Below are 144,179 nucleotides of genomic sequence, written 5' to 3'. Positions count from 1 at the left end.
TTGGTCTGAAGGCCTTTGTCTCCCCAGGGGAGTGGGGAGGAACCCTCCAGCAGGAGGAAACCCACCACCACCACCAAGGGCACCCATACCTAACATGGAGCTGAAGGGGAGCAGAGCACCAGAGTGCCATACATTCTGAATCTCATTCACAAAGGACCTCAAACCGTACACAGTGAACCTTCTGTCCAAATGAGGGTCAATCTAACCACTATATTTATATGAATGTTGTTGAAGCCTTTTTTTTTATTAAGTATTTAAATAGAATATACCGCCTACAATTTTTTGTACCAATTTTTGGCATTTTTCTTCTTTTTTCCAATATTTAAGGTACTTAAAAAATGGAGGCGGCCAAGCCTCTGTCCATCTCTAAAATGGTATGGGGGGATGGGGAGAAGGGGACACCTCCACCCTGGAGATGTAGGTCTCCTCTGTCGCCCTGAGGAGGGAAAATGATTATTGAATCAGCACATCAATCCCTGTGCAGCCCTGCCCCATCGCTGGGCTGGAGGTACTCCACCGGTGGTCTGCCTGGAAAGATCCAGGAGCCCAAGGGGGGCAGGACAGGGGCCACACGGGGAGGCCAGAGTCCCCCGGGCCACGAATCTTGTCTGCTGGGCCTGCCAAGGCTGCTCCATCAAGTTTTTCTTCAGCTACGGCAGAGACAGCCCCCCCGGAAAATGACCAGGCGGTGACGAGAGGGTGTGGCATGGTGGCCTGGACCGGCCGGAACCCACGCCGGAGTTTTATTAAGCTCGTCACTGCGTCCTCACAACCTCCCCGGGCTCTTCCAGCGCGCGGGCTGCCCAGTGCCCGCAGGGTGGGCGATGCGATGCGCTGGACCTCGCCCTCGGGGCCTGGCAGTCCAGCCCACGCCGCTGCGGAACCAGGGCACCAACTGCTGAGAATTTTAGAGAGAGAAAATTCCAACGGCAGTTGAAGGCAAACGGTCAAGCGAAGCCCGGAGAAGGCAGAGCGCGCAGTCCCAGGAGGGGCGCCGGGGTGACAGGCGGCCCCAGGGCCCGCAGGATGGGCGGCAGGGAAGAGCGAGCAGGGAGCCAGCCGGCTGGCATCTGCGGCGGGGAGGCCCAGGACGAGGGCCGGGAGGGGCTGCAGGCACCGCTGTCCGACGGCTTACAGGCGGGCCCGGCCAACCTCTGCCGTGTCCATCTGACACAGTTAGCCACTGTGCTAAGTGCTTCTTCCTGGGCCCAAGAGGCAGGGGGCCCGGCTGCCTGTGGCCCTGAGCCATTGGTAGGAGCTGTGAACGAGGATCAAGCTCCTGCCAAACCACCACACAACCATTTTATAGAAACAGATCAGCAACGGCAAGTTCAAAGGAGCTGGCCAGGGATAAAACTGAGCGGGGGACACGCAGAAGGGGTGTCTGCGAGCGGGCACATTGCCACATGTCCGTCAGATCGTGTCCATGCGGATGCAACACGAAACCCTTAAAGGGCTGCTGAACGTTCTCGGCTCAAGATGCCCTTATTGTCCCAGTGATACTTTGCCTTGCCCCCAGATGGTCCCATGAAGAGGTAGCCAGGTCCGAACAACTCTACAGCATGGCGCCTGGCAAATGTCACTGTGTTCACTTCAAAAGTTTTCAAATATTCTGTGGTGTTCTTTGTGAACTTGGCTGCGGTGCCCTGGGGCATCCTTGGCACAGAATTTGGGACAAAGGGACGCAAACCATTGATGAAGAATCCTGGTTGAGTCCTTCAGTACTCTCCACCCTACTACCAGAGGGGAGAGATGGCAGGCACGTGCTGTCTCAGATTTTTCTAAGATCTGTTTCATAAAAGGCCACCAATGTTAACCCATGTGGTTTCTGAGTGAGTTTCCTTTCTCCAACCACTTTCCATGGGATCCTTTGCCCAGAAGAAATAGTTTCGTTGAGTCAAGTCCACACTTGAGGCAGCTGAAGGATGCTCCCAAGGGTCTAGAAAGCGTTTCCCACTCACACTGATATCTAAGCTCCAAAGGACACCCCATGTTAAAGCAACACTAACAGTGAAATCCTATTTCAGACCGTTGGACTCTTGATGTCATCCCAGTTGGCACTGTCCATCCATCCCATGTCTGTTTCCACGTTTCCCCACTCCAGACAAGCTTCCCTTCTAGAGGGCAAAGGTTTTGGCCTCCGTCATCCTCGCATCCTCCCAGCCCAGGCATAGCACCTAGCCAACAAGAGTGCTCCGAAGTGCTTGTGGAAATAGTTGTGGGACATGGCTGCTCCCGAGCAGTCACCGCCACCTCGGGGTGTCCCTGTGGCTGATGGAAATGACAATAACAGGCTAGACACCTTACAGACAGCTTCTGCTGCCTTACATGATCTCAGTAATGAATGTGAGCCAGTGAGGATCCTTCCTTGTTACTCCCAAATGGGAGTAAACAGAAGTTCCCATGGGTTCAGGACCAGGCCCTGGGAAGTAGCCTAGACTAGACCAGAGCCACATCTATCTTCTTTTAGTCCAGAGAATTTTTCCTACCTTTTGCCAGGGGTGTTGAAAGCTGGAAGATGGGTAGGGGTAGCCCTGGGAAGCAGGGAGGGGGCATGTGAAGGTACAAGGGTGGGGAGAATGAGGGAAGAAGGTTTTCAGCGGGGAAAGAACCAGGGGTTTTGAAAGAATCAAAGAACACACGCACTATATCTAAGGTTCAAAAGCCAGAGCTCTCATTTCACACTGGAATCCCAATTTTAGTTATTCTTGCCTGCTACCCACACCCCAGGCACCAACTTTGACTCACCCTCTTTCTCATCTCCACAGCAGCTAATAAGCACAAATAATTCTGCAGTCGTTGGTAAAATCATCCCAATTAAGCATGCAGTATATATTCAGGGTAGTGTGCTAGAGACTTACAGGATTTTTCCTTAGTGAAACATGCCAAGTCTTTGTGTAGCATCCCCACCACCCTGATCCAGGGATGCCCCACACAGGGCATCATCCTCCTACCCATGCACCGTCACCACCAGCAACCCAAACACACGCACACACACACACTCATTCAAATTCTTTCTCCTCTCTCTCAGCATCCTGGACACTAGTCTCTAATCCTTAATTTGTGAAGCCTCCTTCCCATGCATGATCAAAGTCTTACACACTTTTTCTCTTTCTCCAATGCAGCTTGCTTCTAGCGGAGATGATGGGTTTGTTTTTGTTTTTGTTTTTTTAAGATTTTTATTTATTCATGAGGTGACGGGTTTAACTGAGCAGTTGGGTGGGACCTGTCCACCTCCCACCCCCAGCCCCTCGTGCTTTCACTAAGGGTCTCCCAGCAGGGCCCTTTGAGGTTGATCTGCCAGGACAGAGGTCTCCAGAACTGGCACCTCCAACTCTTCCAGCAGATCTTGGGTTTCATTATTTTAGCTGAGACATGTGCTTGTCCCCGCCTGTCCCCTTAACTCAAATAGCAGCAGGACCCAGAGGGCTGCTGACACTTGCCCACAGACTCCTGTTTTCCCATTCTGCCTCACCACTACCCAGTTCCTCCCAGTTCTTCTCAGCTCTTTTTCTAGTCCGTACATCTCAGAAGCTTACGTGAATAGCCACAGTGATAGAGAGCCACAATATTTGGACAGCTAGAGATAACACTCAGAGTCCTCTAAAGGAGACTTTTCTGTCTCAGTCCTGCTCATCCAGTGGCCCCCACATGTCCTCACCTCAAGGCGAGATGGGGCCCAACAAGGTGGTCACCTAATCCCAGGCTGTTGGGTCCATGAGGCTACAATAGGACCTGAGCCTTGGGTTTGGTCTCTGTCTGTGCTCCTTCAGAGTCAGCTGGGTCCAGCAGTGACATCCTAGCCTAACCCAATGCTCTTCCATTTTTTTGACCCTCAAACCATGGAAATAGATTCATTTTTCATCTCCACCCAGTACAGATATTTACAATATAGATACAGATATAGGTATAGATAGATGTACCATTGAAGGGAAGAAACCCACTTACCTTTTCTGTAAACGATACACAGAGGGTTTTGTTTTTGATCTGTTGTTTTAAACTGCTGGCTGTAAACCACTAAATTGATTTCACAACCCACTAATGGTCTGCGACCCACAGTATGAAAAACAGTGCTGTGTAAAACAGGTGGTGTGTCTCATTTGGCTTACACCCTGACAATCTTTTATTGTCAAGGGATACCAAGGAAAGTTCCAGATCTGAACTGATCTGAGAGCTCCCGCCCTATGTCCCCCACCCCTTACCTGCCCCCCAAGGGTGGGAAGGCTGTGAGGCTTCCTGCTGCTCTCCAGTGTAGGGAGCTGGGCTCCCAGCAAAGTGTCAGACGGGCCAGGCTTGGCGTGGGAGGGCTCGACCCGCATCCCTCTCGTGGCTTTGTTCCCTGAACCTCCCCACCCGCCTCTCCCCGCCGTTTATGACTTGCTGGCGTGAACGGCAGCTGAGCTGGGGTCCCCGCAGCCCTGGTGGGAGGGGAGCGGGCAGGGAGAGGTGAGCGTGAGCTGGAGGAAGGGAAGGTGCCACCCCAGCCCCAGGACAGCTGTAGGCACGGCAGCCTCGGGACCAGGCTTAGCTCCCCTGGCTTCCCGCCAGGCAGAGGACCTCGTCTTTCAGATCCCAACCCCTTGTCTGCACCCAGACGACCCCTTCCGCAACAGAGGCCATCCATGACCCTGAGAGTCCAGAGGAGGTCGGGTATCACCCACACCCTGCATGGCTGGGGTTTCGGGACCTCTGTGAACGGCATTTGGTTCCAGCTTGAAGAGGGATGAGACCTTAGGAATCACTCGATAGTCTTCTAGTTTTGACAGAAGATATTTGCCATCTTCTGGCCCTCCCCACATTGCCACTGGCCCCTGGGGGTGGGGGGCGAAGCACTGCCACCACTGACCCACATCTGCACCCCCCCCACTCTTCTCCATTTGTCTCTGGATAGTGAGGGTTGCCCTCTGTTGCTCTGCGGCATCCAGTCCCCTGAGAGCGACAGGATCTGTTGTGTCCACGATACCATTTCCAGCCACACCAGCTTCTCCGCTGACCCAGAGCCGTGCCACCTGGTACCTCGCGGCTCCCGGGAAGCCCAGCTGCGTGTGATGAGTGCTCCTCCACCCAGAGACAGGGACGGCTGCTTGGGCCACACTCTGGGGCTGGGGCAGTATTGGTATTCCCTGTTGATGGGTACTGAGAGGGTCCCCTTGTTCCTCAAGAACACATGGAGCCACCCCAGACTCTTCTTTCCCCTCATCCTTTCTCCCGTACTCCTGTCATCTCCACCTGGGCTTCTTCTAGTCTGCACTGGATTTCAGTGCGCATCCAAAAAGCACCCCTCTCCGAATGCAGGTTGCAATCCCCCAGAACCAGTCCTGGGGCACAGCAGCCTTCTGAAGGCCCATCGGTCAAGGCTGAGGCCAATCCATGCCCTCAAGGAATTTACAGTGTCTTTGGGGAGAGAGATGGACAGAGACAACCATAGAAGGCAGCAGGAGGGAACAAAGCCATCCCTAAGATTCCTAAAGAAAGCGGGATGACTACAGAGGTGGGTTTCAAGGAAATCTGAGTGAAATTTGATGCTTAAGGGAGAAGGGAATGGTGAGGGGAGGGGGAGGCGGGGGGGGGGGCACAAAGTGCTTAGGAACAGTGGAAGGAACATTGAGACAGGCATGGAGGCTGTCTGCAGAAGAAAGACAAGGCAAGAGAGGGGGGAGGCAGGGGACTGCCGACAGGTCACTCACACCAAGTTAGAGAGTTTGGACTTTAATCTGTGGGCATTGGGAAGCTGTCAAAGGTTTGTGAGCCTAGCAGGAGGGTGCTGATGTGGGGGCGGGGGGGGGGCGGGGGGAGAATCGCTTGTCAGTGGTGCATGGAATGGACTGGAAAGGTTGAGCCTGGAGCCTGGGAGACCAGCTGGGAGCCTGTGCACACCTCAGGTACCTAGCCACTGGGGTGGGAAACTCTTCTGGAGACCTGCAAGGTGGGCGTGAGGTAGTGAAGGGCACCTTGAAGGCACCGTGGAGTAGCAACCGATGTGATTTTGTTGACTGTCCTGGGGTCAAAGATGACATCGAGGTTTCTGGTTTGGAAGAACTGGATACCGTGACCCAGTGGGGGATCAGCCATTATTTGCGAGCACAGCCCAAGAGTTCTTTGCAGGCAGGTCATATGGAAATGCTACATTCTTGATGCACTCTTAAAAACCCCACTGGAGGAATGAGTCAGGTCGTGTATTCAACTTCCTCCCTCTCGAATCTTCCTCCACCTCTCACCCCCATTTCTTCAGGCATGAGACAATGTTTTTTCCTTGGACCTGGGTCATTCTGCCCTAAGCAATACTGGTGTTTCTCAGCTGATAGAGTTGCAACCAGCTGCCCCTCTACCAGGTGGCCCAAGCCGAGGTGAGGCCATACACCCCCCACCCCCACCCCCCCGCCAAAACATAGCAGGGCCTCACGGTGCACAGAGGACAACTAGACTCTGGTCCTGAGGACCCCTGGACCCTGGCACTGACTTGTCCTTGGGGAATGATTAGTGCTAAAAGCCGTCCCAGTGCTTTTTCTGTTGGCTCAGTGGAGTGGCCAAGAGCCCTACCACTCCCTCTCCTTGTGATTCAGTCCTTTGTTCTTGCCAAGTAGGTTGTGGAGAGTGACAGGGATCTCTACAGAAAAGCGTGTTATGCTGGGAACAAGGCTGATCCTATTTCCCCATGGTCTGATCATCTATCTACTCTTGCTTCTCATCATGCACACAGCCAAAGTCTACCTTTACCCAGAGATCAAGGTCACTTCTTGTGACACCCGAGTCTGGCTGTTTCCCCCGAAGTGCCATTTCTATTCACACTCGATGGGTACAAGAGGCCCTTTGATTTGTCAAATCTTGCCCAGGCCCTCTGCCTCTGCCTTTGGAATAGCATCTGTATGGGCCCTGGAACCACTCAGATTGGTGGGGGCACGGAGCAGGCAGGGGGAGGCAGGCTTGGCAGCAGTTGGCAAGGTTGGAAGCAGGTAGCAGTTGCTCCAGAAGATGATCAGAGAGAAGGACAACCTGACCTCTGGGGACTTCTTCCCCAGTCCAGGGCTTGTTCTCTGGAGGGTAAAGTGTTCTGGAGTAAGTCCTCCTGTGTCTTCCCCTCTGTACTTTGGTCTTAAATGACAGCCCTCCTGCTACCAAAAATGAGCTGCCTCTGCTGACTCAGGCTCTCAAAGTCCCTTATGCCTGGGCCTGAAGAGGTGAAAACCAATTTGGCCCCACCTGGTGGGAGGCACATAAGCCTTGGAAGCCATTGTAGGCTGTGACTACCCGGTCACAAGGATCTGCCCCTGTTGGCTACACCTGGTGTCAGTGCACACTGGACCCAGCTGCAGGATGGCTTGCTCAAGACTAAGGAAATGCACAGCCCCCGCCCCCCACCCCAGGCCACAGTTGCTTCCAATGTAAAATGAGGTCTTTGAACTTGGGGGACTGGAAGGGGCCCTCCTAGCACTAGCAGTCCATGGTTTTCTGAAACCCATCAGCTTTTTCTTCACCCCACGACTCAATTTTTCCTACCTCCTACACGTCAAGCACAGAGACAGGAGTCCACACACCATGGCCCAGTGCCATAGCCCTGGCACTGTACAATATATCATGATTGTATTTCACATTTGCCTGAATAGAAGAAACCAGGTGACAGCACTAGAAGGACTCCCACTCTGAAGGCACTTTCATCCCCTGCGCATTGGTCAAATGCATCTGGTGGGTATAGGGTGCTGGCTGTGGGGATGCAGAAAGGGACAAATGGCAGATCCCTCCTCCAGACACTTGCCACTCGGTAGGAGAAACAGACAAACCACAGTCTAAACAACATAGTCTTTCCTGGTGGGTCTGAGCCAGGCCCAAGGCCCTACCTTATCCCCAGTTAGCGTGGGATAATGGACTTTCAAGTCCAGCATTGGGGAGAGTTAAACCCGAGAGCCAGAAACACCCATTAAGCTTCTACTTTAAGCTTCAGTGCTCTCTTTCTTGGTTTGCAGGTGATTAGGATCTTTGACATAAAGAAACTTTCATAAGTTTGGCTGATGTACACTGATTCTTCCTGGAACCTAGGCTCAAGGCCCATGACCTTATTGATGGGCATGGACACCTGGGAGCCCCAGCTCCAGATGAAACATGAGGCTGTGGAGTCTCAGGGATGGGGCTCTCATCTCAGCACCAGGAAAGCAGGAATGGCGGAGATGGTGGCAGAAACTGTTCTCAGATTTCACCCCAGGACCTCCCAATTTCACCTTTATTCTTTGCCCTTCTCTTCAGCCAGCTTTCCTCTCAACCAGATGCCAAGCTCATCCATTTGGGTGATGTCTTTAAGCTATGGCAACTGCTCCCCTCGCTGGCCCTAACTCTCCTGGGGCCTGGGAGGCCCCACTGTTCTTTTTCTCTATCCACCTGTCCCAGCTGATCATGACAAGGAAGGCCTAGAAGTATGAACAGTCCAGTCTAATAGTGAGGAGGGTGTACCTTCCAGAGATAGCTTTGAAGCTGCCATTGAGCACATGTGCCCTAAGTCCATATGGCCCCTTAACCCCAAACGAAGTGGCTGTAAATGTCCCCAGACACCACCTCCTCACCCTGTGCCTGGATATCAACAGGTGATTGTCTCCCAAAAGTTCGCGGGGACACCTCAATTTCCTATGCCTTCATAAAGATAAAAAGTGACTAGCAGACCGACAGGATCTCCACCCACAGGAAAGCAGTAATCTAGAGCGATGAGACAGACCTTCACGAAATAAGGACTCAAGTTCATACTTAGAATTCTAAGAGGTGGGAGGGAAAAATGCCCAGGGTTCTGTGAGCATAGTGAAGGTTAAAGTGGAGAACAGACCTCTAGAAATTTCTGGTTCCTGCTTGTCGCAGCTTAATTTACTAGTCTGATGCTAATGATTTCTGCCCATCTTCCAAAATGTGAGCTAAAAGGGTTCCTCTCCAGCAGATAACTCCTGTGTTGACACAAACCAGAAGCAGCCCCTTAGGGTCTGAATGGTCACTGGGCTTCCAGAGACCACGGGCCCCAGGCTGGCCAGACAGACACAGCAATCACACGACAAAGAACTGACAACCTTGCACAGGGAAGTCTGGGCCCCTTGACTGTTAGGTTAGCTTATTGGGGGCCCTTCTCTGTTCCACATGTCTTATCATTTGTTTTCGGAAAGGCCAGGATGGTTTTGAGCCTGAATCCGGAAATGGAAGCTGAACTCACTTTGTGCCTTCCCCTCCCCAGAGAGGCCCTGCTAGCTTGGGTCTTTTCCCCTCAAGAAGCTTGGGTCCTTTGTCTCCAAGTAAGGGTGTGCTCTGAAATCTCTCCAGAGACATAAGTTCCATCATGGTGTCCAGTTTAATAGCCTATACCCCCTTACCTGTGGCTGCACACCTAATCATGGGGGAATTTACAGCAGGAAGGCAACACTCCTTGGGGTGGATCTAAATGGCAGATAACTCCCAGCGAAATCTGTTGTGCAGCCTGCCTAGGACCCCAGGCAGCTCAGCGGTTCAACTCCTAGAATGTGCAAAGCTTAGTATTAGTCTTTAATTCTTGCCCAACACCCTTTCTCCAGAGGGAGTCCTTGAAAAACACCTCATCAGACAAAAAAGGAGGCCAGAAAGTTTGGCTTCCAGAAGTGGATTCAACAGGTGCCACTCTGACTTGCCCTTCTCTGGCTGATTGTCCTATGGTGGACTATGTGACTCTCAAATGTCACCGGAAAAGAAAAGTGGAGTGTAACCAGTTCTCTCTCTGTATTGGGTCTGACCACCACATGGTATCACCATTGAACATGGACCCTGTGGAAGGTCTCCAGACTTGAGCTGGTCCAGCAGTGATGATGCCCTGGTTGGTCCCTGAGCAGGCTGCAGTCTTCTTCAAGAAAAGGTGGCCTTCCTCCCTGGTGTTAAATCCCATCTTGGGTGCCCCAGCTTTGAGCATACACATAAGCACATGCACCCACACATGCACTCAGTTGCTATTTCCAAAGCACATCCAGTGTGCCTGATTGGCTGTGCTAGGATCCCATTCTTTCTCCCAACTCACCCTCTCCTTGTGCCTTACTTGTATTGAGCCTGGGCCAGTAGTCTTTTCACAAAGTAATACATTAATGCCTGAATTTGTCCCACCTTTATCCAACCCAAAAGACCTCAGGACTTCAGATATCAGGAATTAGGGTTTGGAGTCTTTCCCAGAAGGTCCTAGCTCTTCTGCAAGTAGATTTACCTCCTCACCTAATTAGCTTTGCATCCAGGAGACTTAGGACAAGTCAAGGAAGGTTCTGTTAAGAGTCTAAATCCATATAAAACAACTGCTTGCTCCTACTACTCTACATAACTAAGAAGGACTTTCAAATGGGTTTTTTAAAGGGGAAAGATTAGGTTCTCTCAATTAAAAAAAAGAAAATTGAAACCAGCTACATTTACACTCCTTCCGTTTGTGTGGTTCATTCTGTCTGCTTGGGGGAAATGGTCTCCTCCAATGATCTTTGATTTCTATTTATTCCACTAAAAAGTTAAGTATCAAAACCTAAATCTTAAGACTTTTTTTAACATAGGCAATGAATGGCCTTGCCTGTTTAGAATTGGGAAAGAGAATACTTTGCCATGAGCTGTTTTTCTAGAAACAGATTATGAATCTAAGCAGAAAAGCCCCCTTACTCATAAATAGCATGAATAGTCTTTGCTGCAATACATAGGATACATCTGAAACATAAAAACTAACCTTGTTACTCCTTGGGGGCCAGCACCATAGATGGTATCCCATTGGGCTGCATTTCTTATGCTTCTTTAAACTTTTGAGGTATGTAAGTGGGATGATTAGAAACCACAATGCAGGAAAGAGTACTGGCCATGTGCTTTGAGCATACACAAGCACATGCTTTTGTAGCAGATCCATACAGCTCTCTCCAGTAAACACGTAAGAGCTGTATTTCTTACCTCGCTGCCTATCTAGTAATGGCTCCTCGAACTAAACTCTTTGGCATTGGCTTTGTAAGAACTGTTGAGAACCAGCCTACAGCCAAGAAAAAAATAAAAATCTTCCTGGTCAGAAACTACATCTAATCTTATCACATTGGTATCACAAATTTCTCTTTGCCATAAAAAAAAAATCTCAGATAATATAAGTCCTTGATGGAGGACCAGCATCCATTTCTGAGATCTGAGGAGGAGAGTTATAAGGGGGAGGGAGGGGATGGGAGCAAGTCAACTAGAGTGCTCACATATTACATACAGTGTCAGATTACTTTGACATTTTTATAGTAAGCAGTCACTTCATGCTTTACTTTTAGAATTCTTCATTTTTTTAAAGTTTCCATGTCATTTCTTAAGCCCAGGCATAGCTCTTTGGCTCCTGTCATACACAAGAAACAAGGATTTAAACAGTGGTCTAGAGACAAATTGGCTGATTATCATCCTGAGGAGACATCTCTTAGGAACAGCATAAGGCTGTAGCTTGAGTTGACTTTTGGCTCTATTGATAAGAAATGCTTTGATATATGCTGAATGAGACCAATTCAGACGCCTGTACTGATGCATATAGGAAGTCTGTGCTTCACCATCAAAACAAGGCATATAGAAACTGTCATTTATCAGATAACAATTTCCAGTGTGGGTACATAGGATGTAGTCTGATGTCCCTATTTATGAAAGACTTGGACCCACTTTGAGATGAACCAGATACAAGTCCCTCAGTGTAGAAGAGTAGGGATAGTTGAGCTCACTGAGCTCTTCTCTATACAGATTATATAACTGCATTGTCATGATTAGAAATACCTTGATAGACAACTGGCCCTGGCCCTACTTTCCATCAGCTATTACAAAATCTGCTCCCACACTTTGACAAATATCCCCATACCTCATGTCAACACTTTTATTTACTGGGGTGATATTTTGAAAACATGTATTTCTTTTTGTTTTGTTTTAGAAAACAAATTTCTTGAAGATACAGGAAACCGCTTTGCTTAAAGTTAATTGAGCATCTTAGAGTAATTTCAGAAATGTGTTTATAGGCTAAGGGGGCATCTGGTTACACCTGTTCTCAGAATGATTCCAGCTAGAAGAGAAAAAGCACAGTCAACAAACATATTTAAATATATATTGTGTTTGGTTTGGAGGAATCAAAAAGATGTAAACTGAAATCTAACTACATGTTACAGCCTGAAAAATAGATCAAAGCTGCAGAAAGATGTAATTCTTTTAATTGTGTGAATTTGCTCTCATAATTTTTGTTTTGGTTCTAAATGATAATGATCACACATAGTCCACATTTCACATACAGCACACTGCAGCAAAGGAAAGCTTTTCCCCCTGCCTCGCTGAAATGCATGTTCATTTTCCTTTAGAACAATGGTTTTTGAGGGGTCAGAGACTTCTTGGTGCAAGAGTACTTCAAAATGCTGTTTAAACTGAGCGATAGTGATGAGATGAATACAATGTGAGGACCTGAAAAGGATTATCCTTCATACATCTGTAGAATAGGTTACATGTTTGCGCTTTGCAGTAACTTGTAATCCAGCATCAGGATTCCCTTTGCTTCCTATTTTTAACTAACAAGTCTATTGTGGGTCTATTGCAAACAACGAGGGACCAAAAAGAAGAGTAGCGACTGTGTGTGTTGGTCAGAAAGCACCAAGGCAGCTGGCAGTGAGAGCCAGGCCACCCAAGTACATAAGGCCAGAAGGTGCTCATGGAGTCTCTCCAAGCTACCCCACAGGTGCAACCAATACATGCCCAGAGCATCCACACTCTGCCTTAAAGGGGAATTGTTTAAAAATTCTTAAAGGTTTTTTAAATTGAGTATCTGTCTCCTTGAATCCCTCCACATGCCTCTCAGAGTTCATGAACCAACAGTTGGAAAATATCCTCTAGAACAACTGATGGTAAGGCACAATGATTAGAACTTTGAAAGGCTTACAGAGGGTTTGTTTGGGGTTGCTTTTTGCTGCATGGCTCTTTTGGGGACAGGGGAAATTTATCCTGCTGGCCTGTGCGTGCTTTCTCAATCCTGTGCTCTTCCAACCCATAGCCTTATTGTGATTCTCAGCTTTCCTTTGAAGGTCTCTATCCCACTGCCTATCAAAGCACCTAATGAGCATCGGTAGTAACCCTACCTAGTCCCAGAATTCAGCAGAAACCGGCGCAGTAGGGGGACTATCTGGAAATGACAAATCCTGTATATCTGGCACACTAGAACAGCACTATTCAAGCTTTTCAAAACCAGTCTGCATTTTGATAATCACCCCCCACCAAATCACATGCCATTCTTTCAAGTTATTTGAAATTTCAAAATAAATTCAACCCCCCTAACTTTGAAATCCAACCCCTAACTTTGAAATCCAACCCCCAACAGGACCACACATCAACTTGCTTTCACACTCTACAACAGCTCAACAGCTATATACCTGTTAGAAAGGAGGAAACAACGTGTTAATCTGTAGACTATAATATGACTACGCATCAAGATAATAGAAGAGCATCAAATGGAACATTCTTGGTATTTACAGATGTTAAGGAAGTGGCAAGATACATGATAAAACATACCAAAATCTCCCAAATCAATACCTTCCCGATATTCCAGCAACAAGCAGAAAATCTAGAGAGGGAATTATATTTGTGAGAGGATTGAAAAAATTTAGAAACAACACTAATGAGAAATGTTAAAGGCCCATATTAAAAACATAAACCTCATGGTGATTGATTAAATAGAAAAGTGAATGGAAAGACATAACCTTGGATTGAAACATTCAATATATTTATGCTGTTAATCCTCGCCAAAGTAATTGTTAGGTGAAATGCAAGTAACTAAATCCCAATGGGATTATTTTTAAACTTGGTGAAAGATCCTAAAGCTGACTCGGAAGGGAAAAAAAAAGATAAAAATAGCTAAGAGTTGTTTAAAGAATATCAAGGAGGTACTTTCCCTAAGAGATATGTGACTATATTGTTGTTGATTAAAATAGTGTGCTGCTGATGCAAGATTCTGTAGTCCAATCGAAGTAGAACCACACAGTCCTGAAAGCTATTATATGTTTTCTAAAAACTTAAATCTGAGAAAGGAAAGTAATGGCTAATGGTTGAATTATATCTAGGAGTGAGATTGGAAATCTTGCTGTTTGGGAAGGGGAAGGAACCAAATTTCATCCCCACCTCATAACAACATACACTCAAAAAAATTGGAGGCTCTTCTGCTGGCCCTGACCCTCCAGCTTTCCCATTCACACTGGAATTACCTCTATCCATATCCATCTGGGTTCCTGCATCTCAGACCCCATAGTGACAGATAAAGTGACGTGGGCACTCCCCTATGCTGTTAATGAGGGTGTAAATGAGCACAACCTTTTTGGGAACTACAAACAATGAAATTATAGTGCACCCTCCTTCAGTAGGATATTGTGTGGTCAGTAAACATCAGGTTTGGGAAAGAGCCCTGGATCTGGAAAATACTTGTGTTATAACCTTCCCTGGATAAGGTGAGAAACTATATTGACAGCATGATATCATTGCAACAAACTATCACATATAATAGACCCACAAAGAAAAGACAGACGACAAACCCACCAAGATGTACAGGATGGCTGTGACCGAGGACAGGATTATGAATGATTTTTTCCTCCTATTTTTCTGCGTTTTTTTGTATTTTCTGCAGAAAGTAGAGATTATTTCACAATCAGAAGTTGTTGCTTTAAAAAAACAAGATTCTAACGTAGGCGAGAACAGGAGGTGGTGATAGAACTGGAGCCCAGAGTAATGTCCAAAAACCTCTGAGATGGACAGGAAAGGGAAAGGGGGCCCCTGCCCCGGCCTGATAGAAAGGCTGACATTCAGATGACTGGAGTGGCTGTGGCCACAGAGAGGAATTAAGGTGCCTAGGGCATGGCCTGAATCGTCAATGGGACCAAAGGTCTATGAGAAAAGTAACAGGAAATATTAAGAAATAAGTTCAAGTCAGAACAGCAGTCTTCAAGTGCTAAGCCAGTCAATAGAAAGCCTCAGAAGGTTCTTTGGTGTTGCCAGCTGACCAAATGCTCCCTTCTCCCTCCTATTCCTCTGAATCCCCCAGATTAAATCCAGAGAAAGCACCCATATAGCCAGAAGCAGCTAGAAGTAGTTTGGGGCTTAGCTTAGCCATCATGTGCTTTTCTGTCTCAGCCAGTGGAGCCTAGACAGCCGTGGGCTCCCCAAGGAAACAGAAACAGGACTGTAGCACTGTCCCCACCTGCTAAGGGAGGACAGGCTTCCCTTGAAAAAGCTATTTCTCGGGATTTGCTTTCCTTCTCTTTTGCTTCACCTGCATTTCAGTTTTGAAGAGATATTTGGGAAGGATTCCATCAGCATAGGTCATGTTGTGGAACACATGTTCCAAGGATGTGACTCTGAACAGGCCACCCAGTTAAGGATGTGGCCGTGTCATCACATTCTGGGATGAGGAGAAGCCCTAGGAAGGGTTACTTTGAGAGTGTAATGCAAACAGAGTCCATACAGATGCCTACCTGGGGTGGTGGCCCTTTGGAGTGTTCTCTCTGGTACAAGCAGACAAGCAGGGCAGGCACCCATGCTTCTCAGTGAGGTCAGGTTCCCTTGCTAAAGAATGGAGACAACATCTGAGAAGGAAACGGTCAAGCACATTTCCACTCTCTCCCTCTTCTCACAAACACTGGGCCCATGGAGACCGCTTCTCACTCAAAAATGAGCAAACCAAAAAAAGAAAAAAAAAGAAAAGTGGGAACAGAAGATGAATCCCCAACTTGGACCTTGAAGACTTGGAGAAAGAACATACTTCTGGAAATTATCCCAAGCAATGTTTCTCATCCACGTGTTAGCCTCTGGTTTGGGTATACCACGACTACTGACCTAAAGATGCTTCAGTCTGGAAAAATAACAACGAAGCCCTGGTTCCCGCTGGCATGTCTATGCTGAGAAGACCTCCCCAGCCGCTGAGACCTCTCTCATGGCTCCTTTTTGACTCATAAGGAATCCCACAGAGCCTCCCTCTGTCCACTTGGCTTTTTACTTTTTTATTCCTGTATCTTATGGCAAGCCTTACCTGCTGCTCTTAGACATGAACCATGAGCTCCGGTCCAGGAGGAGGGTCCCAGCTCCCCAGAGGCTGGCCATTCTAATCTGCCTCCCCCTGCGGAGGAAGACAGGAGGGAAGCGTGGAGCAGGGGAGGCAGGAGGCAGGCCTCCTCTTCCTTCTTCCTCCTCCTTCCAAGCTACAGCAGACCCCTCTTCTAGTTTGTGCATCACAGAGATCCACAGGGATTCTAGAGATGAAGAAAAGCCTGGACATGTCATTTACACTGAATCCCTCTTAATCAAACTCCCAAAGGGCAGCCCCTCTTACCCAGGACCCGCTCCAAGATGTGATGGAGCACAGGGCTCCCGGACAGTCCCTTGGGCCCAGAAAGGCTGTGTCCAAGGACCTCAGATGCTCAAGGGGTGAGGAGGCATAGAGGGCATGCTACACCTAGTCGAGGAAGCAGATGGGAAGGCTTGCCCCTTCTTCTGGGACCCGCCCCACACCCTATTCTGGGCTTGGCACTCACTCTGCACAACACCAGGATTAATCAGGGTCCACTGAGACCCTCTAAGAGGCAATTAAGATATTTTGTGAACCAGGACCACAGTAAGAAGCTCTATTATGTGGGTAACCATTACGCCCACTTGTGTACTCACAGCCGAACCATAAGTTTCACAAAACAATACTTACCCTACTTTGTGAAGTACACTCTGGTACTTTCTATTACCATTTCAATATTATTAAGACCCACTAAACTCTGTCATGGCTCACTGTTGGGTGGTAGCTGGCGGTTTAAGGAGCCCTGCCCTAGGAGACAGGGCCCCGAGCACCCTGACAGCCTCCTCTTGGGTGCTGAAGAGGAACCATGAGAATTGGGATTAGAGAAGGGCCTCCCATACTGCTGTTTCTCTGTGCTAAGTCATTGTAAGCAGCCAGGACCCCCAACAGAGCTGCCAGGTCAGGGGGTTAGATGCTGGAAATTTTGATAATGGAATCTGGACCAGAGGAAAAAAAGGCACAACATAGATCGTCTCAGCAGCATACATTCTGTGGATACCATTCCAGGATTTCATATTTTGCCAACATTCATCCCTGAATACTTACTGTCACTCTTTAGGTGTAGGGGGGGCCCAGGTGGGGGTGAGGGGCCGGTGCCTGTGGGAAAGGCTCTGGGAGGAGACGGAGACTCTGAGGGAACCCACTTCAGAGTATGTCCCATACCCAGGCCAGGGATCAATCTGCATAGCAGGAGCATGGGCACCTGTGTTTTCCAGACCATTTCTGTTCCCATGCCAGGCACCCATCCTCCTCCCTACTAAGGAAAGATTATTTACCCTATGGGATGTCCTTCAGGAAATTCTGGGCTCCCAGGCACCGAGTCTCAAATAGAGTCGAGCTTGTCGCCTGTCCCTAAGTGACCAGAGTTTAGGGGCAGCTGGGACTCCTTTAAATTCCAGCTGGAGGAAGACAAGAGTGAGTTCAGCTGATACTCTTTCACTGGGGACACAAGAGCTAAGTGACTACTCCCTCTCCCGGCACCCGTCTTCACTCTCTCAGGGCATGAAGCATCATCTAAAAGGCAGAGAATGAAGCAGAGAAAGTGGCACAAAGCCCTGCCACCAGCCCTGCTTCAGGCTGAGGGCCATTCTCATCATCCTGGCTTTGCCTTGCCTACCCATCTTTCTGGGAAACTGGTCCTACCCACTGAGCTGAGTGTTTTCAGTAATGTGGTGGTCAGTCTCCAGCAACATCCCTCAGACTGCTGGCCCCAAGCCCCGGGGTGGGGTGGCGGGTGGCACACTAGGCTCTGACCCTGCCAGAGCTGGGCTCACTACTGCTGAGCCCAGTCAGAAGCCCTTCCTTCTGTCATGCTCTCCTTTTCTGCTCCTAGCCACCAGGGGCCGGCCCATGGGAGGGCTGTCATCAGTCCCTGACATCCAAGAGTCACTTTCATCTCCGGCTCAAGCCAGTGCAGGGTCCCCCAAGTTCTCACAAGCCACCATCATCATATTAAGTATTTACAGAACATGTACTATACTGCGTGCAAGCTCAAGGAAACAAGGAGACAAGACAGATTCCAAACACTCAAGGAGCTTACAGTGCCACCGGGAAGACAGCAACCCAGCCACATATGAGTGGGGGTGGGAGCTGGGCAGGGTGACTGGAAAGCCATGCATGGGGGATCGGCTCTGAGCACAGGTCCAGTAAGGCAGAACACACAAGTCCAAGAACAATCAGCAACCCCATGAGGCCAGAAATGAGGGTTTGTGGGAGAAAGTTCATGGGAAGGTAGATGGGGATGGGGGGAGAAGGAACACAAGGGGAAGAGAGGGTGGGCGGCCATGCCTGAAGAAAAGATGCTGCCTTTTCTTCAAAATAACAAAACAATAGCTAGCCTTCTAGAAACGCAACCACAGCCAGCCAGAAGCAGCAATTACCAGTCAAATCACTGCAGGGCCAGGGATCCTGTCACGTCATCACTGACACTTCTGTGAGCTCTAGGATAACTCAAGCATGGGGATAGCACCAATCCCAGTCTCCCGGGGCTCTCCCCCATGCAAGTAGCTTCTCCCTCCTCTGTGTTACCTTTTTTGTCAAGTGACAAAGAATGTGTCTGAAAAAAGAGATCCTTCCTGTTTCCTTCCCATAGATTGATGCCTAGCCTTCCTCAATGTTCCAGATCAGGAAGTCAGCTTCAAATCATAATAGGGGCACAGAGCCCTGTGAGTCTGAGGGATTAGTGCTTGTAACTGGGTTGGCCAACAGACAAGGAGACACTGAAGATCTCTTCCAGATCCTCTGTTTCCAAGATTGTAAGGTGTCTGGTTGACGAGCTGCCATCCTGCTTCCCAGTCATGATGTTGGGTGCAGCTGCGTTCTTCCCAATGTGAGCAGAAGGGGTACATGACTTCCAAGTAGCCCAGGAAAGCTCTATGCTTTCCCACATCCCATGAACTGGAATGATGATCAGAAGAGCAACCATAGAAATCATTTGTTGAATATGGCAGAAGCATTCTATGCCTGGGTCCTACGGGAATGCATTGAGCAGAACTTCCTCCCACGTCTCCAACTCTCCAGGACGTGTGCCCTGGACTATCATGTGAAAATTAAATGTCTCTTGCCCTTGGGCCATGGTATTTGGGTCTATTTGTTATAGTAGTTTGGCCTATCCTAACATAATCTCAAAGACCTGAGTTTTCCTTTATCAAACAAGTGACTCAAGAAAAATTAATAAAACTCAATTACTTATAATTCTGGGTACTGTTAACCTACAGAAAGAGAAACTTAGGTGGTGATTTATTTTTTGGTGGGTGATTTAAAATGAAGGGTTACACATTCACAAACTTGCTCTAGAATATTTTGGAGGTGTCGACCTTAGCTTTGTATATCTCCATTTGAATTTGAAGGCAGATCTGGAAGTTGGTTCTAAGGAGATGTGTAATTGAGGACTATTGATTTCAACTCAGCAAACATCTCCCAAGAGTCTCCCAGGTAAAGGCAGCTCCTGGAAAGGGAGCTGGATACAAAATGGAAGCAGCAGCCAGTTCTTACCCCGGTGAACTTGCCATGTAATAGATAAGTATCAACAGTTTATTGTAGGACTCTGCCCTTTCTTCCAGTTTGAGCCAGCTGCTTCTTGGCTCTGGGCACACCTTGTTTGATTCTGTCTGAAGCCGTTTATAGGAATCTTTGGAGCTAGAGCAGGGCTCTATGAGGCCCGGCTTCACACTAGTCCTTGACATTGTGGTTGCCAGAGAACCACATATATGTTTCAAGTGACCTCCTAGAAACAATAGGACCCTTTATTGGGCTCCAAAAAAGGCACTCAAATAAATACAGTGACCCAACCAGTTCTCTCCTGCCAAGCTCTTCCTCCCGGCCCTGGAGAATACTGACACCATGCAAATGTGTTGTATAGAAGAGAAAAACCAAGGCATTCTGGAAGGAAAGGCAGTGCTCTCCACCCTTAGAATTCTCCTTTGGGGGGGGAGAATTGTGTCTTAGGAAGAAAACTACTGCTGTCAGCACAGCACCAATCAGGACCAGTAGGAATGCAGGGGGATCCCTGGGCTGGGGACAGAGCTGCTAAGATGTCTTCCTGAACCCTCAGGATACTTTCAGAGCTTACATTTTAAAGCACACACAAAGTGTGTGTTGGCATGTTGTATGCTAGAACCTGATATACACCCTCTCCCCAAGTCTCAACTAAAATATCCCAAAAATGTGCTTGCACTGGGGGAGATCCTCACTACCCTCTGTATTCATGGTGGCAGATGGAGAAGCGTGTCCCTGGAGACGCACGGATGGCCCTCTTACCTAGGAAGGCGCAAAACAACCCCTGCCTCCTCCTCACCTGTCTGCGCCTAACTCTGGGACACAGGAGCTTCACCAGACCTGAGGTGACTCCTCCCTGCCCTGGAGACTGTGTTCTGCGGGGGGAGAGGATGGTGCCCCAGCCTTGCCCTCATCAGACCCATCCCTCGTATCCTATCCAGACCGCAGAGAATGGCTGCTGATGCGCTGGCTCGCAGCCAGATTTGGCAGGCAACGGGTGGATTGCGTCCTGGGAAAGCCATTCTAGCTGAGCACCCCCTGGCCACCTTTCCCGACCCTAAAGTTCTAATCATTTTTATTACCTCCTCAGTGGAGCTGGCTTGAGGAATGGGAAGCCCTCTACTTTCCTGGGTGCCGTTAAGGGCGAGGATGAGCAAGCTGGTACCTACACAGGAGGACGTTCCCCCTCCCCTCCTGTAGTAGTGGGGGACGGGGAGTCGCAATGCTGTGGGGGAGGCGGGCACTGGTGACATTGCCGGAAACTGTATGTGGCTCAGCGTGACCCGCCACAGAAGCAGCCACATCTACAGAAGAAACCAAGAAATATCCTGGTGTGGCGGGTGGGGTGGATTGGCTTACCCAGGGCAAAGATGAAGGGGCTGTGTTTCACACTTGTTGACATGGACAGCACGAATTCAAGTGGAAGTCAGAGGCCAGGGGACAGGGAGAAGACCCTTTCCAGAAACTGGCAGAACACTTACAAGGGTGTGCTTCGGCCGTCTGTAGAACTGTAGCCTGGAGCAGGGCTGATAATGCGGTCCCCCAAGCTGCAGCTAGTGCCCCTCCTGGTCTGGGCAAGAGGGACGTGTCCTGCAGACCAGCCCTCCTGCCTCAAGCCCCCACCCCCCGCCGCCCCCATCCTGCAAGGCAGCCTCATGTCTTAAGTGACAGGCATGTCTTAAGGGCGCTCTCAGTCACTCACACATCTTGAGAAGTGCTAAATTGCAATCATGCAAATATGTTACACATCCCATTTCTTAATCCATGTAATGGAAAGAAAATGCAAATGAAAGTATCCAGAAGAAAAAGAAAAAAAAAAAGAAAGAAAGTATCCAGAAGATATTGTGACTGCATCAAGTCTTTTTTCAGTTGCCAGCCTTCTGAAGATAGACCTCTAAACCCCAGCAATGCCACGACCCTGGGTTCTAACCGTCCAGCTAAATGAGCTTTGACTGTAGTTCTCTTAGCTGGCATCTGAGCCCCCGGCAATGAGTAGCTCACAGCCCACCCCCCAGCCCTGAAGTCCTCCCTGGATGCAAGCCTGCTGGTGCCACCCTGGAGCTCTGCTGTACCCCACAGAGGGAGCTGCCCGGCCCCACAAGGCTAGTGATAGAAGCTAAAGAAACTTTGCCCACCTGGATTGGCAAATACAAGTCCTGGAGGGGATGGTGATTTCTCAAGAACAATTAACCTTGGGTGGGAGGTGATGGGAAGGAGCAGGATTCTAGCACAAGGAGGGGGGAATCCAACTCTGATTATTTAGGAGAGTGAAAGATTCCTACATGCATCCTCGTGCAAGAATATTCCTGAGAATGTTAAATCTACATAAGCAGGGTTTTTTGGGGGGGTTGTTGTAGGTTGGTGTGTCCTCAGTGCCCCAAACTGGACTTGGCACATAGTAGGTGCTCAGTAAATATTTGTGAAATGAATGAATGAATGAATCGATCAAGATGGGTTCCTTACCAACTGAAAGTAGAAGTGTGGAATTATGAAGTTGAAGAGGGTCCATGCCAGTTAAGCAGCCCAAGGCAGATACCAAAAAGGCCAGCTGGCTCACCACCAAAATGCATGTTTCCCTCTAGAGGCCATGGGAGAATGGGAGAAGGAAGGAGGACCCAGCAAGCTGGGTTTCTGCAAGCTCAGAAACCTGGTTTTCCTGGGTATCCAAAATTGATAAATTCCAAGGCCAAGGGTAATCATTAGGAAAAAAAAGAAAGACTTCTGTCCCAGGTGACATGAGCATGTCCTGCAGCCATACCTCCCTAGTATCTGCACCCTCCTCTCTGATCCTCTGAGGTCTGAGGTCTGCAGTGCCTCTACCGCCCAGGAATGCCCCCCCCCCTCTCCCCTCTTGGGCTATCTCCAGGAGAGCCAGGAGATTTACCTTGGGGGGTGGGAAGTGTGGAATCAGGACAAGGTACATTAATGCGGGGCACTTGGGCAAGCTTTACATCATCGTATGTGGCTCCTTAGAGTGCAGAGTGGTAGGAGGAACTGCCTAGAAAAAGCAAAAGCGATGATTTTATATACCAAGAATCTTTGCCCTCCATGATCCCACTTCCAGGAATCTATCCTTAGAAGTGATGAGAGAAGGTGGTCGTAACACACCTGCAAAAGGATGTTTTTCAAAGCATTAATTATAATAAGAAGTTGGAAGCTACATGAACATCCGGGAGAGAAGGGGTAAATCAGAGGTTGGTCCTTAGGAAACCCACCCATGCCCTCAGCACGCCAGAGGACCAAGAGATGACAGGAACCTCCAAATGTAATTAAACCATGCCTGCAAAGAATTTTCTAAATTTGCAGGCAGTGTAGGGGTTTGCAGAGATGACTTATATTGCAGCTTGCACAGCACGTTACTCCAAACAGGAAAGAAATTCCTATAGTCAGCTTTTGGCCCCGTGTCTCCCTGGGCTCACCTCCAGCCTCCTGGGCTAGACTATGGGCTAGACTCTCTGGACTCAGCACCCCCCATGGCCTCTCTCTTCTTCCTTATTAGATATTTATAAGAAGAGAGACCTAAACACAATGTACCCAGGGCGAATTGAGGCGGGGGATGGGGGTCATTGGCACATCACTTACAAGCCATGACAGAAACAAGCCACAGTCAGAAGGCACTATATATATATATATATCCTTTAGTACATGTAAAAGACATAAATATATGAGAAAAGAATTGAGGTGAATTTGAAGAAATATAAATGTAATTTGATTTCCACATGGGCCTCTTTTTCTATACCAATGCCTAAGTTCAGAAAAACACAGAATACCCTACCTAAAGGCCTAGGTAGGAGTCCCCTAGAAATATGCCAGCTCTTTATATCTGCAGGCAATTTTATCCCTCCTCACTGATTCTCTATGGTCTGCAGGACCCTCCAGCACTCCTCACTCGTCCTCTCTCCTTGGGGGCTGTCCTTGTCCCCAAGAACCCTTGGAGAAATACATACTCGCCAGCTGGTGAATGAGGATGCCAGTGCTGGAGGCTCCCTTCCTTTGGAGGCTCCAATGCCAGACCCTCCAAGCCTTCCCGGGAGGTTTGGGCTTGAGGCTGTACCTCCTTAGCTCTTCCTCCTCTCAAAGGCCAGGATACACCAGGCTCAGCCCCTGCCCCAGAGCCCAGCCAGCCTTCCTCCCAAGTTCCATTTCCCCAGGGTGAGCATCTCTCTCTGAAGATGAAGGAGAAGCCTATGGCCAGGAGGAGCCTAGAGAAGTCACTAAGGGTTCAGCTGCTGGAAATGGCCCACAAGGCCATTGAATTAACCCCAGAAACAGTTATTTAAAAAAAGATGAGATATTATAAAAGAAAGACTCTTTTTAAAGGCATCAAAGAGATGACAAGATAGTGAGGAATTATTGAGCAGAGTCGCGGAGAAGAAAACCCAGAACAGTAAACCCAGCTCTTGAAGCTGCTTTTGCCTTGAGGGCACCGGAGGCTCCAGAAGAATCTGCTCAGAAACTGACCTGTGCTTCAAATGGGCTCGGGGACAAAAGTCACAGGCCAGCGACACCCACTGTAGTCTGGGGCCCTGACGAGCACCCCCTTACCACCACCACCTCCTTCACACTGACCCCAAAGGGCTACATCCCCAGAACCAAGGAAAACTAGGAGTGAGTCAGACCTCCTTGGCCTCTGGCTGACCAGGAAACCCCAGGCCTCAAGCGACCATGGTGGCAGCCCCACTCCTGTCCTGCCAGCAGGCATTTCTCAGGAGCAGAGAAGAGTCTTCTCTGAAAGAAGGTAACATCACCCTGGGCCTCCAACTGTTCCTACAAAGAAAGAGCCAGCCGTCTTGAAGTCTTTCCTCCCCAGGAACTACTGACAGGCCACCTCCCTAAAAGGACATGGTGGTCACCTCACGAGGACACTGGGGTGTGTGCCCCACAGGAACGGACAGACACAAACAGAGCCCCTCCCCACGCTACAGTGAGCTCTCACTGTGCCCTTTTCTGGGATGAAGCTGGACCCAGATGCAGGCTGTCTGTGAAATCAGCTGCGTCCATGCTGGAGGCCTCTTCTCAATGAGAGGACGTCAAACACTTAAAAAAATGAGAAACCACTAAAACCCATGACCATCTTATCCCCCGGTTTTCTTTGCAGGGAGCCATGAAGATCTCTTAAGAATTGGGTGGCTGTGCCTGGGGAGGGTGTGAGACCCTGGGAACGGGCTCCAGGCTCTTTGATGGGATAGTATCCCTATGATAGGCTGGGGACATTTCTCCAAAGCCTCACTCCCAGGCCTCCTCCCTGTCCTATCCCTTCTCCGCCTTCCACTCCCATTCGGGGCTGACCACCACCTTCAGCCCTTAGTGTTCTCACCGACAGAAGGGACTTCCTGGCTCAAGGTCTGCCTTTTGCTTAGTCCAAACCCCAAGGACACCCAAGCCAAGTCTATTTTGTCCACGAGGGTGCTCCCAGCCCCTAAAACAGCGCCCTGACATGGGAGTAGAGCTCAGTCACTTTTTTTCCGAGTGAATGAATGAAATCACAGCATTCCCTATGAAGCCCAGAGACTCGAGACAGTCAAGCTTACAGGGCTGCGCCCCTCCCTCTCTTTGCTTCAGTGATGGACTTCCTCCTCCTTCAGGAATACTGGGGGGGTCCTTCTCCTCACCCCCCTTCATTTTCCTCTTCTTTTGTCTCCTCCTTTTATATGAGGCTTTTCAGGGCCCTGGCTCACTAGGTGCTTTTAGAGTACTCTTTATAGTAAAGTGCTAGTTGACTCGTTTCTGGCTTAAGAACCCTCCCAGATCCATTTACCAGCGATGTCCTCATATTACCCTCATTGTCACTATCAAAAATGGTCACTGCCTCGCTGTCCCAAGTGCAAGACCCCTATTCTGAGCAGAAAGACAACTAACGGTCTGGGTTCACCCCGCAGAAACTGGAGGGTTGAGGTGGAAGGCTGGGCCAGTGAGCGCTCTGATGATGTTGCAGATGCATTGTCAAGGGCCTGGGGAAGAGCAGACCAGCTGGCCCTCCCTAAAGGAAGCAGGCTATTTGCTCGGGGCAGGCACGGGAGTTTGGAGAGGCTTCGATCCATGCTTGTGGCAGCAGGTGAGGTCCCAGAGCCTGCTGGTACAAGGAAGAGGTGAGCACACAACAAACAGGGGGACTGGGGACTTTTTTTGGTTGGGGGAAGGGATGGGAGGAGTGAGCAGGGTGAGGCAAGAGGGGCAGGGGAGAAAGAGGACGACTGTTGGCAAGAGTATGAGGCTGGATGCTGCAGACCTGGGCCAAGGGGACATTCCAGTGGCAGAGGGGCAGAAAGAATGCTTCCAGGCAGGATGCCCAAGGCACCCCTTGTAAAAGTGTGTGCATGTGTTTGCGGTGCACAAAGTCAGGCCTCTCGGGAGCGTCCCCAGCTCCTCCAGAAACGTTGAAACCTTGCCCCCAACTATGTTACATGATTGGGTTTTGGTGGCACCTGACACCCAGGATGATCTGGTAAAGAGAGCGCAGATGGACAGAAGACAGAAAGCAGGAGGCAACCATGACCCCACGGTCACAAGTCCCTGGGCCTCCAAAGAAAGCCCACAATGGTGGTAGGATTGTGTCTGAGTTCCCTAGATCTTAAATCTCACCGGGGAGAAGACAGCTCTCAGGAGATAGGGCCCTGGGGGGAAGCCAGGGCACCCCGTAAAAGTGGGGCTGGAACCGGACCTTGCCTGGGAGGGGTGGGGCATGTGGCGTGTCCAGGAACCCTTGAGGACAAGGCCTGCACAGAGACTAGGGGGCAGCTAGCTGATGGAGCGGACTGTAGAAACCAGAGCAGGCTACAGATTGCTTCCTAAGCTAAGTTAAAGAGTTTGGACTTTTAATCTGTTGGCAATGGGGAGCCAGTGAAGGTTTATTGACCACAGAAGTGCCTCGGTCAGAGAGTGCTTGAGACCAACCCCCCACCCAAGGGTGAGGGTTGAGAGACCCTGGGGCCAAGCTGAGCTGGGGGGAAGGGGTGGTGCTGGAGCCCAGAGAGCAGTTGGGAGACTCTGCATGAGCTCAAACTAGGGGAAGGAGGGCCTGGAGGGGAGGAGGGAGACTAAGGCTGACAACGGCAGGGGACGAAAGGAAGTAACAGGAACCCAGAGGGAGCAGCTGGCTGGAGGCCGGAAGATGGGGGAGGAGGGCAGACATTGAATCAAAGATGATGTGGATGACCTTGAAGCCTGGGAGAGGTCTGGAACCTCAGGGGACCCTGGAGAGAGGCAGCTGGGGCTCGGGGAAATGTGCCAGGTGAGCACACTGGAGGGAGGGAGGCAGGGAGATCTTCTTGACTCACGCTGCTTTTTCTCAAATGTAAACTTCCTCTCACTCATCCTGTGTCCTCTCAAGTGCACAGAGACTTCAGGCCATGTGGCCTTGCCCTAGGAAAGGCCTCTACGTCTCACTGGATGGAGACGCACGCCACTCCAAAATGCCCCACTGGGTGCCACCCACACACCCCAGCCTACAGCACTAAGAGTGGAGTGAGGCCTCACCTGCCCTGTCCAGTAGCTCACTTCCTCCTGGGGGTCAGGCCAGAGGCCCAGCACCCTGCTGTCCTCCCGACCCCACTCACAGTCTTGTGCAGCCACCTGGCTGCCCATTTGCCTTTTCTTTTGCACCAACAGACAAAGGAAGCATGGGGGCGGGGGAGGGGGGCAAGTGTCTGAAACTCCCCGCGACATTGAAAATGTTGAAAATCTCCCCAACAACTAGTTTACAGTCCTCTAGCTCTGGGTTCATGATTCTTTACCTCTACTTGCAAAGTTTGAACTCATAACTTTTCAACTATCGTGACTGAAGTTTTGGGGGCAACTTCTCTTTCTCCCCTCTACATCTATGTCTTCCTCTGGCCATTTTGTGTGGCTACTTGGCTAGTTTCCAAATACTTTGCTCTGTTCTTCCTCTCCATGCTCAGCATTTCCCTGGACACGGTGGGAAACCACACTGTGTCTTCCTCTCCCAAAAGTGAACTCTTCGCACCACACATGCATCTTGTAGCACCTTTTTACATTTTTAACTCTTCTCCCGCCCAAGTGCCAATCTGTCCATGCCACAGCAATGACTGCAGGTCCCGGCCTGTGGCCCCTTTAGCCTGAGACCTGATCGTGTCACACTTGGAAGGCACTAGGACTGGAGCTGGGACACCAAGGCGAGATCGATCACCTCTTTGACAATCGTGCCTGCCATGTCCAGGGGTCCCTCAAGGGCTAGACCCTCGCTTCCTGAATGGGAGAGGTTTTTCACTTGTAGGTTGCTAAGAAGAAAAGGAAATTAATATATATATGTATATGTTCGCCAAAGAGAGCCACATATCCGCGTGGGTTGACAACAAACCCTCCTCTCCGGCTGCTTCTCAAATGTCAAGGTCTCTTCCTGGAGCAGAGAATTCATCGCAGAGAATCCATTCCTCCAAATAAGGTGGCCCTCCTGGGCATAGGAAGGAAACCGTCACCCCACTCGATTCCTTGGTCCCTGCACTCCTTCAGGGCACCAGGGATAGCCTCATAACCTTCTGCCCTTGGGTCTTGAGGATGGTCTGTGGAGTCAGCACGTGGGACTGTCTGGCCAGAACCTCCGTGTGATTCTAATACAGCAGGCTTCATGGTATCGGGGACCATTGCAGAAGCAGGGTCAGGTCAGGGGTGACCTCAGAAAGCTGAGGAGCAACAATGAGGCAAGGTATGGGGAAAAAGCAACCCAAACCACTGCTCTTCAGGACATGTTTCCCTGGGCCAGCATCACTGGCCTCTCCGGGGAGATTGTTGGAAATGCAGAGTCTTGGGCCACAGGCCTGCTGAACCTACCTGGGCTCCTGCAGCAGGTTCCCATGCATCTTCAATGCTGTGTGGCCTTAGCCCAATGGACCTCACAGCAGTCCCCACGTGGGCCTCCTGTGGGGCCCACTAGGCTGGCTGTTGGCAGTCCAGGGCCTGGCTGCCATCTCCTACACAGAACACCCAGCCCTGGCACCTCCTCCTCCCGGCGCAGGCACATGCTGGTGGGGCCTTCAGACTGCAAAACCTGCAGCAGAGCCCCAGCAGCAGAAGCCAGCATTGGCCACAGCCAGTGGGGCAGGGTCACTACTCTCCACAGTGCTTCCTGGTCCCCCTCAGGATGAAGTTCGAGGCTTTCAGACTCCTGGGTCCCTTGGCCACTGAGCTGCTTTCAGGATACATCTGACTTCTTTTGGTAGCTCCACATTGTGAATCTGCATTTTTTGTTATTTCTTTATATAGATGGGCCCAAATCCACTCTCTGCCCCAAGTACAGTGGCCACAACTTCTCGGTCTGGACTCTCATGAGGTGTGCCCACCCAACTGACTCACGCGTCTGTACCCTCACCTAAATGGAGCAGGAAAAACCACGAGGCACAGGTGTAGCCTGGAGGAAGAGGAGGCCGGTGGCTTCCTGCTGAGTCTTGCTTAGGGCTCTGAGTGTAGATGATCTGGCTTCAGAGGGAGCCTTACCCTCCTGTAGAGAAACAGTTGGAATACTCATAAATTCTGTGAGCCCCAGTTTCCTGAAGTGTAGCACGAGGACACTGGACTCTGTGACCCACCCCTCCCCAGCACCCCATCTGACCTGAATGCCCACACGACAAGTCCCCAGGTGTCATCCTGCACAGCAAGGCTCCATCTTCCAGTATGGAGGACTTCAGGTTGGACCTTTCCAGGCCCTGGACCCAGTCCCATGAGTAATTATTAATACCACAGAGCCCAGATGCAAGGGCTTTAAACATAAAACTTTGACACAGAACTTAGGGTATTAGAGATAGTGTCTGAAGTCCGTGCTGCAGGGACAACTAGAAAACGGATAAGATTGAATCCAAATTTCACACGATGGCTGTTTCAGGCTGGGCAGAGAGCTCACTGGTTCTGAACCCCATCTGCACATCAGAACCCTGGAGGCTCCCAGGAGAGAGAAAGGGAACCATATCTACGGGGAGTGGACAGAGCTGGGAGGGTTCTGATGGGTGTGGAGCTCCAGCTCACTCCCTGGGCCTGCACCTGCCCTGGCCAGCAACTGCCCTTTATGGGCTCCACTCCGTGCCACATTGAGGGTCACTGAGTGGCCGTATGCCAGGGGAAGGACAGCAGGAGGTCAGGACTGCACACAGCCCAGCCATGACCACCAGGTCTGGCCACCAGCAGAAGCTCCCTGGTCACATGGAAGCAATGACGGACTGCGGTAGGCTGAGCTCTTTGCTCACACAGGCTCCATCCTCCTCTAGGCTCTAGCCAGAAGTAGTGAAAGGGACATAACAGGGAGAAGAGAGGAAGAGGAAAGGGAACTAACCATCATCTGAGCTTTACTTGGGAGTCAGGTCAGACCCCAGAGGCCTCACTCCTTGTACTTGGCATGGGGCCTCTCCCCTCCTGTAGCTTATGCCAATATAGGTTAGAGATGGGGTCATTCTGTGGCAATCCTACAAAATACAATTCTAAGGCCCTCATTTAAAGAATTTTTTTAAATATTTATGGATGCCAGAAATGCACATAATAGTAACACTGGAAATGCTCATAATATTAAGCCAAAAAATCAGTTAATATGACCCAATTTTGTGGAGAAGACTGTGAAAGTCACCCATGCAGGAGTCCAGAAATCACTCGCCATCCAAGCAGAGCTCGTCCCTTGGTCATCAGGGCTTCTGAGCCCCTACCCCACCTCACAGTGCCTGTAACAATCCTTTCTTCTCTGTCACCCCTGGAGGTCGTGTCTGGTCTTTCCCTAGACTCCACTTCCTGAACCTCTCAAACTAACACAGCCTGGCATGAGTGGGCATTCAGTAAATGTCTGCAAATGATGAGTGAATAACGGATGGATGGATAGAAGGGAAGGAGGGAGGGAGGAAAGAGGGAGGGAGGAGGGAGAGAAAAAGGGGGAGGGAGGTGGAAGGGGAAGAGTAGGAAAGGGGAGTAGGAGGAGGAAGAGATTATGTTCAGAGGGGAACACACCAAAATGTTGAGGGTTATTATTCTCTGGGTAATGTATTTTATCTTCTTTATAATTATCAGTCTTCCAAAATTTCACCAATCAAAAAAATCACTTTTATAATACATCCACTTTTTATCAAAATTCTATTTAAATCAGTTTGAAATGTTTTCTTTAAAAAAAAAAAATGTTTTCTTATAACTTCCAAGTCCTAGTTTAGGTGAATCTAGAAGACACCGGAACAAGGTTGTATCTATAATACAGTCACTTCTTCCAGAGCCAACATTGGGACATAGGATCTCCTAAGTTCCCAAATGCTCATAAAAGAAATGGAACTGGGGCCCGTTGAGTGTCTGCCTTCAGGCTCAGGTCATGATCTCAAGGTCTTGAAGTGGAGCCCCACTTCAGGCTCCCTGCTCAGCAGGGAACCTGCTTCTCCCTCTCCCTCTGCTATTCCCCCTGCTTGTGCTCACTCACTCTTTCTCTGTCCAATAAAAAATCTTAAAAAAAAAAAAAAAAAAAACTAGAACTGAGTAGTTGGAATCAAGGTGCCTAACAAATCTGGGCAAGATCCCCACATCTAAGGAACAGGCAGTAACACTGAGGGTGTGGCGGGATCCTTTGGGACAGTGGGCCCATTTCCCCCTGAGGCTGGCCCCACTGTAAGATCCACAGTAAAGATGGGAAGAGGGAGACGTAAAGGAGAAAGACACCCTACCCAGGTCTGATCTTCCTTCCAACCTGACTTTGCTTCTCCACTGCTGAACTCCTTCTGCTTTTAGGAAATAAATCTTGTCATCCCAGAGGAGGAGCTGCATTTTCCAGATCAAGAAAGGTGCTTCTGCAGCCTCCTGCCCCAGCCCCATGCTCACTTCTCCTCTCTGCCCAGGGGCTACATCTGTGGACCACACATTCTCAAGCACCAAGCACCTGTTGCCACAAACGCTTTGCCCAAGGGAAAAAGAACAGCCTGAGGAGAGCCCTCCATGGACAGCATCCTCTGTGCCTCTGAAACTGTGCTCTAGCAGGGCCTCCAGGCAGCCCTGCTCAGACCGAGACCCAGCACCTGGTAGTGATTCAGCACTGTGCACAGCACCCAGGGCTTTGGAGTTGGGCAAGTCTATTACCATACCCTGGTTTCCTAGCTTGTAAAGCAGAAATACTAACAGAAGCTACTTTCGAGGGGAGCCATATATGTTAACATGTGAGTGCTCTGAGCCTGGTGGTGACCACAGAACACCCACTTCACAAGGCCCAGATGAGGCGGATGCTATTATTATGCCCCTTTTACAGGTGAGCAGAGGGGCTCCCAGGGAAGTAAGAGCCATCCCCCAGATCCTATGCATGGTAAATACTAGAACCAGCCCTTGTGTCTGGCTTCAGAGCCTGAGTTCATAAGACAGTGTTGCCTGGAAGCTATTTAAAGCACAAAAAATTGTAGCTGATGCTCTACTGCCACAGACATCTTAGAGGATGTGTGCAAACCTCTCTCCTCCTACTCCAAGCCTTACAAGACAGAAGCATACCTGTTCCATTCACCTCTGTGGCCCAGCAGACCCTGTGTCATGCCTTGTGGTTCCCTGAACACCTGTTGAATGTGTAATACAATGACATCCCATTTATCAGGTATGTACCATGGGTACCTTATCCCATTCAATTCTCTTTCTCTCTCTCTCTCTTTCTTTCACACACATGCGCACGCGCGTGCACATACACACACACACACACACACACACACACACACACACACACTGTATGGGCAGCTGAGAATTGCCTCAGCCAAAAGGCCCGAGCCAGGTGCCAAGTGTCCCCAGGATGGCCTGCCTCCCCTCGCAGCCTCTCCACAAGGATGGGTGAACATGGACAAAGGGAGACTGATTCTCCAGGCAGAGCGACATGCCCCTTGGGGAGCTTTCAAATGAAGAGAGATTATCCATTTCCTTCATTACTTTATGCAGTACTAGTACAACTCTGTTCTTGTTCACTTTCTATTCTGGAAGATTTGTAGCAATTGTTTCCATGGATAGTGACTCCAAGTAAAATAAGGAAATAAAAGTACCTGATGCCTCAGCAAGACCTCGAGAGAATTGGGAGGGACAGCAAGAACATCGGAAAATGAGGGTTGATGTCAAGGCCAGGTGAATTGACCACGGCCTCACATCATGTAAGAGAATAATCACAAAAAGAAAAAAAAAAAGCAATCACAAAACACTGACAAACTTAAAGCACACCCCTACTATATCTTTGATTGGAGAAAAAAAAAAGACACAGAAGATCCCCCTGTGAACCAGACTCCACAATCTGACAAATGGTTCTTCCTAACCCCACAGGCACCTAGAGTGGGCTTGTCGGACCTGCTTATCTCCCCACCATCAGTTCTAACGTTGTTGTACAACAATGCTGAGGAGGTCAGAACTAGAATGAAAGCCAAACACTATCTTTCCCAACGCACAGCCAAAATCAGGTTCCATGGATGGAGCCAATCCACTGCCCAGGTTTGTCGCACGCAGGTCAGGATTCCAGTGCAGGCCCCTGTTCAGCATCCTGCTCCCCTGCTCTTACCATCTCCACCTGGTCTGTATTGTGGGGGGCCCCTGTGGACACACCAGCCTGCACACCCTTGTCCCAGGCACCCCTGGCCACTCTTCAGCCAAGGTACAGGCACGCAAGTGGCCCTACGCAGGATGTCCTGGGAGCCAGGGACACTGAGGCACAGAATTCTAGCAGGGGATCTGGAAAGGGAAGAGCACGGATCCCCTGAGGAAGCCACAGCCAGAATGGGGCTCCCTAGACTGTGGGGTGCCAGAGTCCTTGACCTAGAGCTCAGATGTCTTATGCCATCCTACAAGTAAGCTGCTATGGTCTCTGAAAACACGCCCCCTTGCCTCCTTCCTTCAGGGGAAAGTGCTGGAAAGGGGAGGAGATTCAGACCCAAGACCTGTCCCTTTTAAGGAGCTAACCCTGCACAGCAACAAAACCATCCTGGTCCTGTGCCTCCAAGTAGAAAACAAAGACCATCACCAGCCTTCCCACCTGGTTGGCTGGACTCCCAGGCTGTGAAAGTGCTGGGCCAACATGAAATGTGTTTTCTTAATGGGGAACCAGGGAGGAGGTGCAGCTCTGGATGGGAGCAGCCCAGGACCTGTGGAAATGACAGAAGTACCCCAAGTCGGCTTCAGGATTGACACCTACAGAGAGGCCTCCAGAGGAATGGAACAAGAGACTGGATGGATGCAAACACACCTGGCCCACAGGGAGGACTCAAACGTTACCATTGATGGGGGTGGCAGCAGTGACAATTTCCTGAGTGACTCCGTGCCAGGCACATGCAGCATGTGCTTTGCTAGATTACTCTTTTAATGATCACAAAAATCAAAGAAGCAGACTTGCTCCCAGGTGGCCATTGAAGGAGTGAGGCCAGGCCCATACAGCTTGTTGGCAGCCAGGCCAGGAACCCCTCTACTGGTCTGTCTACCTCCTGATTCTTCTCACCAGGCTCAGCACCTGGGCTGGCTTTCCTGTAGACACGGAGGAAAACTCACTACCCTCCCTACCTGCCCGCAGCTCCCATGATGGGTCAGTGGTTAGACCTTGCAGCCAAGATTCTGGACACCCTGCTTTGCCAACACACTAGAGCTCTCTGCGTTCCCATCATGTCTACATAGCTCATCAAAGACCCATCCCTGGGAGAACAGAGCTTGCTGATAAGCCAACCAACCACACCCAGAGAAGACCTAACACAGTATCTCACCTCAGCACATTTAGAGTACACTTTCCAAGGAGACCTACACCCAGCTACTTGGTGGACCAAAGACTCAGGTAGTGATGTAGAGTGTGGCTCACGATAAGCTCAGGAATGTTGGAGTCTGTCTGGTTCCCCAAAACAATGCAAAATAGAGGCACCTGGGTGGCTTAGTGGGTTAAGTATTTGACTCTTGATTTCAGCTCAGGTCGTGATCTCAGGGTCATGAGATCAAGACCCACATCAGGCTCTGCACTGGGTATGGAGCCTGCTTAAGATTCCATCTCTCCTTCTGCCCCTCCCTACTCTCAAAAAATAATAAAAAAAATAACAATGCAATGTGTGCATTATTGCATTTCACATGTGCACTTGAGTCCACATGTTCTGGAGTCCATTCATAAAGCCACAAGAATGTTTCAAGATGCCAGCACTGCCAGGCCCAAGGTCAGCCCTGGCCCCACCGGTCTCAGGAGCCATCTGGGGGTTTGCTGGGGCAGACCTTTTCTCTGCCCTGGTGGGTTGCAGCAGACACCTCCCCAACCCCAGAGCTCACTCGCCCATCGCCCTCAAAGGATGAAACCACTTAACTACCGAAGACAAGACCTAACTCCAACACCCTCAGAAGACCCAGGAGACCATTAATGGTGAGAAATGTAGGCAATGTTGGGTCCTGCAAATTCATGACTCTGCTCCAGGAAGAAATGCGCCAGGGGGAGGTGGCTGCAGGGGCACAGTCAGAGAGGCAGCATGGGGTCCTCACAGAGCCCAGTACTACCTCTGGCTCCAGAGCTGATCCTCTTCCCTCCCCTCCCTCCCAGTCCTCCCCTATCCCTCTCCCCTCCCCTCTCCTCTCCTCCACTCCCCAGTCCTTCAATCCCCTCCCCTATCTCCTCCCCTTACCCCTCCTGTTCCCCTCCTCCCTTCCATTCCCCTCCCCTCCTCCTCTCTCCTCCCCGCTCCCTCCCCTCCCCGCTCCTCCCTTCTCTTCCCTCTTCAGGACAGGGCAACACCAATGTCCAATCTGCTGACATGGTCACCACAGTCTCGCTGGCAGGTCTGGGGCACGGGTATATCCCATCCCTCGGATCTTGCTCTTCAGGGCCATCTCCCTCTGATTCCACTTAAATGGAATCCAAACACAGGACTCCCACTGGAGAGGGCAGGGAGAGGAGACAAAGACTTTCAGGGACAACGTGCCAATTCCTTATAAGAAGTCCTTTGGCAGGACTCCTGGGTGGCTCAGTGGTTGAGTGTCTGCCTTTGGCTCAGGGCATGATCCTGGGGTCCTGGGCGAGTCCTGCAGGGAGCCTGCTTCTTCTTCTGCCTGTGTCTCTGCCTCTGTGTGTATGTGTCTCATGAATAAATAAAATCTTTTAAAACAAAAGTCCTTTGGCATCAAGACTCCCATCTCTCCCCCATCCCACACGCTGTGGGAATAGCTCTGTGAATATACTCCTGAAAGAACACTCAGGCGGTAGGGGGAAGGGCTCTGACACTAGGAGTCACCTTTCCCCTCAGGCTCTCTGCAGGCCCCACATGACACACTGGGAAAGACCAGTTTTGTCTGCGTAAAAAGGGGCACTGTGGGGGCTGATCCCCCAACTGAATTCGCCAAAATAAAAGGCAAGGGTGCAGCATGGGCCAACTCTTGGGGCCCACCAACTCTGGAACACCCTCTCCCCCAACCAGGCTGGCCCCTCCCTGGGTGTCTGAAGGCCCCTACCCCCAGGAGACCCTACCCAATGGGACCTTCCCACAGGGGCTTGCTTCCCCATAGCCCCACTGGGAGGAGGAGCCACCCTGACAATTCCAGCTGCGAGAGAAGTGAACGAGCTGCTTCTCTGGGGAGAGTAAGGTAGAGCACGCTGCCAGCTCCTCCCTAAGTTCCAAGGACCCCACGTCGGGATGGAAGCAAATGAGCTATCCTTTCTGGCGCTCACCCACAGGCCTGCTGACCCGGCTTGGACTCCGCCCGTTCCTGCTGTTCACAAGCTGAAGCCAAGCCAGGTAAGGAGGAGGCAATAATCAGCCGGCACTTTGACACAACTGGTTCTTTCTTCTCCGGAGATACCCCAAGATTCTCCAAACACATTAGGTCTCAGTTATGTTCTTGCCAAAGCGGCAGCCTCCAAGAAATGATCAGATGCACCTACACATGCATCTGGAAGCATCCACCATGTGTCCTCCTGTCCTCCAGCCCGAGTGCATTCCTAAGCTGTCCTCTAAGCCACCAGGACCGGGACGCCTGGGTGGCTCAGTGGTTGAACATCTGCCTTTGGCTCAGATCGTGATCCTGGGGTCCTGGATCGAGTCCCACGTCGGCCTCTGTGCAGGGAGCCTGCTTCTCGCTCCGCCTGTGTCTCTGCCTTTCTCTCTGTGCCTCTCATGAATAAATAAAATCTTTTCAAAAATTTAAACACCAAGACCAGGCATCTCCCCCTGAGCCCCCCACCTCTGCCCTCCTCCCAGCCTTGAGCCCATACCCCTGAGCCCCAAAAGGCACCTTGCTGGTGCCTCCTCAGAAAACATCCAAACTGATGCACACCTGGGTCACGCCAAAAGGGTTTTATTTAAGAGCCTGTAGTGTTGAAGCTCAAGAATTTGGAAGGTCACTCTCGGCCAGCCAGCAGGTGGCCCGGTGTTGATGTGTAAGGCGGAAGAATCCAGCTTTCCCGCATGGAGTTCCAGTTCCAAGGTTCAGAGGGTGCCCAGCTGCTGGCGGCTGGTCCCCCTGAGTCACCACTCTGGCCCAGGAGTACCCTGTGGAGGGGAGGCAAACAGGGCGGAGGAGAGCAGAAGGAAAGCAAACCAACACATGAGACAGAGTGGGCAGAGGGACAGGTGGTCGTACAGGTGTGTTCTGCACTGCACTCCGCTCGAGCCGTCTCCCCGGGCACCCCCTCTTTCCTGCAGAGGCCCTCACGCCTTCCCAAGAGTCAGGGCCTCAGGAACCCAGGGACCCAGCAGACCTGATGGCCCTTCTAAGAACAGGTGAATCAGAAAAGCCTACAGAGTTTTCATCCAAAGCAACAGGGCAGACTACCAACAGGCAAATGCACAAACCCTGCACAATGCCAGAAAAGAAACAAGGGGATAAAAAAAAAAAAAAAAAAAAAGCAAAACCCCTCTCCAGAACAGATTGCCAGGACCCCAAAGGCACTGCTAAACAGAGCTTTAGCAGAAGCAGCTTGGCTGCAGCAGATAACCTCAACCCTTAGGAAACAGCAAAATGCAAGGTCTTCACCAACCTGAGAGGTCAGCCCTGCTTCTGGAAGCCCACAGACGTCTGGGCCCACAAGCTCTGAAACAAGCCACCGCCCACCATCCCCACCCACACCTGCAGGAGGAGGCTTGCTGCTGTAACCTCCTGGGTTCAGGAGGATTTCCAGGACAGCCTGGCCTACACCAACTTCAAACCTGGCCCCCAACACTGTGCCTTTTCCAGCCAACCCAACCCCCATTCATCTGAATCACCACAGTGATTTTTTAAAATTCCATTACCAAGAGCAACAGTGTAGAACAGGGCAGAGAAACACACAGAGGATGTTCCTAACGAAAAGTTGCCTTATACTGCCTCTTCTCCCCCCAGAAAGGGAGAAATTCTAGGTGTACAGACACACACACCCACACACACTCATGCATGCACATGTACACACGCATACATATAGGTTTTTCCCTGATATTCAAAATTCTTTGTGAATTAGCTCTGATTCTGCTGAACCCTTCTTTTTAAAAAGGAAAGAAAAGGAGCCACAAACACCAGTATACTTCTGCAAGGGCTGGCCAGCTCATGACATTTCAACTGAACTTTCACACAGCCATCACCAAAAGCAGGCCAGAATTTGGCCAAGCCCGGAAGACCACCAAAAGGTCAGACATCTAGAATGTTGTAGATCCAGGAGAGCAGAATGTCAGAAAATTAAAAGCTGAATTCTTCAGGCTTTTTTTTTTTTTTTTTTTTTTAGGTTCCTGTTAACTTCTGATCTTTACTCTTTACTTTTAATAACAGTTACCTTATTTTTTAAGTCAAAGTGTTTTGACCTCTGCCCCTTAGCAAGGCAAAAGCCTTCTTGAGGAGGAAAGGGTGGCATTTTAAAGGGGCTTCCAGAGCGTGGTAGAGGAGACTCCTGCAGTGATATTCTGAGCTGATGTTCGACACAACTGTGCCAGAGTTTCATCAACAACATTTGTTTTGGTTTCAACACCTCCAACGAGACAGATTCCAGATCCTTCACACCCCAGGCTGCAGCTGACCAACGTTCCACAGGATGCCAACATGCTGAAAATAGGTTTTACCTGAAAGAAAAGGAAGAACCAGTCAGTGCCCTCAGCAGAATCCTGCATCCATTCTGAGCCTAAAGTCTCCAGCCTGCAGGTCACACTCACCAACCACAGGATTTTTGAACATGCTGTCTGGAAGGTAACTCCTTCATTCCCTTCAGCTCCTACCTCAGGATCCTAGCTCCCTATGCAGACTCCCTAGTACATCACTTCTTTTCTCCTTGCATCCTTCCTTCCTAGCAATTCAACCAGTGTTTACATCGGGGCTCAGCAAAAGTTTTCTGTAAAACTCCAGAGAGTAAGTATTTTTCACTTGCTAGGTCCTACATTCTCTGTAACAACTACTCAACTCTGTTCTTGTGGATCAAAAGCAGCCACAGAGGGCATGAAAATGCTTGAGGGGCACCTGGGTGGCTCAGTTGGTTGAGCATTTGCATTGACTCAGGTCATGATCTCAGGGTCCTGGGATTGAGCCCCATGTCTGGCTCCCTGCTCAGTAGGGAGTCTGCTTCTCCCTCTCCCTCTTCCCCTGCCTGTGCTCTCTCAAATAAATAAAAATCTTTGATGGGATAAGCACTGGGCGTTACACCGTATGTTGGCAAATTGAACTTAAATAAAATATTAAAAGAAAGAAAAAAGAAAGAAGCTTGAGCATGACAGTGTTCCAATAAAACTTTATTTGTGGACACTGAAATTTAATTTGTAAACAATTTGTACATGTCGTGAACTGTTGTCTCTTAATTCTTTCTCAACCATTAGAAATGTAAAAATCTTGGCTCGTGAGCCACACAAAAACAGGCAGACCACCAGATCTGACCCACAGGCCATAGTTTGCGAACCCCTGGTTTACATCATTACCTGCTTCATATCTGACTCATTTAGGCTGAGAGCTCCTCGCAGGCAAAACCCTTGTCTGAGCTCCCTCACCTTTAACCTCCAGCACCAAGCACACGGTACCAGGCAATGTGGGGATACGAAAAACATTCATGCAGCAAGTGAAAGAAAGCTTGGAAACCAGATCCACTCAAGACCTCATTCATCCAAAGAGATACAAGAAAGGAGGGGAAATCCGCAAGGTCAGAGCCACCAATGTTCTCTGTTCACGCTGGATCATGGGCATCACAAAATCACACATATAAAAACAGTGGGGATTTAACAGAAGTTACAAAATAATGAATTTCTTTTCAAAATGTTACATGACCCCAAATATAAATATCATCATTATTGGGTGACTGTCTTTTAAAGGACATGGACATCCTAGTTTTAGGAAATATTTGCTGGAAAAGGGACATGATGTATGTCACTTACCCTCAAATGAGTTCAGAAAAAAAAAAAATCCATATGCACACACACAGAGCCATCACCAGGTAAATGAGGCAAAATGTGAAACCAGGAAAATCTGGGTAAAGAGTATACTATTTTTGTTCTTGCAACTTTTTTTTAAGTTTGAAATTACTTCTGAATAAAAACTTCTTTTAAGAAAAGAAAAAAAAAACAGATAAGGGTATCCTCATATTGGCCACTAGGGTATCTCCCTCAACAGACTGGAGGGTGAACAAGGCAAATCGCATAGCCATGTCCAAGCCGTGCAGGGTGGCTTTCCTCCAACACCCACAGGCACTGCCCCCCAGGCTGGGGTGGGGGTAACCTCCGAACGGCTGACATCCAGGGAGCCCAGGTATTCGCCCCCCGCCCCCATTCTACAGATGTAGCCTGCAGACCTCAAGTGTTCAGACTCCCACCAGGCCTCCCCACAATTATCAGGCTGCACCACTGCAGGTTCAACATTGAGGATGGGGCGGTGGGGGCTAGGGGAACCGGGGGACAGAGGAAAGACTTTTCAAAGCTTTCAAAGACCAAACCATGAATGGGCATGCCAATATTGCTGATGTGGTGACAGCACATCTTGGGGATGCTACAAGAGCCTGTCCCCGGGTTTTCCGCCAGGATCTCTATCAGTGCACATCCTCCCAGGCAGCTGTTTACACCCCTGTACTTAAATCTTTTTTTTTTTAAATAGAGTTTATTTGAGAGAGAGCACAAGCAGGGGGAGAAGCAGAGGGAGAATGAGAAGCAGACTTCTCACTGAGCAAAGAGCCGGATGCGGGACTCAATCCCAGGGCCCCAGGATCATGACCTGAGCCAAAGGTAGATGCTTCACCAACTCAGTCACCCAGGCACCCCACACTTGTGCTTATAGAATAAATGCACACAGTGGATGGTAGAATGGAGCAGACACAGGGATCCCCCCTCCCCACGAATCACCACACTCAGCACAATTCCTCGGTTCCTCCACAGCAGAGCTAAACCTGCAGGGCTGCCACCAGAAAGGAGAAAACAGAGCTTCCACACACCTGCACAGGGGAGCAGTCACTCTGGACACATGCAGTTGCCTTTAGGGGTCACCAGCTCCTTGGCCTCTTAAGAAGGAGGGGAGCCCCATGGCGAGTCTGAGCAGTGGGTTTAGCTTCAGACTCTCCAGTGATGCTCTGATTCAGGAGGTTCCAGGGGACCATGGACACAGACACTACGTCTCTTCATTTCATCCTGCTGCCTCCCCAAGGTCATGCAGCTTTGGGGTTTTCCTCTGGAGAGCTCTGGGGCTGGGGGGCAGAGGCTCACAGCTGCAGCTCACCTGGTGCTCCCTCCACTCGCTCAAACTTGCACACTTCACACATGCTATTAACTCCTCCTGCAACGCCCTCGCTCCTCCCTGGCCCTCAATCTGCTTTGGGGTGCTTCCTTTCAAACCCACCACCATCTTCCTCTCCTTTGGAAAGAGCTTCTTGCCCAAGAAAGGCACCCCTCCTGGCTGTCCACAGCACCCCATTCTTTCCTCCCCTGTGGTTCTCAGGCTGTCAGTGCTCCTGCTGTCTCCTCATCTCAGCACCAGCTTCCCAAGAGCAGGTTGGGCTCAGCCTGCCTCACTCATGGCCAATGGAACAAGCAGGCTCCCAAGCTGGACACATGGAGTGCGGGGTGAGCAGAGATTTTTTTTTTTAAATCTAAATTCAATTTTCCAACACAGAGTATAACACCCAGTTGAGGAAGATTTTTAAAAGGACTCTTTTAGCCTCCTTCTCTCCTCCAGAAGAGCCAAACTGCTACTGACACTCCTGCTTCATCATTAAAATAAACCCGACAGAGTCTCGATGCTGAGCCCACCCCCATCCTCCTTTGAAGCTCCCTGAGAAGTGAAGGCATGGTTAGGCGCCATGCCTCATGCCTGTTCCCTTCAAAAACTTCCAAGTGTCCTTCTTGCCCAACAACACTGGGTTATAACCATCATGGAGAGAGACGTGTCCCAACCTGTCCATGTCCCTCCCATGCTTTGTTTGGCAGCAGAAAGAGTCCTCAACACAAGAAGCCCCTGGCCAGCACCCTGGCAGCTGACCTCTCAGTGCAGCAGTGAGGGCCACCTCAGGAAAGGGCACACCGGCCACAAGAAATAAATGACAAAGGTGCAAAGGGAGGAGCCCAGGCCCTTGCTGTGAGGATGTGTGAGATGGAGACAGACGGAAGGATCACCACGACCTGTGAGCACTCCTCCAGCTTTCAACCCAGGACGCCAGAGAAGGGAACAACTGAATAATGTGGCTAGTTATTTTTTTAAAAAGCACTGCTGGTGAGAATTATTTGTGCTGGGTTCTTGTTTTTGTTTTTTCTTTGTGCCTGATTCTTACATAGATCTATATAAATTCTGTGTGTGTGCGTGTGCGTGTAGGCAAGAAACTGAGTAAGTCATGTTCACTTAACGGTAAATTTTCATTGCTGCACAAATTCCTGGTTTTTTTTTTTAAGATTTTATTTATTCATGAGAGACACAGAGAGAGAGGCAGAGACACTGGCAGAGGGAGAAGCAGACTCTATGCAGGGAGCCCGATGTGGGACTTGATCCCGGGTCTCCAGGATCAGGCCCTGGGCCAAAGGCAGTGCTAAACCGCTGAGCCACCCAGGCTGCCCCACAAATTCCTGTTTGCATAGGTTCTCCCCTCATAGACCTGAAACTCAAAGAGTTTTGAGGTGCATGATACCTTATCAAGAACTGACCCCAGACTCCCAATATGGCTTTTCAAAGAAACAAAAATGTCTCATGACATGCCCATTTTACACATATAAGCTCGGCATCCTATAAGGAAGATGACTAACAGAGCTTCATTCAAACTGGTCCGGGAAGGACTCCTGTTTGTTGTTTCAGGTCCAGGTAGGATACTCCCCCAGCATCCTCAGTGGGTGGTAGGGGCCTGGGTCACCGATGCCTTCCAGGCCTCAGAAGTTCACAATACCCATCGCCTCCACAGCTGTCCACATGTTGATGTTCCTAACAGTGCCATTCCTCACTCTAAAATCTTCGTTCCAGAAGATGAGGAAGCACGGGATAGGGAGAAGGGCCTTCCGAGTCCAACCTTGCAGAAGTCACTGCTCTGAGTGTGCTTAGCAAGTGCCATGGGTGTCCATGGGGACTCTGAGCCCTGGGGTTTCAGTCTAGGACAAGCAAGTCAATCTGTTTCCTCCTGCTCTCAGCCTAGCCTCCTGGGGCCTCTTGCTGCAAACAGCCACCAAATGCCCTTTGTTCCAAAGACAAGATGCCAGGCACAGCGCCCGGCATCACAGCAGAAATCCCACTGGTTTCTAATGAGATTCCCACAGGAAGCTCTACCCACAAGAGGGTGGGAAGCAGGCATTTCTAGGATGCATGACAGTATTCCCACAGGCCACAGCTTTTCCAGACCTAAGAGGCAAAGGAACAGGGAATGGAAGCATGCAGGTAGGAGCAGTGTGTCTCCCAGCCTCCCAGCAGCCTCCCTTCGGGCTGCACCTGCCACGGCCACTTTTACCACCCACGGAAGACAGGACAAAGGGCAGCATCTGCCTCACCTGGGGGGGTGGTGAGGGGGCACAGAAGTCTCCTGTAATAAAGCATAGGGGCACATGGGATCCCAAAATATCAGCCACAGCTGCACACCAGGCCAACCAAGCTCAAAGCACAAAGAGCCAGAACTCAAAACACCATGTGAAATCCAGAATCATTCCAAAACCCCAGGGTTCTCCATAATCTGTTCAGCCATCAGTTCTTTCCTCTAATTAGGCTTCTGAAGTGCAGAGTTGGAAAGACACTTCTACAGACTTTTTTCCCTCCCCACCCCTCCAAACCAATCCCCACCACCACATCGGGGGTCTTACCTCGAGGATGAGCACATCCCAGTTGCGTCAGAGCCTAACAAGAGGGCTCTGCACAGAAGCCTCACTTGGCCACCTCCTCTTCATTCCCTGCCTGGCTGATGCGTCCAGGCTCTAAGTCACAAAATGTTACCAAAGAACTGGCCATGCAACAGCATGGACCAAGTTACTGCCTCACCGCTCTGGCATGAAGAACACAACTCTCCTCTTTGTACTCACACAAAATAACCCAAGGTCCCCATTCAGCTGCACCAATTTAAATATGGCCCGTTTCCCAGAGGGAACCTCAATACTCATCAGCTACATCTACACAGAAAAAGACAAGTACCTGTGAGCAGATTATCAGGTGCAGACCAGGAAGTTCTCAAAAATGCTAAAGCGAACATAAAACTGGTCTTAAAATTCTTGTTCTTTCAAACTTACTGACCTATAAAGTTGTTTGCAATATGCTGTTCTGATGGAAAATGGTTTCAAAACAGCATGTGTAACCTGGTCCAACTTCTACAAAAAAGAAAATTCACAGATACAAACTCACACACACTCTAGTGGTTACCATTAAGCAGTGAGATTACAGGTGATTTTATTTTCCCTTTCTCTTATCGGCCACATCTACAGCATACATTACATCTATACTAGGAAAGGTCTTGCTCCGTCTTCCTGAACCATCCGTCACCTTTGGGCCTGAGGACCAGAGCAGGCTTGTGTCTAGTGACCTGGCTCCAAGTTCATGCGCATCCTGGTATCATTTCAACCACGAACAACACAAACTTCTACCCGGAGCTGCTTGAAGCACAACACACAGGGAGGCAGGCGAGCGCCTGGCAACAAAGAAAGCCTATGGGAGTCAGCAAATGGAGATATTACGGGATAAATGCTGACACCAGGAAAGTAAGCTGCATATTAAGAGCTAACTGCTCAATGGAAGACACTGGAAAAGATAATGGAACACACCTGAAGAAAGCTTAGGAAGGGAGGCAGAGCCCCCGCCCCCTTCTGTCTTCTCCACACCAGGAGCAACTCTCCTGCCATCCATCCCTCAGCCCTTGAAAACAGACACCTGTGCCAAGTTCACCTCCACCTGCTTCGAGGATGGGAGCACCTCTCACTGTTGGCAGTGGTGCTAAATTCACCGGAGACAATGACAGATGAGAGCCCCAGCAGCATGATAGCCTCATGTCCCCTGACCTCACTCCTTCCCAACCAGTGCCATTTCAAGGACCTTGCACAGCTACCAAGTGCACTGGGCCCGGGGCCGCCATGGTAGGGGTGACTGGCTCTGGGGGTGGATTCAGGACTGTGTTTGGGAGCCTCATCATAGGTTAGGCCAGGAACCCCTCTCTGAAGCAACAACTCTTCTCCTATGCCATCCTGGGCTTTGCCCTCCTGGAGGTCATGGGGCTTTTCTGCCTGATGGTGGCCTTTCTCATCCTCTTCGCCACGTAAAAGAGCCATCCACGCTTCCCATAGGTCTTTCTCCCGTGTCTCATCTGCCCAGTATGTTCCGTTCTCTCTACCTCCCCAGGCAGCCTGGGGAAAGTGCTTGGCTCAGCATTTGACAGAGGGAAGACAAACAAATACTGTATTAATAGAAGAAAGAAGAAGGAAGAAGAAGAAAGAAGAAGAAAGAAGAAGGAAGAAGAAGAAGAAGGAGGAGGAGGAGGAGAAGGAGGAGGAGGAGGAAAGAAGAAGAAGAAGGGAGGCATGAAGTTGCAAATCAAAGAAGCCAAAACATGGTTCTTTATGTAGATAAATAAAATTAAACTTCCAGTAAGACTGATCTAGGAAACCAAGAAAAGGCAAATATAATCAAGAATTATTAAGAATGGAAAGAGGATTGTGTCTGTACATTACCAAGATTAAAAAGATAGGAGAATGTTGTGAGCAACTTTAGGGTAATATATTTGAAAACTTAGATGATGTGGACAAAGTCCAAGAAATACAACCCATCAAAACTGACCCAAGAAGAAACAGATAAAGACTATATAGTCCTATCATGACTCAAAGAACCAAACGTCAATAGTTTTTAAAAAGTCTTCGCACTAAGAAAGCATCAAGTTCCAGTGGGTTTCAGCATGTTTTACTAAACATTTAGAAACAAATAATTCTAATCTGACACAAACTAGTCCAGAGACAAGGAAAATAAAGAATGCACCCTAACTTCTTTTATCAGGAAAACTTGTTCTACTACTAAAACTCTTAACAAAGCCTACCCAAGACCTTGCAAAGTAGGAAAAAGACAAACCAATCTTGGTCACTCAGAGAACCAACAGCATCCTAAACAAAATATCAGCCAACTGGAGATAGCAGCGTGCGTGACTGGGCACCACAACCACAATCAAGCTCATCTTATCACATGGATGCAAAGCCAGTTTAGTATCAGAAAAGCCAACAAAGATAATTTCACCACCTTAACAGACTGAAGGTAACGATATGACCCTCCCAATAGAACTAGAAACGGCATTTAAATAAAATTTGACATTAGCTAACCAGGAACAGAGAGGAGCTTCCCAGAAAAGAAACTCTACCTACCACCCTACTGTGACCACCACTCTTAGTGGTCAGTATGGAAAGCATGCGCTTTAAGGTAAAGAATAAGATGGAATAGGGCGCCTGAGTGGCAGTCGGGTAAGGGTCTGACTTTTGGTTTCTGCTCAGGTCGTGATCTCGGTGTCAGGAGATCAAGCCCCTTGTTGGGCTCTGCCTGAGATTCTCTCCCTCTGCCCCTCCCCACTCCTCTCTCTCTCTCAAGTAAATAAATAAATCTTTAAAAAGAAGATCCAGAATGTCTATTATCATCACTTCTATCTAAGTGACTTAGAGGCCAAAAGTGAGTACAAAAAGGCTTAAAAAAGAGATGAAATGTTGAAGGATTTGTGGGGGGGCTCTCATGAGTCCAGGTTGATATATCTACATAGAAAACCCCCAAATCCCCATTTATACTACTACAATTAATGAGAGTTTGGTGAGGTTTCTGGATTTTTTAAGAAATCAGTATTTCAAAAAATCAACCATAATTCCAGACACCATGAACAAAAAGTGAGAAAATTATATTTTTTAAGCAATATAGGAGACACAGTCACAAATCATGTGACAGTGGATTGCAGAAGAACCTGTCTTTGAAGCTGTCCCCAAAGTAGCAGGAGAGAGAAGCCAGCAGCCCCGGAAACAGAAACCCAAGCATGGACAACAAGCCTGCTAGACACAGGCTCAATAGGGCTAATGATCTGGGACAGAAGGCTAACACAAGTGGATTGGCTGGGACCTGAGTCCAATGGGACCTTAGGTCCTTCCTGATGTCTTTCCTCTACCCCCTAAAATGGATTAGAATGGTGGTGGAGGAGAGACATCAAGGTGCCTTAGGTACTTAAGGTAATTCCTGCATTAAAAATTACTGGGACATGTCTTTAGCCCATTTCATGATTGGATTGTTTGTTTCTTTGCCGGTGAGTTTATTAAGTTCTTTATAGATCTTGGAAACTAGCCGTTTATCTGATAGGTCATTTGCAAATATCTTCTCCCATTCTGTAGGTTGTCTTTTAGTTTTGTTGACTGTATCCTTTGCTGTGAAGAAGTCTTTTTATCTTGATTAAGCCCTAATAGTTCATTTTTGCTTTTGTTTCTCTTGCCTTTATAGATGTATCTTGCAAGAAGTTGCATGGCCAAGTTCCAAAAGGGTGTTTGCCTATGTTCTTCTCTAGGATTTTGATGGATTCTTGTCTCACATTAGATCTTTCATCCATTTTGGGTCTATCTTTGTGTGTGGTGTAAGAGAGTGGTACAGTTTCATTCTTCTGCACTTGGCTGTCCAATTTCCCAGCATCATTTATTGAAGAGACTGTCCTTTTTCCAGTGGCTAGTGTTTCCTGCTTTTTCGAATATTAGTTGACCATAGAGTTGAGGGCCCATTTCTGGGTCCTCTACTCTGTTCCATTGATCTATGTGTGTTTTTGTGTCAGTACCACATTGTCTTGATGATCACAGCTTTGTAGTACAAGCTGAAATCCAGCATTGCGATGCCCCCGGCTCTGGTTTTCTTTTTTTATGTTCCCCTGGCTATTTGGAGTCTTTTCTGATTCCACACAAATCTTAAGATGATTTGTTCCAACTCTCTGAAGAAAGTCCATGGTATTTTGATAGGGATTGCATTGAACATGCAAATTGCCCTGGGTAGCATAGACATTTTCACAATATTAATTCTTCCAATCCATGAGCATGGAATATTTTTCCATCTCTTTGTGTCTTCCTCAATTTCTTTCAGAAGTGTTCTGTAGTTTTTAGGGTATAGATCCTTTACCTCTTTGGTTAGGTTTATTTCTAGGTGTCTTATGCTTTTGGGTGCAAATGTAAATGGGATTGACTCCTTAATTTCTTTTTCTTCAGTCTCATTGTTAGTGTATAGAAATGCCACTGATTTCTGGGCATTGATTTTGTATCCTGCTACACTGCCGAATTGCTTATGAGTTCTAGCAATTTTGGGTGGAGTCTTTTGGGTTTTCTATGTACAGTAGTATCATGTCATCTGCAAAGAGGGAGAGTTTGACTTCTTTGCCAATTTGAATGCCTTTGATTTCTTTTTGTTGTCTGATTGCTGAGGCTAGGACTTCTAGTACTATGTTGAATAGCAGTGGTGAGAGTGGACATCCCTGTCGTGTTCCTGATCTTAGGGGGAAAGGCTCTCAGTGTTTCCCTATTGAGAATGATATTTGCTGTGGGCTTTTCATAGATGCCTTTTATGATGCTGAGGAATGTTCCCTGTATCCCTACACTCTGAAGAGTTTTGATCAGGAATGGATGCTGTATTTTGTTAAATGCTTTCTCTGCATCTATTGAGAGGATCATATGGTTCTTGTTTTTTTTCTTGGTGATGTGATCTATCACGTTGATTGTTTTACAAGTGTTGAACCAACCTTGCATCCCAGGGATAAATCCCACTCGGTCATGGTGAATAATCTCCTTAATGTACTATTGGAGCCTATTGGCTAGTATCTTGTTGAGAATTTTTGCATCTGTGTTCATCAGAGATATTGGTCTATAATTCTCCTTTTTGGTGGGGTCTTTGTCTGGTTTGGGAATTAGGGTGATGTTGGACTCATAAAATGAGTTTGGAAGTATTCTTTCCCTTTCTATCCTTCAGAACAGCTCCACCAAAGAAGACATACACATGGCCAACAAGCACATGAGAAAATGCTCCGCATCGCTGGCCTTCAGGGAAATACAAATCAAAGCCACATGAGATACCACCTCACACCAGCGAGAATGGGGAAAATTAACAAGACAAGAAAAAACAAATGTTGGAGAGGATGTGAAGAAAGGGGAACCCTCTTGCACTGCTGGTAGGAATGTGAACTGGTGCAGCCACACTGGAAAACTGTGTGGAGGTTCCTCAAAGAGTTAAAAATAGAGCTATCCTATGACCCAGAAATTACACTACTGGGGATTTACCCCAAAAATACAGATGCAGTGAAAAGCCGAGACACCTGCAGCCCAAACTGGAAGGAGCCTTGGTGTCCATTGTAAGATGAATGGATAAAGAAGATGTAGTCTATATATACAATGGAATATTACTCAGCCATTAGAAACGATGAATACCCACCATTTGCTTTGACATGGATGGAAGTGGAGGGTATTATGCTGAGGGAAGTAAGTCAATCAGAGAAGGACAATCATTATATGATTTCACTCATGGGGAATATGAAAAATAGTGAAAGGGATTATAGGAGAAAGGAGAGAAAATGAGTGGGAAAAATCAGAGAGGGTGACAAAACATGAGAGACTCCTAACTCTGGGAAACGAACAAGGGGTAGTAGAAGGGGAGGTGGGCAGGGGGATGGGGTGACTGGGTGACGGGCACTGAGGGGGGCACTTGATGGGATGAGCACTGGGTGTTATATTATATGTTGGCAAATCAAACTCCAATAAAAAATATACAAAAAAAAATTACTGGGATGGGGTGCCTGGGTGGCTCAGTGGTTGAGCATCTGCCTTTTTGGTTCAGGTTGTGATCCTAGGGTCCTGGGATTGAGTCCTGCATCTGGCTCCTTGCAGGCAGCCTGCTTCTCCCTCTGCCTATGTCTCTGCCTCTCTCTCTGTGTCTCTCATAAATAAATAAATAGAATCTAAAAAAAATTAGCATGTATTGAGGGGCTCCATGCTATTGTCATGTCAGATAGAGGTGGAGTGCTCATTATTAAAGTGGCCAATGACAATGCTCCAGAGCATGCCCTGAGACATAGTTTCCTACCTGCTCTTGCCTTACATCAGACCAGGGAGCAAACTCAGACTTTCAAAAAACAAAAGTATTAATATGTTACCTTAACATCTACCAGGTGGTTCAATTTAATCATTTGCTTTTAGAAATAAAATCATTATGTTGAAGAGATATCTGCCTCCCTGCATTACTGCATCAGTATTTACAATAGTCAAGACATGGAAACAGCCAGTGTCCGTCGACACATGTACAGATAAAGAAAATGCAGTATAGGAGCACCTGAGTGACTCAGATGGTTAAGCCTCTGCCTTCAGCTCAGGCCATGGTCTCAGGGTCCTGAGATTTAGCCCCGCATGGGGCTCCCTGCTCAGCGGGGAGTCTGCTTCTCCATCTCCCTCCGCCCCTGCCCCTGCTCGTGAGCTCTGAAAAGAATAAATAAAATCTTAAAAAAAATAAGGGAAATGTGGTATATATACACAACAGAATATTATTCAGCATAAAAAAAGAAGGAAATCAGGCCATCTGCAACAACATGGATGGACCTTGAAGCCATTATGATAAGTGAAATAAGCAAGACAGTGAAAAATTAATGATGATCTGACTCATGTGTGGAATCTAAAACCAGAAAACAACAACAACAAAAAAAACACCTCATAAAGAAAGAGATCTGATATGTAAGTGACCAGAAGCAGAGTGCTGGGGGTGGGGGATTTGGGTGAAGATGGTCAAAAGGTACAAACTTCCAATTAGGATATAAACAAGTCCTGGAGATATAATGCAGAGCATGCTGGCTGTGGCTAGAGCTACTTTACAGTATATGTGAAAACTGCTAGCAAGGTGCCAGTGTCAATACAGCACAAAGTGTCAGCCTGGGAAAGGCACTGGCTCCATTGTCTGAAGAACCAAGATGAGCTGGGAAATGTTCATAATCCGGTGGTGGTTTCAATATGCACTTTCTTTTCATGATCCCAGCCTCAGTATCAACCCAGCAGTCTCCAGACCACAATAACCCCTGTATCCAAGTACTCAAGAAAGGGCCCCTTTTTCCACCTTGCACTAAAGTATGAGTCTAAAGATAGAGTATCGGCACAGATTGATTGTTATATTTCTTTGTTAGGGTCTTTTTCCTGTTTGGTGAGATGGAAGGCTTCCACCTTTGGTTCAATCACTAAGCATGGATGAGATTCTATTCAGTGTCTCAGAATCAAAACAGTACATTGATCCACTTAAGCCCTCAAGTGCTCTCTATTGTATGATGCTCCTGGCCTGTGGGATGCAGCAGGACCCTCTTCATCGTGGCTAATAATGAGGACATAGTTTGCTTCCCATTAGGTTTCATTTCTGTGCAATGAATGTGAGACAGATAAAATGGCTAGCAATAAAACCAGGACAATCACTGACTTTCTGATGTGTCTATTATGTTCCAGTATGAATGAATACCACCAATTGTTTTGATTCTACTGAAAGAGTGCTACTATTTACCTAACACGCAAACTACAGCTAACGGTTTGCTCTGCTGCTCACAAAAAAGCAATCCGTGTTTTAATGTTTGCGCGTTCTTAATAAAATTTAGGTGTGATTCATTGACAAACTCTGTTTCTAATATTGGTATGTATATAAACATGATAATGCAGCCTTTTTTTCAGACGTGAGGATAAAGAAAATAGTATTTTTAAGTCAAAAATACACACAACACATATATATACTTACACCTGCTTCTCCCTCTCCTGCTCCCCCTGCTTGTGCTCTTTCTCTCTCGCTCACTCTCTCTCAAATAAGTAAATAAATAAATAATCTTTGATAAATACCTAAACAAATGACAGTCATTCCATATTCATGGATTGGAAGATTCTCATAAAGGGACCGATTCCCTCTTAAACTGATGCATGGAGTCAAAATCCCAAACATCGTTTTGTTGAATCTGACAATTGATTTATACAGGAAAGCCAAGAACAGCAGAGGCTGTGCTGATGGAGAACAAGTCAGGAGAGGTGTGGAGGACCTGCCTTCTCATGTATAGCAAAGCTGTGTGTGCTGGTTAACCTTTCATGTCACCTTGACCGAGCGAACGGGTGCCCAGATATTTGGCCAAACACTATTCTGAGTGTGTCTGTGAGGGTGTTTCTGAGGAGATTAACAATTTTAGCAGTAGCTTGAGTGAGGTAGATTGCCCTCTCTAGTGTGGGTGGGCCTCATCCAATCAATAGGAGGCCTGAGTAGCACAAAAGGTAAGTAAGACGAATTCATTTTCCTTGCTGACCATTTTCAAGCTGGGACGCTTGTCTTCTCCTTCACGTGGACCTGGTTCTCAGACCTTCAGGCTTGGACCTTTATAATACATCTTTCTATTGGTTCTGTTTCTCTGGAGAACTCTGGCGTAGAAAGTCCAGGATGGGGTCCAGCCCAGATTTGTGTCTCCCCTTTGTTGGTAATAACTGGAACATTGGGCAAACAGCTTCCTCTTCTCTGAGGCTTTGAGCCCTCATCTCTAAACTACACTCACCCCCAGCCTTACAATGAGAATCTCATATATCAAGAGGACACTCCTAAAGGATCCCAAAACCTAACTACAACCCTGAAGTCACAGTCATTCTGACTTTCCTATGGGCTACCTTTTTAGGTCACACCCCTGCCTTTGGAGCTCATTGGTAAATGCCATCCACCGTTTTAGGTCCACCCCATCCCATGCTCTCAGCCATGAGTTTTAGAGCAGCTGAAAGAAAAGTGTCCATTTGTGTGCACCGTGTGTAACACATACAGCTGCTGGGACCTGATCCCCCCAGGCAGCATGTGACAAGCTCTCTGTCTGACACTCAGCCCTCCTTGTCTTCATGCAAAGTGGATTTCTCCAGCGTTCAATATCTGGGGAAAGTGGGAATAACCACATCTCTGCAAGCATTTCTCTGCTGGCTTTCTGGGTGCTGTATGTTCTAAGAGGGGATCAAAGGTGTCCCCTCCATACACAGAATGTCCCAAGGTTAAACAAGTAACCAAAGCACAAGGACACACAGACACCACACCTGGCCTCATGTTGTTTTCCAAGGTGAGCCATCCACCACCCCAACGCCTGAGAGCCCAGGAAGAAGCTTCTGTCCCCACCCGATACCTGTATTTGATGTCAAATACTGTGGAATCCTCATCCTCATCATCCTCCTCATTCAATGGGGCCATTTCCACTCGTTCAGCTGGAGTAGTGATGATGTCATACTTACGGGTCTTCTTCAACCTCTTTCCCGACCTGGAAGAAGAGAAACACATTCCTGAGAACTATGATCCCCCAGGGTAAGTCACGTAGCCACCTCCAACCCGCTCCCAGAAGCCCTGGCAAACCTCCCAGCTACCGCCCTTTTGGCCATGGGACTTCTCCAGACTCCTGACCCCCTAGTCCTCATGGTCCTCACCTGCAAAGTAGAGATGATTATGCCTGCCTTGAGTACTGCAAAGCCCCATCATCAAGATAAATAATATCCCCAACGCAATATTTTTAAGAGGGCAAAATTAATGCAAAGAAAATCTGAGATGAGCAAAAGATCAAATTCTTCAATGAAGGCAGGATCCAGCACTGCATTTGCAGGGGTATAACACACCTGTCCCCTGGCCCCCTTGCTCCCTCACCCTCATCTTGGCCCTGCTGTGTCAGTGTGTCACCACTGCATGCACAGATGACACAGGTGACCCAGGCAGCATTGAGAGCAGTGCCCGCAGGTAACCGGGTGGGATCTGGGTCAGGGCTTGGGCATCCTCTACCTGTGTGATCAAAGACAAGTCAGTTCATCACCCAAAGCCTTAGTGTCCCCCTAAATAAAAAAGGATAAGGATAGTATTTATCCCTCACAGGCAAGAGAAGATTAAATGAGATCATGTATGGAAGGAGCCTATACACAGGAAGCTCTTGGCAAAAATTACCGTTAGTAATAATAATAAATAAACAGAAGTGCTATAGCCTCTCTCGTATGACAAGGACTTGTAAAAACAAGTCAATACTGTTTCTATCATGAGGATTTACGAGGATAGTGAGTTACAACACTACGCTTTTACCTCTGGGATGGTAAAGGGCCACTGTGGGCCACAGGGAAAGTGCTAAGACAAGCCTTTCAGCCTCTGGCATTAGTTGCTCTGCACAAAGGATACAATATTTATCAGGGCATGGCTGAAAGCGTATGACGCCACTGGGAATAATACTATTATCCTGACTACCGATGCTCTTTGCATTTATTTCTTCACTATCTCAAATGTTTTCCCAAATGCCTTGTATTCAATGATGTCCCTCCTCCTTTTTGAGTACATTTGATACTATGAGAAACCAGCCAAGCCCCTTGCCCCACCAAAAAAAGTCGTAAATGGGGCACTGAAGAATCATATGCTCCTGCTGACAGAATAGCTCCTGTAAGCTATTCCCAGGTGGCCGCCACATCCAGGACACACACGAGATCTCCTTGTCCCCAGCATACAGAAATCCTTCGCTGAGTTTATAAAATGATGAAATGAGAAGCTCGCTTTCAGGTTTCTCAAAATTTCTTCGTGACAACAGATTGTTCTTGTCTTACCTAATACGCTTTACCAAAAACATGAAAGTGTCATTTATGTAGAAAAATATGTTTATCTGTATGTGCATCTGTATCTTTGGCAAAAAGCACCTGCTCCTCATGGTCCTCTGGGCAGAGACTTTGAGAGACAGGAAGAAACCAGCTATAAAGCCTGATGATCCCCACACCTGATCATAAAGCTATCCGTCCTACCCTGAGGCACGTGCACTCGTGTGCACGCACACACGTACACACAGGCATGGGTGTGTGTGAGTGCCTGGATTTCAAATAAGAGATAAAGCACAGTGTCAATGTCAAGCTTGGAGTCAGAAGGTAAGAGGGGCAGAGCCTATCGCCTCCCCAGTGGCCCTGGGACAGTGGCATTTTAGAAGCAGGTTCTGTGCAGGAGTATAAATGCTAACCTTGTAGACACCACTAGTCCTACATGCTCACCATCAACAGAATCTTTTTCTCTGTCCACCTTTCCGCAAAAGAGCAAAATAAGCCTTTGCATGCTGCCCTGGCTGACTCATAATCCCTGACCAATCCCATCTCCAATACTGAATGGGAGAAATGAGAAACTGCTCCATATACCACAAGTCCCCCAAGACAAAGCACAAGGAACCACCTATGTCCCCAAGCCCTCAAGACTAGAGTCAACACCCCCTCCCATGGATGCAGACCCGCATACCACACCTTTGTCAAGAAAACAGCCCACATGTCCACCCAGATGATTCACAACTGTTCAGAGCTGTTGGCAAAACGTAGCTTTGTAAAGGAGCAGGGCTTGCCCTTCTGCTGACCCCACCTGTGCCTGGGTCACCCATTCCAAACACACATCTGAACATTAAAAAAGGAGATGTCCCATAAACCTGAGGACTTGCAAAAGCCCCCTGTGGATGCCAAAAGGGACAGACACACTGATGGTTTCAGATAAAGGAATCACAGTGCTGTTTGTAACTCTTTTCCAGGGATTGTGAAGCCTAGAAAATGCAAAATCTGATTTGAAAACCTCATTGCACACTTGGAACTTCAAACCTAGTTTAGTCATTGGCCCTGGGGCAGGACTGACAGCTGACCCTAGAAGAAGGTCCAGGAGCTCTGACTTTAACTCTGCTTCATGGGAGTGGGTCCCTATCACCTATAAAGTCACCTCCCTTCTTTCTGATTGTTTATAGTCTTGTCATGAGAAAATTAACCTATTTAGGGGGGGCGGGACCAGATGCGGAGGAGTAGGGTCCCCAAGTCACCTGTCCCCACCAACTTACCCAGATAACTTTCAAATCATCCTGAAAACCTACGAATGTAACCTGAGATTTAGAGAGGACAGCTGGAACGCTACAGAGGGAAGAGTTTGCGCTTCTAACAAGGTAGGAAGATGGAAAAAGAAAGAGAAAGAATCCAGTGGGGGAGGGGCCCCGCGAGGAGCCGGGCCAAGGGGGCGGCGAGAGCCTCGGGGCAGGAGACCCCAGCCCCGGGGAAGCAGGAACTTTAAAAACCCGCACCGGGTTCTTCCCGGAGGGAGAGGCCCTTAGCAGGGAACCCGGGCAGGACCCAGGAGGGGCAGCGGAGCCCCCAGGTTCCCGGGTCACTAGCAGAGGAGGTGCGCCCGGGGAGAGCGCGGCTGAGGGCTGGAGCACGCCCGGCGGGGCCTCGGGAGAAGCGGGTCGGGCAGGCGGCGGCTCCGCGGAGGGGGCTGCGCACCCCGGGGGGGTTCCAGGCGCAGGCCCCGGAGCCCAGGGCGCGGGGGACACAGCCCAGGATCCGGCCTCCCCCGGGACAGGCGGAGGCCGCGAGGGCCCAGGACAGCAAGGACGCTCCTGCCACCAGGCGCCCCCGAGCTGTGCAGATCGGTGCCGCCCACCCCAGCGCCCCCCACACCCGGAGCATCCAGGCTCCCGCGGACTGGGAGCTGCGGGAGTTACTGGGGAGCTGACTCCAGGGCTGGAGAGCTGGCCGCTGCCAGGGGAGTTGTCCCTCCTGGTGTCACCCTGAGCCTGGGACGGAGCAGGGCCGCAGGGAACAGGGTAAACAGCTCCCACCTAGTGGTGCACCAGGCAGGGGCGAGGCAGCTCCCCAGGTGCACACACCTGAGAATCAGCACAGCAGGCCCCTCCCCCAGAAGACCAGGTGGAAGGACAGGGGAAAAGCAAGTTCTTGGCGGAGCAGCCCTGGAAAGCTCCAGGGGAAGTCAAGGGATTTACAGTATATAGAACCAGAGGATACCCCGCCTTGTTTTTGTTTTTGTTTTTGTTTTTGTTTTCTTCCTTTTTCCAATACAATTCATTTTTAGCCACTGTGCACTAAGCAAAATGACTAGGAAGAAGAACTCACCACAAAAGAATCACAAACAGTACTCTCTGCCACAGAGTTACAGAATTTGGATTACAATTCCATGTCAGAAAGCCAATTCAGACGCACAATTATAAAGCTCCTGGTGGCTCTGGAAAAAAGCATAAAGGATTCAAGAGACTTCATGACTGAAGAATTTAGATCTAATCAGGCCAAAATTAAAAATCAATTAAATGAGATGCAATCCAAACTGGAGGTCCTAACAGCGAGAGTTAATGAGGTAGAAGAGTGAGTGACATAGAAGACAAGTTGATGGCAAGGAAGGAAGCTGAGAAAAAAAAGAGAAAAACAATTAAAAGACCATGAAGAAAAGTTAAGGGAAATAAATGAGACTCAGAAGGAAAAATCTACGTTTAATTGGGGTTCCAGAGGGCACTGAGAGGGACAGAGGAAAACATATTTGAACAAATCATAGCTGAAAACTTGCCTAATTTGGGGAGGGAAACAGGCATTCAGATCCAGGAGATAGAGAAATCCCCCCCTAAAATCAATAAAAACCGTTCAACACCTCAACATTTAATAGTGAAACTTGCAAATTCCAAAGATAAAGAGAAAAATCCTTAAAGCAGCAAGAGACAAAAGATCCCTAACTTATATGGGGAGAAATATTAGATTAACAGCAGACCTCTCCACAGAGACCTGGCAGGCCAGAAAGGGCTGGCAGGATATATTCAGGGTCCTAAATGAGAAGAACATGCAGCCAAGAATACTGTATCCAGCAAGGCTCTCATTCAGGAGAGATAAAGAGCTTCCAAGACAGGCAGGAACTGAAAGAATATGTGACCACCAAGCCGGGTCTGCAAGAAATATTAAGGAGGACTCTGTAAAAGAAAGAGGAAGTCCAAAGAAATAATGCACAAAGACAGGGACTGAACAGGGATTATGATGACACTAAATTCATATCTTTCGATAGTAACTCTGAACGTGAATGGGCTTAATGATCCCATCAAAAGATGCAGGGTTTCAGACTGGATAAAAACACAAGACCCATCTATTTGCTGTCTACAAGAGACTCATTTTAGACCTAAGGACACCTACAGCCTGAAAATGACAGGTTGGAGAACCATTTACCATCCAAATGATCCTCAAAAGAAAGCAGGGGTAGCAATCCTCATATCAGATAAATTAAAGTTTATCCCAAAGACTGTAATAAGAGATGAAGAGGGACACTAAATCATACTTAAAGTGTCTATCCAACAAGAGAACAATCATGAATACTTATGCCCCTAATGTGGGAGCTGCCAAGTATATTGATCAATTAATAGCCAAAGTTAAGACATACTTAGATAATAATACACTAATACTGGGAGACTTCAACATGACGCTTTCTGCAAATGACAGATCTTCTAAGCACAACATCTCCAAAGAAACAAGAGCTTTAAATGATACACTGGACCAGATGGATTTCACAGATATTTACAGAACTTTACATCCAAATGCAACTGAATACACATTCTTCTCAAGCACACATGGAACTTTCTCAGAATAGACCACATACTGGGTCACAAATCAGGTCTTAACTGATACCAAAAGATTGGGATTGTTCCCTGCATATTTTAAGACCATAATGCTTTGAAACTTGAGCTCAATCACAAGAAGAAATTTGGAAGAAATTCAAACACATGGAGGTTAAAGACCATCCTGCTAAAAGATGAAAGGGTCAACAAGGAAATCAGAAAAGAATTAAAAAGACTCATGGAAACTAATGAGAATGAAGATACAACCATTCAAAATCTTTGGGATACAGCAAAAGCAGTCCTGAGAGGGAAATACATCGCAATGCAAGCATCCCTCAAAAAAATTGGAAAAAACTCAAATACAAAAGCTAACCTTGCACCTAAAGGAACTGGAGAAAAAACAGCAAATAAGCCTACACTCAGCAGCAGAAGAAGAGAGATAATAAAGATTCAAGCAGAAATCAATGAAATAGAGACCAGAAGAACTGTGGAAGAGACCAACAAAACCAGAAGACCAACAAAACCAGGAAAGAATTAATAAGATAGATAAACCATTAGCCAGCCTTATTAAAGAGAGAAAGACTCTAATTAATAAAATCATGAATGAGAAAGGAGAGATCACCACCAACACCAAGGAAATACAAACGATTTTAAAAACATTATGAGCAGATATATGCCAATAAATTAGGCAATCTAGAAGAAATGGGCGCATTTCTGGAAAACAGCAAACTAACAAAACTGGAACAGGAAGAAATAGAAAACCTGAACAGGCCCATAACCAGGGAGGAAATTGAAGCAATCATCAAAAACCTCCCAAGACACAAAAGTCCAGGGCCAGATGGCTTCCCAGGGGAATTCTATCAAACGTTTAAAGAAGAAACCATACCTATTCTACGAAAGCTGTTCCAAAAGATAGAAAGAGATGGAGTACTTCCAAACTCATTCTATGAGGACAGCATCACCTTAATTCCCAAACCAGACAAAGACCCTACCAAAAAGGAGAATTATAGACCAATATCCCTGATGAACACAGATGCAAAAATTCTCAACAAGATACTAACTAACCAATAGGATCCAACAGTACATTAAGATTATTCACCAACCATTATCCCCGGGATGCAAGGTTGGTTCAACACTCATAAAGCAATCAAAGTGATAGATCATATCAACAGGAGAAAAAACAAGAACCATATGATCCTCTCAATAGATGCAGGGAAAGCATTTGACAAAATACAGCATCCATTCCTGATCAAAACTCTTCAGAGTGTAGGGATACAGGGAACATTTCTCAGCATCTTAAAAACCATCTACCAAAAGTGCACAGCAAATATCATTCTCAATGGGGAAACACTGAGAGCCTTTCCCCTAAGATCAGGAACACGACAGGGATGTCCACTCTCACCACTGCTATTCAACATAGTACTAGAAGTCCTAGCCTCAGCAATCAGACAACAAAAAGAAATCAAAGGCATTCAAATTGGCAAAGAAGAAGTCAAACTCTCCCTCTTCCCAGATGACATGATACTGTACATAGAAAACCCAAAAGAGGGCAGCCCCGGTGGCGCAGCGGTTTAGTGCCGCCTGCAGCCCAGGGTGTGATCCTGGAGACCCTGGATTGAGTCCCACGTCAGGCTCTCTGTATGATGCCTGCTTCTTCCTCTGCCTGTGTCTCTGCCTCTCTCTCTCTCTCTGTCTCTGTCTCTATGAATAAATAAATAAAATCTTTAAAAAAAAAAAAGAAAACCCAAAAGACTCCACCCCAAGATTGCTAGAACTCATACAGCAATTCAGCAGTGTGGCAGGATACAAAATCAATGCCCAGAAATCAGTGGCATTTCTATACACTAACAATGAAACTGAAGAAAGAGGAATTAAGGAGTCAATCCCATTTACAATTGTACCCAAAAGCTTAAGATACCTAGAAATAAACCTAACCAAAGAGGTAAAGGATCTATACCCTAAAAAACTATAGAACACTTTTGAAAGAAATTGAGGAAGACATAAAGAGATGGAAAAATATTCCATGCTCATGGATTGGAAGAATTAATATTGTGAAAATGTCTATGCTACCCAGGGCAGTTTGCACATTCAATGCAATTCCTATCAAAATACCATGGACTTTCTTCAGAAAGTTTAAACAAATTATCTTAAGATTTGTGTGGGATCAGAAAAGACCTCAAAGAGCCAGGGGAACATTGAAAAAGAAAACCATAGCTGGGGGCATCACAATGCCAGATTTCCCACTGTACTACAAAGCTGTGATCATCAAGACAGTGTGGTACTGGCACAAAAACATAGATCAATGGAACAGAATAAAGAATCCAGAAATGGGCCCTCAACTCTATGGTCAACTAATATTCGAAAAAGCAGGAAACACTAGCCACTGGAAAAAGGACAGTCTCTTCAATAAATGGTGCTGGGAAAATTGTACAGCCACGTGCAGAAGAATGAAACTAGACCATTCTCTTGCACCATACACAAAGATAAACCCAAAATGGATGAAAGATCTAATGCAAGACAAGAATTCATCAAAATCCTAGAGAAGAACACAGGCAACACCCTTTTTGAACTTGGCCATGCAACTTCTTGCAAGATACATCTATGAAGGCAAGAAAAACAAAAGCAAAAATGAACTATTGGGGCTTAATCAAGATAAAAAGCTTCTGCACAGCAAAAATAAAGTCAACAAAACTAAAAGACTACAGAATGGGAGAAGATATTTGCAAATGACCTATCAGATAAAGGGCTAGTATCCAAGATCTATAAAGAACTTATCAAACTCACCAGCAAAGAAACAATCCAATCATGAAATGGGCAAAAGACATGAGCAGAAATTTCACCAAAAAAGAGATAGACATGGCTAACATGCACATGAGAAAATGCTCCACATCACTTACCATCAGGGAAATACAAATCAAAACCACAATGAGATACCACCTCACACCAGTGAGAATGGGGAAAATTAACAAGACAGGAAACAACAAATGTTGGAGAGGATATGGAGAAAGGGGAACCCTCTTGCACAGTTGGTGGGAATTTGGTGGGAATGTGAGCTGCTACAGCCACTCTGGAGAACTGTGTGGAGGTACCTCAAAGAGTTAAAAACAGAGCTACCCTACAACCCAACAATTGCACTACTGGGGACTTACCCCAAAGATACAGATGCAGTGAAACGGCAGGAAACCTGCACCCCGATGTTTATAGTAGCAACGTTCACAATACCAAACTGTGGAAGGAGCCTTGGTGTCCATCAAAAGATGAATGGATAAAGATGATGTGGTCTATGTATACAATGGAATATTCCTCAGCCAACAGAAATGACAAATACCCACCATTTGCTTCAACGTGGATGGAACTGGAGGGTATTATGCTGAGTGAAGTAATTGAATCGGTGAAGGACAAACATTATATGGTCTCATTCATTTGGGAAATATAAAAATAATGAAAGGGAATAAAGGGGAAAGGAGAAAAATTAGTGGGAAATATCAGAAAGGGAGACAGAACATGAGAGACTCCTAACTCTGGGAAACGAACTAGGGGTGGTGGAAAGGGAGGTGGGTGGGGGGTTGGGGTGACTGGGTGACGGGCACTGAGGGAGGCACTTGATGGGATGAGCACTGGGTGTTATGCTGTATGTTGGCAAATAGACTCCAATAAAAAAATATATACAAAAAAAAAAAATCAACCTATTTAGTTTAAAATAAGACCCCTGAACAGTGAAGCTGGGAGAAGGGAGAAGGGAGAAGCTGGAAAACACCACCAGTCTCTAGAATGCCACAGTCTACTTGCTTTCACACCAACTATTCCAACCACAAGACCTCAGAAAAGAATTTTAAACCCCAAGATTACATAGAAGATATTGTGGTTAATTGTATTTGTCAACTTGACTGGCCACGGGCTGTCCAGACATTTCATTAAACATTATTTCTGGGTGTGTCTGTGATGGTAACTCTGGATGAGATTAACATTTGAATTGGCAGACTAAGTAAAAGTAGACTGCCCTCCTTAGTGTGGTGGGCCTCATCCAATCAGTTGAAGGCCTGATCGGACTATAAAGCTGTTCCTCAAAAAAAAAAAAAAAAAAAAAAAAAAAAAAAAAAAAAAAGCTGCTCCTCACACAAGTAAGAGTTCCTCCTGCCTGACTGCCTTGGGGCTGGGACTCTGTTTTTTGTTTGTTTCTTCCCTAGCCTCAGACTTAAACTGAAACATTAGCTTTCTTGGGTCTCAAGCCTGCCAGCCTTACGATGGGAACTTATGTCATTGTAGACTCTTGGGTGCCTAGAATGCAGATCTATTCACCCTACAGATCTTGGAACTTGTCAGCCTCCACAAACTCATGAGCCAGTTACTTAAAAGATATGTATTAATCTATTGATCATATTAATATGAATGATTAATTTATATTGATATAATTCATTTGTTACATATTGATATATACCCATTTATCTCTCGATAGATAGATAGATAGATAGATAGATAGATAGATAGATATACAGATAGATAGACGGATCTATGGATATATACATCTTCTTGGTCCTTTTCACTAGAGAACCCTGACAAGTGCAAAAGGCCATTAGCAAGAGCCCTCACATGTGCTTTATTTTTTTTTAAGATTTTATTTATTTATTCATGATAGTCACACAAAGAGAGAGAGAGGCAGAGACACAGGCAGAGGGAGAAGCAGGCTCCCTGCAGGGAGCCTGACGTGGGATTCGATCCCGGGTCTCCAGGATCACGCCCTGGGCCAAAGGCAGGCGCCAAACCACTGCGCCACCCAGGGATCCCCTCACATGTGCTTTAAATGCCAGTTTTGACCTCATGAGCTGAAGAAATTACATTTCAAACAATCAACTCTCTGAGACCCAAAAACCCTTCACAAACAAGTAGCAATGTCACTGTCCACTGCTGGACGTGTGATCAGGGAAACTGGGACCTGTGTAAAGTTGCAGAGCCTCAGACTCACTGGCAGAGGCCTCCGTGGACAAGTACCATCATGGGCGGGCAGGTGGGTGGGCAGTCACTGTCCGACATATGTACACCCTGCATCGGAGGCAGCAGGATGGGAGGCTCCCCACATATTTCTCACCATAGAAGGCGACCCCTCCTTCCATAGCTGTACAAAAGTAGGAAGTGAGGAAATGTCTGAACCATCAAGGAGCCTTTCCCACAGACTGTGTCCTGGGGCTGCAGAACAGGGCCATCCAGAGAGAGAGAGAATGTGGGAAAACAGAAAATGGACAGCTCTCCAGTCTAAATAACCTCACCAAGTCCTGCTCTGTCCTCTCCGAGTGTGGACACCCTACCTCATCTTTTCAAATTAATGCTAGTTCATGATAGTTGGGCTCTTACTTGGTGCTAGCTAAGTCATTCACATATACAATCACGTGTAAAACTTAAAAATCACTCTAGAAGGTGCTGCTGTATGCTTCACAACTGAGGAAAAGGAGGCTCAGGGTGGTAGATATCACCATGGCCCTGGCCAAAGGCCACCCCAGAACAGAGCTCCTTGAGGGTCACCTTGAACCACCCATGCCTGCCAAGAGGCAAGGTGCCAGGTGACTCTTTCTACTTCTCCATCCAACTGCAGCCCCACTCTGCACCCCCACCAGACTCCACACCCACTCAACCTTAACACCAAGAAACTCTCTCTCCCATCGGACTTTCTGGAACTTGCCACTTAACACAGCTCCCACATTTCTACTTGGAATTGATCAGTGCACACTTCTAATAAACTCTTTCTGAATCATGGATCCCTGAGGACAGGAGTTCCTTTGAGGCAGGCTACCTCTGCCTTCCTTTTGGCATCTGTGTCTTCAGTGGCTTGGGTGAATCCCCTTCCCACAAGGGCCCCGTGGTGGAGGAGGCCTGGCCACTGACCACACGCCCAGCTCCAGGAGTAGACACGGGACCAAAGCCGGAGCCAATAAGTGTGTCACAATCCCCAGGCCAGGGCAAGAGAGTGGGGAGTGGGGGCCAATCCGAGCCAATGGGCCTTTGCCAGCAAGGCTAGGACAGGGCAGTAAGTGTTCTGTCCACTGGCCTTGAGACCCCAGTGAAGTAAGCCATCCTGCCACTTTCTAGAAATGGAAAAGAAAGCCAACATAGCAGAAGGCAGATAGGGAGAGAAAGAGACCAAGTTCCAAATCTACTAGAAAGCCAGACCTCCTTGACAGCTCCCAAAGCCAATCTGGGCCAGGGTTTTTATGACACACAATGTAGAGAATCCAGAATGCCACAGGGTCTGGAAGGAAAGCAGGCAGCAGGCACAGCATGCTGGGAAACCAGTGCTGTCACACTGCACACCATCTTGGGATTTTCTGACATTCTAATAGTAAAACTTCCACATGTAAATATCATTTTCTCACTTCATCAAACCCTTTCAAATTTTGGGACTCATCCCTGCACTAGACACAAAGAACCACACAAAGTGCTTCAGTGACAATATCACAAAATTTTTTCCTTTAGGGCCACCAGGCAACAGGTTTTCCAAGAAGACAAACATCCCGGTGACTCCTTCCCACAGGGCAGTTTATGAGGCCGGAGGAGAAGGCAAAGGCTACATGGCCACAAAGACTCTGAGGTCCCCTACATCTCTTCAGGGGACAGCGGGTCAGCCTGTGGACACGGCCCTCCTCTCAGTCACCAGCCCAAGGAAGAAGGCTCTAGACACCTGGTTCTAGGGCCCAGGTGTAGAGTCAGACCTGAGTTGGTAACCCAACCATCATGGTGGGGGGGACACAAGGCAGGACAGCAGCTTGCCCAAACTGTCGGCCATATAGCTTCTGGTTAAGGAAGGAGATCTGGAGAATCAAAGAAGGGAAAAGATACAGTTGGCCTGTGCTCCCCAGCACGGCCCCTTGACACTATTTCTCCCTCCTGGAACAAGGTCCCTTTAAACTGAGTGGCCTCAACGAAGAGATGGCAAATGGTGGCTTTAAGTCAATGCTCACATTGTGCTTCACAGAATAGGCAAGACCAGAGAAGTTCTAGGAGACAAAGGACCCTTCCACACAAGCCAAAACACACATTTTTAACAAGACAGAGGAGAAGTTCAAGATTCTTGTCCTCGGAAATGTAATCCGAAAGCCAGAGGATTTGTTTACTCAAAGGCCCTTTCAGCATCTGGTCAGAAGTGGGTTTCCCAGAGAGACTGAGCCTGCCCCGCCTGTGCAAACACGAAGGCCCGGAGCAGAGCATCGGAGCCCAGCAGGCCAGCAAGGAGTGGGGCCTTCTGTCCCAGCCCTGCCCCATAAGAGGAACCCAACCACACAGACCTTTAAAGGGTTAGCTTGTAATGAGATGTTGGCTTGGGGGCACAGAGGGAAGATCCACAGACTACACGTCCCGAGGTGGGGTTTGGACCTCAGCTCTGCACTTCCTTTGTTAAGTGCCTCTGGGCGACTCACTCACCCGAATCCTACCTTCATATCAATTTCTACCACTTGCCAGGTTCAGTTGGGGCTCCAGAGATGAATCCTCGTGGTACCTCCCTACCCCAACCACCAATCACCCCCTGGAGCCACAGCTTTCCTGTTTCCCTGACAAGACATCCCCAGGACACCCGACACGAGTCTGGTTTACCCCTTCTTCAGACTCCTGGGATCTCCATTCATGGGCCTTGCCCCCACTGTGGGGCACCATCTACATGCAACTCTGAAACCCATGTGGCCCTCTTGCCTCATCACTGCACCGAGGTGACAATAATGGCAGCCACCACGATGGGGCACACTCAGTGCCAGGCATCACAGGCATGGTCTTAACGGAGCCTCCAGCCAGCAAGGCCTCGTGGAGTCAAGGACACAAAAGCCAGAAAGCGCTGAGTGACCCGGCCCACAAGGGGGACTCAAATCTAGGTCTACCACATGCCAGAACCTCCAACTCAGGAGAACAGGAAATGCAGCCGAGACACCTGGTGTCGCCACGTCATTCTCAGGCAGCTGATCGTCCAACAGTGAGTGCCCGCCACCTCCTGCCACCGCCAGAGGCCACCAGCAGGATGACTGTGTCAACAAATAGAGGACACGCCGTACTTTTGACAAGAAAGTTTCAACCTCCGTACTGATGTCAGGGCTCCTGAAGTAATCTACAGGTTTAATTAAATCCAATAAAATACTGACAGATTTTTGCTGGGGAATCTAGGCAAGTTGATGCCAAAGCTCAGAGAAGGAAAAATTTTTAAAACGTAGTGAGAACAGCCAAGAAAATTCTGAAAAAGAGGAGTATGAAAGGAAACCAATCCCAATTGCATGTTTACCCAAGCCTGGGGGTTGGGAGGTAAATGGGGGTTCTGCTCATGGCCTTAGAGCTTTTTTCTGAGGTGATGAAAACCCTCTAAAATCTACTGAGGTGATGGTGACTGTGCATACACTAAAAACCATGACTCGGACCCTCTAAATGGGTAAACTGTATGATATGGGAATTATATCTCATAATGCTATTATTAAAAATAGGGAAAGGGGACGCCTGGTGGCTCAGTGGTTGAGTGTCTGCCTTGGGCTCAGGGCATGATCCCAGATCCTTGGATCAAATCCCACATCAGGCTCTCTGTGGGGAGCCTGCTTCTCCCTCTGCCTGTGTCTCTGACTCTCTCTCTCTCTTTCTCTGTGTGTGTGTGTGTGTCTCATGAAAAAATAAACAATAAATCTTTTAAAAAAATAAGTGAATAAATAATTAAATAAATAAAAATAGGGAAAGGTACATATATATTTATATGAATATGTACACACGTTACATTCATTTCTACACTTTAAACCTCTGGAAAGATTCACAGGAAACTGATAGCATCCAGGGAAGGAGGCATGGTGGCTGAGGGAATAAGAGGTGAGAAGATTATTCAAATTATATTCTCTGGCTTCTCAGGAATTTTGAACCATGTGAATATACGACCTATTTTTAAAATGAACAAACAGGGAAGTAAAAATTTGAAGTCACTAATGGTATAACTTTTTTTTTTTAGATTTTATTTATTTATTTGACAGAGAAAGAGAAAGCAGGAGCAGGGGAGCAGCAGGCAGAGGGATGGGGAGAAGGAGATTCCCCACTGAGCAGCAAGCCCAATGCAGGGAGCCCAATGCACGACCCTGGGATCATGACCCTAACTGAAGGCAGATACTTATCCGACTGAGCCCCGCAGGTGCCCCGAAGATAATGTTTTTCAATGCAGCAGCCATGAGTCAGGCCTGCTCTTCCCTGGAGCTGGCCCAGGCCCCTCTACTCAGCCCAGAGACTGCAGGTCACCTCTGCACATCCCATGACTTTAGGAGTCAAACCCAACAGCCACACCTTCCCTCCAACCTGGCTGATTTTGTTTTTAAGCCAATTTGTTTTAAGTGGTCCTTTGGCTCAAGGACCAGTCTGTGGCCAAAACCACACTACTTGTCACAGAGGACATATGTCCCCTTTGACATTTAGAAAAATTAATAAAGAAAATGAGAACAAAATGAGGGGGAGGCCAGATCAAGCAGCTGCTGGTAGTTGGCTGAGCGGCCACGCAGCCTTCATGCCTGGTGGGGCTTCTGCTCTGGGGTCAGAGGCTTTTCCCATTTTTCACTCTGATCTCTACTCCGCACCTGCGGCCCCAGAGCCTAAGACATAACTGAGCCTTCCCTAGAAAACTAAGGAAACTTGAAGAAAGAAAGAACCCAATTCTAAAACCACCTTGCAGCTTCCCTGCAGGGAAGCAAGTGCCAGGAGAGGCAGGGATGACAACGGGGTCCCTGGAGAATGGGCAATCAGTAGGGGTGACTCCAAGCTCCAGCGGTGAGGCCACCACTGCCTCCCACCATGGCAGGTAGTCAGGATACAATTCCCAAGTCCAACCTTCCTTCCCACCCTGCCTTGGGGGGCCTCTGTGCTCCACCCCACACCTTCTTTTTAAAGTAGTTTAAGCGAGGGCAGCCCTGGTGGCTCAGTGGTTGTTGCGCCGCCTTCAGCCCAGGGCGTGATCCTGGAGACCTGGGATTGAGTCCTACATTGGGCTCCCTGCATGGAGCCTGCTTCTCCCTCTGCCTGTGTCTCTGCCTCTCTCTGTGTGTGTGTCTCTCATGAATAAATAAATAAAATCTTTAAAAAATAAAAAATAAAGTAGTTTAAGCCAGCCACTGAATGCGGTGAACCCAGTGCAATATGAACCTTGTCTCGCCCTGCTCCAGATGGGCATCTGCCGTTCAGTTACAGGAGACACAGCTTTTCCTCCAGTTGCAGCATGAGCTTCAGGGTCACCAGGGACCCTGCCCTAGGACGGTTCTGGTCAAACCATCCAGAACACAGTGAGAACCATCCAGACATGGTCAGAAGCACCTCCACACCTTACCCCTGTGCCAGCACTGCACCCTCCCCACCATGCCAGGGCTCCTCCATTCCAGCACCCAGATCCCAGGCAAGCACAATGCCTCAAAGCACCATGTCAAAAAAAAAAAAAAAAACAACAACCTCAAGTGCCCCAGAGCCCCACAGGACACAGGAAACCCAGGAAGCAGGTCTGGTGTGACACAAACATTTGAACAAACAGGACAACCAATCCTCTGTCTCAGAGCCAAAGACACAAGGAACGGTGCTCAAGAGCCCGGCCGAGACGGATGCCCCCCGTTACTGTCACATGGAACACAGGCCCTGTGTTTCCAGATATTCTGATCTGTCCAGAGAAGCAGACCTAGATTTTTATGCAAAGACTTCTGAACCATCTCAGTTGTTAAAAACACTGTGCACATTAAAACAAAACAAAAAGAACTCATCTGGGGACCATGAGTTTGCAACCCCTGACTCTCCTGGCCATAGTCACAGACGCCAAGCATGGGTGATACTGAACAACTCAACTAAAGATCATGAGCCCAGCAAGATGGAATGATACACCTGTTCACCAGAGGTCTTCCTCGTACTTGCTCACCAGCAGTTCATTTGATTAAGGGGACCAGTCATTTATACAACCTATCTGCTTCCCTCCCCTTTGGGCACCACCCCCTTGGGGTTAACAGAAAGGTGCCATTTCTGACTGAGCCTGACACTGGCATCCAGCACACAATGCACATTGTGCCCTGGGCGCGCTTACAGTTCCTATAAGCACAGATCATACAACATGGACCACGCAACCCCAAAGAGCTCAATCACAAGCCTTAGGGCTTTTCTCCAGTAACAACGCTACAGCTTCTGGCCTCCATCTGCTCTCCACACTTGTTCCTCTTTCCCTCTGTCAATACCTGAGGGACACATCAACTTTCATTCTTTCAAGACAAAATAAGCACTCCCCGGATTTAAACCTGTTTGAAGAGTCACATGCAACATGAGTACAACAAATACACCAAGACCTGTTTCTCCGGCTCCCAGGTGTGTTTGCAAAGGGCTGGGTCCTCCTAGTTTTTGTATGAGGTGCCAGGTGAGGGAAGCAAGGCATGCAACACGTGCCCTCTAGAAGCGGCTCCCTTGGTTCAAGGGCAGTGGCAAGATGGCCAAGAGGGACACTTTTGGACCCTGCAGACCCAACCACAGCTTGGAAACTCTGAGGTCACTATGCTTTAGGACATATGTCATGAGCAACCTTTTCTGCATCCACTTGTCCCTGTCACATGGTAGAGGAGACGTGGGAATGTCACTACTCACCGCCACCACCCCCACTTCAGGGACAGTCACTTCTCACAGAAGCTCCCAACCTCCTCACCCCAGGCCCAGATGTCCGGATGTGTGGCTGGCACTTCTGTGAGCAGTTCCACAGCACACCATCCTCTGCTTCCCCTTCTGCCCTATCTGACCACTCCCTTCACCTTAGCCCTCCTCCAGGACCTCCAGGGAACTCCCTGACACTCCCCTCTCCCTCTTTCTGTTCATCCACTCAGGCATCCAGTCCTCCCCACCTGTCCTTCCGGCACCTTCTACCTATCTCCGTGGCCATCCTGAGTCCCCACTATAAACCACATCCCAATTCACCCACTCACTCAGCAAATACTTATGAAACCCCTAGCAGGGTTGGCAGTACTAAAAGCAGCACTTGGATTACTCCATCTGCTCCTCTGACCCAATACAAGTCCCCGTATCCTACAACTAGAATCTGCATCTTCCAAAATCAAAATCCAGCTGCGAAAGGAAAGGGTGGGGACCGCTGGCTCCAAAGTCAGACCCTGACCCTTCCCCAGCTGCTTGGCCTTGAGCAAGACTCCATCCTCTGTGCCTTGATTTACTTATCTGTAAATTGAAGAGGCTCCAGCGGCACACCGATCATAGGAATGAGGAAATGCAGAGAAAACATTTAGTACATAGCCTGCTATATAGTAAGGGCTTAATAAGGATCAGCTGCTACTATTATTAACACCATTTCCTTTTTTTTTTTTAAGGATTTTATTTAGTGCTCATTTTGGCAGCACATATACTAAAGAATTTATTCTTGAGAGACAGAGAGAGAGAGAGGCAGAGCCATAGGCAGAGGGAGAAGCAGCTCCTCGATGCGGAACTCAATCCCAGGACCCCAGGGTCACGACCCAAGCCAAAGGCAGACGCTCAACCACTGAGCCACCCAGGTGTCCCACATCATCACCATTTCCAAGCAATCCCTTTCCTCAACCCTCCCCATGGCAAATCCTGCTTGGCCATCTGGTCCAGGAAGAACTTCCTCATCCTATCCCTGCACCAAGCCTAATCCTCCTCCTCCCGCATTTTCCTTCCCAGACCATCCTGTCCCCAGTCAAAGCACCTGAGGCCATCCTTTTGCAATTTATACTTTTGTTTGCAAATATTACTTTTGATACATCCTTCCCCAATTGAATTGGAGTCCTTCTTACCTACCCAGTAGAATCATCCAAGAGCATTATCCCACCTCCCAGATTGAACTGGAAGCTCCTTAGCCTCTGGGGTGTTCCCCATAGCATGTGCCCCCTATGCTCACAGTGAAAAGAAAGCTCCATCCATTCAGCCACGTTTTCTCCTGGGTCCTTGGTGGAGAGACCCAGCTGTACCAGACCAAAATCCAGCCCACCGCAGCTTAGAGGCCCAGAAAGGACCAAGCTGAGCATCAGAACACCTGTGCCTTAGTTCTGCTTTTCCTACAAACTCACTGGATGACCTCAACAAACCCTTCCCCCTCCAGGGCCTCAGTTTCTTCATCTGTACAATGGAGTAGAAGGAGGGAGGTCAGGAGAGCTCTGTGTGCTACAGCCTCTCTCTGCTCCACACTTGCCAGTGGGCATGGATTTCCTCTCCCTAACCCTCGCCCCACCCAGGGGAAAATAAATACCAAGTCCAGGTTCCTGGCAGATCACCCTTAGATTAAGCACAGATTTTTTTTTAAGTGAAACCATGACAACATGATTCTAAATTCATGGTCCCAGAAATTCCCTCTGCAAAGAATAAGAACTAAAGCATCAGCCATAAGACTAAAATACCAGCACAACCCCTGAAGCTTTCTCTCCTTAAACCCAGGAGTGTGCTATGTAGACGCTAACAGGGAGAGTCCCACCCTAGGGGTGCCTCGTGTGCCAAGAAGGATCTGCGTTTGCAAAGCCCTGTGAAACCAACGCATTTGTGGGCATGAGAGTTTACGGGTAAAGAAGCCATATAAGGCAGAGGGCTCAGGGTTAAATTAAAGAGGGATTTTTTTTCTCCCTTTCCAATCTGATAGAAGAAAGAGGTGACAGGTGCCAGATCCTCACAGGCGCATTTATAAGGGTAGTCATGAGGTACCTCCTCCACCCAGGGTCCGCCGTGTCCAGGGAGGCTCACGCAGGTTAAAGAGTCACCAATTACATTTGAAAGAGGCCCAGAGGCAGATGCACCTGCCTGACAACTTTGGCCATATGGCCATATCCTCATTTACAGGCAGAAGCAAGACCAAAAGGTCTGGTATAAATTACATCTGTTTTCAGGTCTGTATTTTTAAATATAATAGGACACTTAGCTATTTAACAGGGAGCCAGGGGCTTGGTTGACTCCATGTCATTCTAAATAATCCCGATAGGCCTCGGAGGCATGTACTGCAATTAGAGCTAGCCCGTGAAAGCCCGGAAAGGCTCAGTAAACCGCTCACGTCAGACAACCAACAGCCTGCAGCCCGGACTCTCAGGGAGCGTTGGCACTACTGACATCTCAGGCTGAACTGTTCTTTGTTAAGGGGTTGCCCTGTGCACTGCACGATGTTCTGCATCATCCCTGGTTCTAAATACTAGATGCCAATAGCATCCCTCATCGCAAGTCATGACGATCAAAAATATCTGCAGACATTTGCCAAGTGACCCCAGGAGGGCAAAAGTCCTCGCTGGTTGAGAACAATTTGAGGGAACCTCTATGTGCTATGACTTTGTTTTTTTAACTTGGTGGAAAACAGAATCAAAGGACCACTCTACACTCTTTTTTTAATCTGTATTTCTGCTGTCTTAGATTTATTTAATGTTCTTTCTTCTCTGTGGTATATAAAATTAAATGTGGGAGGGAAATTGGATGAAAGCGGCCAAAAAGTATAAACTTCCAGTTATAAGACAGTAAGCCCCAGGGGTGTAATGTAAACATGATGTTGTACTTTGTACCCAAGAGCTGGTAAACGAGTAGATCCCCAAAGTTCTTATCATAAAGAAAAATAAATGTTTTTGTTTGTTTAGTACCTCTGTGAGGTGACAGATGTTCATTAAACTTATCGTGCTAATCCTTTCATAATAAATGTAAGTCAAACCACTAGGCAGTCCACCATCAACTTACAAAGCACTACGTCCATCTTATCTCAATGAAATGAGAAAAGCAATCAAGCAGAAAACCCACTAAAAATTAAAATCAAATCAGGATAAATAGGTTTCACTTCTATAGCTTTTCCCTCAATTCAAAACCTTGGTCACAGGGATCCCTGGGTGGCGCAGCGGTTTGGCGCCTGCCTTTGGCCCAGGGCGCGATCCTGGAGACCCGGGATCGAATCCCACATCAGGCTCCCGGTGCATGGAGCCTGCTTCTCCCTCTGCCTATGTCTCTGCGCCTCTCTCTCTCTCTCTCTGTGACTATCATAAATAAATAAAAAAATTAAAAAAAAAAAAAAAAAAAAAACCTTGGTCACATCATCAAAAAATAACCTGACACTACACAAGCTCCCGAATCTCTCTTGAACTCATAAAAAGTGACTTCGCTTGCTAACCACGCTCCACTTCAAGCTCTGGTTTATTAAAATAATATTCTCGGGACGCCTAGGTGGCTCAGTGGTTGAGCATCTGCCTTTGGCTCAGGTTGTGATCCCAGGGTCCTAGGATCAAGTCCCACATCAGGATCCCCATGGGGAGCCTGCTTCTCCCTCTGCCTATGTCTCTCATGAATAAAATAAAATCTTCTAAAAAAAATAAAATAAAATAATATTCTCATATTAACAAGCCATAACTAAAAACATGTCAGAATGGTTAAGTCTCCCCAAATCCCAAAAAGTATGAAGCTGTTACGTTTTCTCTCAATAACATTTGTTCTTATTATAAGTGTAAATACACAGATGATGGGAAATTGGGAGAATCTGGGATAAGCAGGAAAGTCTCTATTCCTTTCCAAAGTGCTGGCATAGGAAAGTAAATGAGCTTCTGCAGTCCCAACACCTTCAGGACGTGGTGGTACACACCTGCCACCAATGCAAGTGGGACAGCCAGGCAGTGTCAGACCACCTAGGATTCAACTGCCTGCCCATCCCCCAGGAAGCACCAAAACCCTCCTTCCACATAAGAGGATTTTACAAAGCTTTTGAAATAAGAAGTGGCTGGGAAAGCAGCCAGCAGAGATCTGGGAGAAATGTGGCCTGGGCAGCAGAGCTCAGAGGCTTGCCAGGATGGAAAAGGAGAGTCGTGGTGGAGGTAATGGTTTCCCTGCCTTGTCTCTGCCCTGTTCTGTTCGTAAGGTGCTAGAGAGTCAAGTCAGACTCCTTCCAGATCTCGAAGGGTAAAGCTGGACCCCAGAGAGCAGGTGGAGAGGGGCACCTGGGTGGCTCAGTGGTTGAGCATCTGCCTTTGGCTCAGGGCATGATCCCAGAGTCCTGGATCGAGTCCCACATTGGGCTCTTGTGGGGAGCCTGCTTCTCCCTCTGCCTGTGTCTCTGTGTCTCTCATGAATAAATACATAACATCTTTTTTTAAAAAAAAGAAAGAGAGAAAGCACCTGGGGCACAATCCTGGCTACATTGTACCATCCCCAACTCCACGCAATCCACTGGATATTTCTAAACATCAAAAATGAGAGGAATTGCAGTTTTCTACTTCCTAGACACAGCCTCCTTGTTGATTTCCTTCTAGCTCTCAGAGAAACATATCAGGTATCAGACCTGGGGGGCAGCCCCATTGCCAGCTGTGCAGAACCGCGTGCAAAGACATGGGTGAGAGGGGCACGTGAACACATGCATACGCACACACACACACACACAGAGGGTACCCTGCATACAAACTGCCTTTCTCTCCTTCCATTTTGCCACCAGTCTTAAAACAGTCTTCCTTAATTATTCAGATACATGAAAAAGGTGTCAAGGATTCTGCAGATGGAGAGATGTGCTTGATTAATAAGTACAGGAAAGAGGGCGCTGCTCAATCTCAGTAGAAAATGAGAAAATGCCAAGCAAACCAACATGGGACCAAATTACACCACCTAACTGGAACAATGAGAAAGTCAGATGGTACTAAGCATCTCCCATCTCTGACGGGAGAACCCTTGGGCACTGCAGGAGGGAGGGTTGACTGGTACAGTCTCAAGAAAATCAAGGATGAGCAGCCCTGAGACCCAAAAATTCACTTGTGATGTATAACCCAGACTCTTTCATACAGGTCCTTAGGAAGGCACATCCAAAGACACAGCCAGGAGCCAACAGTACAGACAGGGAGAGCAGTAATGAACATATGCCCATTGTACAGAAATTCAGATCATGTAAAAACATGACCTGAAAAATAATAATTACCCACATCCACAAATGTGCATGCACACATGAATTTCTTTGCATATTCATCATATGTTTATTATTTAAATGAAATCATACTAAATATGCTGCTTTGGTTTTTTTGTTTGTTTGTTTTTAAATCTTAGATTTTATTCATGAAAGACATAAAGAAAGAGGCAGAGACACAGGCAGAGGGAGAAGCAGGCTCCATGCAGGCAACCTGACATGGGACTTGATCCTGGAGCTCCAAGATCACATCCTGGGCTGAAGGTGGCGCTAAATCGCTGAGCCACCCGGGCTGCCCTAAATATGCTGCTTTGTAACCCATTCCACTTGATAATATATAGTATCAGATCAATGTCATCATTTCTTTTAAGTAGGTGCCATGCCCAGGACGAAGCCCAACACGGGGCTTGAACTCATGACCCTGAGATCAAGAACTGAGCTGAGATCAAAAGTCAGACACCCAACTGACTGAGCCACCCAGGCACCCCCATAGTCACAATATTTAAGAGCTGTACAGTATTGCGTACTTTCCATAAATTATTTAACCAAGACCCAATTATTACTTAGGTTATCGAAATATTTTCACTACCAAACAGAACTTCTCTGAACTTCACTAGCCATGCATCTTTGCTTCCTCTTCTAATGAATAAAATTGGAAGAAAGATATAGTACATGAAAAACATGTGTACCTGGGGGATGGAACTGCTCCATTAAGAAGTATACATCTTGGGGCACCTGGGTGGCTCAGTGGTTGAGCATCTGCCTTTGGCTCAGGGTGTGATCCCGGAGTCCTGGGACCAAGTCCCGCATCAGGTTCCCCGCATGGAGCCTGCTTCTCCCTTTGCCTATGTCTCTGCCTCTGTGTGTCTCTCATGAGTAAATAAATAAAATCTTTTTTAAAACGTATATATCTTTTTCATTATTACATATATTCTGTGCTTTCAATTTTAATAGTTTCCTTGGATCCACATTGTTTCTGTTGTCTGGCAAGGTAGCTCCTTCACGGAAAAGACAAATGGGCTTGGGTTGCTGCTTTATAAGCAGTAACCTGACTATACTCTTCCTCCCTGGTCTGCGTTGCTAAGGAAATGGAGGGTCACCATCCAAGCAAATTCCTACCTCGCAGGCTTCCGGCATCAGCCATGCATTTGGTCACAGAGGACTTTCTGAGGAGGATCAGTAACATAAATTACTTACGAGTTCAACATTCATTTGCTAAAAATATCTTCATTAGATGCCAGCATGTGCTTGGAGGCTACCTGGTGTTAGAGAGACACAAAATGATCAAGGTCCAGCTCTGCTCTTGGGAGCCCCCAGGCTGGAAAGCAGAGGGACATATGTTCAGTGGCTGTTACAACTACACATGGGAACTTCAAAACTCCAGTATGCTCTGGGAGCCCTGGACTCCTGGCTGTGGAAGCTTTTCTTTTTTCTTTTCTTTTCTTTTTTTTTTTTTTTTTTTTTTTTGTGGAAGCTTTTCAGAGGGAACAGAGGAGGGCAATGAGCTGGCCCTGTAGTCATGGTGGCAGAGACCCCAGGCAGAGGGTCAGAGTGGGGCAAGACATGCAGGTCCCGGGCCACGTGATACCACTGGAGAGCCTCTGGAAGCCCAGCAGGGCTGGAGCTGCAGGCAGAGCCGACTTAGGGGGCTCGAGAGTGAGGCAGGGCCCTGTTGATGAAAAGCCAGCATTGTCCGTAGACTAAGGAGCTGTGCTTGGGGGTGCAGATGGGCAGAGGAAGGATGAGACCAGGGATGGGAGATGGGCAGGGACAGGGTTGGCAGCAAGAACAGCAGTGTACATGAAGGCTCTTGCTATGACTTGGACACAAGAAGTGGGGAGACAAGCCAGGCCGAAATGCTGGCAGGTGGGGGCACTACCACAGGGGGAGAGATGTGAGCACAGGCCAGAAAGCCTCGCGGTTACACCAAGGGTGGAATGGCCAGGACTCAGTGACTAAAGGAAAGCAGGACACTCAGCCAGGGCAGCAGGTGGTCCGGAGTCCTGATGAACTGACCCTGCTGAGGACCATGGAAGAGGAAAGGCCACAGTACAGACCAACAGCAAGATGGGGCATGGGCCCTGCCTCAGCCACAGATTTATGCCACGTTCTAGAAGATTCTCTAAACTAGTGGGTGGGTAACTAACTCTGCTCAATGTGTGTCATTGAGGCCCCTTCCAGCTGTAAAATGCTGGGAGTTCCTGTCTGCATCAGAAACTAGAGTGGCAGCGGTCCACCTGCACACTCACCCCAACAACAGCATCTTCCCTGGAAGAAGAGGTAGATCATGTACATAACCAGCTTCTGTGAAATCAGAACCTCCTCCCAACACTGTGCCAACAAGTCAATGAGGGCTGAGTATCAGCTCCCCCTGCCCCCCTCAAACACGCAGCTCACATCTGGCCACATGCTGCTTGCTTTTCTCCTCCACCCCTGGGTAATAAGGAGCAGACTGGCAAAATAGTTCAAATACCTTCTTAAAAAGCACACTGCCTTGTAGGCTGGGAGGCCTATTTTGAGCTAAATGTTTCAAACCTCCATGCTCAGAGCTGCTCCGGGCATCAAAGCTCACCTCCAACTGAACAATCCGGAATCAGTAAAGGTGCCTCCACTGAATGCCAGGCTGGCATCAGGCACCGAGACACAAGGAGGACAGGACACCCGTGTCCCCCAGGGCTGTCTGCTGAGCATGGGAGCTTGGCACTAAACCCAGCCACCCAGCACAGCGTGAGAAGGGTTGTGCAGAAGATGCGCAAGGCTAGGGCTGGGGCAGGCCAGAAAAGGAAACAAGGGCCTCACTCGGATGTCCCAAAAACCACACAGAGGAAGGAGCATGGGAGCTGGGCCTTGGTGCCCTCATGGCGGATACACAACAGAAACTGACCCGGGAGTGGGAAAGCAGAGGCTTATGCCATGGAGAATAAGGAAATAAGCAAGTGGCAGCAAGGAGGCTGAGAAGGGCTGGCTGATGGCTGCCAGATGGGCTGGGGCGGGTTTGTAAGAGCCCTGAATGCCACACCCAGGTGACAGCTACACCGGGAGCTACTGAAGTTTTTAAGTAGAGGAGTGAGGGCAGTGGAAAGGATGGGGCAAAGGAGGGGGGCAGCAATTCAATGCCAAAAGCACACAGAGGAGGCCAACACAGTGAGGAATGTGAGCTATGCCAGGGCAGGGGATGGGGGGATGGATGTGGAAACACAGCACCCCCTTCCCCATTTTCTCAGGACCTCTGACATTTAATCCTACAGACCCACAAGGAAACACCTTGACTCGGAATCACATGGCAACAGCAAAACCTCCACAGATAATTCCAGACCCTGCCTTTCCAGGTCTGGTTTCCGCTGCTATGCTGAAAATGTTCCCCCGGGGAGAGCCAGCCCCTGGCCCCAAACCTCCAACAGCTGATCAAACAGCAAAGGACGCTGTGTACACTTGGAATGGGGCGGTGGGCAGTGAATAACAGACACACACACCCAGACTTCCCAGCAGCACCGCCTAAGCAACAGGATACATTTGGTTCATTTCCTGCAAAAACAGGATCTCCCGGGCATTCTGGGACGCCCTCCTGGCATCCCAGGTAGCTCTGCCTCGACTCCAGGGACCCAGGTCCTCCTTCCTCATTGCCCAGACACTTTCTCCCTGAACTTAAGCAACCCACAAAAGCCTCTCCAAGACCCCTCAGGCCCTTGTGAGTCTCGAGGGGGCAAGCTCTCAGGCAGGAGCACGGAGAGCCTCTCCATCGGTATCCCCCGCCAACAGAAAGTCGCTGGGACCACCCAGGGTCACCAAGCATCCTGGAGTCCAGCTGGAATCCCCAGCGCCGAGCGCACATCCAACACAGGTCCTGGGCACATCACCGGGCGCTAGACACTGCTTTTTTTGGCAGCACAGGGAAGGAAGAGGGAGAAGGCAGCTGGGGCATTGAGGGGGCGCAGAGGCAAGGGAGGGAACAATAGTAAGGTGGGTAAGTTAAAGGCACACGGACCTGGGTCAAATTCTACCACCACCGCTAAGTCTACTTGCATAAACCACCCCTCCTCTCCCGGGCTTTTTTTTTTTTTTTTTTTTTCCTCCATCTGTCAAATGGGTATAAAAATAAATTCCGTGTAAATATGAATGCTTCGTTGTCCGAATTGGTGGCGCTACTGTTAGCACTAAGGATCGGCGGAGCTCAGGATCCAGGATTCACGAGAGCCGTTGCTAAAGGCGGCGAAACCAGACGCGTCGGTCCCGCGGGCCAGGCCGGGACGCTCCCCCGCGGAGCCTCGGTGCGCGCAGGTGCGGCGGGAGCGCGGGGCCGGCGGGGCAGGGCGCGGGCGGCCAGACCCACCTGAAGACGCGGAGCAGCAGGCAGGCGATGAGCAGCGCGGTGAAGGCGCACGCCACGATCACGGCCGCCTTCAGGGTGGGCAGGTCGCGGAGCAGGCTGGACAGGCGGGTCACCAGGGCGTCGCCGCTGCTGTTGGAGCCGCCGCCGCCGCCGCCGCCGCCGCCCGCCGGCGCCCCAGACCCCGTGCGGGTGGCGTTCCCGGGCCCCGGGCCGGCCGACGGCCGCGGCGGGCGCTCGGGTCGGGGCTGCGGCGCCGCGGCGGACTCGGCTCTGCGGGCGCGGGCGGCGGGCGCGGCCAGGAGCGCGAGCAGCAGCAGCAGCAGCGGCGGGGGCGGGGGCGGCGCGGCGCGCATCGTGCGGTCGGCGGCCCGGGCCCCGCGGGGGTGCGCGCGCGGCTCAGCCCGGGGCCCCCCGCGCCGAGGCCTGCACCCGGGGCTTCCGCGGCGGAGGCGGCTGCGCGGTGCGCGGTGCGCGGTGCTCGGCAGGAAGCTGCGGCGCCCGGAAGAACCCGAGCCGGAGCCGCCGCCGCCGCCGCCACCACGTTGCACCGAGTCATTCGACGGGCCGCGGCCCCACGTGGGCGGGGCAGGCCCCGGGGCCCGGGTGCGCGCTGCGCCCGCTCCCCCGGGGCCCCGCCCCCCCCCCCACGCTGCGCCGCCCCGGGCCCTGGGACCCCTGCCCGGCAGCAAGCCGCGGTCGGGCTCGCTATTGTGCGAGCGCTGTGCTGCGGCGTTTACCTCTTCTTTCTTTCATCGGAGCCTAAAACCCCTTTAGGAAACAGGTATTTCTTCATTCTCATTTAACCGTTGATTTAGGACTCAGCCAGCGCACAGCAGCCTAGATTGTGGCGGACTAAGAACCAACGTCCATGGGACCTGGAGGTAAACCCCCGCTTTACAGACGACGAATCAAGCCTCCCGAGGGAAGGGGTTGCCCCCATGTCTATGCGTTGCATTATATTTTAGCATCTCCCCATTTTCCTTCTTTCTCTCAAAAGAGTTCCTTGTCAATTTTCAGACATGTTGCACCTCTACTTATGAAATGGCTTGGGAGGTGCACTTCTGCCTTCGTCCTTTTGCTGCGGGACAGCGGTTGGGGGGATGAATAATCTCCATCCCAGGCTGAAGTTTTAAGGACTCAAGAAGTAACTCACTTGCTTCCATCTTAAGCTAAATGATGCTTAAGTGGAGAAAGACAGTAGCGGAGGGTTCCAGTGTGGGTACTGATGGAGGGCACAGAGGGCTTTCCTAGAGCATTAGCAACTAGGCTGAGAACCTTCCACCTTTGACCTTGAAGATGGATCCTGACAGGATACTTTGTAGTGGTGGCCGAACAGGTAAAGACATTGAAAAGAACTAACTTCAAACAGCTCTCTCCTGATCCTGCTAGAGAAAGACACAGATAAATAAAGCTACTAATGTGTATCAGTTACCTGCTGCTGCCTAACAAGTTACCCCAAAACTTTGAGGCTTAAAACAGCACACAATATATTATCTCACAGTTTGTGTGGGCCAGGAATCTGGACATAGCTGAGTTCTCTGTTTTAGGATCTCTCGCATAGGTGTACTCTGGCCTTAGCAGGTGCTGGGGTCTTGTCCAAAGGTTCAACTGGGAATAAAGGAGCTGCTTTGAAGCTCAATCAGTGGCTGTTGGTCAGATTCGACTCTTCCCAGGCTGTTGGACTGACAGCCTCAGCTCTTCCCTGATTGATGGCAAGAGGCTGCCCTCTGTTCCTTACCACATGGGGCTTTCCTATGTGGCAGGCTGCTTCATTAAAACGTACAAATATGCAAGCCAAGAGTCTGCTAGCAAGGAAGAAGTCACTATCTTATGACACTTATCATAGAAGTGACATTCCAACACCTTTGCTATATTCTATTGCTTGGGGGCAAGTTACAGCTCTTGTCCACGGTCACAGGGGAAGGGATGACACAAGGGTGTGAATATCAGGAAGCAGGGATTATTTGGGCCATCCAAGAAGATGCCTGCCACTGTATGTGATTCATTTTGATTTAGTGGAATGAGCAATAATCGGGTTAGCACCCAGGGAATGCTATTTGAAATGTGTGTTGAGTATTGGGGCATGCGCCAGTGGTGATAAATTTGGACAGAATCTCTCCCAACTCTAAAATACCACTTTATGGTATGTCAGAAATGTTGCTTTGGTAGAAAGCCAGCATTATCATATCACCATGAGAGAATTTATAAAAGAAGTTCCTTAAAGTGCTATCTCTGACGCCCATGACTTTGCGACACCACCTTCAAAGGCATAAACCTCCTATGTCATGGGCTCATATTTGTGTCCTTATCAGAAATTCCTATGAAGTAGAGCAAAGAGGTCCTGGGCTTTAGAATCTCTCAGCCAGGGTGAGAGGTTTGACCATAAGTGGCCTTGGCCAAGGTACTTAACCAGCAAATCTAAGTTCTTATTAATGTCTAAAATAAGGACAATAATACTTAGCTCCATAAGATCATTTGAAGCACTCATTAGAAAGGAGAAAAATATTAGTACCCTTATCCTTATTTTGCCACAATTCCTGGACCTATGTAGACTTATTTGATTATTTAACATTGATTTAACACCAATACTGTAAAAAGCATCAATGTTAGATTTTTTTAGTAAAATGAAACTTTAGAATCTTTCATCCTTCCTAATTATTTGCTGTGCAAATCATTATAACAAAGGACACATTTATAAATTGCCCTAAATTAGAGCTCCTTAAACATTTAGATTCAACCATCCATAAACAGTGACATTTTTAACATGGAACACTGGTGACATCAAACAGAAACCAACTCTGGCTGATTTCAGAAAAAGGGAGTTAATCGGCAGCATATTGTGTTGCTTCTAGAATCAACTGTAACCTATAGTAGAAGTTCTAAAAGTGTGGTCTGTGGACTCCTGGGGTCTCTGAGACCCTTCCAAGGAATTTTCTAAGTGAAAACTAATGCCATTATGATAGTAAAATGTTATTTGAGTTTTTCATGGAGTTAACATTTGCACTAATGGTGCAAAAGCAATGATGATGAAAACTGGTGGTGTCTTATTTCTCCAAAGAGGACATCCAGATGGCCAACGGACACATGAAAAGATGCTCATCATCACTTATCAGGGAAATGCAAATCAAAACTACAATAAGATATCACCTCACACCTGTCAGAATGGCTAAAATCAACAACTTACAAGACATGACAGGTGTTGGTGAGGATGTGGAGAAAAAAAGAACTGTCAGGCACCTGGGTGGCTCAGTGGTTGAGCATCTGCCTTTGGCTCAGGTCATGATCCTGGGGTCCTGGATCGAGTCCCATGTCAGGCTCCCCGCCTTCTTCTCCCTCTTCCTATGTCTCTGCCTCTCTCTCTGTGTGTCTCTCATAAATAAATGAATAAAATCTTTTTTTTTTAAAGCAACCTTTATGCACTGTTGGTGGGAATGCAAACTGGTGCAGCCAGTGTGGAAGCTCCTCAAAAAGTGAAAAATAGAACTACCTTACAATCCAGCAGTCACACTATTAGGTATTTACCCAAAGAATACAAAAACAGTAATTCAAAGGGATACATGCCCCCCAATGTTTATAGCAGCCTTATCTACCATAGCCAAGATATGGAAGCAGTCCAAGTGTCCACTGATTGATGAATGGATAAAGAAGATGTGAGATAGATTGATATACAATGGAATAGTATTTTTCCATAAAAAAAAGGATGAAATCTTGCCAATCTCAAGGACATGGATGGAGCTAGAGTATATTACGCTAAGAAAAGTAAGTCAGGTAAGAAAGACAAATACCATATGACTTCACTCATATATGGAATTTAAGAAACAAAAGAAACAAACAAAGGGAAGAAAAAGAGAGACAGGGATGCCTGGGGTGGCTCAGCAGTTGAGCATCTGCCTTTGGCTCAGGGCGTGATCCCGGAGTCCAGGGATCAAGTCCCACATCAGGCTCCCTGCATGGAGCCTGCTTCTCCCTCTGCCTATGTCTCTGCCTCTCTCTCTCTCTCTCTCTCTCTCTGCCTCTCATGAATAAGTAAATGAAATCTTAAGAAAAGAGAGACAATTCAAGAAACAGACTCTTAACTATAAAGAACAAGCTGGGGATCCCTGGGTGGCGCAGCGGTTTGGCGCCTGCCTTTGACCCAGGGCGCGATCCTGGAGACCCGGGATTGAATCCCACGTCAGGCTCCCAGTGCATGGAGCCTGCTTCTCCCTCTGCCTGTGTCTCTGCCTCTCTCTCTCTCTCTGTGACTATCATAAATAAAAAAAATAAAAAAAGTAAAAAGAACAAGCTGATGGTTACCAGAGGGGAGGGGGTGGGGGATGGGTGAAACAGGTGATGGGGATTAAGGAGGGCAGGTGTCATGATGAGCACTGGATGATGTATGGAAGTGTTGAATCACTATATTGTACACCTGACACTACTATAACACTGTCAACTAAAATAAAATAAATTAAAATAAAATTTAAACCTTAAAACTGATGGTTTCTTATCGTGTATCATGACAAACTATACTCATAGTAATTGTATTCTTCACAACCTGCACAATTGCTAAAAAAAAAAAAAAGAGCCAGTTTCACTTTAGAATATCCTTGATTTAGCCATGAAATTATTAAATCTTGACCCCTGAGAACAGAACATTTTAATACTACATGTGGTTAAATGGGAAGTATGAATAAATCACTTCTGCACACTGAAGCATAATGATTGTCTTAAGAAAAAGCACATGTGCAGTTCTTAGAGTTGCAAACCAAACAGCCAGTTTTTTCACAGAATACCATTTCCAATCAAAAGAGTCCTTGACAAACTTTCAGACCTAGTCTTTGGCAGGGATTTTCTCAAAAATGAGCAGGATGAGCCTGTCACTTCAAGGACAACAACTGACAGTATTGTAGCCAATTAAAAAATTCAAACCTTCAAGTGAAAATTTGAATTCTTAGAAAACTTGTCAATTAGGATGCTTTTTGCAGCGAGCTAGACTGCTTCCCAATCTTTCAAGACTTTTTCTGATTAGCTTTCTGATTTAGAATTATATAAGGAAATATGTAAAAATTTAGAAGATCTGCATAAATCAACAAGCCAACTTTTCTAAATGGCCAATGGGCAATGTTCTAAAAATCGCGTGTGGGTAACAGATCCATTCACAGTGTGAGGTACAGAAATGGATTTCAATGAAACAAAGCACAGAAGTTCATTGTCATGGTTTTAGATTTCATGTTGCAACTGATCTCTAAGAAACTACCAGTTTCAGGGCACCTGGGTGGCTTAGTTGGTTAAGCATCTGACTCAACTTGGGTTCAGGTTTTGATCATGGGATCAGCCCCACATTGGTCTCCATGCTGAGCATGGAGACTGTTTAAGATTCTCTCTCTCCCTCTGCGCCTCCCCCCTGCTCCTGTGCTCACTAGCTCTCTCTCTCTCTCTCTTCCTCTCACTCCCTGCCTCTCTGTCTATCTCAAAAAAAGAAACTTCTAGTTGCAAGTTTTGGTGTAGTATCAAAGAATGTTCATACTCTCTGAAAAGGCTATTAAAATTCTCCTCCCTTTTTTGACCATGTATCTGAATGAGGCTGGATTTTCTTCATATTCTTCAACCAAAACAACAAATCATAACAGATTGAAAGCAAAAGTAGATATGAAAATTCATCTATCTTCTCTTACGACAGACATTAAAGAGATTTGCAAGGAATAAAGTTAAAAGAATGCCACTGTTCAATTTTTTTTTGAGAAAGCAGTTATTTTTCATGACAATGTTGATGTTAACATGTTAATGTATTTGTAGTTTTGTTTTTAAATGAATTAGTAAGTATTTTTAAGTTTTCTCCATTTTATTTTTTAAAAGATTTATTTATTTATGGGACAGAGGGAGAGGGAGAAAATCTCAAGCAGACTCTCTGCTGAGTGCAGAGCCAGGCACAGGGCTCGAACTCATGACCCTGACACCACGACCCAAGCCAAAGGCAAGAATCAGATGCTTAACCAACTGAGCCACCCAGACACTCCAGTTTTCTCAATTTTAAAGTTCTAATGCAGTTTCCTGGCTGACTCAGTTCATAGAGCAAATGACTCTTGATCTCAGGGCCGTTAGTTCAAGCCCCATGGTGGGGAGTGGAAATTACTTAACATAAAATAAATTTCAAAAAAAATTTAATTTCTAATGCAGTAAATACCAATAAGTATAACCTACATCACAAAAGCTCTTTGAGGTCCTTCATCTTGATTAAGACTGGAAATCAAAAAGAAACCAAAACATTCTGAGACTAAAAAACTGTTCGAGAAAGGTTGAGCCTAGAGATTCAGTTCTGGGGGGGACAAAAAGCAAGATCAGTTAGGATACTTGCTGCTATGGAAAACAGAAAACTCAATTTGAATTGATTTAAACAAAAAAGGAAATCTCTTCTCACATAAAGGAAGTCCCAGATAGGGATGCTCCAGGATTAGCTGATTCAGCAACTACATGATGTCGAGGACCCTGGACCTAACAATCGCTCTGCCCTGCTACCATAGTTTTGGTTTCAACCCTAGGAAGGTGGCCTCCTGAAGATCACTATCAGTGATCAGGGGGGCATGTCCTCTTGTCCATATAGAGCAGAGAAGAAAGAAGAAAGAGAGCACCTTCTTCCACCATGCCATATAAACCCTCCTCTAGGTCTGACTGGTCCATCGTGAGTTAGTGCCACCAGGGGAATGCTGTGCACTCACTGGACTGGACCTGCCTTGGAGCTGACGTTGGGGCAGCCCCCTGAAATAAACTAAAGGAGAGGGAAGTTTCTTAAGAGAGCAGCAAGGGAAGAAGTAGATGCTGCATTGGCTGCAACTCTCATTCCAACGGGTAGGAAGCAGAGGAGTGATACTGGCTGGGCTGCTAGCACCAAAGTCAAAATCAGACTCCAGGAAGGATCCAGTTAGCCAGCCACTCATCAGTGGCACTGTCCAGCAGATGTTGTACCGGCTCCAGCACAACTACTGGACCATAGATGCCACTGCCATTACCACTGCTGGAAAAGTGAATTCTAAACTGCCCTTGAATTGTATCACTTGCTTGGAAATTCAAAGTCCTGGGCTGGAGCATCTGATTGATTTACTTAAGCCACATATCATTCATTGTCCAAGCTGCTCCTGATGCTGGAGAGGGTATATCCCACAGCTTCCTGCTGAAAGGTGGGATCCTCTTCCATCAAGATTCACAATGCTGGGAAGCCCATCAAAATAAGGACATCCACATGCGGGGTAGCCAAAAATGACAAATGCTCCCTTTAGACAGATGAAAATTCTTAGGAGAAAACTCAGTTCAAACAAAGATAAGTAGATAGATGATATTCTTTCTTTTTTTAAAGATTTCATTTATTTATTCATGAGACACACAGAGAGGGAGGCAGAAACATAGGCAGAGGGAGAAGCAGGCTTCCTGTGGGGAGCCTGATTCAAGAGTCCATCCCAGGACCCTGGGATCACAACCTGAGCCAAAGGCAGATGCTCAACCACTGAGCCATCCAGGTGCTCATAGACATTCTTAATATACACATGCTTTATATATACACACACAGATCTATGCTTATTTGTTTATTTATTTATTTATTCATAGCAAACGCAAGAGAAGTCATTTAATTCCAGTACACCATTTACTAGCTGTGTAACCTTGCTTAAGACTGCCAAGCCTCAAAAAAAAAAAAAAAAGACTGCCAAGCCTCTGTTTGCTATCTGCAGTATAGGGATAATAAGAAAACCTACCTCATAAGAGTATTGCAAGATCTAAAGTATTCATAACGTGCTTAGCACAATATTTAAGATGCTAATTATTAATATCAGAGCAATGAAGAAGAAATATTGACAAGGTAGAAAATATTTATCTGTAAATTGTTTTTCCAACCTTCAAGGCACACCAATAGCCAAGGGGGGTAGTTTCTGATTTCCTGCTGGGGACAGTTCCAGAGTCAGTAGCTGAGAGGCAAAGCCAGTTACCTTCGTTACTAAGTGTGTATATCACCTTTCATTCAGAGCAGAAACAACCTTTGGACATGTCTCACCTACTTACATGTCAGCCCAGAGGAAATGGGTCTCAGACAAGTAACCAAACCCTTTGGAAGACAGGCAATCTCAGTTCTCTGGTACTAACAGCTAACTTAACATGGAAGAGCACCAGAGAAAAAAGACTAGAAGGAAAATATACCAACATATTAATAGTAACTACCCCTAAGTCTGCAGCCACAGGGCATGTATATTTTCCTTACCAGAATTTTCTAGTTTGTAAAATAAACATGTATAAATTTTGTAATTTTATATGTAATAACATATAATTATGTATTCATATATTGTTTATCACATATAAAATATGTGGTACATATTTTCATTCTTTTATTGTCTAAAACTGATCACGATAATCACTCTTGTTAATATAACTTTGGGAAAATGTTTACACAGATGACCAGAGATCAAACATCAGGGTGAACGTAAGGAAAACGTGAAAGGAGGGCTCAGGAACCTGAGGGCTGCCACTGCCACTTCCGGCACCACCTCATCCCCACAACAATCCTTAGTGAAAATAATTTTTAAGGAAAGATGTAATGAGGGTAAAGAAGTTCAAGATGATGGCCACTGTGGATTGAGCTTTACATGCATAGCTGTACTTAACTTCCAACCCCCAGGGTAAATAAGCATCAGCAACCCTATTTTGCAGATGGTGATTCATCATCTTGAACTTCTTTACCCTCATCTCAGTTTCTCAATTTAGGCACTTGAGAGGGGTACGTACACTTGGGCTGTGGGAGAAAGTTCCGGCTTGGGGAGGGGTCCCCTATGGGCCTTGGGGAGTGATTGCTACTCCCATTTGGAGAAGCAGCTCACCAGTCGTCCTCCTGACGGGCATGCACAGCAAAGGACTGGAAGCCAATGCGGCTCAGCCAAAAACCCAGAGAAGTAACCCACACTGTCTCGGCCAGGCTTTCCCTTCTCTTTATACTGCCAACAGAGCTCATGTCATCTGGAAGGCTTTTTTCCACAGCAGATTTGTGTGTGTGTGCTCCTGTGATGAGCCAGCCACTGTAGGGAATGAAGAAGCTTGTGACATGTGGCCTTGGGTCTTAACAAAAGCCATTCTGATTTGCAGATGAGACCTTTTGGTCACTAATCTCATCACTAGTGAATGAAGTTTCCAGACCTAAGAGAAAGGGGTCAGGGAGAGAGGATCATAGGCTTCGAGTGCAGTAGACAACCACTGCAAGAGGTGAACAGGAAACCAATTATCGAGTGCTTACTGTATGTAAGACTCGCCTCACTCGCAGTGTCTTCCAATCCTCGCAGCCACCTCTGTGGTCTGTGGTCTCCCTGGGGCCTGAAGCCCAGAGGGGTCGGGCAACCGTCTGAAGCCACACCAGTTGGTGCCAACGGGCAGACAGAGCCTGATCTCCCCCACACACACACCGGTCTGTCCCACTCCTAACCAAGGCTGAGACTCTCCAGATTGTCTGCTAGTCAATTAGAAATGTCCTGTGAGCCTCCATGGTGCCGTGAATATCAGAGTGCATGTGGCAGAGCAATACTGGCTTAGTGGGAGAAGGATCTGGAACCCTGTTCAAAACCCCTTCTGCACAGGTCTCAAGTCACTGGCATAAAACATACTCCTGGAATACCCGCAAATGTCATGTTCAAATCATATTCAACAATGGGCTCTTTTATACACGTTTCTGTCACCCATGTAATAAAAGGAACTGTACTTCTCTCGCTGTTACATCCTTTTTATTTTTTTTTAAGATTTTATTTATTTATTCGTGAGAGACACAGAGAGAGGCAGAGACACAGGCAGAGGGAGAAGCAGGCTCCCCATGAAGAGCCTGATAGGGGACTCTATCCCAGGACCCTGGGATCATGCCCTGAGCCAAAGGCAGACGCTCAACCACTGAGTCACCCAGGTACCCCCACTGTTACATCCTTGCATGATTTCCTCCCACTTCTCCTGGGTGGGCTGGGAGGCTTGCAGTAACCCCACCAGGGGGCAGGGAGCTGGCTTCACAGCCATTCTGTCACAGAACCCCACAACCAAGTGGCCAGGAGGGGCAGAGAGCACACTAGCTGGCTCTCCCCTTCACTTCAGTATGCCAGGTCCGTTAGTGTCCTCGAAACTGGGCAGGCAGGTCACCAGAACAGATAACGCATGTATGCCACAGCTCTAGCACGGTTACAGTCCCCAGGTGAGAAGAGAAGGAGGATAAAAGTGGGCACCCAACCTAACTCAGGAGGGTGAGCGGCTCTCTGGTGCACCTGCCTCTAAAAGGGCTCCCAGCATGCAAGACTTTGCATTTTAAAGTCAAGCAAGGGGTGCACCTGGGTGACTCAGTTGGTGAAGCATCTGCTTTTGACTCAGGTCATTATCCCAGGGTCCTAGGACCAAGCCTAGCTTTAGGCTCCCCGCTCAGCGGGGGTTCTGCTTCTCCCTCTCTCTCTCTGCCCCACCCCCCACACTCATGCTCTGTCTCAAATAAATAACTTTTTTTTTTTTTAATAAAATCAAGCTAGGGTCACTTCCCAGTTGTCTCATTTCATCCTGGCATAGGCCTAGGGGGGAATTACATTGATCACCTCCTTTCCCAGATGGAGAAACTGAGACTTAGGCAGGGAAACGAGATGTCTACAAATAGCCCCATAAAACAGCTTCTGCCCAAGATCAATTTCAGAAAGGGGCTCTGAACTCTGCTTTCTGAAGTTTGCCAGAGTGATGGAGGGAGGGCAGGAAGAAGTCAAAGAGGAAGGAAGAAAGGAAGGAAGAGGAGAGGAAGGAAAAGAGAGGGGGAGGGGAGGAAGGGGAGGGGGAGGAGAGAGGAAGAGGGAGGAGAGAGAGAGAGAATGTGTGAATGGGGACACCTGACCATCCTCCCACAGAACATGCTCCACCTGGGCAGTCCCTTCCGGAGGATGCAGGCCAGCCCTCGACTTGCCCCCCACTCCGCTTCCTGTGGAGCTGACCGAGCACCAGCTGCAGCTCATTTTACTCCCCCCTAGAAACAAGCATATCATCATATGATATTCATGCCTATTTTTATAAATAATTCATCTTTTTTTTTGCACGAAAGTTAAACAGCCTGAAGCTAGAACATTTAAAAGGAACGTTGGTGCCTTATTCATAAAATAATAATGTGCTGCTTTGCCAGACAGTTTGTGAAAGTCCTGAAGCTAAAATACACGGAGTTCTGGGTCTATTTTTAGCCTGGAAAAGGCCTTCCGATGTCTTTCTCAGTTCACACTTGATAAGGGCAGTGTTATGCTTTCTCTGAATGTGGGCTTTCCCAAATCAGTTACATTCACAGAGGGAACTCTAAAAGAAAACTTGGCCAATAGCGTATTTATAAAATCTGAGCCCCGGTACACAAATGCTTTTTTTAACTCCACCAAAAAAATAAATTATAAACAAAAGGATAATGTAGTCTAGGATCAACCACAGCTATGGAAAATGGGGCCACGGATTGTCAATGTTTCCATGAGTCTTTTTCCCAAGCTGACAGGGAGATTTCTTTTGCAAAATGACAGCAAACCCAGAGCTGGAAATGCTTAGAAACAACTGATAGACAATAAGATTTGAGCCTCCAGGTTATGATGGGTTCTCCCTTCCCCTTGAAGTCATACAACAGTGTTTTACAAGGTCCTTGTCACCTATGATGATCTTTCAACTACAAATGTGGAGCGCCTGGGTGGTTCAGTCAGTTAAGTGTCCAACTTTTTTTAAAAAAAAGATTTAATTTATTTATTCATGAGAGACACAGAAAAAGAGGCAGAGACATAGGCAAAGGGGAAAGCAGGCCCCATGCAGGAAGCCTGATGCCCACATCAGGATCCCTGATCCTGATGCTCTGATTCCTCAATCCAGGGACTCCAGGATCACACCCTGAGCCAAAGGCAGACGCTCAACCATTGAACTACCCAGGCATCCCAAATGTCCAACTCTTGGTTTCGGTTCAAGTCATGATCTGATGACTGTGAGAGTCATGTCCCTCCCCCTCTTCTCCTGTCCCTCCTCACCCCATGAAAAATATAAAATCTTTTAAAAAATAAAATACTAAGATCCCTCTTGCCATATTATCTCCAGAAGAACACACCAAGACTCATAATGTTGTTGCCTATGACCTAGGACAACCAACTGGTTTGCTAGGGACTCTCAGGTATAAACTAGAAAGTCCCAGGCAAAGCAGGACTAGTTGGTCACCCTACCTATGCCAAGGGATTCTGGATCGCTGGGACAGAGGCAGGGGAGAAAATGGTGACTATGCCCTTTCACATGTTTGGAATATTGAACCTTGTGAGTTTATGACTTGTTCAAAAAAAGTAAGTTAAAAATGTTCTGTTGAGAACTATTCACCAGGCTGTGTTTTACAGTGAGGTGATACCCTCCACCCTGCCATAGGAGTGGAGACCACTGAAGTCCGGCCCATGGCATGTGCTCCTTTGATCAAATTTAATCCATGCAGCTAGGTAGAACTAAACCCAAAACCACAAAAAAGTAACAGCTGGGAGACATCTATTGAAGCTATTGTCTCTAAATCTGACCCCAGGTAAAACATTGACACATTATATCATTTCACCTCTGGGAATTTGTGATAAGGAAATAAGAATGAACACAGATATTTAGCAACCAAAACATCTGTGGCAGTGCTATTAGTGATTATAAAGAGACAGAGACAACATAATGTTTAACAGCAGCAGATTGATAAAATAAACAATAGAATACCAGGACAGTAGAATAATATGCAACTTTTTTTTCTTTTTTTTTTTTTAAGAGAGTGAGCAGGAGTGCATGAGCAGGAGATGGGCAAGGCGGGGCAGAGGGAAAGAGAGAATCTTAAGCAGGCTCCACTCCCAGTGTGGAGCTGAATGTAGGACTCAATCCCACGACCCTGAGATAATGACCTGAGCAGAAATCAAGAGTCAGATGTTCAACCAACTGAGCCACCCAACCACCTCTAATATGTAACAATTTTAAAGATTTTTTTTATCCATTCATCTTTTGATGGACAAAGAAGATGTGGTCTATATATGCAATGGAATATTACTCAGCCATTAGAAATGACAAATACCCACCATTTGCTTCAACGTGGATGGAACTAGAGGGTATTATGCTGAGGGAAGTAAGTCAATCAGAGAAGGACAAACATTACATGGTTTCACTCATACGGGGAATATGAAAAATAGTGAAAGGGGTTATAGGGGAAAGAAGAGAAAATGAATGGGAAATATCAGAGAGAGAGACAAACCATAAAAGACTCCTAACTCTGAGAAACAAACAAGGGGTAGTAGAAGGGGAGGTGGGCAGGGGGATGGGGTGACTGGGTGATGGTCACTGAGGGGGGCATTTGATGGGATGAGCACTGAGTGTTATGCTATATGTTGGCAAATCGAACTCCAATAAAAAATATACATAAAAATAAAAATAATAAAATAAAATATGCAAGATGACATAAGCCATAGCTGGACTTCTATACTCTGGCTTTTTTATGACTGATATTTAAAATAATGTATCAAGAGGTCAATCCCCCCAAAAAATAATAAAATACAAAAATAAAGCCTCATATTGGGACACACGGGTGGCTCAGCAGCTGAGCATCTGCCTTCGTCCCAGGATCGAGTCCCACATCGGGCTCCCTGCATGGAACCTGCTTCTCCCTCTGCCTGTGTCTCTGCCTGTGTGTGTGTGTGTGTGTGTGTGTGTGTGTGTGTGTCTCATCTCTCATGAATAAATAAATAAAATCTGTAAAATAAATAAATAAATAATATAAAGTTTGGGGGTTTCTTTTAAGATTTTATACGTTAAGGATGCCTGGTTGGCTCAGTGGTTGAGTGTTCACCTTTGGCTCAAAGTGTGATCCCGGAGTCCTGGGGTCAAGTCCCACATCAGGCTCCTCACCAGGAGCCTGCTTCTCCTTCTGCCTATGTCTCTGCCTCTCTCTGTGTGTCTCTCATGAATAAATAAATAGATAATCTTAAAAAAAAAGATTTATATTTTAAGTAATCTCTACCCCCAATGTGGGGCTTGAACTCACAACCCCAAGATCAAGAGTTGCACACTCTACTGACTGAGCCGGCCAGGCACCTGAAGTGATGCTTTGGAAGAATCTTTCATCCTGAAATATGTTCCTGATATATTAAATGATACAATAAATAATAAATATGTTAAAAGCAGATTACAAAATATGTATGTTTTGATACCACTTTCGTTAAGAAAATAGTACAGGGTCTGGATCTCTTAAATATTATGGTAATAAATGAATGAACCAACAGTTATTACATGTCCAATTTTCCCCACACAGCAGTCTGCGCTATCATGACATGTGATCAAAATGTTTTAATAGCATTAAAAAAAACGTTCTGTTAATATCAGATGAGAGGGCTGTTTTTCTTAAATGAGTGTACCTCCAAGAATGGCAAGTGGAGTGTATGAGACCCCTACAAAACTAACATCATCACATGTAAGTTCTGCTTTGTTTATTATTTAATTAGTGCCTAAAACATATACTCCAAAGGATTTTATCATTATTCACCTTAAAAGCTCAAAATTTTGTGGGCACCTGGGTGACTCAGTTGGTTAAGCATCTGCCTTCAGCTCAGGTCATGGTCTCAGGGTCCTGGGATTGAGTCCCAAGTCAGGCTCCCTGCTCAGTGGGGAGACTGCTTCTCCCTCTCCCTCTGCCTGCTGCTCCCCCTGCTTGTGGGCTCTCTCTCTCTCTGTCAAATAAATAAAATCTTGGGGGGGGGGGGGGGGGGGGAAGCAACGCAACATTTTGCCAAGTTCCGTAAATACTCATTCTCACAACACCAGAAGGTAAGTGGGGCTCACATGGTTGTTCCATTTCAAAGATTAGAGAACAGAGGCCTAGGGGGGCCATCTAACTTGCCCCGAGTTGGACATGAACATGTGTGGGCCTTCTCCCCCTGGGGCAGGTCTGTTCTTTGCTGGCCTACATCTGGTTAGTATTGTCAAACCATGGAAACAGTGGGCCGTTGCCAGAGAGAAATATTTCTATCAAAGTTTCTCAAGTGTCCCCTAGGAGAGACCGCCAACAACCAGTGATGACATAATACTGGCTGATGGAGGTCCCCGCCCCGCCGCCCGCTGCCCTGCCCCCACCGGCCAATCATGCTGCAGCACAGAGTGCCACCCACAGAGAAACTTTTTATGGGACTTCAATGGACACAAAGTCTTGAGGTGCACTATGTGGGGAGGGCCCCAACCTCTGAGCCAGTGCTGGACCATCTGTCCCCAGCTCCTTTTGCAGTTCAGCATTTGTCTCATACACATCGAGGTCACACTCATTTGTTTTCTTCTCAAAATGAAGATTCTGGGGAGGTGAAGACCAGCTGGCCAGAACTGAACAAGCCAGGAAAGTAGGGGGGCGGGGGGGCACCCTCAGGGTGGCTGTTTATAAAATAAATAGGGTCCGTGGGGCAGACTCCAGCCTGCTTGATGAGAACACACCAGCCATTGTCTCTGTGTTTTTCAGAGTCTGCAAATGGGAGTAACCCCCCGTATCCAGAGACACCCCGCTATACCTATCTCACTGTGGTTCCCACAACTGGCATCAGCGACCTCGCAGTGAATGCCTGAATGAGGTTTCACATTTGCAAAAGTTCCTCTTTCCATTCCCAGGCAGAGCTATTTGAAGGACAGGGACAGGGAAATGATCAGTTTTGAGATGGTCCCAGGTGGCATCTCTCCCATTCCCCACAGCGTGAATTCCAAACCTCCATCCCTCTATGGATGCCCCCTCGCTCCACTCTGGACCCTTCTAGCTTCAAAACAACCTTTCAACCTGTTTCCAAACAAACTACTCTACAAACTACTCTACATCCCCACCCACCTTTCCTGGCTCCCCTTGGGTCTCAGGGCTCTGCCCTCCTACTCAGGAGCCCCACTCCACTTTGACTCTGGATCCTGTCTCCTCCGTGCCCTCAAAAGCTTTGTTCTACGAACTGCCTCCACTTTCTCCAGGATCATCAGTCCTCTGCTAGATACTCCTGCTTTAAAAAAAAAAAAAAAAAAAAAATCCCTGATTTTTGAATGTCTCCCTCCTTGTTCTTCAACATCTCTTGTTGCTCCTTCCCTGAACCTCTAGGCAGCATTTGAGGATGCGAGGCTCTTGGAAGTCTCTGCTCCCTGGAGGGCTGAGACCTCTTTCTCTCCAGGTTTTGCATCTTCCCTGTTACCTTTGTCTCCCTCTCTGGAGCTGGCACCTCTGCCTGTGGCTCAATCTGCAAGGTTTCTACCCAACACCCTCTCCCTGGGTCCTCAATCGTGGCACGAGCATTAAATGACTCTCTTAATTTTCCCTATGAGCATCCTTAAGATCTTCTGATTCTAAAAACCTCAAACATGTCCAAAACTAGACTCTCATCTTTCCCCCAGACCTCTTCTGCCTTCTGAGCTCCCTGTCTCTGAGGATTCCCTGAAGCTAGAAACCCAGGGGGGATTTCCCATACTCTTCCCCCTCCTCACTGCCACACTGCCAAGCCCCTTCTCTTCTCCCTCAAAATGAAGTCCAAAGCCATCCACATTCATCTGCTTATCTGTCTTCCCAACACAAATGTGCACACATACATAAATGCAAAATCCATCAATTCAGGAATTGTGTCTGTTTTGTTTATAGCTATATCCCCCCCACCCAGAAATATGCCTGGCACATAATGAGTGTTCAATAAATGTCGCTCAACTGAATGAACAGATACGCACTGAGTTTATATCAGGTAACATCGTGGTTTAGCATACCTATTTAAAGTCAAGGCAAGAGTTTGAACCTTGGCTCTGCCATTTACTCTTTGTGTGACTTTTTAAACTAGATTAACTTAACCTGAGTCTGAACCTCCTGATCTATAATATGACCATAAAAACAGCAGATGACTCAAGAGTTCATTGTCAGGGTTAAATGAGGGAACACATATAAAGAGCTCATCACAGTGCCTGGTACACATCAAGGCATCAACAGGCTTTAGATATGATTGCTGTTGTCATCATTCCTTCCTGTCTTCGGATCCCACCTGTGTCAGAACATCCTCCCAACTGGTTCCTCAGCATCTGGTGGACTCCTGCCCTCTGGTGAATCTCCATTCTACTTTCAGAACCAGAGTGACCTTTATGAATGTAATTGAGCATAACACTCCCTTGCTGAGTAACCTTGTAAACTTCACCTCTTAAGTCTGAATTCCATAGTTTGGCCTTAGCTTCCCCATCCCCAGCTTCATCTACCCACAACTCCATGCACCCCGAACTCTACTAATCCATGCGCTGTCCCTTCCCCTCCAAGCTATTGCCTAAGCTATTCTCTGGTTCAACCAGGGATACTTTTCTTGACACTAAGCCCCTCCTAATCATTCTACAAATAGACATAAACTCCTTTGTGAAGCTTTTCCTGATCTTTTCTCCATACCCCTCATCATCCCGTGCAAACTTACTACAGCCTGCTTACATTCTTCTATGACAGCTAGGGCAACCAACTGTCCCAGTCTGCCCAGGACTAAGGAGTTGCCAGGAATGAAGGACTTTTAGTGCCAAAACCAGAGGGTCCTGGGCATATATGGTGTCTGGTCACCCTAATAGCATCAATCACATTGTTTGGGAATTAGCTGTCTCTCTGATAAGATTGTAGGGCACACATTTTGTCTTGCTTATCTTCATATCCTCAAACATCTAACCTCATGTCAGAGACATTACATGGTTCATATTCGATAAATATTTGTTGAATGTGCTCATTGAGATAACAGTTAATTGGAGCAGCAGAAGAGCTTACTGGCTGTAGCTCAAATCCTGTCCCCCTTCCTGCACGACCTTGGGCAGGTTATCACTTTTACTCATGTATTTGTTTGTCCCTAAATGATTTAAGGCAAATTCCTTGGTCTTGCTGAGCCTTTGTTTGCTCATTTGTGTAACGGAGATAATATCCATTTCATAGAGATGTTACAATGATGAAATGGATGTAAGGGGGTTAACAGAGCTCCTGGCACACAACGAGCTTTCAATAAATGCTAGTCGCTATTACTATTGTTCTATTTATTATCATGGAAAGGGTTAACACAAGGCCTTCAATAAAGGTTGTTCCAACTTCCCCTCCCCTCCGCTCCATTAAATAAATTAATACAGGTGGCCTTAAATGTAATTATAACACAGAAAAAGCAGCCCTTAAAACAGTGGTCAGCCACCTTGCTGCACATTAGAACCCCCCCAGGGGACTTTTATAAAGATTGATGCCCAACCTCTGACCAGTTAATTCCAATCTCCAGTGATGAAACCACACATCAGCCCCTTTAGAGGGTTCCCCTGGAGATGCTAATAGGTGGCCAAGTTGAGAACCTCTGCCTTAGGGCACCTGGCTCATCACTCTTTAAAACTCTTAATAGCTGTGCTAGGTCTTTCCAAATGAGTATCCCTAACTGTAGCTGTTGTCAGCAGTCAAGAGTGCTCCATTCCCCTTGTATTCCTCCATTGTCCTCAGGGCAAGACCTGGAAGATTCTCAGCTGACCTGAGAGCCGACAATCACTTCTCCTGTTACCCTGCGCAGGCTGGTACCCCAGTTCCTTTTTTTTTTTTTTTTTTTTTTTAGTATAAATACTTTTTATTTATTTTTTTTTAATTTTTTATTGGTGTTCAGTTCCTAAAGCCCCAATCTCTCAGGAATTTAGAGATGTGAAAAAGAGATCACTTTATCCATGTCTGCCCTAAGGGTACAGATGGGTTTTTTTCTTAGCCAGCATTTCTCAAACTGGGCTCCACAAACATCTTGTCAAGGACCAATGAGTTCTTTTTTTTTCTTTCTTTCTTTAAGATGCTATTTATTTATTTGACAGAGAGAGCACAAGCAGGAGGAGCAGCAGAGAGAGGGAGAGAGAAAGGGAGAAGCAGAGCCCCATGTGAGACTCGATCCCAGGACCCTGGAATCATGACCTGAGCCCAAGGCAGATGCTTAATCAACTAAGCCACCAGTTCCGCATGAGAAAAGTTTTGTTTGCTTTCTCTATCTGTTGATAATCTAAGATGTAACTATTGTGCATTCTAAGAGACCTACTGCAAGAACTGAATGCGTTTGTGTTTTGTAACATAAAGGCAGTGCACACATACAGATACAGAAGTAGTCCAACAGAGCGATCGGTGGGAAACTGAGTCCTCCCATGGCACCAGGCAGTAGAAGCAGAACAGGCTCAAAGTGACCATCAAGTACCCTTAGTATGGAACCAGCTGTAGAAACATTGCAGTTTGTGTTTTTCACAACAGTTGTAGCATCTAATTAGCACCAAAGATACAGTTAGGATATTTTTTCCCATTCCAAAAACAATTCCAAAAATGGGTAGAGAAATCCCACTTAAAGGAGATTTTAATAAGGCTAACCATATCTTTCAGTGACTGTGAGGGATCTACAGATTTACCCAGTAACACCTCATTAAAATCAGCAATTGGGAATTGTTCACTGGCTGGTTATGTAGTGTCTGATTGGCCAGCATTTGCTAATGCTGTAATTAGCATTTGCTAATACAGCCTTGATGTGATTGATACCATTTGTGACTTACTTTTATGAGGAGAGAGTCTTTGCATGGGTAATATTAAAGTAAAAATACAGAAACAGATTCTAGAACTAGACCCAACACTACATCTTTCCATTGTTAAGCCAGCAACTGTGGTTTATTTGTAGTAGAGCCTTACGTAAATCCCATCAAAATAATGCAACTTATTTAGATGTTGTGCCTATGCACTTTCTTTTGTTTTTAATTTATATTTTTTGGCTTTATAGGTGCATAAGAGCTGTAAACATAAACAACTTATAACTAGTTTTATTTTATGCCTAATTAAGAGACGACAGGGGATCCCTGGGTGGCTCAGTGGTTGAGTGCCTGCCTTCGGCCCAGGGTGTGATCCCAGAGTCCTGGGATGGAGTCCCGCATCGGGCTCCCTGCATGGAGCCTGCTTCTCCCTCTGCCTGTGTCTCTGCCTCTCTCTCTGTGTCTCTCATGAATAAATAAATAAAATCTTTTTTTAAAAATGACAAAAATAATTCTAGTCTTTGTTGTCAGTCCTCAATGGTCTTTTCCTCCTGGTTTGGACACTTGTCCTGGTTATAGACCAGAACCATCTGGGATACTGACAGGTCTTGCCTTAATCAAGCAGAGGTCCAAGACAGCAGTTTGGAGTAGAAGACACTTCCCTGGGCCCCAGGTCTGCTTTGTCACCACAGGTGGAGACTACTTTGTCACTTAATGGCCAAGTCATCTCACCACCACCAATATCCCTCTCTTCCCACCTTCACCCCACCTTCACCCTACCCCACCCCCCCAGATCTCAGTCTCCCCATCTCCCTGAGGTCTACCATCCCTCTGACTCCACCTTTCCATGGCTCTGTGATCCTCTCACTTCGTGTGACAGCAACTCTAAGTAGAGGATAAACCATAGCAAGGCTTGGGATCAGAGCAGGGTGAGAATTCTGACCCAGACATTGTCTTACCTTGAACACCCAACCTCTCTGAGCTTCAGATTCCTTGGTGTAAAACAGAGAGAAGAATGCAATTGTCATGAGGTGGTACGTAGATTGAGTGAGATGAGAAACATCTGGGAGGCACAGAACATGCTCCTTCCAGTGGGGTGCTCAGGGAATGTTCCTTGCTGCCATTAGAGTTCCCACTAATCTCCAGGGGGCTCTGGGTCTGCCAGGAAGGAGAATGTTTTTTGGTTTTTAACCTCAGCCCATAACCTCCTTTCATCCAAATGAGGTTGAGACTTCTCTAGATTTCTGAATATGTAGCCACAGGATGCACAAAGGGAGATGGGGTATCTTGGGAAATGGGGAGGAGAGTGGTCAGGCTAAAGCTGGGGAGTGATGGAGCCCAGGGCTGGCCCTGTTATTGCTGCACAGGGCAGGAGACAGCAAGCCCCCTTCAGGAACGGGGAGGGTTTAGACCTGTCCTACCATAAGGCCATTGGAGGTGAAGCCCTCCTTTCCTGTGTACTTTACAGCCACTTGTTTCTTGAGTTTTTTTTTTTTTTTTTTAAGATTCATTTATTTATTTGCTAGAGACAGAGTATGTACGAATAGGGGTAGGTATAGATGGAGAAAGAGGGAATCTCAAGCAGACTCCACATTGAGTGCAGAGCTGGATGCTGGGCTCAATCTCACAACCCTGAGATCATGGCCTGAGCTGAAATCAAGAGTCAGACACTTGACCAACTGAGCCACCCAAGCATGCCCTTTTCATTACTTGCAATTGAGCAAACCAGATTTGCATTTTGATCTTAGTAAGGTATAAATGACTGGTCAAACACACACATCTGCCATGCTTTTTCACCTGTGGGAAACTAATTAGTGGACTCCCAAGTCCACCCAGGAAACAAGGTCAGGGGGAGCACTATTTACTGGGTCCCTCCCCAAATATCAGTCTTGGGATGGGGAAAATCCCCTGTTCCTACTATCTCAGGCAAGAGAGGCAACTTCTACTACTCTGAAAAGCAAGAGGCTGCCCCAGCCCTAAGCCCAAAAACCCCAGATTTTTCTGAGCCCAGGTTCCCAGCACCTGGTAGCTGGGTAAGAAGGGGCTTCCCATTCAACCAGGGTTTACAGAACCCCCAGACTATGAGTCCTCCTCCCTGGCAAAGAGTTCCTGCCACCTAGACTCCTGAGGGGACCCAGTGGCTCTGGAATATCAAATCCCATTTCCTGTTCTTCTCAACTCCTCCCAGCTGCTCCCAGAAATCCTACATAAAAGATCAGTTCTGTTCGGTTTCTGCAAGCTCTTGTAATAGTTCACCAGTACTGCCATAACCCAGTACCACAGAGCAGGTGGCTCAAACAACAGACATTTATTGTCTCACAGTCTGGAGGCCACAAGTCCGAGATCAAGATGTTAGTAGGTTTGGTTGCTCCCGAGGCCTCCTGCCTTGGCTGGCAGATGGCCACCTTCTCATCTTGTATTCACAGTGTGGTCCTTCCTCTGTGTGTGCACATGTCATGTCCAAATGCTCTTATAAGAACACCAGTCATATTGGATGAAGATCCACCCTAAAGACCTCAGTTTAACTTAATTACCCCTTTAAAGACATTATTTCCAAGTATGGTTGGAGACAATGAGGTATGGGAAGTTAGAACTGCAACATAGGAATTGGGAGGTCATGAGGGGTGGCGGGGGTGCAGGGACACAATTCAGCCTATACTGTGAAGGTTCATTTTATGCATTGACTTGGCTAGGCTCTGATGCCCAGTTGTTCAGTCACACATCAGCATAAATGCTGCTCTGAAGGTATTAGATGGGATTGCCATTTAGATCGGTAGATTTTGAATAAAGTAGATTAGCCTTCACAACGTGGGCCTCATCGAGTCAGCTGAAGACCTTAGGCATGGGCTGAGATCCCCCCAAAGAAAAAGGAGTTCTGCCTCCACAGTGCAACACAAAAATTCTGTCCGAGTTTCCAGCCTTGGACTCAAGATTTAAACATCTCCTCCCATCTCAATTTCCAGCCTCCCAGCTTGCCCTCCCTGCGAATGTCAGACTCTTCATCTACCATGAGCCATTGGCTCTTCATCATGAGCCAATTTCATCATGAGCCAATTCCTTACAACGAATCTGTCTCTCACCCTATTCAACAGGAGATATCAATAGATAGATAGATAGATAGATAGATAGATAGATAGATAGATAGATAGATAATCTCCTCTTTATTCTATTTCTCTGAAGAACCCTAAGACAGATATTCAATTGCAGTACTCCTATATTACAATAATTAGAATTACATTAGCATGGGGTTAATTTTACAGTAAGCTTCCTTTTATAAGAATACCAAGTCCTATTTTTATTTGTTTGGTCTTCATCCTTGGAACTCAGAGCAATAGTCAGCGAGTCCTAGCAGTTCCCTCACTTGGGCTTGAGCACAAAAGGATTTTGTTAGCTCAAACACAAGAAAGTCCAGGAGAAAATAAGGCATCAGGCGCTTCTGGATTCAGGAGGTCCAACTGTGTCACCATTGAAATGCCACTCCGTCTCTTACCTCTGCTTTCCTCCACATTGGATGTATTCTTCAGCAGGCTCTGCCCGCCATCTTGCCACCAAGATAGCGGGCCACAGCCCTACCCCCAAACTGGGAGATCCTACCCTCTCAGCAACCCTATTGGAAAGAGCAATTCTTTAATCTCCAAGAGCTCTAACACAAGTCCCCAAATCGGATCTCAGTAGATAAACTTAGGTCATACACCCATTCCTAAAACAATCATGGCCAGCAATGGGTTTAAATGTGGGCACATGATCTGGTTCTGGAATGGCCTCAGAGGATTTCTGAGAAAGGTTTTTCTCCCTCCATGATAAGAGACAGGCTTGTGAGATAAAAGCTTTTGAACCCTTCTCTGCTTTCCTGCTTTGGAAAGCTGGTGAGAATGGGACCCTTGAAGCTATAGCAGGAGACTAGCCTAGGACACAAGCCATTACAGTGAGGACAGCAGGGGAAAGGCAGAGAGGGTGTATTAATGATATTGTTGGGCCTCTCAACAATCTTGAGATCTAGCCCCTCCCCCACTGGGTCAGGCTTTTGGCTCAGCGGGAAATCTGCTTCTCCCTTTCCCTCTGCACTCCCACCCAGCTCATGCTCTCTCTCCTGCTCTCTCAAATCAATAAATAAAATTTTTAAAAAATATATAATGCTACAGATTTCAATTAATTTTTTATTTCATTCAGATCTAAGTTGAATGATCCATGTTGCTGTATGTGCATCTAGTTGGTTTGTTCTGGCTGTGGCATAGAATTCCATGATGTATGTTCCACTTTGCATCATCCATACCTCCATGGATGTTGCCTCCAGCTCCCCACAACCACAAACAATACCATCATGAACTCTGCTGTCCATGTCCCCATGTGGACTTGTGGGATCATTTATATACATATGGAATGCACAGCCTTACCTTGGTTGAGACTGTCAGGTTAACACTCCCACCAACATGGCATGAGTCTCTATGTCCCCACACTCCTGCTAACAGGTGGCATAATCTAGCTGTCTAATCTTGCCTCAAATAGATGTCCACTTTCAGCTCTTTCTATTTTTTTATTTAAAATCAATTTAATTAATGAATAGTGTATCATTAGTTTCAGGGGTAGAGTTTAGTAATTCACCATATAACACCCAGTACTCATTCCATCACATGGCCTCCTTAATGCCCATCACCCAGTTACCCCATCCCCCCCACCTCACCTCCAGAAACCCTCAGTTTGTTTCCTATAGTTAAGAGTCTCTTATGGTTTATCTCCCTCTCTGTTTTTGTCTCATTTTATTTTTGCTTCCCTTCCCCTATTATCATCTGTCTTGTTTCTTAAATTTCATGTATGAGTGAAATCAGATATTTGCCTTTCTCTGACTGACTTGTTTCACTCAGCATAATATACTCTAGCTCCATCTGTCACTGCAAATGGTAATATTTCTTTTTGATGGCTGAGTAATATTCCACCGTATATTTACACCACATCTTTATCCAGTCATCTGTCAATGTACATCTGGGGTCTTTCCATATTTTGGCTAATGTGGACATTGCTGCTACAAACATTGGGGTGAATGTGCCCCTTTGAATAACTATGTTTATATCCTTTGGATAAATACCTAGTAGTGCAATTGCTGGGTTGTAGGGTAGCTCATTTTTAACTTTCTAAAGAGCCTCCATACTGTTTTCCAGAGTGGCTGTACCAGCTTGTATTACCACCAGCAGTGTAAGAGTGTTCCCCTTTCTCTCACTTTCAGCTCTTTATTGTTCTAGTTTACATTTGTAACTAATGATTTGGAGCATCTTTTGATAGTAGTCTTTTAGGCTTCCACTTCTATAAATTGTGCATTTGGATCCTTTTCCCGTTTTTCTATAGAAATTCCTATATTTTTCTTATTGTTTTGTAGGAATTCCTTGGATATTTTAGATATTAATCCATTGTCACTAATCCATTGTCACCCTTAGGCATTGCAAATATCTCCCTTCACCCTGATATCTATTAACTTTATAGTGATGTCCTTTAGTCTGATACGATCAGCTATGTCTTAAGCTGGAAAGTTTGAACTATAAGGTCCTTCTCTACCCCTGAATCACAAAAATATTCTCCAACATAAATTTCTATTAACTTTGTAATTTTACCTTTAAATAGTATATATTTCATTCATCTGGATATATATATATCTTTGTATAGATATATATATATATATTTGTATAGATAGACTCCAGATGAATGAAATATATACTATTTAAAGGTAAAATTACAGGGATCCCTGGGTGGCGCAGCGGTTTGGTGCCTGCCTTTGGCCCAGGGCGCGATCCTGGAGACCCGGGATCGAATCCCACATCAGGCTCCCGGTGCATGGAGCCTGCTTCTCCCTCTGCCTATGTCTCTGCCTCTCTCTCTCTGTGACTATCATAAATAAATAAAAATTAAAAAAAAAATAAATAAAGGTAAAATTACAAAGTTAATAGAAATTTATGTTGTGATGTGTGATGTGATGTGCAATCCAGTTTTTTTCTCTATGTAATGAGCTAGTTTTTCCAATACCTTCTATCAGACAGCCGATCCTCTTCCCCTTGATTTCGTGGATTAAGTTCCCAAATAAACCTGTACACCTGGGTCCCTCTAGAGCTTTCCGCTCTATTCCAGTAGTCTATCTGTTCTTCCATAACTCCATTCCATATTGTCTTTATTATGGTTTTGAAGTTGTCCCAACATATGGTGGGCATAACTTCTCCCCATTCTTTGCTCTTTTTCAGAGCTTTTTCACTTTTTTGTGGACTCTTATTCTTCTTTAAATTTTTATGATTTATATTAGTTTAAATTTACATTTATAGATTATTGAATTAATCAAAAAATCTGACTGGCATTTTATTAGCATTGCACTGAGTTTACAGATTAAGAGAAATTTGACATCACTGTAATATTAAATTATCCCATCCAGAACACTGACTGTGTCTCCATAGAAGATCCTCTATGATTTTTTTCCAGAAACATCATGTGTTTTTTCAGATATGCTAATACCTAGATATTTGTTGATCTTATGAATGATATCTTATTCTTACTGAAATTTCTAATGGGATATGACTGGTATAGAGAAATACCTTTTTTTTTTTAATTTGATCTTCTATCCAGCAAAATCTTACTGAGTCCACTTATTAGTACTACTGGTTGACCTGCTGGATTATCTAAATAGATACTTATATCATACATAAAGTTTTATTTCTTCTTTTCCAATCCTTTCTTCTCTTATTTTCTTTTTTTTTCTTATTTTCTTATCAACTTGATTAATAGCTCCATTCTCTGTTTTTATTTTATTTATTTATTTGAGACAGAGATATAGCGGCAGGGGGGGTGGCGGGACAGAGAGAGAAGGACAAGCAGACTCCCCAGTGAACAGGAAGTCTGGGATCCCAGGACCCTGAGATCTGAGACAAAGGCTGATGCTTAACTGACTGAGCCCCCTAGGTGTCCCTCCATTCTGTGTTAAACAGCAGCAGAGTAGGAGTATCTTACAGTAATATCTCTGAATACTTTAGTGATGAAATCTTGAGCAAATTTCCTCACCCATCCTGATGCTCAGTTTCCCCAGCCAATAAACTTTCCTTATGGAGTTGTGATGATTGTGATAATAAACCCAAGTTACTGGCACTCAGTGGGTGTTAAAGCATAGAGTATAGCTTTACTAATCCCCCTAATAAAGACATGAGCCATCCATTCCTTGTATGCCATGTTACAAGGAGGTGTAACATTTAAAATACCTAGGAATTCTAGGGGCAACTGGATGGCTCAATTAAGTGTCTGACTTCGGGCAGGTAATGATCTCAGAGTCCTGGGATGGAGCAGGGGCAGAGATGGGGGTGGTGGTGTCTGAACCCTGCAATGGGCTCTGTGCTCAGCAGGGAGTCCACTTGTCCTTCTCCCTCTGCCCCTCCCCCCATTCATGCTCTCTTTCTTTTTTTTTTTTAATTTTTATTTATGATAGTCACACACACACAGAGAGAGAGAGAGAGAGAGAGAGGCAGAGACATAGGCAGAGGGAAGAGCAGGCTCCATGCACCAGGAGCCCGACGTGGGATTCGATCCCGGGTCTCCAGGATGGCGCCCTGGGCCAAAGGCAGGCGCTAAACCGCTGCGCCACCCAGGGATCCCCATGCTCTCTTTCAAATAAATAAATAAAACCTTTTAAAAATAATGAAATACAGGGATGCCTGGGTGGCTCAGCAGTTGAGCGTCTGCCTTTGGCCCAGGGCATGATCCTGGAGTCCCAGGATCGAGTCCCGCATCAGGCTGCCTTCATGGAGCCTGCTTCTCCCTCTACCTATGTCTCTGCCTCTGTGTCTTTCATGAATAAATAAATAAAATATTTTTAAAAATAATGAAATAGGGACACCAGGTGGCTCAGTGGTTGAGCATCTGCCTTTGGCTCAGGTCATGATCCCAAGGTCTGGGGATCAAGTCCTACATCAGGCTTCTCGCAGGGAGTCTGCTTCTCCCTCTGCCTATGTCTCTGCCTCTCACTGTGTGTCTCTCATGAATAAATAAAAATAAAATCTTTTTTAATTAAATAAATAAAATATAAATAAATAAATAAATAAATAAATAAATAAATAAATAAATAAACATCAGATATCTAAAGTAGAGAGATGGTTATTTTTACTGGAATCTAAAATGAAGTGTTTTATAAGACTGGTAGAAAGGATTTCAGCCCCTACCAACTGCAGTTGTTCACTGATAGTATTAACTAAGTATAACTGAGTATATTAGCAATAGCAACACTAGAGGTATAGATCACCCCAACTTTTCATTCTGATTTCATAATGTATGTGTCTGCATTTATCAACACATTTTAAAATAAGCTCTCAAGATCACAGTGATGGTGGTAGAGACTCTGGAATAAATTGAATTTCCTGTGTTCTAAACTGACAGGCAATGATTTTTTTATAATAAATTTATTTTTTATTGGTGTTCAATTTGCCAACTTACAGAATAACAGCCAGTGCTCATCCCGTCAAGTGCCCCCCTCAGTGCCCGTCACCCATTCACTCCCACCCCCCGCCCTCCTCCCCTTCCACCACCCCTAGTTCGTTTCCCAGAGTTAGGAGTCTTTATGTTCTGTCTCCCTTTCTGATATTTCCCACACACTTCTTCTCCCTTCCCTTATATTCCCTTTCACTATTATTTATATTCCCCAAATGAATGAGAACATACACTGTCCTTCTCCGATTGACTTACTTCACTCAGCATAATACCCTCCAGTTCCATCCACGTTGAAGCAAATGGTGGGTATTTGTCATTTCTAATGGCTGAGTAATATTCCATTGTATACATAAACCACATCTTCTTTATTAACAGGCAATGCTTAAGAAAAAAATAGTGTGTTAATTTTTTTTTATTTAACCCCAATATTTTGGTGAGGAAAACACAATTGTCTGTTATTTATCATATGTAAAGTTTTAATCAATATAGTAGATTTGTGCTTAAAATATGATAATGTAAGTGCATAAATAAATTCTAAGTTTTATTCAATCCTTAAAAAATGGTACAAGCCACCAGGCAATTTTCTTTATTAAATTAGATTTTTTTTAATTAAATTAAGAAAAATTAGTAGCTCCACTAATTGTTGATAGATGCTTCTGCTGGTAGGTTGGTCTTTCCCCCTGAAGATGCATACTGAAATGCTGACAAACAGATCACTAACAGTAATTATAAATATTCTGGGGATGTATTTTCAAAGCCCTGATTTTCAGAAAATTGCATATTCTTTGCTCTATTTGGGTGAAAGCATGTTTGTAGTAACAACTTAGCAATAAAAACCATCTTTGAAAACTATTCTATTCTTTGATGTGACTGCAGGGACTTATCTCATCACTGATGGCAAGGATTTTAAATAACATTTGCACAACTTGGACAGATTTTCTATTCTGCTTGGAACTGGGTGATTTCGCAATCCCCCTTAGTGACATCACGCTGAACAGAACAGCAATAAATACAATTCACTCCCAGTGTGCTCATTCCTCACTGCGGCTGACGGGTGGTTACAGCTGTGGAAATGGAATTTGATTCCCCTACACTGGCTGTCTGATTCTCTGATCTCAGCACTTTTCCCCTGTGATCCTAAGCTGGAAAATTGTTTTGTATATGAACTACCACAGTGCATTTCAAGTGGAACTGTAGAATTACAGTTTTAGAAATTCCCTTTCATATCAACTATCTGTATCCCTACCACCTACACCATCTCCGCAAAACACATATTGAATGAGGTACACAAAGAATTGTTAGGTATTGTAAAGCTTGTATTAAGTACCTACTGTATGCCTACCACACTGAAAGGGGATTTAACATTATTGTATCATTAATGCTCCTGTGAGCTAATAGAAAATGTATATGTTGGTCTGTGCCCCTGGTTCCTGGTGATTTCCACAGGGGATAGGAGTGTCTTTTGTTCTCATGAGGTAATTTTGGGTAAGCTCCTGGGTAAAACCAGGGGTGGGAGTCATCAGAGCCAGCCATGATTAGAAGCTTGGACTTTTCATTCTCTTGAGACGGGACAGGGGCTGAAAATGGGAGTCAATTTTCATTCATGCCTATGCAATGAAGCCACCATAAAATCCCAAAAGTACAAAGCTCAGAGAGCTTTTAGATTGGCAAACACCTCCCCACGGGAAGGTGGTGAACCCCAAATCCACAGGGACAAACCTCTGTGCTCTCAACCCTCCCAGACCTTACCCTATGCATCTCTTCATCTGGCTGTTCATCTTCTCCTTTATCATGTCCTTTAATAAACTGATAAGCATAAGTGTTTCCCTGAGGTCTAGGAGCCAGTGTAGCAAATAATCAGATCCAAAGTGGGAGGAAGTCACAGGAAACTCTGGTTGGTGGCGAAGTCAGACAAAGATGTGGGTAACGTGAGGACTACCACTTGTGATTAACATCTGAAGTAAGGGGCAGTCTTATGGGGCTGAGCCCCTAACCCGTGGACCTGTTTCCCTGTGGAGCATGTCAGTATTGAGTTAAGTTGTAGGACAGCCCACTGGGGTCACACAAACCTGCTTGGTGACGGAAGCTCCACACATCTGGGGTCAGAAGTACTGTGCGGGTGGTCGTGTGTGACAGGACAGGAGACACACACAAGAGGACATCTCCTGGTGACCCTGCAGATGGCCGACAGCAGTAACCATGACAAAATCACCCATGCAGCTACGAGAAAGCACATCCCCACAGTTGAGAGCATGGTCTGGAGTAAGAAACCTTGTCTTCAGTCTCAGCTTTGCCACTTGGGCATGTCACTCAAGTCAGGTTCCTCAACCTGTCTATGCTCTGGTCTCCTTGTCTGTAACACAGGAATGATAATAGTGCTACCTCAAAAGGCCCTTGTGGAGATTAAATGAGATGATGGAGGTGATACTCTCTGTGGGTTATACATTCTTTCAGGCTGGGAACACATGCATGAGATTGTACTTTCCTCCCATGAAGAAACTCCAAGAGGGGGGTGCTAGCTGGCACCCGCTGGGCAGCTGAGGTCCCTGGGTGACTGCTGCTGTTCAGCAGTCATGGTCAGGCCCCAGGAGGAAGTCGGAAGGTGGGCTAAGGCAGGACAAAAGGACATGGCTCACTCCCGTCATCCACCCTCCGAGAACCTTTCCAGAATCTTCTCAGAGTCTGGGCTCTTCACCTCCCTCTGTCTCCTCGGTGGCTCCGGCCCATCCCCTCACTGAAATGACTCTTTCTCAGCTTACTCACGACTCCACGTGGCTAAATTTAGTAAACATTTTTCATTCTTCCTCTGCCCTGACCTCTCCCTTTCTCTCAGCAGACCAAGGTTCCCTCCTTGAAACACATTCTTCTCATGGCCTCCATGACATAGTGCTCTCTGCCTCTCTCCCTACCTCTCTGGCAGCTCCTTCTGTCCCCTGAGCATATTCTTCTCCTCAACTCAACCCCAAAGCACAGGTGTCCTCAGGCTGGGCCCAGATCCTCTGCTGACTCACCGGATGGCTCTCCTTAGGGTGCCTCAGCCACACTCAAAGCTTAATTTCCAACTACATGCTCCTGATACCCAACTTCCCCTCAGCAGCCCAGACCTCTCCTTTGGCTCCAGACCTGAGCATCCGCTTCTGGCACAAATCTTCATGGTTTGTTCCAAAGGCTTCTTGTACTCAAAAAATCCCAGAGAGTGCCCATGGTCCCCTAGGCCCTAAACACTCCTCTCCATCACCACCACACTTCAAGCCTGGCCCATTCCCTGTGGTCCCCTGCCCAGGGAATAGCCCTTGGGCTATCCAGTCAGGTAAGCTAAAAAACTGGGAATCACACTCGACTGCTCCCTCACTCTTTCCATTTCCAAACCAGCAAAAGGCCCTGGAGATTTTTTTCCCCTAGAGATCCCACAAGTTCACCAACATCTCTGTCCTGCTCTAAGCCACCCTCATCTCTCACTGGGATACGGCAATAGTTTCCTCACTGGCCAGCAGTGTCTGTCTGTCTTCTTCCAGCCTATTCTCTACGTGCGGTATGAAACCAAATAAAGGAAACCTCATTTAAAATGGAGTCAAGAGCAGCCTGGGTGGCTCAGCAGTTTAGAGCTACCTTCAGGGTGTGGTCCTGGAGACCCGGGATTGAGTCCCACGTCGGGCACCCTGCATGGAGCCTGCTTCTCCCTTTGCCTGTGTCTCTGCCTCTCCCCCTCTCTCTCTCTATGTCTCTAATGAATAAATAAATAAAATCTTTAAAAATAAATAAATAAAAATAAAATGGAGTCAAGAGGGGCACCTGGGTGGCTCAATGGTTGAGCGTCTGCCTTTGGCTCAGGTCATGATCCCAGGGTTCTGGGATCGAATTCCACATTAGGCTCCCTGCAGGGAGTTTGCTTCTCACTCTGCCTATGTCTCTGCCTCTCTCTCTCTCTGTGTCTCTCATGAATAAATAAATAAAATATTTTTAAAAAACATAAAATGGAGTCAGGAGCAAATCTAATAAGGGGTTAGTATCCAAAATATATAAAGAACTTATAAAACTCAATACCAAAAAAAAAAAAACAAATAATGCAATTAAAAAATGAACGGAAGATATGAATGGATATTCTTCCAAGGAAGACACACAGACACATGAAAAGATGCTCAACATCACTCATTAGGAAGGAAATCCAAATTAAAACTACAATGAGATACCTCCTCACACATGTCAGAATGGCTAGAGTCAAAAACACAAGAAACAACGTGTTGGCAAGGATGTGGAGAAAAGGATCCTTTGTGCACTGCTGGTGGGAATGCAAACTGGCACAGCCATTGTACAAAACAATATGGAAGTTCCTCAAAAACTTAAAAATAGAAATATTCATGATGCAGTAATCACACTACTGGGTATTTACCCAAAGAATACAAAAACATTAATTCAAAAAGATACATGCACCCCTGTGTTTACTGCAGCATCATTTATATTTACCGTACATTTATGGAAGCAACCCTAGTTTCCGTTGATGGGTGAATGAATAAAGATGATGTGGTACATATACAATGGAATATTATTCAGCCATAGAAAAGAATTAAATCTTGTCATTTGCATCAACATGAGTGGATCCAGTGAGCATAATGCTAAGTGAAATAAGTCAGAAAGACAAATACCATACAATTTCACTCACATGTGGAATTTAAGAAACAAATGAGTAAAAGGAAAAAAGAGAGAGACAATTCAAGAAACTGACTCTTAACTATAGAGAACAAACTAATGGCTACCAGAGGGGAGGGAGGTGAGGGGGCGGGTGAAATAGGTGATGGGGATTAGAATACACTTATCATGATGAGCACTGTGTAATGTATACAGTTGTTGCATCACTATATTATATACCTGAAACTAATACAACACTGTACATTAACTATGCTGGAATTAAAATATTTCAATAATAATTTTAAAAAGGGCACATGGGTGACTCAGGTTAAGCATCCAACTCGACTTCAACTCAGATCATGATCTCAGGGTCCTGAGATCAAGCCCCAAGTCAGGCTCCTCAGTCAGTGAGGACTCTGCTTAAGATTCTCTGTCTCCAAAAAAAAAAAAAAAAAAAAAAAAAAAGATTCTCTTTCTCCTTCTCCCTCTGCCCCCACCCTCTCAAATAAAGAAGTCTTTTTAAAAATGAATGAATGAATAACTAAATAAATAATTTTTTTAAATTAAAAAAAAATGGAGTCAGGAGGCCAGAAGGGGGAGCTCTCATGCCACACCACTCAACTGAAGACCCAGCAGGAAGAAGTCAACTTCATCCTTCAGCAGGAGAAAGAACTTCTCCTTGCCCAGCAACAAATTCAGCCAATGAGAAATAGCAGGAAATACAGAGGCCTCAGTCACCATCCTGAACTCTTACTTTCCTCCAATGGACTTTTATTCAAATTAGCCTCTCCAACTTCTTCCTTTTCTCTACAAAGTAACATTCTTCTCCTTTGATCTCTGGGCTTGCCTATGGCTTTTGCTATAGCTTGATTGTCCTGAACTGCATTCCTCTGCTATTCCCAAATAAACCCATTTGCTGAGAAAAATAACTAGCTGTTTCACTTTTAAAGTCAACAGTAGGGATCCCTGGGTGGCGCAGTGGTTTAGCGCCTGCCTTTGGCCCAGGGCGCGATCCTGGAGACCCGGGATCGAATCCCACGTCCGGGCTCCCGGTGCATGGAGCCTGCTTCTCCCTCTGCCTGTGTCTCTGCCTCTCTCTCTCTCTCTCTCTCTCTCTCTCTGTGACTATCATAAATAAATAAAAATTTTAAAAAATTAAAAAAAAAAAATAAAGTCAACAGTAACCATGGAGATCTTTTCAATCTACAAATTTGATCATGTCACCATCACCAACTCATAATACCCTGTCTGCTGTATTTAAAATCTTCCAGTAGCTTCTTATTTCTTTTAGGACATAGGCTAGAATCTGTAATATATACTACAAAGCTGGGACACCTGGGTGGCTCAGTGGTTGAGCGTCTGCCTTTGGCTCAGGTTGTGATCCCAGGGTCCCGGGATCAAGTCCCACGTCAAGCTCACTGCAGAGAGCCTGCTTCTCCCTCTGCCTGTGTCTCTATGTCTCTCATGAATAAATAAATAAAATCTTTTTAAAAATAACCTACAAAGCTGACTGATGGGTTCCTGTCTAATTCTGGGGCCTCATCTAGCATTGTGGGCTCTACATTCCATGCTGTAGCCATAAGGGTCTTCTTTCTAGTCACCAAGCTTTCCTTGTTCCCTCTGCCCTTGGAGTAGAAATGAGAACAGGCACCTGAAGTGGAAGAGAGTGAAGAGAATTGGGACAGAAGTGACCCATTTGCTGAGATGCTACCATGCAGAGTGGGTCATCCATATGGATAATGAAATTGGCCAGGATGATGGTAAGAAGTGGACTGCAGAAGGCTCGGGGTCACCTGCCCAAGGCCTCAGTGAATATACAGAAGAAACCCCAAAGTACGGACAATAAACACAGCCATAGAACTGTGAGATATTCCAATGGCATGAGCCTTAGAGCACTAAGAGTTTTTCACTAATGAAGAGAGGTGGGAGAGCAGCCATGAGGAGTCAGGAGAAGGCTGGTCCATCCCCTGCTCTGTCCTTCCTCTAGAACCCATGATACCAGGACCACAGGAGAATGAGAAGCCTCCACTCAAGCGACACACAGGCAAATATAGTTCCTGAGCTGTCCCACTCTGTCCTAGGCTTCATATCCCCTTTCTGCACCCCCTCTTTCCTCTTTCCCCATGTTCTTGATCACTCACTCCTACTTGCTTGGTGACCTCCCTAATTAAATAGGGATCATAACATTGGCCTTAAAAAAAAGAAAAGATTCTCATACAGGTCAATGAGTGAACATGTTCAAAAACACTCACTGTAGTGTTGTTTTGTGGTAGCAGGAAGTTGACAGCCATCCAACATTGGAGAAATGGGTTTGTGCCACACAGAGAATACACACTATGGAATATGGTACAGCACTTGGAAAAAGCAGACTGGATGTGCACAACAATTTAGATGAAGTATAGAAACGTAATGTGCCTAGCACCCAGGCTGTGAGCTCTAAATACAATCTCCCACTAATCAGAATAAGGGCTCCTTGAAGATGGCTGACTCCAGGCCTAGGGCAATAAATATATAAGATGATCCAGGAATAGCTTATCATACCAGACAACAAGGAACTACAAAGACTAATGAGGTAGTGTCACCAATGACTAAAAAAGGAAATCTCATAGAGGCTCCCATTTGCCAAAGATGGGACAATTTGAATATCAGTATGAAAACTGCAAACAAATGAAATAATCAAATATGTTTAAATACATGAGTTTATAATCTTATTTTTAAAACTTTATTGATTTATATTTAGGGGAATAGCTCATTATTTTGAAAATTGATAAATAGGGGAAGAGAGAAAAAATAAAACAAGACAAAATCAAAGAGAGAGATAAACCATGAGAGACTTTTAATCATAGGAAACAAACTTAGGGTCCTTAAGGGGAGGTGGATGGGAGGATGGAGTAAGTAAGTGATGAATATTAAGGAATGCATGGGATATAAAGAACACTGGGTGTTATATGACTGATAAGTCACTGACCTCTACCTCTGAAACCAATAATACGTTATATGTTAATTAATTGAATTTAAATAAAAATTTTTAAAAGAAAATTGATAAATAAAAGGAAAGGATCAAACACGGTCTTGCTTTTCCTATACAAACTGTATCTCAAGATAGTTAAGCTTCTCTTTACGGAAATAGTGTAGCTAATAAACAAAGATGGAATGACAGAATTAGATTATCATTATTTTGAAATCCCTAAGGAAACTTGGACCTAGGCATTGCCCACCACCACCACTAACATTACAGAGACAACTAGACACTAGGTACCTCTTTTTTTCTTTTTTTTTAATTTTTATTTATTTATGATAGTCACACAGAGAGAGAGAGAGGCAGAGACACAGGCAGAGGGAGAAGCAGGCTCCATGCACCGGGACCCTGACGTGGGATTCAATCCCAGGTCTCCAGGATCGCGCCCTGGGCCAAAAGCAGGCGCCAAACCGCTGTGCCACCCAGGGATCCCCCACTAGGTACCTCTTGATAGAAGTCCCTAACTTCACCTATGAAGTATTTCTTGCCAAAATATATATTTTTATATATAAAATATATATATTATATTTATATATATATTCTATATATTTATATTATTATTTATATATATTATATTTTATATATATATAATATATATATTATATATATATATATCTCTCCCCTGAATCTGATCAAGTTTCTAGGTCTCACTACCAATTAGCAGGAAATACAGAGGGCAGAACAACATGAAACAACATCACAGGGATACAATCACCAGACTTTGGAAAACTTCATGAAGATAAACACTCTGATCTTCAATAAATAACTATTTAGGAACAGAGGGGAGAACCATAGATAAAAAGAGACAAGAGATATATCAACCAATCACAATGTAAAAATCTTATTTGAATTTTGATTCAAACAATGTTTTAAATTTTTGAACAATGATGAATAGTTGATGATATTAAGTGATTATTTCTAATTTTTAGGCATGATAATATGTATTGATTATATAATTTAATGATTATATTTTAGAGGTATATACAAAATATTTATCAGTGGAATAGTACGATGCTGGGACTTACTTTAAAATAATCTGAAAAATAAAATAAAATAAAAGAATAAAGTAATCTGTGGGCAGTGGGAATGGGTGGTGGTACAGATGAAATAAAACTGGCCACAGTTGAACTTGACTCTGTGCACAAGTGGTATACTTCACTTTGAGTGATGGGTACAATGAAGTTCATCACACTCTTCTACTTTGAAACTCTTTGAAATTTTTGCACAATAAAAGGTTTTTAAATAATGCTCAGAAAAAGAATGAAAGAGGTTATCTACCAAACCCATTAATGTAAATTTAAAATATAAACACCAGGGTGAGGGATCCCTGGGTGGCGCACCGGTTTGGCTCCTGCCTTTGGCCCAGGGCGGGGTCCTGGATATCCGGGATCGAATCCCACGTCAGGCTCCCGGTGCATGGAGCCTGCTTCTCCCTCTGCCTGTGTCTCTGCCTCTCTCTCTCTCACTGTGTGCCTATCATAAATAAATAAAAGTTTTTAAAAATTAAAAAATAAAAAAATAAAATAAACACCAGGGTGTCTGGGTGGCTCAGTCATTTAAGCGTCTACCTTCAGCTCAGGTCATGATCCCAGGGTCCTGGGATCAAGCCCCATGTCAAGCTCCCTGCTCAGCCAGGAGGCTGCTTCTTCCTCTCTCTTTGCCCCTCTTCCAGCTCATGCTGTCTCTCTCTGAAATAAATAAATAAAATCCCAAAAATGAAATAAAATATAAACATAAAAGAATAATACAAATAAAAGAACATATGTCAAACATATTAAAATGGCTGCCATCAGGAAGATTGGGGAGTGGACATAGGGGATAAAATAGAAGGGTATAAAAATAACTGAACCAAAAAGGGACATTGAATTGAGCAACAATAAGGTGTCATTAACTCAACCCTCTGCCTCTGAGGTCAAAAAAAGTTCTTCCACATATTTTTGAGGATTCAGTGAAGTATGTGGCTATTATTGCTGGCACAGTGCCTGGCACACCAAACGTCCATAATAAATATTAATTTCCCTCTATTCTCTCCATCTCCCACCATCTCCTTGCCCTGCCAAGGAATAAAAGTGATCAGATAAGTTAATTCTCTTTGAGATACTAAGCACTGGTAACAATGTCATGTCTCCTCAGCAGAGGCTTTTCAGACAGGGCAATACTTAAGAAATTAATCTCCACTAAGTGAAATTCCTACACACCACAGAAATTTCCATTTACTTAGCGCTGACCCCTAAAACAAGATGGCCAACAGTGTCCATTGCAAGTGTGATTTCGAGAGGGCTCAGATCTGCCTAAGCAGCCCATAACTCTTCAGAGTGGCATTCTGGGTTCATTTCCATCCCCCATATTCTAAGTCAAACATATCAATGCTGAAAAGCATACCACCTGCTAGCTCATCCCAGGAATCAGAGAATTCTGGGTTGCAGCTTGATCTTACATGAGCATCAAAGTGAAATATTTATGTGCTGAGCTTTGCTCTTCCATCTAGCTGGAAAGATTTCTATTGCATGCCCCACTCCAATCACCACCAGAAGCCAACTTCTACCATTTCTCCCTCTCTGCCTCTATGGTGACGACTACCATGTTCCTTCCAAGCAATATATAAACTTTTAATTTGAAATCATGTTCTGGGTGACTGGCTCACTGGGAATCATCCAGAGGTTGTCAATGACTCAGCCAATAAATTTGAGGCCCAGCAATTGAGTTGGAGTCAGTGGCGCCTGACAACTGCTCAGCAGCAGAAGGTGAAAAGCAGCAGAATCCTACATTGGTTTATAATAGATAAAATGCTCCTGGTCCATCTCACAGGAGCAGTTGGAGTGAAAAGCAATCAATTAGCAGTGTTCCTGGCTGCAGCTTGGCCCCAACAGGTCAAAACTAAGGTCAGCTATAATTAGAGGGAAGGACATTTCACCATCTGAATAAAGCATAGCCAATCAGTGTACACATCTTTATCTAGCTCATTCCATGTATCCATCACCACACCAGAAAACCGTAAGAGTCACTCACTCTAAAAGACCTCTGCTTTCAAAACTATAGTAATCTTGTGAGAAGATACAATATAGAAAATTATACAGAACAATGTGAGATGGTACATTTAAGTAACCATATAACTACCGGGCATCCATCTCTGTCTGGAATTCCTTTTCCCACCTTTATCATTAGGCTGGGATTCTACAAGTTCCCAATTCCATGGCCTACACAGAATCCTCCCCTGATGACTTATCTTGGCACTCACTTTTCTGGCACCACCCCTCTAAGCTAGCAGCCTCGGAGACCCAGACTCACTGGGCCTCCTGCCCTTTGGAGTTCAGCAGGAGGAGCCAGCCCTACTCTCAGCCAATTCTACATGTATTAGACAAGGAAGATGAAAGAGGAGTCAAGGTGTCTTCTGAGGGCATCTCCACATTGGGTGATGAATTCCTCTCACCAGCTTCTTGCTTCCTGCATCCAGTGTTGTTTTGAACAGATGCCCCTATGCACATTATCAGGAACACATAATTGACAGTATCGTCTAGGAGCATGGGCGAGAAGGTCTGCCTTCTACCACTGGACACAGACCACATCCCAAGTCATCAATCCCCGCCCCCCCCACAACAGGTTAAGATTATACTGTGCTGTGTCTGGACCACTGGGCCACATCTGTATTGTTGGGTACAATGTCAGAACAGCACAGCTCAGAGGTCTCATATCTGTCACAAATGGTTCCTGGACCGATTCTTCTCTCTCCTCGTTCCAAGCCTTCTGAGCAAGCAAATGAGGGCTTTCAGCCGTAAATGATTCAGTTACCTAACCAAACTGACCAGAAAAGGGTGGAAGCAAACACAATAAAAGCTAAAATTTGAATTCAGCCAGAGGAATTGTACAGCGGGGAATGGCTTTTCAATCTGAAAAAGCCGAAGGTTGATGTTATGAAAATTAACTCAGGCACTTTTTTATGCATCAGGGGCTCACTATTAGCTAAAAGAGGCTTGGGATCTCTAGAGGCAGTGAATGCGGGACACCTGGGTGGCTCAGCGGTTGAGCGTCTGCCTTTGGCTCAGGGTGTGATCCCGGGATCCAGGATCAAGTCTTGCATCCGGCTCCCTGCAAGGAGCCTGCTTCTCCCTCTGCCTCTGTCTCTGCCTCTCTGTGTGTGTCTCTCATGAATAAATAAATAAAATCTTTAAAAACAAAAATAAAAAAATAAAGACAGTGAATGCTGAGAGAATTCAGGACACCTAGCATGAACACATGACACAGGCTGTGAAACTGGCTATCTCCAAGTTCAGTTACCTTGTCTTTGAACAGCCACGATGAAGCACAACCCAAGGACAAAGATTTCATTTTTTAAAATCCATTACTTAGGATAACACTGTACCAGTTAGCATTGCTGTGGCTTTTGAGTCAACACTCCCATCCCCGCCATCTCCCAAACCTCTCCTCAGTCCAAACACGACCACGGCCTTCTCTTGGTCAGCTCCATCATCATCATCTTAAGGGCTCAGTGTAGCCAAAGGAAGTGAAGCCAGCCAGAGAGTTCAACAGAGGAAGGAAAATGCAACTGAAAACAGAAGAGGAGAGTTTTCAATGGCCATGTGTGCATAAATGACCAGCAACACCACTAGTGTCCTTTTGGTAAGAGACCTGGGCTGGTTTGGGGTCTGTAGAGTATATGCATATTTTATATATTTATAATTATTCACATATCTATGTATGCATTTGAATATACTTTATGTATATAGAAATACTTAGTGTTATTTATGTGAATCTGAGTTTAACAAGTCAGAATGGATGAAGAAATCAAATTTTGGTGGGGGAGGGGAGGAGCCTTGGGGTTTCAGGTAGGGGAGCTCCATGCCGGAGGGAAAAAAGTTACCAGGAGGACTGAAGAAGGTTGAGGTTACTAGGAAATCACGCCCTTTCTCTGGTTTGTAGGAGTCTGTCTCTGTCTGCTCCTGGCTCCTGCCTCCACAGCCCCAACCCCTACTTTTCTATGGGTCCCAGTCATTCTGTCTCTTCCTCTACTGTTACTTTTCCTTCACACGTGCACGCAATCCATCATCATTCCACCATCGTTATGGACTTCATTGTCACTGGTTTTAAGAAACCAGTGCCAGTTGAAATTTTTCTTATGTAAAACAAATGTTTGTAAATTATCACATTTTCCCATTGATTTCCACCGCCATTTCAGAAGTATGATTCCCACAGAGGACAATACTTAGGCATACGTAGTAAAAAAAAACCACAGATGGAAGTTACTATATCCTTAAAAGAATATCCTGCCTTTGACTGAGTATGATTTATGAGTATGTGATTCTCCCCCTGGACATCTGCAAGAAAAGTTAGGCAAACAGGCAATCAATTAGAGTCCTCCATGTTAGAATTATATTTATTATTTATTAAACCACCTTTCTTGATTGATTGGCTTCCATTTTATTGGTTTTTCTCAAAGACCCAATGTAAATTGACCCCTTAAATCATTCACACTTGTAATCATTGGTCCAGATATTCAACGGAAACTTCCTGTAAGCCCACTGGGCAGCACCTGTGATTAACAGCTCTTTAATCCTTCCCCCTTCTTCATGGCCACTGTGTCCTGACCTGTCCTCCACTTCTCCACCCCTTCCTAACTCTTCTGGTCATGAGACAGCCCTCTCAGGACTGACCTTGGCCTCCTCTCAGCTATAAGTCACATTTCCTCCCTGAATTATATCTACTCCTGCCCTCTTCCTGCCCTGAGCTTCCTGCCCCAAGCAGTGTCTTCCACCTGTTTGCTCGAGGTCCATGCATTTATTTGTCCAATGCTCACAGCAGAACATTACAAAGTTACTCTTTCTTGAAAACCATATGTTAGGATGGTGCTAGTATCTAGTAGTTTATGAACTTTTTGGTTCTAGCCTTTCTAAGCAGGAATACAGTCTTCCAGTTTTGGGTTTTGGGTTGTTTTGGGAGTTGTTGGGATTTTTTAGTCCAATATTATAGGTATATTGGAAGTTCTGTCATCTGTGAGGTGCATTCCTGCCCTGGATTATCAGATGTGCAAGAGCAGCATGTCCCAACAATCTGTCACTAAAATCTAACTTCCTTGAAACTCAGGCAGAAGCATCTAATGAGGCTTCACAGAATACAAAAATCCACATTGAAAGGAATGTGAACCTGTTCTTGACCAAGAACAGCCAGACCAAGGTAATCAAAATAGCAGCAGACTTACAACCTAAAGGTTTATTAAACAAGCCTTATCTCGGGGGATCCCTGGGCGGCTCAGTGGTTTAGCACCTGCCTTTGGCCCAGGGCATGATCCTGGAGTCCCAGGATTGAGTCCCGCATTGGGCTCCCCACATGGAGCCTGCTTCTCCCTCTGCCTGTGTCTTTCTGTCTTTCTCTCTGTGTGTCTCTCATGGATAAATAAATAAAATCTTTTTAATAAATAAATAGACAAGCTTTATCTCTATATGTGACGTGCTTTGATAACTATCCTATTCAATTTCATTTGTGAAAACTGGTGTCAACCATTAAGTTGATTTTACAATTAGGTTGCATCCCACAGTTTGTAAAACTCCTGCTTTCATCAGTCTAGCTGAAGAATTAAAGTCAGATAATGTCACCAGTTGACAGGCTGGGAGTCAAGTTCAGAACCACTGGAGGCCTGAGGCAAATCCCTGCTCTTCTACTGCCTTGCTGACAGTAGAGGACAAATCACTTAGCCTCACTATGACTCACTTTCCATCTTACATCAAGGTTCGGCCTGCTCTAACATTTGTTAGAAGGATCTAATGAGATGAAAGATGTGCAAAACTTCAAAAATATTCAAGGACCACTCAGTGCCAAGGAGGCGGTGTCAGTCATTGAGAACGAAGAAGTGACATAAGAACCTACTAGTTTCCAGGGATCCCTGGGTGGCTCAGTGGTTTAGCGCCTGCCTTCAGCCCAGGGGGCGATCCTGGAGTCCCGGGATCGAGTCCCGGGATCGAGTCCCATGTCGGGCTCCGGGCATGGAGCCTGTTTCTCCTTCTGCCTGTGTCTCTGCCTCTCTCTCTCTCTCTCTCTCTCATAAATAAATAAATAAATCTTAAAAAAAAAAAAAAAAAAAAAAAAGAACCTACTAGTTTCCACATGCTGTTTCTCTATAACTCAGCTGGACTGCTTGGAGACCTGGAAGAGGTGAAAGACAGCCAGGACCCCGGGAGTGAGACCAAGAAAAGAAAGACAATGAAAGGGACCGACAAAGAGGGTGTAGCACATCCTGAAACAAGCATCACTTCATTGGCCAATGATTTACGCCCACCAACCGAGAACCAGTGGCTCAGTGTCGTACTCCAAGAGGCATCACAAAACTCAGACAATACTATTATATACATACAGAGACATATATAACACTATATATAACAGTGTGTATATATACTAGTATAAATTATATAATATGTATGTAGTACAATATTAAACACATGCTAGTATATAGTATGTGTATATATATATATACTTGCACATGCGCGCGCACACACACACATACATACTCTAATTCTCAGAGGCTTTATTGTCAAATTTCTTCATACTGTTACTGGTCCCGACAGTTCCCTCTCTCTCATGCTTCAGGAGTTCTCAAAAACACTGTCATTTTGTTAGAGAGAGCCCTCCCAGCATATGCGAAAGGGATCTTGGCACGTGTTCCACATTATTTGATCTAACTCCCACCATTGATCAAAGAACACTTCTAACTGAGCCACATGATTTAGCCATCTATAAGCCATTAGCCACAGAGTATAGAAGCCTTCCGAGAAGGAGTTCCTACCCCAACAAGACTTCTATCTGAATTTCCTTTACCCTGGAGATTTTAAACTCAAATGCCTAGAAAGATGCAGGAACATTCCATAAATGAGGAGAGAGGATCTATGTGTAGGAGCATATTTGTCACTGTGGAGTGCTGGGACCACATCCAGCTGGAGTGTGCATGCCCACTCCATCTAAAGAGGACAGCTAATGCCCAAACTAGCTGATCGTTGGCCTGTACTACAGATCTTCCCCTGCTCTAAAAGAAGTAAAAAATCTGAATTTGTATGTAAAACTTGCCTGATTCTTAGTCACTCAATTTTAAGGCATATATATATATATATATATATACCCATATACATACATCAAAGAAAACATAACAAATTCAGCCTATGAACATCAATTAGTGACTGATACTTTTTTCTCAAAAAAACACGAAATTGTGATTTTTTTCTATTACAATATTTCATTAAAAAGTGAAAAATCAAAATAAAAGCCAAATTCATCTAGTGTTTTGTCTTTAGACTTTCATACCATCTTAGCTCATATCCTCTAAGAAAAAAGAGCCTGAAAAAAAGAAAAATAGCCTGAGGCAAGGATTAACACATTTACACTTTATTTGGGGGATACCATCCCTAGACTTTAAGAGTAAGGAAAAGGGGAAAGAACCAGAAGAAAGAGGAGCCTTACAGAGTGTTGCCTCTATTCACTACAAGCCACAAAGAGATGCAACGGGACACCAGGCAGGTGGATTCACGCCACACATGGAGACACAGGTGTGCTACAAAGAGGAACTGACCCTCAAAGAGCAGTCTGTGGGAGAAAAGAAGGATAGAAGTTTATCTGCCAATTCTGAGGGAGAGAAAAGGGAAACACCTGAAGTAGAGGTATGACCCTGAGAGCAGGTGCCTCTTTACCTTGCACCTTCAATGCCTCACTCACCTAGTTCTGGCCCTAGCAAGGTCACTCCTGTCTCCCGTTTCCCATTGGCCAGTGTTTACCCCACAGGATTACCCTGCCCTGAACTTTCAGATGCCAGACTCCATAACTACAGTGGTACTTCTGTTTTTCTAAATCCAGAGTGCCAAGAAGAACCAGAAAACTCAGGCACATAGCTGGTTGGCCCCGCTGCATGGCACAGGGAAGGTGGGGGGCCCCAGGGCTCACAGGGCAGGTGACTAGTTGGCCCGGGGGGTGGCTGTGGTATGGTTCAAGAGGTGGTTGATGCCTTCAGAAAAGAGGAGGCAATTGAGAGAATCCAAGATGGAACAGATAAGTATAGAATACATGGACATCATCAAAGCATATATATTAAGAACCATTAAGTTAGTTTGAACATTGAAAAAGAGAAAAAGCACAGATTCCAGTATCAGAAATGAGAGCGGGGACATCACTACAGATCCTGCAGACAGTAAAAGGATAAAAAGGAAATGTTAGGGCAATAGTCAATAAACACAACTTGGATAAAAGAGACATGTTGCTGAAAAAAATTACTAAGTCAACATGGCCTAGGGCTGTAGAACAAATCTGAAACTCAGTGTTTCCCACTTACTCAAAATTATTCAAATCAGAACATTCATAAATTTTACAAAGCCTCATAATTTAAAATCAAATAGCAAACTTCTTTAACCCAGGGAGACTCAACTGGAAGTTCACCTGCCAGGCTTAACATGAATACAGAAAAAGGGTAACTGAAACCAGTCAAGAAAAGTTGAGTGGGCAAGATAAATCTGGAGAAGAATCTAAGAATACCAGCACCATGCTCCCACTGCTCCAGAAAGCTTAATCCAGAAAAATACCTTGTCAACAGCTGGTTACCAGGTCTTTCATGCCAGAAATGGCAAACTCAGATGCCTTCAGGGGTCAGAGACCAGCCAAGACAACAGGGAATGGGATGGTAAGAGGCCTCTTACAACTTCATGGCTCTATCTGGTTTTGCAACTATGAGCGTGGTCACGGACTCCAGATTTTCTGGATAGTTCTTTGAAATCCCCCTGTGTTTAAATGTTGGCTTGAATTATACACACACACACACACACACACACACACACACACACACAGTGTGGGCCAAATAAAACACATGAGCGAGCCAGATACAGCCTGCAGTCTAACAGTGTGTGGTCTTTACTTCTGGTTTGCTTTTTGGAGGTAAGGTGCAGAGAGGGAAGAACCAGGAGGGGGTTTTATTTGTTTTGTTTCCTATATTAAAAAGCTGGAAGATTAAGTTCTGGAAATTTTCTCTCTTTTTTATGACCCCTGCAGTATGGGAAACTTCAAAACAAAAGGAAACAGCCACTGGCTCTTCCTCATCCTGCCCCCAGGATCCAGCAGATAAGGAGCTAAACCCTAAGATTTAAAGAGTCTGGGTTTCTTCTCTCCCTTTCAGGCTCCTGTCCACCTACTGTCCCCATCCTCAATTTTTGAAACCCAGTGATGATTTTATCGACTGCTATTTCCATATGACTGAGCAACACGGGGGTTGAGTGAACACTGAGGGTTCATTGCACTGTGGTAAGACGCTATCCCGTGTCAGGAAACAAGATGAAAAGCATGGCTCAGCGGTTTAGCGCCTGCCTTTGGCCCAGGGCCTGATCCTGGAGTCCGGAGATAGAGTCCCACGTCAGGCTCCCTGCATGGAGCCTGCTTCTCCCTTTGCCTGTGTCTCTGCCTCTCTCTCTCTCTCTCTCTCTCTCTGTCTCTGTCTCATGAATAAATAAATAAAATCTTAAAAAATAAATAAATAAAGCACTTCTACCTGGAGATTCCTGAGAAGAAAGGAGATTAATTTCAGCCTCGGAGCCCAGGCACCGGAGCACACAGCTCCTGCGTCTTCCAAGTTCGGCTGTCAGGACCACCTGCACAAGCGCCACCGAGCCAACCCAAGGTAACCACGAGGTCTCAAGGAGACACTTCACACAGGCAGACGACTCAGTGGAGAATGCCCGGCACTAATGAGCCATCTCGCACCAGCACCCGGCCTCCCAGTGGCAAGAGAACTTTCCAGCTTACCTCTGAAGCACGGCGGCTGCAGTGCGAGGCCTGGGATGGAAGGGGCTCAGGAGGGCGAAGAGAGCAGGCCAGCCCTACATCCTCTGACCTGTCAGAGAGGAGGGTGAGCGCTCAGGATCCAGAGGGACCTGCAGGAGCCCCTCAGAATGCAGGCGGATGCTGAGACCTTGTCCTCAGAGCCGCTCTCCCGATGTACTTTGATCGCCTTGGCCCAGCTCCCCACAGATCCAGCCCCACACCCCACAGAGCTGCCCAGAGCAGTTCAGGCCCCAATTGTCCATGTCCTTTGTGCGTCTCCATCCAGGCCACTCAAGCCACGATCTTCCTCAAGAATCATCAGTAAGCCAGCAGCAAAAGCATCTCTTTTCACAGCAGTGCAAACTGAAAGCAGAGGGTTTCCTGGGCGCCCTGCTGCTCTCCAGGCCTCCAGGGCCCAGTGCCTCTCCCCCAGGTCAGGTGGAGGGAGAGGCCATGGTGGAGCTCAGACCTTCCCCAGCCCGGCCCACCTGCACCCCAGGAAATGAGCAGAGTGTGGCTTCCCAGGAGAGCAGGGAGCCCAGGGGTCTCCTGGGGACTGTGTGTAGACTCGAGGTGTCCACAAAGAAAAAAACAAAAGAGCTGCCCATACACACACACACACACACACACACACACACACAATCCCTGCACAACCTGGAAGCCAGCTGTGCTCTAAATTAGGGAGCCTTTGTTCCGTGATGGTCTTCTCTGGGAAAATTAGAGACCACTCAGAGAATGAGCCACTCTAATGTACCAGGAAAGGAAGAACTAAGAGGAGGACCCAAAGAAGTATTCCTACTCCTCTAAAGGTCTTCCCAAATTCTACCAGTTTTGCCAGAATCACAGAGATGAGTATTTACAAAGAGAAAAATACCAAAATCATGGCATGGAATAATATCTCACGTTTACAGATTACCAGATGCTGGAGTTTGGGAGGTTTTTTTTTTAAGGTTTTATTTATTTATTCATGAGAGACACACAGAGAGAGGCAGAGACATAGGCAAAGGGAGAAGGAGGCTCCCCATGGGGAGCCCAATGTGGGAATGGATCCCAGGATCCTGAGATCACACCCTGAGCTGAAGGCAGACGCTCAACTGCTGAACTACCCAAGTGCTCCCCAGGTGCTGTTTTAAGTGCTTACATGTCTGAACTCTGTATCCTCACAGCAATCCTATGTGGTTGGTACTTCCACAACTCCCAAACTGCTAATGAGGAACCTGAAATACAGAGAGGTTAAGTGACCTGCCCACAGTCACACAGCTAATACGTGGCAGAGCGGGGATTTGAAGCTAGACCATCTGAACCTCTGTGCACAGCTGCCTCTTGCACTTTGATGTTACAAATAACCATAACAAAGACAAAGCATGTTCTCATGAACAGAGTGCTTTCATTCATTATTCCAAAATATCTTTTTGTCTAGCACCCGCCAAATGCAGGTCCCAGAGACAGAATGGCGAAAAAGTGATACCTAGTACCTGCCCTTGTGGTTCTTCTCCCCAAGCAGAGGAGATGAAGAGATAGATAAGTCAACCATGCCTAAAATTAAACACATAAGGGTGGTGGTAAATGCTATAAAGGAACAGACAGGAGTCATCGCTCTCTTAAACAAATACTATTTTCCTCATTTTACAAATAGGGAACCTGGGATTTCAGAGTGAAATGAGATATAATAAAAAAACTGATTTTCTAATTTTTTAAATTTTATTTGTTTTTGAGTAGATACCCAGTATCCGCACGATTTGACATTCAGTAGACACTAAAGGGTATCCCCACATACCCCCAGCCTCCCAGTCCCCCTCCCAGAAGCAATCGATGTTGGGTCTCCTGTATCATGGGTCTCCTGCCAGAGACACTCAACCAATCAAATACACACTTTCTTTACAGCAGTTACAGCACACTGCACACACAGTTCTGCCCCTGGGGTTTTTTCTCCAGTAAACAAATACTCAGCCTGCTTCCTCATTTTTTTTATCGCTGCCCACAATTTCATTGCATGGATGTCCCACACCTGCTTTAGCCAGGCTCTTCCTGATGGTCATTTAGGCGATTTCCAATCTTTTACAAGCACAAACAGTGCTGCTGGGACCCACTAAAAATATAAACCATTTCACACACAGGCGGGTGTCTCTGCATAATAACCTCCCAGAAGTGGAATTGCTGGGTCTGGGCCATGTGCATTTGTAATTTTGATAGATATTAACCATATTGTCCACCACTGAGATGTCCCCAACTTCCACTCACCCAGCAGTGGGCGGAGCACCTGTTTTACCACACCCCAACACGGTGAAGACACACCACAGAATCAAGGGACCTGGGAGCCTGTCCCATGCCTTGCCAACTGTGGGCTTTGGGCAGACTTCTCAACCTCTCAACCTCAAGGATCTCATCTAAAGAGTGGGCTTAGTAGTGACCCCACCTATGTCCTGAAAAGTCTAACACACAACTCTATGGAGCCAAGGTGAGTAGTACAGTGGCTCCCTGGGGAAGCAGCTCACAAGATACGTCCCCAAGGCCAATGACTAAAAAAGCCAACTGCACTGAACCACAGGCCAGACAGGACATCCCAAAGAAGATGCCAGCAAGACAGCACAGGCTCGGCAGCCAGACAGGCAATGTACAAGTTGTGTGACCTTTAGCAAACTGCTGACTGTCTTCTTTCCTCCTCCCAGAGAAGAAGAGTCAGACAAGTGAGCACATACCGAGCACCTGGCACACAGCAGAGGCTCAACCCCCAGTCATGGTCCCTGAGGCAGACACAGGTGCCCAGCATCCAGCATTCCAGCACACACAAGCACTTCTCTCCTGTGACCAACTGGACTCTCCCTAGGGTGAGGAGCCCACTCCACCCCTGAAAGCGGGACAGCCCTCACCCAACGCAGGACGGGAGCTTGTGACAGAGAGGATCCAGCTTCTTGGCCCCTGGGGGGGAGGAGAGGCTCTGTAATGTGTTTGGCACAATCTCCTAGAGATTGTCAGGGGACTGTGCTCCAAGTGCCCACAACAACAGCTCCTCAGCATGCCCTCTGGACTCACTTCCCTTCTGTCTCACACACTTTCAAAGACTGCACCCCCACCCCCTGCAAATAACCATCTGCACTCAAATTCCTCCTCAGAGCCCACATCTGAGGGAGCTTAACCTAACACAGTTGTCATCACTGGGCAGAGGCTAGACAGACGTATGAGGAGGGTGCAGCAGTCAATACGGAGACATGGAGGTGAGACAACCACCACTCGGGCCAGATCTGGTGGTTCTCAGGTTCCAGAACAGCACCTTTATACACAATGGAAATGGATGTTCAGTCAGGCCTAAGTAGACCCTGATCACAGAAAGCCACTGTGAGATCCCACTCCTCCCAGAGCCTCCCACTCTGGAGAGGCAGGACTCAACTCTCCAAGTAGAAGCCCACTAAGCTCCTGAAGACATGCTTGAGGAGGACAGCAAGTCCCAGGGTGTTTTCCAGAAGGTTCTATAACTGGCTTAGTATACTGGAAGTCCAGAGAACACCCAAGCTGTGTATTCTGGCTTCCTCTACAAGGCCATGGAGACAGTTGGAGGACCATGAAGATCCTCAGTGTGCAGGAGGAATAGCTAGACCATTTTTTAGTGTTGGGACTCCTGGGTGGCTCCATGGTTGAGCATCTGCCTTCGGCTCAGGTTGTGATCCTGCAGTCCTGAGGTCGAGTCCCCATCGGGCTCCTCATGGGGAGCCTACTTCTCCCTCTGCCTGTGTCTCTGCCTCTCTGTGTGTGTCTCTCATGAATAAATAAATAACATCTTTAAAAATAATAATAATAAAGTATCAATGGGATCCACTCCCAGCTTCCATCCTGATGGCAGAGGGTATGTGGATCTCGCACTTCTACATTCTAGCTCATTCCTGCAAGATTTAAGGAAACCAAATGTCATAGCTGGAGTTTCATGGCATCCCTGGCAAGTTAAGGGAGGAGACAGAGCTTGGAGCAGAATCTCAGCTGACGACAGTGGCTGGAAATGAGTCAAAGTTTGTAGAACAAAATTTAACACTGAGTCAAAAAATACGACAGAAGTGAGAGAAAAACGATAGATGGAAAGACACAGATAAATAGATACCAGAATAATGAATGATGTGATGGCTACAGTCCATTCCCTGCGCATATGCCACGGGTCAGTGCTCTGGCTGACCGCCAATGGCCAGCGCCATCTCTTCACTTGAAGACTTTCTCAAAACTGCAGAAGATTGGCAGGCATTCAAGGACTCAACACCACTCCCCTGGCCCTCAACCAACCACTGACAAGCCAGGCTATAAACACGCCAGCTCGCTTGCCCCTCAGATGGGAAAACCCTCCACTACAACCCACATTCTCCACAAGATGGTGCTCCAGCTGCCTGCAGTGGGAGTTGGCTTCCCAACACCCCTTTACTGGCTGCCTACCCCCTTTGTTTCATTTCTCCCAGCTCCCTATAGTGTGTCTTGGGATTTGCTACTGAGGGAACCCAAACTACAGCAGTTGGGCACCTGCTGTGCCCCAAACACCAAGCTAGAGATTTTAGATATTGTGCAGATATGAAGCAGTGTCTACCAAGGAAGGAAAACAAATGACACCATCTATGCATAAAGGGAAAGGTCCAGCCTTTGTTTCAAAACAAGTGTTCATGACGACATGGGGAAGAGCACTCTAACTATGAGGCCAAGCCAGGTGAACAGAATGACTGAGCAAATCTTTTTCAGGTCATGCATTTTCCAACAGAAAAAAAAAAAAAAAAAAGAAAGAAAGAAAGAAAGGCCAGTGGAGGGAGAACCAGGTTTCCAAAGCATGCCCTTTGTGTCTGGGATTGTGCCCCCTTGCTTGAAGTCATTTCACCACAGTGGTTGGGCTTTAGCCTGCCCGGCTTCTGCAAATCTACTCTTTGCACCAGGGTTGTCCTGAATTCACCCCCACAGGTTAGGGGAAGGGTCGGGGAGTCTCTTCACCTCTCCCAGGGAAGGTAGGAGTGAGCTCTAGTTAAGTTTGGGAGCTAAAGCATTCCTGTCTCATTAGTGACTCTAATCTCTTGCAAGCACTGAGAAGTCACCAAAAAAAAAAAAAAAAAAAAGCTTAAGCCATGAGCTGTAATCCGGGCTGTCCTTGCAAACAGGGGGAAAACAGGCCATGTTTTGTGGCTTCCTGCAAACAAAAGCCCTATTCGTTAATGAGGATTCTTAATTTAGGGCAGGAGAAAACTTTTGGGTTATTATTAGGCCACAAATGGAGGCCTGTGTTTCATTTCACTGCCCCACTTAACCAAAAATGCCTTCCGTTCTGTAAATTAAAGAATTATTTTTAAGTGCTAAAGGCTGCTGGATAACCTTGGTGCTCAGTCTCCAAATTTAACAAACTGGGGCAAAGGGTCCCAAAGGCTTTGTCCAGCTCCAACAATCTCCGGTTCTGCTCATCTTACCACCTACCCCCTCTTAGAGGTCCCTTCAAAACCCTCAGGGTTGGGGCACCTGGGTGGCTCAGCTGATTAAGCAACTGCCTTCAGCTCAGGTCATGATCCCAGGGTCCTGGGCCCTGCATTGGGCTCCTGCTCAGCGGGGTGTCTGGTTCTCATTCTGCCCCTCCCCACCATTTGTGTTCTCTCTTTCTCTCTCTCTCTCAAATAAATAAATAAAATCTTTTTAAAAAATCCTCAGAATCTTTGGATACTGTTGGGGATCACAGCATCTCCTGCCAGCTTGGGATCCCCACCCAAGGTCCCCACCAGAGGTCCCCAGCAGAGGATCCCATCTGCAAGCTAAGAAGTTCAAGGAAGACAGCAAAATCTCCCCTTTGCCATCCACAGGGGGAAAAAAAGGTAATCACCTCTATCAGTTCCATACGCTAAATGATCCAGCATCATCCAGGGTCTTCTCCTGGCTGAATTAACAACACAAATCATCACCTTAGGAGGAAGTTCATGCGGGCACTGGAGAGGGACAGTTCTGCATTATGGGAGTCTTTAAAACCCACACTCAAAAAAAAAAAAAACCCCACGCTCATAAAATGTGATAGGAAAATTCATCTTTGAGGTTCATGGCCAACAAAATCTACAATGTCTCTTTCATAGATGCTCTTAATGTTCTCGGCAGAGTGGTGAGTGGGTGGCCCTGGGGAAAGTGTGGGGTTGAGGGATCCCTGGGTGGCGCAGCGGTTTGGCGCCTGCCTTTGGCCCGGGGCGCGATCCTGGAGACCCGGGATCGAATCCCACGTCGGGCTCCCGGTGCATGGAGCCTGCTTCTCCCTCTGCCTGTGTCTCTGCCTCTCTCTCTCTCTGTGACTATCATGAATAAATAAATAAAATCTTTAAAAAAAAAAAAAAAAAAAAAAAAAAAAAAAAAAAAGAAAGTGTGGGGTTGAGCAACTTTCTCAATAAAAACAAGAGGTTGGGAACTGTGACTCCCCAGTCGGGAGACCCCTGTTCAGGCTGGTAAACCAAACCCCAGGCTCCCAAGGTGGCTCCTGCTGGCGTCCTCTCAAGATGCTTAGTGACACACAGAATGAGGTTGATGGCATTTGGGAGGAAGGGAAGGAAAGAGGGAAGGAAGGAAGGAAGGAAGGAAGGAAGGAAGGAAGGAAGGAAGGAAGGAAGGAAGGAAGGAAGGGAGGGAGGGAGGGAGGGAGGGAGGGAGGGAGGGAGGGAGGGAGGAAGGAAGGAAGGAAGGAAGGAAGGAAGGAAGGAAGAAAAAGAAAGGAGGCTTAGTTCACCACTAGGGTTTTTGGGTTTTCCTTTTAAGCATCTGTCCTGGCAGTGGTATGAGTGACCTTGTAATGACCCGATACCCTCTTGGGTTCTCTGTTTGTTTCAGGTCACCGTGGAGATGATGGAGGATGTCCCTTGAGGGCCCTCATGCAGCACTTATTCCCCTTGCTGCTAGTTCTGGACCCCGAGCCATCTACCAGTGTGAACACGAACACTAATGGCCTGAAGGAGCCTGGATCAGCCGCTGGGGAAGTTGGGAGAGGCCACCATGTGCCCAGCTAGGAGCCAGGAGCTGCAAGGTGGAGAAAGTCCCCGCTCTCAAGGGTTTTGAGTCCACACCCACAAAGTGCCTTGCTTCCCACTGCTTTCCCAGCTTCTCCCAAACCAGCTCCCTTTCTGTGCCCTCTGACTCACTCAATGGCACCAATATCCCCCAATCCCCCAGTGAAGTCAGAAGACTGGGAGTCATCTCTGACGCTTCTCTATTCCTTCCCTCATATTCAATCAACCATCATTTATCTTCTTGATCCTCTTCAGTCTTTTTTTTTAAATTTATTTATTTATTTATGATAGTCACACACAGAGAGAGAGAGAGAGAGGCAGAGACACAGGCAGAGGGAGAAGCAGGCTCCATACACCGGGAGCCCGACGTGGGATTCGATCCCAGGTCTCCAGGATCGCGCCCTGGGCCAAAGGCAGGTGCCAAACCGCTGCGCCACCCAGGGATCCCCTCTCTTCAGTCTTCAATCTGTTCACTTGGGGATGCTGCAGAGAGTTGTATAGGATGCGCACTGTCCAATTTAAGGTGTACGATTCCCACCATGGTCCATGAGAACGGTGCCCACTAGAGTTGTGCAGCAGAACAAAGCACCTTATATGCCTCTCCTTTCTACTTCCATCACCTTAGCTCTGACCTCTGTTTCTACCCTAGAATAGAGTCAGCCTGGAGGAGAGGAGGGCAATACAGGCACCTGACCCACATCTTGCCCCCATGTATCCAGCCTCCACAGAGTACTTTATCAAAAAGGCATGTCCTATTACATCACTTCTCTGCTTCACACCCTCCATCGGCTCCCCACTGTCCTCAAGATAAAACTCAGACTCCGTCACCAGGCTTATGAGACATAAAGGGCCTAGCACAACCTGACTCCTGGTTCCTTCTGCAACTTTAGCTTATATCTACACGACCAGCATGGGAAACCCTATGCTGAGGTCACTGCAGCATGGCCCATCATGAAAGCGCTGCACATACTATTTCCCCTGCCTGGCCTACACCCTCAGTCACCCTGTGTCTCACCTCGGCCCCTCATTTCATGGTTCATCTAAAGTTCTATGCATCCCTGAAGGCCCAGCTCACACATTGCCTCCTCCAGGCTGCACTCCCTGACCAGCCTTGCATGAGTCCCCGCGACACTGACTTGAGTCTAGATTGACTGTCTCACTACTGGGCCTTTTAGGACCAAAAGCAGTATTCAGGAAATAGCTGTTGCATGCCAGAAAGGCTCTCCTGGGCCCCACTCCTCAGCAGACAACTGAGGACCTTTCTGCTGCAACTCTTCCTCCGGGGAGAATTTCTTTGCAGCATCACCCCTCTGGCAGCTCTGGTACCATCTGAAATCTCAGCAGCTTGGGACTGGTGCCCGCCCTCCCTTCTAAGTCCTTCCCCTTGCCTCTCTGCTCCTGCCCATAGCCCAGTCTCCTGTGAGCCGACCTGTTTCTGTAGCTCCACACCTGCCCTGTGCAGATACCATCTCTTCTCATAAGGCTCGTTCTTGCACACTGAACAGAAACCCCTGGCAGGGAGCCAACACACACTCAGCCTACAGAGTTACCCCCAGCCCCTTTGAAGGAAAAGGGACCCCTGTCCTGCCCTGGGTCTCTCTCCCTCCTCCTGAGCTTCCTGACTTCTTGGTGAACTTGCTGCACTCTGCTGCAAAATACTTCTTGCTCTGTTCAAACTGCAAAATGTGAACACATTTAGTGAACCTCAAGACATCCCCTCTCCTCCAAACATCCTTCCATGTTCTCTGTGATGATAACACTTTGCCTCTTTATGAAGCCCACTGGCTCATAGTCCCAAAGGCAGCACACTTCCCACCCCTAGGAGCAGTCTCTCCCAGAAGCAGCGGAGCCAGGCAGATGGAAGCTCCAGGCTTATCCCGGTGTCCCCCTCTATCTGTTCCTAACTGAGCCTTCAGGGTGGGAACCCTGGCACAGGTGTCAGCACCCAGAGGAATGAGCATGGACCAAGGGCTTCCAAGGATCCCAAGGGCCCACAGCGATGCTAGTGACACTATTTTTTTTTTCTAACTGAGACCCTGGGAACTGGTTCAGTGAACTCCAGTGACTGACGTGGACTCCAAGACTGAGAGGGACCCTAGAAACCACCCGGTGCAGGGCTCAAAGTGGGCTCCTCTCTGCTAGAGATGCCACACATAGGGCCAGGATGTCAGCTACCAGGAGAGGAAAAGGTGTTAAGAAAAGGGACTGGAAGGCCACATCAACCCTGGTTCACTGCTGCCTGCACTGGGCTTCTGTATACACGGCTACCATTTCTGAGCACTTCCTGTGTACCAGGGACCAGGCTGAGAGCTTTTAATGTCTCACCTGGTGTGTTCCTCCAGTCGACCTCTGCTGAAGGAGTTATTATGAAGCCCACCCAACAGGTAAAGACACTGAGGCTCAGAGCAGCCGTGACTTGCCAGCATAATTCAGCCAGGACAGGAGAGCACTGGGGTTCTCCCTTAGGCTGCCACACACGGGGTCCCGTGCCCTCAACCACCAGGCCACATGCCACACGAGCTCTGGGCTGCAAGGTTCTGTGGCTTAAAAACATAATAATTGGGGATTCCTGGGTGGCTCAGCAGTTTAGTGCCTGCCTTCAGCCCAGGGCATGATCCTGGGGACCTGGGATCAAGTCTCACATCGGGCTCCCTGCATGGAGCCTGCTTCTCCCTCTGCCTGTGTCTCTGCTTCTCTCTCTGTGTCTCTCATGAATAAATAAATAAAATCTTTTTTAAAAATTTTTAATAAAAATAAAAATAAAATAATTAAAACTGATTTATCCAGGAAATGCTAATCCAAACCATACCACAGCCATTAGAATGGCTATCATCAAAAATAAAAAATAAGAACAGAACTTCACAGGTGTTGCAAAGATGTGGAGAATTCAGAAACTGTGCGTTCCAGGTGAGAATGTAAAATGGTGCAGCCGCTGTGGAAAACAGTACAGCAGCTCCTCAAGGAAGTAGACACAGCATTACCACTCGATCCAGCAACGCCACTTCTGGGTTTCTACTCAAAAGAGCTGAAAGCAGAGATGCCAAGAGACCTGTGTTCACCCTCTTGCACAGCAGCAGCGTTCACATGGCTGAAAGGTAGAAGCAACCCAAGTGTTCAGGGATGGATGAAGGGATAAACAAGATGTGGTATCTCCATACAAGGGGATATTATTCAGCCTTAAGAAGGAAGGACATCGGGGTGCCTGGGTGGCTCAGTGGTTGAGCGTCTGCCTTCGGCTCAAGGCGTGATTCCAGGGTCCTGGTATCGAGTCCCCCACTAGCTTCCCAGCAGGGAGTCTGCTTCTCCCTCTGCATATGTCTCTGCCTCTGTGTGTGTGTGTCTCTCTCATGAATAAATGAATAAAATCTTTAAAAAAAAAAAAAAAAAAGGAAGGAAATCCTGAGACGTACTGCAACATGGATGAACCTGGAAGATAACAGGCTCAGTGAAATAAGCCAGACCCAAAAAGACAGTACTGTACCACTAAAGTAGTCGAAGTCACAGTGACAGAAGGTAGCCCCAGCTGCCAGGGGCTGGGGAGGGGCGGGGAAGGGAGTGGGGAGACAGTGTCAGTGGGCCCAGAGCTTCCGTTCTGCAAGCTGAGACGGGCTGGAGTCGGATGGTGGTGCTGGCCGCACAGTGCTACTGTAGGTAACGGCACTGAGCTCTACGCTTAAAGACAGGATGGTAGATTTTATGTTACATATCTTACCATAATGAAAAAGTTAAATTTTAAAACATTAAAATGCCAAGTTTCCTATTATGTATAATTTGCCAGAATGTCTTTTTCTTTAAGGTTTTATTTCTCTTTTTCCGTCTTCTCTACACCCAACATGGGGCTCGAACTCGTGACCCCGAGATCAAGAGTAGCACGCTCTACCGACTGAGCCAGCCAGACGCCCTGTTTTGCCACACTTTCTATTTTGGCCACAAATTCTTTAAAATCGAGTCCTCCACTCCTTAGTTGCAAAACCGGGGGCCCAGAGAGGAGAAGCAAGCTGCGGGTGGCCGGCTCCCCTCGAGGCTGCCCCTGCTCTCCCTCCACGGCCACGGCCACGGCCACGGCCACGGCCGTGCAGCCCCAGAGGCACCGCTGGGCACGGGCTCATTCCCAAGCACCTCGAGGAAGCGGCTCTGCTCCTTCTGCCTCTTTCCTCCCTTCTCCTTCCACGGCTCAAGGCCAACCTGCCTTTTCCATTCCTTTCAGCCAGAAGGTGGTACCTGGGCTGAAAAGCTGGTGACGTGGCTTTGTGAAGACAGATGGGGCCGTGGGGATGTGCACAGGCGACTGCTAGCAGGTGATGCGTCGCGGCATCCGGGAGGCCATCACTCAGGAACAGGTTGCCCCTTTCACTCGGGTCTTTCCTGTCCCTGGAAGCAAATCCATCTCCTCTCTGGCTCTCTGGTGCCATCTTGTGTTACTTTTTAAACAGCCATGAAGACTTCGTGTCTTCATCTTTAGCAGCATTTTTATTTTTTTTATAAATATAGAATAACACCCAGTGCTCATCCCCTCAAGTACCCCCCTCAGTGCCCGTCACCCAGTCACCCCCAGCCCCCCGCCCACCTCCCCTTCCACCACCCCTAGTTCGTTTCCCAGAATTAGGAGTCTCTCATGTTCTGTCTCCCTTTCTGATATTTCCCACTCATTTTTTTCTCCTTTCCCCTTTATTCCCTTTCACTATTTTTTATATGCCCCAAATGAAAGAGACCATATAATGTTGGTCCTTCTCTGATTGACTTACTTCACTCAGCATAACACCCTCCAGTTCCATCCACGTCGAAGCAAATGGTGGGTATTTGTCGTTTTAATGGGTGAGTAATATTCCAGTGTATACATAGACCACATCTTCTTTATCCATTCATCTTTCGCTGGACACCGAGGCTCCTTCCACAGTTTGGCTATTGTGGACATTGCTGCTATAATATTGGGGTGCAGGTGTCCCAGCGTTTCATTTTTAGCAGCATTTTTAAAGAACCAAACAGTTCTCAAAGTTCTATTGCAGAAGAATTTCTACAATGTTCTATAATACTATAATAACAATGTAATATTAATAATAATAATATTCTAGAAGAAAATCAACATTACTCATTGTTCTAGCACCAAGTGGTCAAGGCTTCCTGAAACACCCCGCTTTGGAACACATTCATAGATATTTCTAAGACAATCTGAAGGGTAGAAGCTGGTTTTATCCCCCTTGCCCTTAAGAACTGCTTTTGATAGGAAAAAATAGCTGTGAGCTAAAAATGAAGAAGGATATGTTTTGTGTCAAAAGTCCTACCCAAGGGGCCCCTGGGTGGCTCAGTCAGTTGGGCATCTGCCTTTGGCTCAGGTCATGATCTTGGGATTCTGGGATAGGTCCCCCAAGATGGGCTCCCTGCTTGGCAAGGAGTCTGCTTCTCCTTTTCCCTCTGCCCCTCCATCCCCCCTGCTCACGTGCTTTCTCTCTCTCAAATAAATAAATAAATAAAACCTTTCTAAAAAGAAAAAGGAAGGAAGGAGGAAGGAAGAAGGAAAGAAAGAAAGAGAAGAAGAAAGAAAGAAAGATAGTTCTATCCGAGCCAGAAGAGGAGCAGGGTTAACAAAATATGTTGTAAACCCTTGCCTGGAAGTGGGCACAACCTAAGAGCAGCATATAGAACTGTCTTCCTAATGAAAACACAAATGTAGTCCGGGGACACCCCCACGATGCCAGTGACTGAATCAACCTGCAGGTGTACTGGCCTATGGAGTGGGGGATGTTGCTAAAGCCAAAACTGGTATCTCAAAGAGGAGGAAGAGGGAATGAGGGACACACAGCTGGTTAGAGGCATTAATCACTGGTTAATGTAATAAATCTATTACCAGGATTTTAAGCACCAGCACAAAGCTTCACTGAGCTTTCCTTTCTCTTGTGGAAAGGCAAGTTGCTTTTGGAGAGTTACACAGAAAAAAAAAAGAAGAAGAAAAGAAAAGAAGAAAAAGAAAAGAAAAGAAAGAAGAAAAAAAGAAAAGAAAAGAAAAGAAAGAAAAGAAAAGAAAAGAAAAGAAAAGAAAAGAAAAAAAAGAAAAGAAAAAAAAGAAAAGAAAAGAAAAGAAAGCCACTTTGGGGTTATAATCCCACCTTGGGTTATCACTGTCACTGACGGGGCTTTAAAATATCCACTGTACTCACAGGAGGCCTCAAGCTGAAGAGAGACTTTCAGGACTCAGACACAGGCTTTGTTCTGGAGATCCAGTCCCCTTCCCCACTGACCCACTCCACCCAGAGCCTACAGAGTTTAAACAGAACAGAAAAGCAAGAGGACCCTGGGGAAGGGAAGGCAGCAGGGGCCTTCCACATTTGCAGGAAAGCTATTTGCCAAAAGATTAATTAACAAAAGCAAATCCCTGCATCTTAAAGTTGAGGAAAAACTCAAAAGGAAAACACAACACTGCCCCAGTGAGAAGAAAGGCAGGTGGAGGCCTCATTTTTGTTCTTTAAATACATGTCACATTTCCCAAAAATGCACAAAATGTCATCCCTGAAGTAAAACAAGTCAGGCTTTGAGGTCAGAGAGCCCTGAGTTTAAAAGCTTGCTCATGACTTCAGACAGCTTCAGTGGCTGTCCTGGGCCCCCAGGTCCTCATCTCTACATCAAGACTAATAATATCTGCCTCAGGGGATTGACATGAATGCAGATGAAGAATCCCTAGGATAGAGTCTGACTCAAGCAGGTGTTCAGTAGATGGTGGATGCCATCTTGATGATGATGGTAGTGGTGATGATGGCAATAATGGCAATCCTACTGTTCCACTCGTCCTAAACCCCCATCCTTCCATACACAAACCTGCCACTCTTCTCACTGGCAGGCACACTCACTTAATAGCTGTAGCTAACATCCACTGAGCACTTACTATAAGCAGGCTTTGTGCAGTAAATTATTTCACTTGATTTGCAGGGCACCCAAAGATAGCTCCAGCTAATACCCCACTTTATAGTGGGGAAACAAGTTCAAAGAGGTTGGGCAATGCATTGGTCAGGGCAGGCTAACCACTATCACCAAAAAAACCCCAAACCTCAATGATTTAACACAGTAAAAGCCTACGTCTCCCCCCATATCCTCATTGGCACCCTTGTTGGCAGACAGCACAAAACAAAGGACTTAGTCTAGCAGTCATTCAGGGATCCAGGCCCCTTCTGTACTGTGACTCCCCCACCTCCTACACTGAGTCACCACCTGATCCCCTGCAACTAGATAGCAAGCAAGAGGGAGAGTGAAAAAACCCATGGCTCTTCCTCCCCTCAACTCACTGTGCACATGGCACTTCCGCTCACAATTTAGAGACTAGCTAAAACTAGTCTCTCGGGCCCACCTAGATGCAAGGGGCTTGGGGATAGCCTATTCATGCTTCCAGGAAGAAAAGAGAATAAACAGATATTGGCGAGTAATCGTTTCCATCATAATGAACTTGCCTTAGACCACACAGCCAGTAGGAATGGAAGTAAGCTATGAACCCAGACCTTCACCTCCTAGTCACTGAGCTACCCTGCCCTCTGGGAAAGTGTGGAGGTTTTAAAACAGAGCTCCCAAAGTCTTTCCCATTCCTTCGATAAAGATGTAGGGTCCATATTGAATCTGGGTTCTGTTAGTCCAACAGAATACAGCAAAAATGACTTTATGACCATGTACAATCTCTTAAGACACTGGCAAGCTTCTACTTCTTATCTCCAGGGATGCTCTCTCTTCGAATCTAGCTGCCCTGTTGTGAGAAAGCCCAAGCTAGTCTTTATGGAGAGGTTACCTATATTTGTTCCAGCTAACAGTCAGGGAGAGGTCCCAGACATTATCTAGAGTCGCCCACCGAATGTATGAGTGAAGACACTTCCAAATGATTCCAACTCTCAGCAGTCAAGTCATCCCCAGCTTTTGAGTCTTCCTAACTGGAGCCCCAGATACCATGAAGAGAGACAACCCACCATGGCTGTGCCCAGTCTGAATTCCTGACCCACAGAATCTGTGAGCATAAGAAAATGGTTGATTGATGCCACTAAGCTTTGGGGTGGTTTGTTACACAGCAGTAGTAACTGAAAAAGGAACATACTTAAGAATTTCATGTAGAACAGATCCTATTACTTCTGAGGGGGAAAGCTTCCAGAATCTCTTTATACCAGCCTTTTTACTTTTGATCTTGTGCTTTTTGATATTTTTTTCCACAATAAAAATGTATGACTCTTACCATCAGGGGAAAAAAATTTTTAATGATGTACCCTCTGCCCAATCACTAAACCCAGTGACCTCTGTGTAATCTTGTCTCTTGACTTTGCCAGGAAATTAGACTCCTTGGTCTACGTGGTAAAGCTGGGTGGCTATGCAGACCCTAAAGGTCCTCAATGCTTGTTCCAGAAGGGAACAAGCCAGTGGCACTTGCTGCCACTTCTAACTGTCCTATTTGAAGCACTAAGCACTAAGCCAGCTTCTGTGAGGATGAGCAGGGACCTAGGTCAGCCCCAGCTGTGCATGTGAAAATCACAGCAGGAAGGCAGCTGGGATTATGGGTAAAACAGACACCCTGGAGATGGTTTGTGAAAATGTTGCCAAAGATGCCAGATGCTGTCTGCCTCTGGACTGTGGTTCATGCTGTTTTCCCTCTGAGAGGTGCCCTTCCCAGGCACAGAAGGTTAACCATGGAAGTGAAAGTTCAGGAAAAAGAAGATGGCAGTGTCCAGCAGCCACGAGGAGAGAGGACACAGGGACCCCAGGGAGCAACCAGCCTCACGCACTACGGCCACATCCCTGCACACTCTCTCCCCACGCCTCTTGACAGGTTGGGTGAGAGGATGTGTCTGGTATCCAGAAAAAAGGGCAATGTGGAATCCTCTCACACGGTGATGCATCTTCTCAGGAGTATCAATAGGGCATAGGTGACATTTCAGCACCTGACCTTCCTCAAGTGCCTCTATGTCACACAAGTGGACAGAAGCCTCAACCAGCAAGTCATATGGAGGCCAGAACCAGGGCGGTTTCCTTTCCTTGAAAAAAACATCTTCAGGTCAGGCCACAGCAGACATCTAGGACATGAGACCTCTTCCACCACACACCCCCAGCCTGCCTTTGTCAAAAAGCCAAATGAAAAAGAACTGCTAGAACTGGAACCGACTTCCAGAACTAAAGGCTCAAGAGATGGGGGAGAGACTAAAGATGGGAAGCAGTGGGGGGACCCCAAAGCTGCATCTGGATGATCTGCGGGGAATTTGGGCTCCACTGTCCAAAATCAAACTCACAGCTCTCTGCCGGATTTGCACGGGCTCCAGGACCTCCTGACTGGCCCTGTTTCCTACTCAGTTCTGTCAGAACAGGCCTTGCATTCTGCACTACCAACCCCATCCATCAGTTTTTTTGAGGCACCATTGGATTCAAAAGTGAACACGAGAAAAACAAGCCTCTGGTTCATGGACAGATTAGCCCATGGCTAGCTGTGTCCTTTGCCACCTGCTGTGCTGTTCCATGAGTTGCCCTACTAACCTAGGGGGTGAACCCACTCGCGGGAGCCCTGAGGGTCATCCACATTGTCCTGTATACCTGTCGCTATAACCCATTGAAGAGGATCAGCATCACCAACATGTGGGTCAGAGCCATTGTTGGGGTCATCCCACCTGTCATGGATGGGACAGCTGCTACTGGGAGCCTCAATGCTGGAACATTTCTTCCCAGAAGAATCTTCTGCTCTTGCCAGTTTCTTCCATTTCAACGCCCTGAGCTGGGGACTCTACACAGACTACTCTTGAGGCTTCCATTTGATATCGGTCACCCACCCAGCTCTGTGCAGATGCATCACTCTGTACCACTGCCCAGCATGGATTGGACTGTTCTCGGGGCCCCATCCTGGACGTCACCATATGGACCTTTCCTGTCATCTCCCTCCCCAATAACCTGTATATTTCCTACCTCAACTTTCAGTTCTACAGGAATGTGGACCCGAAGAGCTCCTGGAAACTGTTCTTCTGCAGCCTCTAGCACCTGCCCTTGCTCCTGCTGCTCCTGCTCACCTGCAGGCAACCCCGAGGTGGGAATGGAGCCAGGGTAGAGCCTCAGAGTTGAAATCACATGGGCACATGGGAAAAAAAAAAAGAAACAAAAAACATACAGGGAGGCACACAATTTTTGATAGCCCTTTGCTGTTAGACAAGTATATTTTGGCAATTCTGGAGCTCAAGAAAGGAAATTGCTGGGTTTGGTACAAGATTGTAAAATGATCTGATGCTCAGTGATCACCTGACAACTGTTTTTAATGGTAATGTCCAAAATGTTCCCCAAATAAGAAATAGGTTGGCTCAGGTGATTAGTATAATATTTTTCTCTTTAAGGGATTTATATATTTCTTTCTCCAATTCCCTTCTCCCTCCTCCAATTGTTTTTCTTCCTCATATGGATGTACAAGTGTACCTCTTCCTTTATGGCCACACAAACACACACACACACACACACACACACACACACACACCTGTGCTCGTTGGTGGCCAGATGTGCTGCACATTGGGACTCTACCTGTAGTTCTGTGTCCTCAGGCCCCTCGAGGGCCATGTCAGAGGAAATGTGTGCCTCCAGCCTTCCCTGTGAATGATCCAGGGCCTCCGGTTCTCGCTTTCTCATGTGCATTCTCAACTACAGATTCCCCTCAAACAATAATAGAATACCAAGGATGTGCTGCTGCTTGGCATTCAAAGGGAGAACTCCAAACAGTTGCCTATGGGATCTCAGATGGGACCGCCAGCCCCTAGCCCACCCCATTACCTATCAGCATTTCAAAAACTCCAACAAATCAAAAGCATCTTTATATTCAGTTTAAGATACAGGAGGGATCACAGGCACCTGGTTGGCTCAGTCGATGAAGCATGTGATTCTTGATCTCAGAGTCATGAGTTCAAGCTCCATGTAGGGCATGAAGCCTACTTAAAATAATAATAATAATAATAATAATAATAATAATAATAATAAATACTACAATACAGGAGGTATCTGAAGTGTTTCTTTCTGAAAGGATGGCACTAAAAAAAAAATAAAAAAAATAAAAATAAAAAAAAATTAAAAAAAAAAAAAAAAGGATGGCACTAGACTTCATACCAGCAGTCTGTTGGGCTCTGACCCATGTCCCTCTTCGGTCACTGCTGCCGGTCAGCAGCCCCTATGCTGCACAGCTTCTCAAGACCAAATAAGAAGAGAATTCAGAAAAAATGTGATCCAGCCACATAGCTCACATTCTTGTCCCTTTCATGAAAAATGCCATTTCTCTACTGGTAACCTAAATTCAGAAATTAGCCTCCATACATCTAATGGCTTTAAGAAGCAGAACTAGTGTTGGATTCCCAGTGGGGATGCATCTGGTTGCAGGAGTTGTGTGAGTGCCCCTGTAGCCAGCTGTGGCACCAGTCACCTCTGGTTCCTGCCATCCATCCTTCATGGATGCCACTTGTCA

At 46.6% G+C, this 144,179-nt stretch overlaps 1 protein-coding gene, 1 long non-coding RNA gene and 1 pseudogene across 2 annotated transcripts; 2 read left to right on the top strand and 1 right to left on the bottom strand.

Annotated features, from left to right (window-relative positions):
• Nucleotides 1-36,747: 36,747 nt before the first annotated feature.
• Nucleotides 36,748-79,749, bottom strand: FAM174B (family with sequence similarity 174 member B). The gene is made up of 3 exons (XM_038532750.1): nucleotides 79,397-79,749; nucleotides 52,974-53,105; nucleotides 36,748-38,493 (listed from the first exon to the last, which is right to left on the bottom strand). The coding sequence occupies exons 1-3, from the start codon at nucleotides 79,747-79,749 to the stop codon at nucleotides 38,490-38,492; spliced, it is 489 nt and encodes a 162-aa protein (XP_038388678.1). The 3' UTR covers nucleotides 36,748-38,489.
• Nucleotides 37,291-39,980, top strand: LOC119871200. The gene is made up of 2 exons (XR_005357020.1): nucleotides 37,291-38,776; nucleotides 39,419-39,980. It is a non-coding gene; the product is annotated as an uncharacterized LOC119871200 (long non-coding RNA).
• Nucleotides 79,750-141,418: 61,669 nt separating the features above from the next.
• LOC100688551 lies at nucleotides 141,419-142,804 on the top strand (annotated as a pseudogene).
• Nucleotides 142,805-144,179: the final 1,375 nt, after the last annotated feature.

The sequence above is a fragment of the Canis lupus genome, chromosome 3, assembly GCF_011100685.1.
Source record: "Canis lupus familiaris isolate Mischka breed German Shepherd chromosome 3, alternate assembly UU_Cfam_GSD_1.0, whole genome shotgun sequence".
In the NCBI taxonomy this organism is placed as follows: Eukaryota; Metazoa; Chordata; class Mammalia; order Carnivora; family Canidae; genus Canis; species Canis lupus.
Note: the sequence above shows the minus strand (reverse complement) of the source record. Positions and strands in the feature narration are given on the sequence as shown.

Excerpts from the sequence above, each read along its gene's own strand:
- FAM174B (XM_038532750.1), bottom strand. The coding sequence starts at position 79,749 with ATGCGCGCCGCGCCGCCCCCGCCCCCGCCGCTGCTGCTGCTGCTGCTC. Across the intron at positions 53,106-79,396 it reads CTGCTGCTCCGCGTCTTCAG|GTCGGGAAAGAGGTTGAAGA; the intron begins GTGGGTCTGGCC and ends CTCTTCTTCCAG.